This window comes from Lynx rufus, unplaced genomic scaffold, assembly GCF_022079265.1.
Source record: "Lynx rufus isolate CCGP_SWC_20201006 ecotype Redwood Valley unplaced genomic scaffold, mLynRuf1.p SCAF_8, whole genome shotgun sequence".
NCBI classification, from domain to species: domain Eukaryota; kingdom Metazoa; phylum Chordata; class Mammalia; order Carnivora; family Felidae; genus Lynx; species Lynx rufus.
The window spans coordinates 74,491,492-74,617,547 of NW_025814896.1; the positions used below are offsets into that span (position 1 = coordinate 74,491,492).

Here is a 126,056-nt window from a genome sequence, read left to right on the forward strand (position 1 = left end):
AACTGCAATCCTTACTAAGATATATAAATGGAGACTTCAATACTGACAAAAACACATTCTTTCATGAGAAAAATAAGTATCATAAAGATCTTGATTTTTTTTCCAAATTAACTTATAGGTTTGATGCAATTCCAATTATGACATTATTCTTGGAGGCCTTAAGAATGAGAATAACATTTACAGAGGAAAAAAAGAAAACAAAAGATGTTTTATCTGATAATAAAATGCATCACATAATAAACCATGTTACTATCAGATAATTAAGTACATTACTATAGTTTAAAACAATGCCTCTGAGTAATCTTCCCTGACCCCTGACCTCCTCAATACTAATAGGAAACCAAGTTTTCTAAGATCTCTGGGTCATCCTGGAGCTGGGTCTTGGTAGGTGACATTTCTTCCTCTCCTTTTTCCTTTTCCTGTGGTCTGCCATCTGGTGGTCTGAATCAGTAACTTGGTTTCCACTGCTGCAGGACATCTAGGGTTGGCTCTTGCTGCTCCTTTCGTTTACACATTTTCTGCTTAGCCACGGAATTAGAGGTGAGTGCCTGGGTCAAAGGGCACTAAATGACATCTTCCAGTGTTATTTAAAAGCATTCCTATGTGAAATGACATGGTGTCTGAGTTTGCTAAGAATGTTAATTACTATTGAAGCATGGTGCTCCTTTTGTGTGCATTCGCAAATTTGTACAATAAAAAGTTACAACTAGAAACCAAACAAAGAACCACTGCTCTCACAAATATAAATGACTGGTTAATATATAAAAGAATCCTCAATCTCATTAACAATAAAACGGGCAGGGGTGCCTGGGTGGCTCAGTTGCGGTTGAGCCTCTGGCTCGTGATTTTGGCTCAGTCGTGATCTCAAGGTTCATGGGATTAAGCCCCACGTCGAGCTCTGTGCTGACAGCATAGAGCCTGCTTGGAATTTCTCTCTCTCCCTCTCTCTCTTCCCTTCCCCTGCTCATGCTATTTCTCTCTCAAAATAATAAAGAAACATTTTTTAAAATTAGGCAAATCAAAACAAGTAAATACTTTTTACCTTTCAGATTAAAAACACTAAAACACTAATAGTTTTTAGTGTGGAAAAATAAATACATAATCTTTTGGTGACAGTATCAGTTGATACTGTCTTTTGCAGGGCAATTTGGTAGTACTGATGGAAAATTTTAATGTTCCAAAAATGTTTCATACCATTACACCTGGAATTCCACTCCTCTTTTATGAAACTACTCTGGCATTCTTATGCAGAAATAATGTACACTAATGTTCATTGTAGCATTGTTTACAAGAGTAAAATATTGGACAGGAGCATAAACAAGACACTCATTAAATAGAGGCATATCTATATAATGGAATACTATGCATCCACTTAAAAGAACATCTATTGTACTAATATTGAAAGATATCCTTGGAAAATGAAGTAAAAGATGCTGTGTAAATGGGAATGGTCTCATTTTGGTTGAACAAGATAATAATATGTGTTAAAATGTGCATTTTAAAAATCTGGGGGTGCCTGGGTAGCTCAGTCAGTTAAGTGTCTGACTTTGGCTCAGGTCATGATCTTGTGGTTCGTGGGTTCCATCCCAATGTTGGGCTCTGTACTGACAGCTCAGAGCCCGGAGCCTGCTTTGGATTCTGTGTCTCCCTCTCTCTCTGACCCTTCTCCGCTTGCACTCTGTCTCTCTCTCCCTCTCAAAAATGAATGAACATTTAAAAAAACCTTTTTTTAATCTGGAGACCAATGACCACACAATTACAGTGGTTTTCTTTAGGTGGTAGGAAAAATAGGAGACTTTCACTTTCTTCATTGTATAGTTCTATAATGTTTGAGCCTTTTTCAGGGCACATATATTACTTTTCCAACAGAAAAAGCAATAGACAAATTATTAAATAAGTACAAGAGTGTTTACCTGCCAAACTTCAGGAATGTTCCATTATTATGCCCAATTCTCTACTGCCTCCCACATCAGCAAGGTTCCCAGATAGGATGGTTCTACTTATTGTGAAGATGGAAGAGGCTTTTATTACTCTTTTTTGTTTGAGAGTCTTGATCTCAATGTCCTTGGCTGCAAATAGGACTCTCAAAATTGTCTTTACTGTTCCTCCCAGAATATTCTACAAGGTAATAGAGAGTAAACAGGATGCTCAGTGCCCTCCTTAAAGTGAGAAAAGACCAAACTATCGAGTTTATAAAACTCAAACTAGAGGTTTCCACAGTGAGTGCACAAGATGGTCCACTGGCACCCAGGAGAAAGTATTAGAATTCATCCTATATATTTTTATCTCACCCTTTGTTTATTTCAATTTTTTTCAAGTTTTGTTTTTTAAATTATATATTATATAATTGTTCATACTCATATATGTATATGTACATGTATGTAGTTCATTAGTAAATATATATTTATATATTAAGGGGGCATATTTAGACATTTTTTACTGATGTACTATCTGGTCAAAAAAATTTAGAAGTCATTCACCTAGGCTGCAGCTGCTTTTAAGAGAATGAAAAACAGATATAAGTCACATAAAAACATGTTCTATGGAATTAGTCATCCTCCGCAAAGCCAGTAATAGTTAGAAGAAACCAAAACAGAAAAATAGATGAGAAAACACATGGAAGACAAATGCAAGGGTCAGCTTAGTAGGTAATAAAAGGTAGAAGGAAAGAGAAGAAGGAAAAACACATAGGAAAATTATCTACACACATACAAATGAAACAGTGAAAAAAAAAACCCATAATGAATAAAGAAAGGGAGGTGAAATAAAAAGAAAAGCCACAAAAAGACCCTGAACATTTAGAGATAAAATGAAAAGAAGCGAACTATCATGCCCTTGGAATTTAGAATGTACCACATCCATAGTTCTTTATTCTCAGTGTCGAGCACAGGGGTTGGTACATAGTATGCACTCAATAAATAAAGAAAGGATTTGAATCTATACCATTTTATACCAAATGAATGTTTTTAGCCATGATTTGAAAAAAAGTCCTTGTATTTTTGTTATTTATTTGCTGCTTTTTTAAAAGTAGGCTTCATGCCCAGTGTAGAACCCAATGTGGGGCTGGAACTCATGACCATGAGATCAAGACCTGAGCTGAGATAAAGAGTTGGACACTCAACCGAGACATCCAGGACTCCCTCTTTGCTATTTTAAATCAGGATGCTGAATATTTTATAGATTATAAGGAATAGAAAACAAATGACATTGGAAAGAGAATGAAAAATCTGTGATGCTACACCTGCAAATATAATAAAAATCTAAGGATTCATTGGAGAATTTGAAGATATGGTGGGTAATTATTTATTTGCCAAACCATGGAAACTTCCTCCATCCCTTTGCTGTTACATAGACCAAATAATCAAGAAAAGATTTTGCAAAGAACCTATAATTTAGAACTTCTAAAAAGTCTTTCTATAGCCAGGATAAAAGCAATTTGTAGGATTAAAGCAGTGACCTTTTTTCCCCCTCTCTTTACTTGAAAGCTGAAATAGTACCATTTGGAGTAGCAATTAGGTAGTTCATTAGTGATGTTTTAGATGTTCGATAAATTACATGTGAAGATGACACTTCTATTGCATCGATACTTTTATGCCTATTGCTAATAATAACTTAAAACTACTTGATCTGCATTGCAAGCATGTTTTGTTAATATTTTTTTAAAAAACCTGCAAAACCCTGCTCTGCCAGTAGTCATACCTATACTCTTACTCTCAGGGGCAGAAAAAAAAACATGGATTACTCTTAGGCAAATATGAGGCACTATGTATGCAGATTATCATTCACATATTCATCTAATATTCACTGTGGGTCTTTTACTGCCAAGCATTGTGTTGGTGTGGGAGATGCATTTGTGAGATTAAAGAGTCTTCTTCCTCCAGAATTCACAATCATTTCTCTGGTCATAGTCTGATTGGATTAGCAATCACCAATGTATCTGAGATATATTTTTGCATGTGTGTGGATGTGTGGACTCATGGATGTAAAACAATAATAAAAAGGGTAAGAATTACTTAGCATTTAACCATGATTATTGCAGAATTCACAATACTTTCTCTTTAAAAAAAAACCTTCATAGGTATAGATGTCTTTAAAAACTGCATACTGTGTGATTTAGCAATTCTTCTTGTAGAAATTAATCTTCACAAAATGATAAAGATTAGGTGCAAAGCCTTAGTTACAAGGATGCTCACTGGGGAATTATTTTTTAGTGTAAGAAACAGCCTAGATCAATATGGGATTGTTGAAATAAACTGTGTTATGTTTACACAGTGAGAAAGCAATAAATATCAACTGAATCGTTTGTGACTCATATGTTGATATCCTAACCCCTAAGGTGATGTATTAGGAGGTGGGACCTTTGGCAGGTGATTAGGTCATGAGGGTGGAGCCCTCATGAATGGGATTAGTTCTCTTATAAAAGGGATCCAAAGAGAGCTCCCTTTTTTCCACCTGTGAAGGCCCATCACGAAGACAAGTTATCTATATAAAACAAGAAGTGGGCTTTCACCAAACACACCAAATCTGCTGACTCTTTGATTTTGGATTTCCCAGCCTCAGGACCTGTGAAAAATAAATTTCTGTTGTTTATAAGCTACCTAATCTTTGGTGTTCTGTGATAGCCCAAGCTAAGACACTAGATAACATTAAAAAGAATCATGTAGAAATATTTTCATTGGTATGGGAAAATTTCTGTGATATATTATAATGTGAAAGTTGGAAGGTACCTTGTAGCTTAAGTATCAAGTACAGGGAAATGTAAGCCCTGACTTTGTTCCAACTCTGGGCAAGAAATTTGACCTCCAAAAGTATCAGTTTTCCCACCTGTTTGTTGTGGGTCGAATTGTGTCTTTCCCAAATTCCTATCTCCTAACCCCCTACCTAAGAATTTGACTGTATTTGGAGACAGGACCTTTAAATGGGTTAATTTAAAATGAGGTCACTGGCAGGGGGCCCTAATCCAGTATGATTACAGAGGGAAAGAAAAACCTTTTCCTCTACCCTCTTTGGTTTAGTAGCTGAGCAAATTAAATTGACAAAATAACAGGAGAGGAGGCATCCAATTTTATCAATACTTAACTTTTAAGTATGTGCATTGTATGTGCATGGTGGCTTCACAAAAAAGAAGTGAAAAAAGCCAAAGAGGCAACAGACTTGGAGGCTTATATACCTTTTTAACAAAAGGTGATAAATTGTGGAGAAGTGACTAGACAAAGGAAAGAGGGTTGGGGCTTCTAGAGTGCATTACTTGTGCCAAAGTGACTGGAAATATGTGCGGGGGATGAAGATTTCTTAATGTAAGACAAGGGTTATTTTAGTAAAGTCTGTTTGTGCAAAGTCCTCTCAGAGTTGACTCCTCATCTCTAGCGACAAGAATCCTCTCCTCACCTCTCCTCTTACTGGTATGGGGAGAGTACCTTTCTCAGGGCAAATTTATGCCCTGCTTTGCAGATGGTGAGAGAGCAGAGAGTTCTCACTTGCCTTTAGCTCAAAATAATCAGTATCCTGAAAGTGCCATATTTTGGGATACTATATTCAGGCTCCCCTTCAACTGATGCCCTTATAAGAAAAGGAAAGTTTGGTACAGACGGTAAAGAGGGAAGACCATGTGGACACAACAAGAAGGCAGCATCTAGGACACAACGCGAGAGGACTTAGAAGAAAGCAACCCTGCTGACACCTTGATCTCAGACTTCCAGTCTCCAGAACTGCAAGAAAATAAAATTCTGTCATCTAAGCCACCTAGTCTGTGGCACTTTGTTGCAGCAATCCTAGCAGTCCTCCAAGACGGGGAAAATCTTAGTAACATCTTTACTTACCTTTCAAGGTTGCACTGAGTCAAATAGATGTAAATCCCTTTGTAAACTACAAAGCACTACACAAATGTTACTAGTTGTTACATCACCCCTGAAAAACCTGGGGGAACGCAGTCATGTTAAAACTGGGCTTTTTAACCACTTTGTTAGGCAGAGGCTCAGTTCCCATAGAGGATGGAAAGAAGCAGATTTCAGCAGAACTGTAGCGAAGAACACAAATGACTTGGCAGTGAAAGGAGAAAGGCAAAATAAAGAGAATTGTTTCTCACCCGCCCCCCACCCCCGTTGCAAGTGGTTAAAAAAAGAAAAAGACTATACATAACGAGAATAGCTAATATGTACAGAGAATTTACTAACTACCAAGCATCCCAAGGTCCCAAGGGCTTTTTATTGTTATTTTTTAGAGAAAGGGAGAGAGCACGAGCAGGGGAGAGGTGCAGAGGGAGAAGGAGATAGAATCCCAAGCAGGCTCCACACTCAGCACGGAGCACAATGCAGGGCTTGATCCCAACTCTGGGATCGTGACTTGAGCCAAAATCAAGAGTTGCACACTCAACCAACTGAGCCACCCAGGTGTCCCCCAAGTGCTTTTTATATGTGTTCCACAATTAAACCCCTATCACCCCTCGGGTACAAGTACTGTAGATGTATGTATATATGTGTATGTTTATTGTGGGGGAGGTTGTATACATATGTCTGTGTGTGTGTGAGGAGTGTACATATATATTTATGTGTGTATGTGTTATCTATTTTGGTCTCTTTTCCTACAACACATGTCTTCAGTATGAAAATCTGTTCATATGTAGTAGATAAAAAGTAATAAAACTGCCAAAATAAAAAGTTGTGATTTTTCAAGAGATGACTATGCTTTGCACTACTATGAAGCATGAAAAACACTACCTGACTGAACACAGTGACCTATGGTAAAATGCACAACACACAACAAATACCCACATTGTTTTCTTCTTTTTTAAAAGTGTTTATTTATTTGTTTGTTTATTTAGAGAGTGAGTGAGCAGGGGAGGGGCAGAGCAATAGGGAGAGAGAGAATCCCAAGCAGGCTCTGCACTGTCAATGCAGAGCCCAATGCGGGGCTAAAACTCACAAATCGTGAAATCATGGCCTGAGCCGAAATCAAGAGTTGGAGGCTTAACTGAGCCACCCAGGCTCCCCCCACCCCTCGCCCCATCATCTTCTAATTCATGCTCCAGTGCATCCACATGGGTTGCCCTGAGTATGTGCACTGTTCTTTTGAGTTTGTGTTATTTCACGATGAACATATTGAACATATTTTGTTAAACTGTGTAAGCATACTGGCTTTAAGAATCCCAACTAGTGAATGAAATGAAAAGCCTTACGTTATGAAGTGAAAGTTGAAATAATAAAATGTTTTGAAATAAATGAGAGAAATTGAAGGCCTGAAGAAATCCAGCCCACCCACCTTCAGGAATAATGCTAAGAAAATAAACGAAAGGAGAGCTTGTGCATCCCAGTTATTGTCTGCTTCTAGTGAAATGGGAGAGCACTGGGAAGAGACTGAAGATGAAGACTCTAATGCTAAGTAATGCCAAGTGCAGTTGAATAGCACTCTGTGGCCTCTAGGCTCATTAGAAACCATACAAGCAGCTTCTTTATGAAAAGAGAGAATTGGCAGAACAAAAGTGGGATTTCTATTTTAAGCTGGTTTAGAAAACAGAAAAAGAGAATAATAAACACCACAGAAATCCTTGTCTGGTGTCACAATGGTTTAGCCTAAGAATGATGATATCCTCCTTTCCTTTTTCCTCTACTCAGTAGTTAAAAAAACAACACTCTATCACACCCATTTCCAGCAAGTGGTGTTTGGAACATGGCTATCCACTTAGGAAAATAATTAACTTATAACCTCCCATTTAAAGTCTACAAGGAAAATACAAAACTTCTATACAGCAAAACGCACAATGAACTAAATGAAAAGACAAATGACAAACATGTCATTGCAACATGTGTCAAAGGGTATAAAAAGCTCTTATAGATCAATAATAGATAAAAAAGAAATCCCAATAAGAAATGGTCAAAGGATATGGAAAGATAACCCAGGAACAAATGCAAAGGCTAATCAATGTCAAACAATGCTCAATTTCAAATTTAAAAATGGAAATTAAAATTATGTTTTGTTTTTAACCTAGTAGATTGGCAAAGACATTTTTCAAAAAGATTAAAAAACATTTTTTTAAATGTTTATTTATTTTTGAGAGAGAGAGCAAGAGTGCATGAGCAGGGGAGGGACAGAGAGAGAGGGAGACACAGAATCCGAAGCAGGCTCCAGGCTCTGAGCTGTTGGCACAGAGCCCGATGTGAGGCTTGAACTCACAAACAGTGAGATTGTGACCTGGGCCGAAGTCGGACGCTTAACCGACTGAGCCACCCAGTCGCCCCTTTCAAAAAGATTTTAAAAAGAAGTTCAGTAATTTTCCATTTGGGAATTTACTCAAAGGAAATAATGAGACTTGGGTTCAAAAATTGATGTTCATCACAGACTGTTTATGAATTTAAAAATTGAAGTAATTTAATCTAGCAATTGAAGATTAGTCAAATAAATCAAGACATATATACTTTCATTTAGCAATTCTTCTGGAATTTATTCCTTAGAATAGTCAATAAAATCAACCGTTCTTAGTGACACAAATATATTTATTTCAGCAGTTTGTAAGGAAAAAATGGTAGAGTACACCCAATCAGGGAGGGAAAAAAAGAAAAAGACTGCAGAGTAATCATCATATCTCTGCATTCACTAAGATATTGTGTGTGTATATATACACAAGCTAAAAATAATGAAATGGTAGTTTATAGAATACTTTGCAGCTGCAAAGAAAGGAGTTCTGTATTTTTATATGAAAAGTGACCTCATAGTGAAAAAAAGTTCCATGACTGTACATATAATATAATCCCTTTTATGTAAATATGTTGTTAAAAAGAAAGCCACAGGCCCCAAATGGTGTCACTTAGGTTAAGTCCCAAGTCAGTAAACCAAGACTTAAACTGTAGTTTCAGCTCCCTAGAAATGTAACCTCTAACTAGTTAACATGGGAATTTCTTGGTCAGCATTAGGAAATTTACTGATACATCTTTTCCGTTCCACTTAGGAGGGTGACCTTGCCTCAAACAATGGATTCTTTGCTAACAATTTCCATTTTTCCACTCTCTACCTTAAAAATCTTTAATTTCCTGTAGACCTTTGGAGCTCTCTTCTACTTGACATATAGGATGCTGCCTGATTCATGAACTGATATAGCTAATTAGATCTTGAAATTTTACTGCAACAATATATAAGGCTGTCTGAAGATATTTTGGGACGCCAAGCACTTTGGCAATGATCTTTGAAGACCCATTCCATAATGGACCCTAATTTAAAATTTGAGTTGGTGTTATCTGACTTAAAATTTTGTTATGCAGGACACCTGGGTGGCTCAGTCATTAAGCGTGGGATTTCAGCTCAGATCATGATCTCAGGGTTCCTGAATTCCGCCCCATCTCGCTCTCTGCTGGGAGCACAGAGCCACTTGAAATCCTCTGTCCCTCTCCCTCTGCCCCTCCCCTGCTCACACTCTCTCTCAATGATGAGAAAACATTTTTTAAAAAATGGTTATGTAAACATTTATTTAAATGAATATTAACTTCCATTTTGCCCTTGAAAATCTCCTAATTCTAGTGTTTTCTATGTACGCATGAAAGGTTAAAGACCCACTTGGAGCCCTGAGCTCCAGATAGAGCCAGAGCTACATTGCTTATCTTTGTATTTTCAAACCCTTTAATTACAAACGCTTCTGGCCCAGTGGGTTTGAATATCGTTGGCACAGAGGTGCTAAGTATACAACGGCGAACCGAAGCCTTTGAAGGCCTTACCGAGAGAAGACTAGCCACTGCGCGTACGCCACTGCACCATTTCTAAGCGTGAGCCCCCACGCACTTCTAGGAAAAGAGAATGTAGAGATTCCTGCTATGGCCTCCAGCCAATGGCTACACTTTTGCTCTCAGCCCTAGCAACTCCGGGCCAATAGGCGGAAGGCTATCTTTTGATCCAGTACTGTCCTTTCCCAGCCAATCGAAAACGTTGTTCAAATGGCCCTTTCCGAGAGGAGCAGGCTCCAGGGAAGCTGGCTTCACTTCCGGGAGGCAGTCTGGGGCGGCTGCGCGTGTTGCCATAGCGACCATTTTACGTTAACTGGTTTGTGGGTTTCGTCCAGGTAGCGGAGCGATTGCGGGAACAACTCTTCTCCCATTCTCTCTCGGCCCGCTGCGGCCCTAGGGCCTTAGCAGGCTCCGGCGGTCTGGCCTAGGGTTCCACGGCGTCCCACGAAGCGGGATGGCTGCGGAAGAAGAGGATGAGGTGGAATGGGTGGTGGAGAGCATCGCTGGGTTCCTGCGAGGCCCGGACTGGTCCATCCCCATCTTGGACTTTGTGGAGCAGAAATGTGAAGGTAAAACCCAGATCCCGAACCGACAGCCCTTTCTTGTGTCTCTCTCCCCAGCATCGGCCGGAAGGTGGTCACCACGAACCACCTCTCATCTCTTAGGTTTTTACCTTTGTCGGCGAGGTTTAGAGCTGGTTTGTAGGAGGTATTGCTGGCACTGCGCCAGTCTTCCTTCACGGAACTGAAGACGGGGACTCCCTCTTCCCTGAGCCCGAGCACATCCGACAATCATCAGACTTTAATCCTGTGTTGTTGGGTCTTACACCCGATACTGCACGTTTCTTCTTTGGGCAGGTGGACTGTTTGGGTGGGCTTCAACAACTTCCCCAGTGACTTGGGAGGAGAGATGTCAGTTTGCCTATGTTCCTTATTATTTAAGCAGTTGATCGCAAAGGGAGGGCATGCTATTACTCCAGCAGGCCCAGAGCTGGCGACCCAGTGGCCTGTATTGCCTTTACTGAACACTCAGACTCTCTGCTGTACAAAAATTTGGGGTGGGGGCGGGGAGAGTATTTTCTAACAAATGAACTATATACATGTGGCATAATATTCCCTGTAAGGGACAAGGACCTCCAGGTCCTTATCATTCACGCTTTGAGTTCTGCATTCAGTTTTCGGAGACAAATTGGAGCTCATTTACAGAGAAGGAACTAGAAACCATGTCATATGAATGAATGCCTAACTGTTATGGTGGTTGTTTAGCTAGGCAGGACTTTTAAGGTAGTAATATCCATCAATCATTTGAACGTCTGCCTTATGTTGGATGAATTAGACTTGTTTTGTAAGGTTCAGTGGGATAGAGCTAAGGTCAGTGGGTCCTAGCTACAGACGAATTTCTATGAAGTGCTCCCTAACAGAATGTATCCCAGTTAAGTTAGCCTACCTTAGGAGGTAATGAGTTTCCCAGGAGCTAGCAGTGTTTAAGTGGATTTGACAGCAACTTAATGGAGATGTTATAGAGGGGAATTCAACTATGATTAGTTATCCTGAGTGACCTTTTAAAAGTCCTTTCAACCCTGAGATTCCATGATTCTGGTAAAGATAAAATTTAGTTTGACTATTGGATCTTTTCATTACTATAATAGAAATTACACCATAATCAAAATTCAGATAATATTTAAGTCTTGTTTTTATGGGTCATTTCTAAAGAAGTTCAAAATTATTTTTATTTGTGATCTTTTTAAGAATTTAAAATTCTGAGACTGATGAAGCATGTGGAATTCTGACCTCTCCTTTAGGAGAATAAAGAATTATTTCACCTTTTGATTCTATTTATGCCTCTGAGACTAAATGCTGAAATGAAAAAAAAAATTAAAGCATCGTTCTTTTTATCCCCAAACATCAAACGTGGTGCATCTCGGTAATAATACATCTGATTGTGTAATTTTACAGGGAAGCAGTAATCCTCAGCCTTATACACATGTAAGGTAGTAATTTGGTTTACAATTAACTGGAAACAGTTTAAGTAGCTATTATATTGTGTGTATGCCCTGTGTTACATAGAGCAGATGGCAGAAGTGGAAGTAACATCCCAGCGTCAGTTGAAATAACAGTGTTAATACTTGAGTGACTTTCAGTGTGCTGTTCTTCACCTTGATAATTTAATGTTTATTTATTTATTTTTTGAGAGAGAGAAGGACAGAACGTGAGTGGGGGAGGGGCAGAGAAAGAGGGAGACACTGAATCCAAAGCAGGCTCCAGGCTCTGAGCTGTCAGCACAGAGCCCGACATGGGCTCAAACTCACGGAGGGTGAGACCATGACCTGAGCCAATGTCCGACGCTTAACCCACTGAGCCACCCAGGCGCCCCACTACTTCAGATAATTTAAAGATTAGTTTTGTACTGCCTGTGATATCAGCATTTATTTCAATTTATTGAGGTTGTTTATTTAGTGTCTGTGGGCCAGAAGCTGGGGATAGAAAGATGAATGAAACAAAAGCCTTGTGCTTGAGAAGTTTATGATTTAGCGGGGAAGACAGGAAGGTCAATGGAAATTTAAATCTAAAGTGGCAGGTGTCATAATAAAGGAAGGCATGTAGTGCAGTTTTTAAGGGCTCAGAGGGAGGGATCTAACCAGCCTAGGATTTGGGATTGGGTGGCAGGTCTGGGAGAATGTGCCATTTGCAATGTCTTTAAGAACAGTTGGGAGAAGAGGACTGGGTAAAGGCCAAGAGATCTAGGAACACTTGGGCAAATATACAGGAGTTTGAAGCACCACTTGTTGTTGTTATGTTTGGTGGTATTACAAGTAATTGTATATGTTGAGAGTGGAAAGTTTGGGTTTTGGAGTGGTGGGAGGTGAGACTTGGGATCTAATCTTGGACGTTTTGTCTGGCCTTCTAAGGATTTTGCATTTATTATCTAGGCAAAGAATAGTCATTGAAGACCTTCAGATAGAAAATTAAAGGAGTTAGTTTTGCATGTTAGATCACTTAGGGGGAATTAAAAAAGTTTCTTGTTGACAATTCATGAATTTGTCCTTTTCTCTAATTAGATTGTAGCTTCTTGGAATATATAACTTTCTAATACACATTGTTTCACATATATGATCATTCAGCAAACATTTGTTTTGGTTTTATTTATTTTAATTTCATTACTGATTTATATGTAGCAAAAGTGGCCTAGCTAGTCACTTTCAGTAAAATTTGCATTTGCAAAGTTTGAGTATGACAATATAATCTGGAGCCTGTTGTAAAAGGAATTAATATTTTAAAACTATTAACAATAATATTCCATTAAAAGTTTATAAAGAAACTGCTGCCTTTTATTATTGAAAGTAGAAAATTAGCATTTGTCTTATCCATGAAGTAGGTCTTAAGTTGGAAAAAACTTTTTTCCAATTATCACTGTTATATGTTATATATATACAACATATATTACTACTAATATACATATATGTGTGTATAAACACACACACACACACAGTTTCTTTTTAAATTCAAGAATTCAAAGCCTAAAAGCTAAGTTATAAGAACGAGAGTTCAATGTAAGATGTAAGGAGTGGAATTTTATATTTGCATTAATCAAATGATTTGTTCTTTTTTACACTATACAATATTTTTCTTTTAAATTTAGTTTTTGATGATGAAGAAGAAAGCAAATTGACCTATACAGAGATTCATCAGGAATACAAAGAACTAGTGAGTATTTTTTTCCACTGATTTTAAAAGGTAATTAGATGGGGCGCCTGGGTGGCGCAGTCGGTTAAGCGTCCGACTTCAGCCAGGTCACGATCTCGCGGTCCGTGAGTTCGAGCCCCGCGTCGGGCTCTGGGCTGATGGCTCAGAGCCTGGAGCCTGTTTCCGATTCTGTGTCTCCCTCTCTCTCTGCCCCTCCCCCGTTCATGCTCTGTCTCTCTCTGTCCCAAAAATAAATAAACGTTGAAAAAAAAAAATTTAAAAGGTAATTAGAATAATGTTAATTTTAGCTTTTCTAAATTAAACACATGGATTTTTCCATCTTAAAATTCTTTAATTAAAAAAAAATCCCACCTTGAGGCACCTGGCTGGGTCAGCCATACGGCATGAGTTAATCTTGGGGTCATGAGATCGAGCCCAACGTTAGGCATAGAGCCTACCTAAAAATTTTTGTTTTTTAAAACATACAATCTATCCTAATAGTACTACCAGTTCCATCAGGCTGCAAGGCTTCTCTGAGTATTTCATCCTTTTGACTTCTTATCTCTTCTACTGTAGAATCTAAAGAATGGATTTAGGGTAGCTATTTTAAGAGATCTTGCCTCTAATCTTTAAATTTTATTCTTATTCTTCTGATTAATCCAGAGAAGTGTTAATTATTAATTTGACATGATTGTCTTGTGATTTTAAAAACTGGCTCTGAGTAGCAGAAGAGTTGTACCACATTGAACATCATAACCTTGACTTCCATTATTTCAAGCAGAGGAAATAAAATTTCATTTGATTCTCTGCAAAAATTTTAACTTTTTGTTGCTTGTTTTTTTGGTGAAAGACATTGTCATTGCCATATAATAAAATTTGCTATAAATTAATAATTGCAAGCAAGAATTTGATTATCCTTTTCTAAACTCAATACTTAACATGAAAACTGTCTTTTGGAATTTTTCTATGTAAATTATAAAAGTTAAACTTTCCCTTTTTTAGGTTGAAAAGCTGTTAGAAAGTTACCTCAAAGAGATGGGAATTAATGAAGATCAATTTCAAGAAGCATGCACTTCTCCTCTTGCAAAGACACGTACATCACAGGTTTTGCTTTTGTGTTATTCTACTGACATAGAATTTTAACAAAAATGTCCAGGGTTTCGCTTGCATTTGGCTATGTTTGATTGTCAAAGTATACTATTTTAGACACTGTAAGAGTGAAAAGCTAATTCATCATATATGGGTTCTTTTTTGTAATTACCTCAAGAAATGATCAGTTGAGGTATTAATGAGTTAATGCAGTTAAAAAGGAACTTTCTGAATGCAGAACTATAATCACAGGGTTTGTCCAAACTACTGTTTTATTTATATAGATCTTGGATAGGTTTTCAGTTGCTCCTTTTTTTATCTCAGCAGTTTCATAGTAAACACTTCCTTGGAATTCCTTCCCTTGGAACTACTTTTATTGTCTCATTAGTTCTGCAGTAGTGGTTTGAACTCAGTATTATGTGTTTTTATGATTAATATATACTGAGGGCTTATGCTAGCTGCTGTTTTAGGCACTTGACATATATTCTAGCATTTAATCTTCCTGATGCCTCTTAAGAATTTGGCACTATTGAGTGCCTGGGTTAGTTGGTAAAGTGTCCGACTCTTGATTTCAACTCAGGTCATGATCTCCTGGTTTGTGGGTTCAAGCCCCACATCAGGTTCTGCACTGACATTTCAGTTCCTGCTTGGGATTCTTTCTCTCCCTGTCTCTCTGGCCCTCCCCTGCTCTCTCTCAAAAATAAATAAATAAACTTAAAAAATTTTTTTTAATTAAAAAAAAATTGGCACTATTTTATTTCCATGTAGAAATGAAAGAACTAATGCACATATATATTAAGCAGTGCAAAGTCCACTGCTAAGTAAGTAGTGCTAGGATGCCTGTCCAGGCACTCCAACTGTGAGCTGTTGCTCAGAGGTTCAAGATGGGGATATGTTGCTACTGACCAAATAGCCTTCTTCACAAGTTGTTTTAGCTTCCCATTTTCCACCAAATAAACTATAATTCCTTAGCCAGATGATAGTGAGGATTGTCTATGATGTGACCCTAAATTATATGTTCATTCTTCTGCTATAGTTCTCTAATATATTATGTACTATAGTCATTACAGGCCACTTGTTCTTGTAAACATCCATGCATCTGGCTTTGTTCATGCCATTCTGTAACCCTGGAAAGTTTGGCCCTCACCTTCCCACCACATTATCTTTCCCTTACCCAGAGAATCCCTCTTACATAAGGGCCTTGCTGAAATGTTACTTTTTGTAGTAGTGTTCCTGATCCCTCTTATGCTAGGGTAGACTAGCACTCATTCTACCTCACTGGACACTTGTACATTTTTGGTAAAATTACAGTTTCTTAAAAGTCTGTTTGCCTTTCTAGATTGTAAGTCCTTTGAGCTGTCTTGAGTATCTTTGCATTCCCAGTGTCTAGCACAGAGATGAGAACTTAGTTCCTAGCAGGAGGTTCTTAATAAATGTTTGTTAACTTAAATTATCTTCTTATCAGGGCCTAGAAGAGGTTGCTTTGACTACTGTTTAACCCAGCACTTCCTACTATAGTTCTCTTTTGCACAAGTTTTGCTTATTTAATGATCATCTCTAATTCTAGAGAGAGAACATCTTTAATATAACATGACATTTTGAAAAATATATTTAACTATTATTGGTATGCTGCACTAATGTAAATAAACATTTGGTTTTAGTTAATGGTGTAAAGCAAAAGTTGTTCACCAATAGATTTTATTATATATGTACCATAAGTTTAGTTTAAAGTGTAATAATAGGCAATATTTTCTTTTCCTTTTTAGTTGAACAGGAATAATTTGAAAATTATTAACTAGTATTTAGGTTTCTTTTAAGACATTGATATTTGTTTTAATTTTCCTTGTTTTTCAGGAATATTTTCTATTTTAGTTAATATTTGTCAACCTCTTAATTAAGCCATTGTGAATTAGCCTGAATTACTTTGTGAATAAAGATATTCATGCTAATGGTAGACTCATCCATCTTTTGTTTTCACTATTAGGATAACTTTAAATTATTTGTGAATGAAGATGTTCATAATTTTAAGATACTGTTTTTAGTTCAAGAGTAATGCATCTTTCTCTTTTGTTCTGTCATATAAGACCTTTTGATTTATTTGGAGTTGATTAGTAATACAGTCTTGTTATGTAGTAGGAGACAAGCCTTTTGATACAGACAGACCTAGATTTGAGTCCTAGATGTTTCATTTGCTAGCTACAAGACCATGGAGACTGTTGTACTGTTTTCCTTTCTTATCCATTGTGATTCTCAGTTTCCATATCTGTAAAATATGGGTAGTATCTACTTTGGAAGGTTTTTGCAAAATTTAAGAGATAATATTCATAAAGCATTTAGCACAATACCTGACATTTATAAAGTGATCTATAAATGGAAGCACCTCCCAATTAATACTAGCTATTTTGGTGGTTGATTAGCAGTGTGCTAATTAGGCCAGGGTCACTGGTTCAATCCCCATGTGGACTAGTTAGCTGTATTCTCTTATGGAGCAAACACTTAGCATCAGATACTGAATAGCAGTAACCTGATTCAGTCAGCACAAGGCCATCACCATTACCAGAAGAACAGCTCAAAACTATGTTATTTACTGCTTTGCAGCAATAATCTAATCTTTACACAGAAAGATCAGAGTGCTGATTACATATGCCTGTATAGGGTGCCTAAGAATTAACTCAAGAAACCAGTTGCTTGCCCTGGGTTACTTAGGAGGTAATTTTTATTTTGGTTTGGTTTGCTTGGTTTGGTTTCAGTTGTTTTAACCAGCTCCCACTGAATTTGACTGCTAAAGCCCACTTAACAAAATTCTTTTCGTCGGGTTTGGTCATCGTTATGCCTAGACCACTGTTTCTGCCATACTCTATTTATTGATGTCAGCAGGAATAGCAAGGAATGCATCAGATGAAGAACTCTAGTTTAAAACAACAACAACAAAAAATCTGTGAGGACATGTTTTTCTGTTATATATGTGACTCTTAAAAAATTCTCATGAATTAACCTCAGAAAATATGATAATATAATAACTACTGAGATACTTATTATCTCAGTCATCTTCAGTTGAATTTTGTAATTTTGTGGTATTTTACAACTGAAGGAGGCAAAAATGACTTCCTTCATTGTGACTTCCTTGTGATTTTTTGTTGAGGATAAAGTACATCATTGATTTCTATGTACCATATTGCAGAAGACTTCTATATGGCAAGAGACAACAGTATTTTTTACTTTTGTTTTTTACTTGATTTGCTTTGACTTTTATAATATAAACATTAATACTTTCATATTATGATAGTAATTTGGCAAAATTATGCTGTTTTTCCAATAACTTGTATCATTGAAGAGATTACATATGTAGTGTAACTTTCATTTTCTAAAATACACACAGGATAATAAACAATATTTTGTATGAGTGCTAGTAAGATTTTTAAATATTAATACTTTATTTTTTAGAGCAGTTTTAGGTTTACAGAAAATTGAGCAGATAATACCATGTCCCTTGTTTAAAAAAATTTTTTTAATGTTTATTTATTTTTTGAGAGAGGGAGAGAGAGAGAGTGACAGAGTGCCAGTGGGAGAGGGGTAGAGAGAGAGGGAGACAGAATCTGAAGCAGGTTCCAGGCTCTGAGTTGTCAGCACAGAGCCCAACATGGGGCTTGAACTCACGGACTGTGAGATCATGACCTGAGCCAAAGTCAGATGCTTAACTCACTGAGCCACCCAGCTGCCTTATACAGTGTCCCTTATTAACATCTTTCATTAGTGTGGTATATTTGTTAAAATTATTAAGTCAGCATTGATATATTATTATTGACTAATGTCCACAGTTTATATTAAGGTTTACTTTCTGTGTTGTCCAGTTCTATGGGTTTTGCCAAATACTTTATGTCATATATCCACCATTACAGTATGTTACAAAATAGTTTTATTGCCTTAAAAATCCCGCTGTGTCCTACATATTTATCTTTTCCATCCTTGCCCCTGGCAACCACTGCATTTTACTGTCTCTCTAGTTTTGCCTTTTCCAGAATGTCATATAATTGGGATTATATAGTATATACCTTTTCATACTGGCTTCTTTCATTATGCAATATGCATTTAAGGTTCTTTCATGTTTTTTTTTGTTGTTGTTGTTTGATAGTTCATTTCTTTTTATTGTCATGTAATATTCCATTATGTAGATGTACCACAGTTTATCACTTTACCTTTTGAAGGACATTTTGGTAGCTTAAATACTAATATTCAGGGTTTTGTGTGGACATAAAAGTTTTCAACTTATTTGGGCAAATACCTAGAGCAAGACTTTTGGGTCATATGGTAAGATTAAGTTTAGCTTTGTAAGAAATTGCCAAACTCTCTTCTAAAGTAGTTGTACCATTTTTAATTTTCACCAGCAATTAATGGGATTTCCTGTTGCTCCACATCTCTGGCAGCACTTGGTATTGTCAGTTTTTTGCATTTTAGCCATTCTAATATGTGTGTAGTGGTTTATTTTTGCCCATTTTATTTTAAAAAAAAAAAAATTTTTTTTTTCAACGTTTATTTATTTTTGGGACAGAGAGAGACAGAGCATGAACGGGGGAGGGGCAGAGAGAGAGGGAGACACAGAATCGGAAACAGGCTCCAGGCTCGGAGCCATCAGCCCAGAGCCCGACGCGGGGCTCGAACTCACGGACCCGCGAGATCGTGACCTGAGCCGAAGTCGGACGCTCAACCGACTGAGCCACCCAGGCGCCCCATATTTTTGCCCATTTTAAAATTGAGTTGTGTGTTTTCTAGTACTTGAATTATAAGGCTTTTTTATATACAATTTTGATACAAGTCTTTTTTTTTATCAGATATGGGTTTTGCAAATATTTCACAAAATTTTCTTCTGTGGCTTATCTTTTCCTTCTCTAACAAAGTCTTTCACAGAGCAGAAGTTTTTTTGTTTTGTTTTGTTTTGTTTTATTTCAGTGAAGTCCACGATTTAATCGATTTTCTTTCATGGATTATGCTTTTGGTGTTGTATCTTTGGAAGTCATTGCCAAACCCATGGTTATCCAGATTTTCTCTACACTATCTTCTAGAAGTGTTATGGTTTTGTTTTTTACATTTAAATCTGTGTTCCATTTTGGGTTAATTTTTGTAAAAGGTGTAAGTTTAATGTTTAGATTCATTTTTTTGCATGACCCGTCATTGTAGCACCGTTTGCTGGAAAGATGATTTTTTCTCCATTGGATTTCCTTTGTTTCTTTGTCAAAGGTCAGTTGACTATGTTTGTGTCGGTCTGTTTTCAGTTTCTTTCTGTTCTATTAATCTATTTGTATGTTCTTTCACCAATACCATATGTCTTGATTATTGTAGTTTATTTTTTTAAGTTTATATATTTATTTTGAAAGAAAGAGAGTGAACGAACAGGGAAGGGGCAGAGAGAGAGAGAGAGAGAGAGAGAGAGAGCTGTGCTGTTAGCTCAGAGCCTGACATGGGGCTCGATCTCATGAATCATGAGATCATAACCTGAGCCAATATCAAGAGTTGGACACTTAAGTGACTGAGCCACCCAGGTGCCCCTTGATTATTGTTGTTTGTAATAAGTCTTGAAGTTAGTGTCTGTGCTCTGACTTCCTTTTTTAATATTGTGTGGCTATTCGGAGTCTTTTGACTTTTCATGTATATTTAAAAACTGGTTTGTTGATATCTACAAAATAACTTGCTGGATTCTGCTTGGGGTTGCATAAATCTACAGATCAAATTAGGAAGAATTGACATGTTAGCAATATTGAGTCTTTTTATCTATGAACGTGGAATATCTCTCCATTTATTTAGATTATCTTTGATTTCTTTCATCAGAGTTTTTTTAGTTTTCCTACTATAGATCTTCTGTGTATTTTGTTAGATTTATTCCTAAGTACTTATTTTATTGTAGTAATAATGTAAATGTGTCTTTTTGTTTCATATTCCCATTATTCATTGCTGGTATAAAGGAAAGCAATTGATTTTTGTACAGTAGCCTATCCTGCAGCTTTGCTATAATTAATTGTTAGTTCCAGGAGGTTTTTTTTTTTTTAATATTTATTTATTTTGAGAGAGAGAGAGAGCATGAGCAGGGGAGGGGTAGGGAGAGAGGGAGAGACAGAATCCCAAGCAAACTCCGCACCATTTGCACAGAGCCCGATGCAGTGCTTGAACTCAGGAACTGCAAGATCGTGACCTGAGCTGAAACCAAGAGTCGGATGCTTAACCAACTGAGCCACCCAGGTGCCCTCCAGAAGTTTCTCTAAATTGATTCTTTGGAATAATCTACAGTCAATCCTGTCATTTGTGAACAAAAACAGTTTTATTTCTTCCTTCCTAATCTTTGTACCTTTAATTTCCTTTTCTTAATGCATTAGCTAGGACTTCCACTATTATGTGGAATGGGATGGGAGTGGGAAGAGGACACTTGTTTCTGATCTTAACGGGAAAGCATCTAGTTTCTCACCATTAAGTATGGTGTTCGCTGTCAGGTTTTTTTTTTTTAATGTTTTTTGCTTTTTTTAAAAAAAATGTTTATGTTTGATTGAGAGAGAGAGATAGAGAAAGTGAGTGAGGGAGGGGCAGAGAGAGCGGGGGATAGAGGATCTGAATTGGGCTCTGTGCTGACAGCCCTGATGTGGGGCTCAAACTCATGAGATGTGAGATCATAACCTGAGCCAAAGTCAGTTGCCTAACCTAGTGAGTCACCCAGGCACCCCAGCTGTCAATATTTTGTAGATGTTCTTTATCAGGTTAAGGAAAGTCCTCTCTATTCCTCATCTGCTGAGAGTTTTTATCATGAATGGATGTTAGATTTTGTCAAATGCTCTTTCTGCATCTGTTGATATTATCATATGATTTTTTTCTTTTTTAGTCTCTTGATGTGATGGATTACATTAATTAATTCCAGGCTGTTGAATCAGCCTTGCATAACTAGAATAAATCCCACTTGGTCATGGTGTATAATTCTTTTTATGCACTGTTGGATTCAACTTGCTGATATTTTGTTGGATATTTTGGTATCTCTGTTCATGAGAGATACTGTTCTGTGCTTTTCTTTCTTGTAGTGTCGTTGTCTAGTTTTGGTATTAGTATAATGCTAGCTACATAAAATATCTTAGGAAGTACTCCTTCTGCTTCTATTTTCTGGAAGAGATTGTAAAGAATTGGTATAATTCCTTTTTTTCCCTGTTTTTGAAGATTCTTATCTGAGGGCAGCATATGCATGTTCAATTACATGTAAAATCCTAATCTGAATCATGCAAGGAGGGGTGGTAGGAAAATAGCATACACACTGAGTAAGTTATATATGGAAGAGATAGGGAATTTCAAAGTCATACTTTTTTTTCTCAATAATTTGAATCAATAGAACATCTTTTACATCATTCTATAGGCTATGCTATTTAACTTCTGCAAATATTTAATCATTATTTTTTTGAGAAATAATATGAATCTGTAACTTTTCTTCTATGTTATCTTTTTTTTGTAGAGAAATTTTATAATTTCTTCATTAAATTTTTGGTAGAAATTACCAGTGGACCCAGCTAGGCCTGGTGCTTTCTGTTTTGGAAGGTTATTAATTATTGATTCCTTCTCTTTAATAGATATAGACAAATTCCAATTGTCTGTTTATTCTTGTGTGAGTTTGACAGATTGTGTTTTTCAAGGAATTGGTCCACTTCATCTAGGTTATCAAATTTGTGGACATAGAATTGTAAGTAATATTTATTATCCTTTTAATGTCCCTGGGATCTGTAGTGATGTATCTTCTTTCATTCCTGATTTTAGTAATTTATGTCTTTTCTCTTTTTTTTTTCATAGTTAACCTGGCTAGAGGTTTATCACTTTTATTGATAGTTTTGAAGAATCAACTTTTAGTTTTGTTGATTTTCTCTATTGATTTTCTATTTTAAATTTAGTTGATTTCTTCTCTAATTTCTACTATTTTTTTCTTATGCTTATTTTGGATTTAATTTGCTCTTTGTAGTTCCTAAGGTGAAAGCTTAGATTATTGATGTTAGGTAATTTTCTTTTTCAATATATGCATTTAATGCTATAAATTTCCCCTGAGCACTACTTTTACTGTACTCCCCAAATTTTGATAAGTTGTATATTCTTTTAGCTAGAAATATTTTAGGGGCACCTGGCTGGCTCAGTTGGTTGAGTGTCCAACTCTTGATTTTGGCTCAGGTTATAATCCCAGGGTCATGGGATCAAACCCCATGTTGGGCTCTGCACTAAGTGTGGAGTCTGCTTAAGGTTCTCTCTCTTTCTTTCTCTGCCCCTCCCCCCACTTTCTCCACCACTCGTGTGCTCTCTTTCTCTAAAAAAAATTTTTCTTTAAATTTCTTTTAACAAGAAATTTCCCTTAAGACTACAGTTAACCTTCGAACAACACAGGTTTGAACTGTGTGGGTCCTCTTCTACACAGATTTAAAAAAAAAATTTTTTTTATGTTTATTCATTTTTGAGAGCGCGAGAGAGAGACAGATCACAAGTGGAGCAGGGGCAGAGAGAGAGGGAGATACAGAATCTGAAGGCTCTGAGCTGTCAGCACAGAACTTGACTCAGGGCTTGAACCCACGAACTGCAAGATCATGACCTAAGCTGAAGTTGGATGCTTAACCAACTGAGCCACCCAGGCGCCCATTCTTTTTGTTTTTTTTTAATTTTAATTTTAATTTTAATTCTAGTATAGTTAACATACAGTGTTATATTAGTTTCAGGTGTACAATATAGTGATTCAACAAGTTTATACATACTCAATGCTCATCATGATAAGTTTACTCTTAATCCCCTTCATCTATTTCACCTAAACCCCCACCCACCTCCCTTCTGGTAGCAATCACTTTATTGTCTATAGTTAAAGAGTGTGGTTTTGGTTTGTCTCTTTTTCTCTTTGTTCATCTGTTTTGCTTCTTAAATTCCACATATGAATGAGATTAAATGGTATTCGTCTTTCTCTCTAGATCCATCCATGTTGCTGCAGATGGCAAGATTTCATTATTTTTTGTGGCTGAATAATTAATATTCCAGCATGTGTGTGTGTGTGTGTGTGTGTGTGTGTGTGTGTGCGCGCGCGCATGTTTATACACACATACCAGCTCTTTTTTTTTTTTTTTAAGTTTATTTATTTGAGAGTGACAGAGAGCTAGGGAGAGGCAGAGAGAGAAGGAGAGAGAGAATCTCAAGCAGGCTCTGCACTGTCAGCATGGAGCCTGATGTGGGGCTCAAACCCACAAACTGCAAGATCATCTGAGCTGAAATCAAGAATTGGACACTTAACCAATAAACTACCGAGGCAACCCACACCTCTTCTTTATTCATCTATCACTGGATACTTGGGCTGCTTCTATAATTTGGTTATTGTAAATATTGTAAATAATGCTGCAGTAAACATAGGGGTACATATATCTTTTTCAATTAGTGTTTTCATTTCTTTGAATAAATAGTCAGTAGTGGAATTACTGGATCCTATCCTATTTTTAATTTTTTGAGGAAGCTCCATACTATTTTTCCACAGTGGCTACACCAGTTTACATTCCCACCAGTAGTGCATGAGGGTTCCTTTTTTTCTACATCCTTGTTGTTTCTTTTGTTTTTTGTGTTTTACTTTTTTTGTGTTAGCACTTCTTGTTTCTTGTGTTTGATTTTAGCCATTCTGACAAGTGTTAGGTGATATATCATTGTGGTTTCGCTTTGCATTTTCCTGATGATGAGTGAGGTTGAGCATCTATTCATGTCTTCTTTGGAGAAATGTCTGTTCATGTCTTCTGTCCATTTTTGATTGGATTATGTGGTTTTTTGGTGTTGAGTTGTGTAAATTTTTAATATATTTTGGATACTAATCTTTTATTGGATGTGTCCTTTGCAAATGTCTTCCCCCATTCAGTAGGTTGCCTTTTAATTTCCTTATGATTTTCATAATAACATTTTCTCTTCTGTAGCTTATTGTGAGAATGCAGGATATAATACATATAGCATATACAATGTGTGTTAATTGGTGCAATATATAATTGCTAAGGCTTCTGGTCATCAGTAGGCTATTAGTGGTTAAGCTCGGGGGAGTCAGGAGTCATATGCAGATTTCTGACTGCACAGGGGTCAGTGCCCCAAGCCTAATGTTGTTCAACTGTACTTCTTCTTTTTCTTTTTTTTAAATGTTTGTTTATTTTTGAGAGAGAGAGAGAGACAGAGTGTAAGCAGGGGAGGGGCAGAGAGAGAGGGAGACAGAATCCGAAGCAGGCTGCCGACTCTGAACTGTCAGCACAGAGACCGACGTGGTCATTGAACCCATATGGTGAGATCATGACCCGAGCTGAAGTCGGACTCTTAACCGACTGAGCCACCCAGAAGCCCCTGTACTTCTTGTATCCATGTGTTATTTAGAAGTGTATTGCTTAATCTGCAAGAATTTTAGTTTTTTCCATCTATCATTCAGTTACTGATTTCTAGTTTAATTCTGTTGTGGTCTAAGAGGATATTTTGTATGATTCCTATTCTTTTAAATTTATTAAGATGTGTTTTATGCCCCAGAATGTTGTCTATTTGGGTGAATTTTTCATGTGTGCTTGAGAAAAATGTGTATTTTTCTGTTGGAGAAATATCAATTTGATCCAGTTGACTGAGGTACTGTTCAGTTCAACTATGTCCTTACTGATATTCTGCCTGCTGGATCTATTGTTGATAGAGAGTATTGAAGTCTCCAAATGTAATCATGAATTCATCTGTTTCTCCTTGTAGTTCTATTAATGGAGCAGTGTGAGAACATGAAATCACCTGTACCTTTCAAAATATGGCATGGTGAACTCTAAGCAGAGATAACCATAGGGTAATCTTAGGCTAAGTATGATTGAACGTCTTGTAAACTCATTTAAGTTAGATTCTCAAATACTCAGTGTTCATTTTTTTGTTAATGTGCTTTTCTCAAACAAATAACATCACATATACTTGATCTCACAGTCTTCTGTCAAAATACTTTGACATTTCAGATAATTTAGTGGCTACTTGGGGGATTGTTGTTTTTAAACTGGTTTTTTTGGAGTTAACTCTTGTATTTAGTTCCTCCAACTGCCTTTGTTGGAAGTTCACATCCATTTCCTTGAACCAGAAGAACCCCATTGCTGTAAAGTTGTTAGGTTTAGTGCACCATTTTGATATTTAACCAGCATCAACAGGACGAGGACAATTACTTTTATGGGTACTTTTCAGTTTAAAAAGTGCTTTCTCATTTTACTTAATTCCAACACCCAACCAGAAAGTTATTGTTTTTTTAATGTTTATTTATTTTTGAGAGAGAGACAACAGACAGAGCATGAGCAGGGGAGGGGCAGAGAGAGAGGGAGACACCGAATGAGAAGCAGGCTCCAGGCTCTGAGCTGTCAGCACAGAGCCTGATGCGGGGCTTGAACTCATGAACCGTGAGATCATGACCTGAGCCGAAGTTGAATGCTTAACTGACTGAGCCACCCAGTCACCCCAGAAAGTTATTATTAAATTTATTTCATGCTAAAGTGAAAATTTTTCCTGTTGTAATATCTCTGAAATGAGAATGCATTTTATAATGAATGACATAATGTAATTGGAAGGTTCTTTTTTCTTTTCTTGTTGGTACATGAAGTAATGATTTATTTTACTCATCTATGGAATCTTAGATTCAACAAAATACTGTATTACTATTATTATTAGAGTACTAATTTGCAGAGGAAGAAACTGAAGCTCAAAAGACTAAATGATATGTCCAGAGTCACACAGCTAGTACATGGTTAAGCAGGAAGTGGGCTTGTGATATTAAGGGCTCATTTTTTCCAATGTTTCGGTAGTTCTCAAGCTTTAATGTTGTAAGAATTATCTGTGGAGATACATGGACACCCATCCTCTAGAAATTTAGATTCATTATGTCTATGGTAGGGTTTAGGAATATGCATTTCTTAGATGCATCAAGGAACATACTTAAGTATCATCTCAAACTCTGACTTGCTGATAGAAGCCCCAGTTGATACATTGCTGTTCAGTAGCATTGCCCTTTAAGAGTTTATTAGTGATGAGGATAAGGTCCTTGATATCACTAATAAGAAGTCTAGGAAGCCCCAGAACAATGTTTTGTGGGGGCATAATCATAGAAAGATGTCTTGGCAAACATTACTAATCTATTACAAAGACTGTCCACAAGTGTTTTCAATACTGAGCTTTCAGGTGAAACTTTCAGTCAAGCCTATCTGCTATGCCCTGCTGTGGGCCTTTTGAACAGTGTATATGAATTTAATGGGAAAGAATTTCCATCATTTTTTTCTTCAGTTGACTCTTTATAAATGTCACAGAGAGCTGCTTTTGCATTTTGTTTTGTTTTCCTATATACTGTGGTTGTTTAGGGTGGGAGCTGGTTGCTGGGAGAAGGGCTCCTTCTCTGCTTAGAGCTCTTGGATGGAGGTTTTGTTGAGATGTCTGACATTATTGCTGCTGCCCACCTGGTAAACAATAGCACACCCTTGGTTGCCTCTGCATGATTTTGTGTGTTCAATTTTTCCATCAATAGCATGTAAAGCTTGAAATAAGATTTTAGTAAGTGCATAAAATTTGAGTGTTTTGGATTTTCACACATTTCAAATCTTATTTTACTTATTGTTGATTAGCTTGGGAATTGGTTTGCTCTTTAATATAGCAGTAGTTCCCTGTAGTTAAAAAAGTGTTAATTTGGGTACTCCAGGTAGACACCTTAGTTTTTCCCCTAATTTATCATATTTTTTTAATCCAGAAAATTATTTCACACTACAATTTCTAATTACCTCTTATATGAAGCCTTCTACATACAGGAGAACTATAATTGTGTTTTCATATTACTAATACCTCATTACACTTAATATCCAGACTCCATTTTTTTGCATTTACTTTTATTTAACTTGGTACTTTTATTAATTAAGGGATAATTTTGTAACTACTGATTTATTAACTATAAATTTCAAGTGACAGAGTAAAAACCAAATAGGTATCTTTATTTCGGCTGAAAAACAAATCCAGATACTGAAGTTGTAACTTTAAAAAATTAAGTCCAATTTCTGTGCTGTTTTTCAGAGTTACTCAGCACTGGCTCATTTGGAAAATGTATCATCGCCATCAGCCTTAGCTTCTTGGAGGCATGGGGGTTGGGAGAGTTAGCCTCTTGAGAGCCTACATTAAAGGTTTTTAGAATCTTAAAATTTTCCTTTTGAGTCATCTGACCATAAATACTAATACAGCATTCCTGAGTTGATAGAAATGATTTGCCATAGAAATGATCTGTGTGGAAAATAGTTTTAAAACTTGAATCTTCATTTAACTTCCAGACTTCTTTCCATAGGCCATTTTGCAACCTGTGTTGGCAGCAGAAGATTTTACTATCTTTAAGGCAATGATGGTCCAGAAAAACATTGAAATGCAGCTGCAAGCCATTCGAATAATTCAAGAGAGAAATGGTAAAGTGTTGAATTTAGAAATTGAATTGCTAAATGCATTTTGTTTTTTCAGTTTTGATTATTCTGATTCTATTATGGTCTTAAGTGTAGCTGCTTTGTATAAATTTATTTCAAGTTTGAAAATCTGTGGCTGACTTAAGAGACTCAAGATAATCTTCCTGATCAGTGTGTGTTTGCCATCTCAAAGAAAGCAGACTAGAATCTAATTTAATGATGATTTAGGTCTCAGAGAGCTTGATTTTTTTTTCCTAGCCATTTTGTTTATGAAATTCAGTATTTTTGAGTGGTCACAGTTATAGTTACTGTTGAGAGAAGGGCACTTCTCTTTTCCTTCTGGCTTATGGACCTTTGTGAGAGACGGTGGCTCTCCAGAGTTAGTGAGCTTTGGAAGTATTTGGAGGGTTGTTGAAACCATATGGCTGTCTCCCATTTCTGATTCAGTAGGTCTGGGGTGGGATTGAATACTTTGCATTTTTAACAAGTTTCCAGGTGATGCTAAAACTTTTGGTCTTGGGACCAAACTGAGAACTGTTCCAGGGAAATGGGCAGGTATGATTGCACTACCATCAGGTGGAAAGGAATACAGAATTCAAAGCCCCAGTAACCCTCTTTTAGTTTTATCTGTTCTCTGACTCTCTTGCCTAATCTCAGTTTCTCTCTAGCTTTTCCTGCTTTTATTCCCTTTTTTGTGTTTTGAATTACATTTGACATTTTGACCTAAAACATCTGAATTTCTAACCATACTTACTATTGTACTATGTCCTTTTCAATCCAGACTCTTATCTCCTTTCAGATTTCTGGCTCTAATAACCTGACCTTGATACCTATATGTTCCTTTGTTCAATGGACCACACTGATATTCTTGACCATGCCTATATATTCTTCTTTGGCAGCAGGACCTTTTTGTAAAAATTGTTTCTTGAACATGTGAGAGCTATAGTTCTGTTGTACTATTTGCTTTTAAAGATCTGGAACACGCAACAAGAGGTTTCTGTTGTTGCAGGGCAAACATTGGAGTGTTGCAGGGCCCCTTGTGGATTGCCCTCTTGTTAGTCTGATGTGAGTAGAGACTATCTCTTAGAGTCAACCACCACCATAACTATTCTGTAAGATCCTAGGATGCTTTTCACAGCGGTGAAAGAGGTGATGTCTGTGGGTAGGAGATAACACCACCCTAACCCTGAACTACACATAACATTGTGCTGTGACTTTGATGTAAAGAAACTTGGAAAACAGTCTCTTTCTTTGTCTTTGTACCATGGTTTTCTTTATAAAATCCTTTTCTCTGAATGTTCCTGAAATTATGCTTTATTCTGACCTATTGGATAGAGAATGTGAATAATTATTTTATGTTAGTTAAAATTGTTTTGGGGGGGCTCAATTTTGATAAAAGAGATAGTGAACTTGATATTGGCACTCTGTAGTTTCCAGTTTGAATTTAACTGGAAACTCATTTAGATTTAATACAAAGAAAGGGAACAAGTACATTGGCTGGATGCCTCAGGCTGCCATTAGCAGGAAGCCTCAGTGAAAATGTCTTAATCAATAAGAAATTATCATCTCACAGAACAAGAAGTCCAGAAAAAGGAGGAAAGGAAGATGGTCCATGTTGGCTAAGTTAAGGACTCAGTGATATTATCAAGAATGCTGACGCTTTCCATCTTTATACTCTGCTATTCTCAGGATCTTCTCTCATATTTGTACTCTGACTGCATTGAATAAGACTCAGCAACATCTCATGAAGAAAAGGGGTGTTTCTTCCTGTGCATCTCTTTTTGTTAGCAAGACAACACTTGCATAGAAGCCTCCTAGGAATTTTCCCCTCAGGTCCTATTGGTCAGGATTTGGGTCACATGCCTTTCTTAAACCGTCTAGCAGGGGAAATGAGACTGTTATGATTGGTTTAAGTCACTCATGAATCACTCTGCTGTGGTGGGGTAGGGCTCAGCCTCTAAGTACTTGGCTACCTGCTAATTAAGCAAATCTGGCTTATGTTAGCAAGAGAGGATGAGACAATGATGCAGACTAATGCTGGTGTCAAACTACAGAGTGGGACTGTTTGCTTACTTTTAGGTAAAAACTAAGACTTAGTTTCTGCCATAGTATTTTTAATACTTGGATTTAAGAATGTTGCTTAGCTTAGATCTGGTAGATAGTACCTTAGAGCAATGTTGATTGTACTAAAAACTGCAGATCATTTGAAAATTGTGGTAAGAAACATTCAAAGGCTCTTTGGATTCTTAGTTGTGTTTTATCAAAGAATTTTTGGAGAAATGCAAATCAGAGCATTATTTTGATGGCTTTGAAGTGTTGCATACTATTGCATTATTCTTTCCTTAGTTCTTTTAATTTTCCTTAGAAATATTATTAGAGAATACTAATTGTATATCTTTTGACTGAGCAAAAATGCATCGATGTGTTTTATCAACGTCAGCTTTCTGGTTGTGACACTATACCATATCTTGCAAGATGTTACCATTGGGGGAAAACTGAAAAAAGGTGCATGCATAGCATTTCTCTGTATTATTTCTTAAAACTGCATGTGAATCTGCAATTATCTCAAAATAAAAAGTTTAATTAAAAATGTATTTAAACACCAAGGGGATTAGAATCATATAGCTACTTTAATTTAGAGCGGATCCAAAATCCCATAGTCATTTGTGAATAGAGAAAATGGAAGGTAAAAATTAAGAGACATGCTGCTGATGTTGCGGGAATATACTAATTATAGATATGAACACAACACTGATTACCAGTCTACCTGCTTATCAGGAAGATAAAGGTAATAAAGCAAATTCAACCAATTCTTAAAATTACTTGCCATGAGTTATTATTTGCTTGGGCCAAAGTTGGTATTGCCCTAGTTTATAGTTATTGGCCCAATATCTAGATAGAAGCTCTGAGGGCAGAGATTGTTTTATTCATCTTTATATTGTCCCTGAGTGCTTAGCACTGTGCTTTTTCCCATGTAGTAAGCAGGGCTCTTTTCAGTAGCATTTGCTATAGTATGAATGAAGAGTATTAACATACTGTTTCAATTAAAGTATTTTATATTTTGTTTTGTAAACTCTTTTCACACTTAAGGGATACTTTTAAGAGCATAGTTTTATTATTAGGAGCTTAATGATTTCAGTGGTATATACTCAGTATGTGATTAGGGGTGGTGATAGTTTATATTAACTAATTTTAATTGCTATATTATGGTTATTTTTAATAGGTAATACAAATAATTACTAAGAGAATTCTAGGTAAAATTGTGGGTTTTTTGGTGGGGCTGATTTTCTAAAACAAGAAAAAGTTAAAAAGACCATAATTAGATAATAGCTGAGAACATTTTTAAAACGAAAGATATGAATAAACTGATTTGTACTTCTTGGTGAGTTAGAGTAGTGAGAAATAAATGTTTTCAGTTGAGTTTATATTCTTTTGTGTGGTCTTTGGTTTTGAACAGGTGTATTACCTGACTGCTTAACAGATGGTTCTGATGTGGTCAGTGATCTTGAACAGGAAGAGATGAAAATCCTGAGGGAAGTTCTTAGGTATCCTTCTTTAATTATTTTTTGAATGAATCATTAGTAATATTGTGATGTGATCTGTATATATGTTTTCTATCTCCAAAATATTATGAACTAGTAAAAAATATCTATATTCTCTACTGAAAACCATAAAAATGATTTATCATTGTACTTGTTTATAACTATGTATAACTTTTTTTTAATTGACAGAAAAAATGATTTTCACATGCCTCATACTGTATCAGGCCAAATGGGAGGGTCTTTTTCTCCTCTCATCATGGGAACAGGAAACTAGCCACCAGTGGGAAAAGTTGCAGTAGACCCATCCTGATGCCTGGAAAGGGGCGTAGTGGCCTGAGTAAGCAAGACATTCCATGGCTTCTGGACCTTGGTATTTGAGATGGCTCGTTCTAGGTGTCTAACAGTAGGAAGCTGGACATTCAGACTCCACAGGCCGAATAGCTGACTGGGCAGGTACCCTGCAAGGGAAAAGTAGATAGTGGGAAGTGCTCATCCCAGATGACTGTCTTGTGGGTCTCTTCCTTGCCCCAGTTACATGATTCTCTGCCAAATGCCTGGCATGGAGTGTGCAGCACACTAAAAGAGTAGTTCTTTTTCTCTTGGGTCTATTGTCTCTTGACCCCTCTGGGAGATTTGGAAGGGAGTGGCAGTTGAAGTACCTAATTTTTAAATCTCCTTTGAGAATGTATAGGCTTAGGGCAAAAGGATACTTGTGGCCAATGTGCCCCCTACAGAATGGGGCCTTGTCCTTTGGGGGCCCTTCCTTTCTCTTCAGCCCTAACCACACACATGACTGTCTTCTAACATCCTGTAGTTCCAGCCCTACCCACCTCGTTTCAACTTCAAAGCAGAAGGGAGGACAGGCAGGATGGTCAGTAGGAGGATGGGTCTAGTGAGGAACTATGGAAGGACCTCCATGACTTAGTGCTTATTTCCAGGGGATTTGAGTGGTTGTAGGGAGGGAGGCAGGCGTGCAGGTGAACCCAACCTCTTCTGGCCAGGTCGTACTTCCCACAGCAGGGGCAGATGGGAGCCTGAGAAAATACAGGATGCTTTGAGTTTATAGGTTTGAAGAGTTAAGGATATTGGTAATAGGTTTAGAGGACTGGTAGTTTGACTTGTACTGGTTGCTTCTGTTGGTTGATTCGTGGTCTGAAAATTGATCAGCCAGCATTGTACTTTTAGATTTTATTTTCTAAAAAGCCCTTAGGTTTTTGAGGGAGATGTACTACTATACAGTAGTAGAGCTTAGTTATGAACACGTACGAGAGTTGACTTGGTTATTTCTCTAAATCAGAGGGCCTCAGTGAGCATTTTACAAAAGCTGATAGGGCTTTGGCATAATGATATCAGGAGAGCTTTGTGGTAACTCCCATGCCACTGGAAAAACTAGAATGGGGGGAGAGATGGATCTCATAATTTTAAAGTGAGAGATCAGATTTGCCATTCAAATTTGGGTTTGGGATTTCAAATCTGTAGATCTTTGTTCAGTTTGGGGCATTCACATTTCCAGAAGAAATGAGTAAACCCATATTTTATGTTACCATTTTATGCCGTGTATATCTATATGTCTTTCTCAGTTGACTAAGCTGCTTTAAGAAAAGCCTGATTATTTCCACCTTGGTTTCCAAGATTCCTTAAACACATTGTGAGCTTAGTTTAGAATGTTGTTTGTTGAATATTTCTTCTTTGACCAAAAAAGAATATTTACTTTTCTACCTTATTTTTGTATATTTCAGAAAATCAAAAGAGGAATATGACCAGGAAGAAGAAAGGAAGAGAAAAAAGCAGGTGCCCACAGAGCATATTAGTATAGTAGAAGTATTTCATTGCTGTTGTCTCTCTCTCTTTTTTTTTTTTTTTTAAAGTAAACTCACCCAACATGGGGCTTGAACACTTTACCTCATGTTCAAGAGTCTCATGTTCTACCTACTGAGCCAGCCAGGTTTCTCTCATTGCTGTTATCTCTTGGGTTTATATGGCAAGGTTTTGCTGCTTATGTGGAACCACACAGTTCCTCAGAGTATCGTATTCTCTTGGCAATTCTAAGCATTTATATGTAACTTTATAACCATATTCACTTTATAACCCATCCAGCAACCTACCTTTTAAATACCCAATAAACATTGAGATTATTAACTCCCCAAAACTGTAATATCATTCATATTTTGAGAGACTCCTTTAAAAATTTCCCTTAATTTTATGAATGGAGACAATTAAGAAAAATATTTTACTTTCCCACTCTCTTTGATTCCTTTACTGTTTTGAAACAGCAGCTATAGTTACTCCTGAGGGTCTCCTGAAGATTTTAACATTATCAGCCTGCCGCAGAATGGTTTAGTTATTATATTTCCTGGCATACTGTTCTTCCATTAAGAACTATTTCCATAAAGTACCTAGTCTTTCCTAAGGATAAATTAAACATGTATCTGGCTAAGGTGAAGGAAGCTAATATTTATTCTTTTCTCTTCCTTCTTCTAGCTGCTTCTCTTCCTACACTTGCCCAAATCTCTTTGAAGGGAAGGGGAAACCGAATATAAACTCTCTCTCAATCATTCAAAAGTCATTTTCCTTTTTTTCCTTCAATCACTATGACACATGCTTGTGTATCATGCATTGTCTTTGAAAAACCTTATTTCACTCCCAAGGTACCCAGTGAAGAGCAGGAGAAATAGAGATGTTTTAGGATTAAGAGGGATTTATTTATCTTTAAGTAAATCTCCGTTTAGTGAATGAACGTGCAATTCTTAGATATTAATATTTTTAATGTAAGAGTATAGAACAGAAATCAGTTCAAAACTGCTATTAGAAGACATTAGTATGAACACTTTGGTTTATAAGGAAACTATATTTGGCTTCTTGAATAATACTATGTTTTAGGTGTACATGTTTGGGTTTTTTAAAAACTTTTCTTATGTTTTTATATGGAAATTTTGAAACACACAAAAGTGGAGCTGATAGTATGATAATGAATCTTCCTGTGTTCATTACCAGCATGTAGGGGCTTCTGTCATGAGCTTCCTAACAAGCTACATGTGATTAGATTTTACTGTTTTTAAGAAAAACAAATTATCAGTTTACTAAGTTCTTTCTAAGATTTAAATGATTTATTTGGTTTAAATATACTCTCCCATTTTAGAAATGGAAATAAACCAGTCTGTGGTTTCTTCAGGCATAACATGGTAGTGCTATATAGATTATTTTAAGTGGAAAAGCACCTTATAATTTAGTGAATTTATTTCTCTTAGAGTACTATTGGTGTCCTCATCAATGACATCAATGACTACTCAGGTCACATGAGTAGTAAGGGGTGAAGCCTGGATTTGAACCTAACTTCTTGCTAAGTCTGAAGTACAAAGCATACTGGTTGGTTACTCTTAGCACTTCATGATTTGAAATGAGAATGTTTACCTCAAAAAGTAAAAGATGTAAAGTGCTGAAAACTTTGGAAAATCTCTTGTTCATTATCGATTTAGTAGACAATATTTAATGACATCTTTGGATAACTTAAGTAGTGAATTTGTCAAAATTAATCTAAAAATTTTTTAATTGTGTTATGAATTCCTGAAGTTATCAGAGACTAAAACAGAAGAGCCTCCAGTGCATGCAAATGAAACTGCAAAAATGAACTCCCAAGGGGATGGTGAACATTTTGCACACCCACCCGCAGGTAAGGTTGAAGTGTACTGAACTTTCTTTAATAATACGAATACATAAACATTATAAAGAGTGTGTTACTTTCTTGTGCATACTTAACCTTCAAAATGACTGAATGGCCATTGGTATTTACAATTCTCTTTTAATTTAGCTATAGAAGTTGCAGATGGGAAACACTCAGCTGACAGAGTGTAGTCCCCAGATTTCTAAGTGAAGCCTGGCACCCAGGGGAGTGAGTCAAATTCCTTGAGGGAGACACCGGCCTTTGTGCCATGGCTACAGCATCCAACATGTGTTCACATCACATCTGTTGTTTTCCTTGACCACGGTTATATAGTGTCTGTGAATTAGAAGTTGAACTTGGAAAGGTAATACTATTTTACTAATGAATTCAAGCATAACTAGAAAACAAGAAGTAGCCAGTTGATGTAGATGTTTAGTCAGGAAATATCATTGAAGCTAAAATTGATGAGAATCCTTGTGGGAAATGTTAGTGGATGAACTTGTTCACTGTACAGCAAATCTATTTTCACTATATTCTGATTTCTTTTATAAGAAAACAAGTAATTCTGAAACAGAATTGGAGCCAAGAGCATGAATTCAGTTCATTTTATCTTACATTTCTATGGTTTTAAATAAATGTCCTTTTCTTATTTAAAAAAACCCACACAACTGTTGGGTAGATATTGCAATCCTTATTTTTCTGCTGTCTTATTATTACTGTGTTATAAGAAATTCAGGGAAGTTGAGTGACTTGTCCAAAATCACTGAGCACTTAAATGGTAAAACCGTAACTTACTTTGGTCTTCTGCCTCCAAATCTTGTGTTTATAATTGGGGTGCCTGGGTGGCTCAGTTGGTTAAGCATCGACTCTGGATTTCGGTTCAGGTCATGATCTCACTGTTTGTGGGTTCGAGCCCCAGTCAGGCCACATGCTGTCAGCGCAGAGCCTGCTTGGGATTCTCTCTTTCTCTTTCTCTTCCCCTTCCCCTGCTTGCACCTGCATGCACTCTCTCGTGCTCTCTCTCTCTCTCTCAAAATAAATAAACTTAAAAAAAAAGAAGAACTTTTATAATTGAGATAGGATACGTTTGATGTTTACTCATTGATTGATTTTACGGTACTCTTAGTTGATAAAACAATGAGGTATAGGAAACAGAAGCAAGTTTATGAAATTGCCTTGCTTCTTTATTCCTAGCAAACGGAATCATTTTTCTTTTTTCATATTCAGATTCTAGGTAGAAAAACTTCATTTGATTATATTTATGAAAGTACCTGCTTTAGATTTGTCTGAGTTCTTTTTTAATTTGTTGGCCTAAATTTAACTTTCTGGTTTTTTTTTTTTTTTTATATATATATGAAATTTATTGACAAATTGGTTTCCATCCAACACCCAGTGCTCATCCTAAAAGGTGCCCTCCTCAATACCCATCACCCACCCTTCCCTCCCTCCCACCCCCCATCAACCCTCAGTTTGTTCTCAGTTTTTAACAGTCTCTTATGCTTTGGCTCTCTCCCACTCTAACCTCTTTTTTTTTTTTTTTCCTTCCCCTCCCCCATGGGTTCCTGTTGAGTTTCTCAGGATCCACATAAGAGTGAAACCATATGGTATCTGTCTTTCTCTGTATGGCTTATTTCACTTAGCATCACACTCTCCAGTTCCATCCACGTTGCTACAAAAGGCCATATTTCATTTTTTCTCATTGCCACGTAGTATTCCATTGTGTATATTAACTTTGTTTTATACAGACCTAAGTGCACACTGCTTCAGTCTTGTGTTTGACATAATTTGAATAAATTTGCTTTGTCTAGTTTTTTTGTTTTTAAAATTTTTTAATGTTTATTTTAGAGAGAGAGCGCGCGCGCACAAGTGGGGGAGGGGCAGAGAGAGAGAGAGGGAGACAGAATCTGAAGCAGGTTCCAGGCTCTGAGCTGTCAGTACAGAGCCCAATGAGGGGCTCGAACTCACAAACTGTGAAATCACAACCTGAGCCAAGTTCCTATGCTTAACTGACTGAGCCACCCAGATGCCCCTCTAGTTCTTTATCTGTTAAAGTGAAGTTATAGAAAACTTAATCTCAAACTACATATAACTCAAGTATGCACATAAGTGCACAGAAAAAATGGCAGATAATTTCTAAAGTAATGATTTTAGTTTTGAAAAACTATTCTATTTTTAAAAAATGAGTATATCTGATATTCTGGGAAATCATTTTATGCAAAGTGATGGAAATCCATTTTGAAGACCTAATTTGGGAAGAATCAAAAAGCAGTTTGACTTCCTTTTTAATCCTTTTGTTCATGTGTTTCCTTGGTTCTTGCTAGAAATGGATAAGCATCTGTTCTCAGATAGATGCAAAGAGTTGCCAGAGATAAGATGATCTTTTAGCTTCTTGGTTTTCTGATAGTCTATTCCTAGAAATAGAGAAGCTAAGTATTTTGGTTTCAAGTACTTTCCTCTCTAGGTCTGAGTTAGAATATACAAGATGTTCATAACAAAGTCAAGGAAAGAACTATCCAGAGCAAGTACATGAGTTGAATATAAATGCTTATGTGCATGGGCGCTTGGATGGCTCAATCCATTAAGTGTCTGACTTTGGCTCGGGTTATTATCTTGTGGTTCCATGAGTTTGAGCCCCGTATTGGGCTCTGTCAGCATGGAGCCCGCTTTGGATCTTTTGTCTCCCTCTCTCTGCCCTTCCCCTGCTCACGTGTGTGCGCTCTCTCAAAAATAAGTAAACATTAAAAAAAATAAAAAATAGATACTTATGTGCCTGGGATTCCCCCCTCCTCAGAATGAATGGAATTGTCCTTCTTCAGCTCTCTGCTTCCATATCTGGGGGCCAAGCGTACCTCCGTGTAAAGTCACTATTAGTAAGAATGGCATGTTTAACTCCTGTGAGCAAATCACGACTAATTTGTTGAAGTGGGTCTTTATTTCTAAGTTAGTTTTGTAGCTCCCTGTCTAGGTTGGTTGGAATGTTAGCTCCAGCCTCATCTCTTCTTTGGAGGCTTCCCTTATGTCCAAGAGCCTGAAGAGCTTTTCTTCTTCCAGCCTCCCTGGCCCTGCCAGCATTCCACTCGCTCCATGCTAAAGCAGTGGTCCTTTGGCAAGTTTTTTGTTCATACAGAGACTTATTTCTGGTTTTACTGTGCTGCCATGATTTTCAAGCATTTTGAGACACATAGATCATGTTGTCCCATCTTGTTTTCAGTTCTTGGTATCATCTTTATCTGAGTCTTTTCTTCTCTCACTCTGCTGTCTTTCATGGTTCACATACTTACCCTGAAGATGTTTTATCTTAAAAATCACCTTATAGTAACAAATTGCTCAGAAAAGCAATTAGCATTTTAATCGTCTTACTCTTAGCAGTCACCAAATAACTGGAAAATATTGAGTGCTCTCTTACCTCTCTTCTGAGTTCTACCTTAACTCTAAAATCTTTACATTTTATTAAAGAATTGGTAGGTTTGTAGTTCTCTTCAGTATGTATTACAAACAAAAAATGATGTTACTGGCATGCACTCTGCCAATACAAAAAGTTATAGCTTTAAGTTCGTTGTTCTGAAAATAAAGGTTCACTTAACAGTTTTTACCTGCAAGCAAAAGTTTGACAACCAATTACATTACCAGGAAGGGATTTTAGTGTACTATTTATTTAGCTTATGTGTCAGCCTTGTATTACATTATAGTGGTAATTCTAATCTTTAGACAAGAATTATACTTCTTGTAGCTGTAGTACCAAACAGCAGGAGCTTGGTATTTGTTGAAATGTCATCATTCATGAGAAAGAGTAGTTCTAGCTCCCTGAGGACAGAAACCATGTTTATTACTGTCACCAGGTATATGACACAATATAGGCACTGAATCAGTGTGTGTTGATTGGAAAATAAGAAAAAAGTCAGTGAGAAAAAAACACTAGCTCATTTTGGTGAACCTAGTCTCATACTGAATATTTCTTACAGTATTCTAATTGGTCTCTATCTAATTACTGCCAGAAGTTAAAATGCATTTTGCTAATCAGTCAGTACAACCTTTAGCAAGAAAGCCGGAAATGCTGCCTGAAACTTCCTCCTTCCCACAAAAAGGCCTGAAGATTCCTGGCTTAGAACATGCAAGCATTGAAGGACCAATAGCAGTAAGTAAAAAGCACCACTTTTTTAAGAACTATGAGCAAAATGGCAAAGTACTAAGAACAATGTAAACAGCCATACACTTGGCTTCTGTTATGATCTTGAACTCATTTTGAGTTCAATAAGCCGGTGGCTATCTGTGCCACTTATTGTGTGGATTTGAATTTAAATGGCTCCTTCTCTTTTTTGACCCAGAATTTATCAACACTTGGAACGGAAGAGCTCAGGCAACGAGAGCGCTATCTCAAGCAGAAGCGAGATCAGTTGATGTCCATGAGAAAGGATATGAAGACTAAGCAGATACAAAATTCTGAGAAGGGAAAACCTGCTGGGGAAGCAGAGGTATGGATGGCTTTACTGTGTCAAAATATGCAAATCTAGAGGTGGAATTCTCAAAATCAGAGTGTGTGCAAGACAGTCCTGATAATGAATGTTGCTTGTAGTCCATCCATTCCTATTAACCTCCCTGCAAGTGTAGCACCTGCCAAGTTTTTTTCTACAGTGAAATGGCCATGATACAAACATTTTGTGAGGTTGAGGTGACAGCAATTTCATTATAAACATTTTTTTGTGTTTCTTTACTTGCCCTGCTGAGTGCCTAAAGATCAGCAGTCTGTTTCACCTAAGCCTTTGGAAATACTTTAATCACAAAGCAACAATACAGTGGCCACAGACTCCAAGAGATTTTCTTCTCTAAGAAGAGATTTTTGCCAAGAAGAGATTCAGGGAACCCAGTCCACATGTGGCTTTTAAAATTTCTACTTACTGAAAGTGCTCTTTGAGGCAGTATGTTGGGAATTCTAGACTAATGAACCCATCTTATACTATAGCCAATTTTTTCCTTTTATTTTCTTTTTTTTTTTTTTTTTGTTTTTTGCTTTTTGTTTTTTAAGGAAATGACAGAGAAACCAGAAATGACAGCAGAGGAGAAGCAAACATTACTAAAGAGGAGATTGCTTGCAGAGAAACTTAAAGAAGAAGTTATTAATAAGTAATTTTAAAAGCAATTTAGCAAAAGTTCAAATTTTCTTAAAAATAAACTATTTAATCCTTAAACTGAGCCTGTTAGTTTCAAATATTTGTTTGTAAATGCAAATATAAGCTCGTTATTACTACTTTATTAAACTTTTGAGGTAAAGGGTGGTGGGGAGGGCAGCTACTTGAGCTGAGAGGGTATAGAAACTCAATTGCTAGCGCATTTATTTACTCAAACTTGGCTACCTATTTGTGCTAAGCACTGTGCTGAGTGCCAGGGATACAGCAGTCAACTAGATTGTCAAGGCCCCTGCCTTCATGGGGCTAGCGAAGAAGGCCCAAAGAGCAAAGTGTTTAAAGGGAAAGGTGGTGTTCTAAGCAGGGCTGGCCAAGCCTCCTTAAGAAGGCAATGAATATTCAAGCTGATAGTAAGGCTGATTATGGGGAGAAATGCGAAGAAACAACTCAGGTCCTGCCACTGGGAAAAGAATAAAGCACCTTGTGAGGAGCGGGCAGTATGGTGAGTCTACAAAGAATGAAGGGAGAGGGTTAGTGTGTGAAATTGGAGGTAGGTGGGGTACTGACTTGCATGGCCTTGTAGGGAATGTGAGAATTTTCGATTTTGTAATGGCAGTGGGAAATCACTGAAAAGTTTTAAAGCAGGGAAGTCACATCATCAAACTGTTCAGTTTTTAAAAAAAAGTGTGGCTGCTGTATGGAGACTACTCGGTGAGTTAAGAGTAGTTGTGGGTATACCAGGTATAAGGAAATCCAATCAAAAGACTAATTATGGGCAGTGTTAAGATAGATTTTGGCATTTACATGTGAGGCAGGAGCAAATGGGACTTGGAAAATGGATGTGGGGGATGTTAAAAATACTCAATTACTCTTTCTAGGAAGCCTACCATTAAAAAAGATAAAGGGAATAACTGATTGAGTCTCTAGGGGGGAATGTGGCCCTGGGTATAGGTCTTTTGTGTGAAGTGGCCCTGGGTGGTCTTCTGTAGTTGCTCACAGATAACCAGAATAGTAGAAGACCTTTCTTTCAGAAACTTCCTGTATTGTGTCATCCAACAGGCACCCCCTTTTCTAGTTACTCCTGAGATTGAATTTATAATTCCAATTTATCTCTTTAAATCTACAGTTATAAACTTTTAAAAAGGGATACCAAAATTCGCTTAGCTCCAGTCTTCAACCTGCAGAGAAAAACCAGCATTACTTTACATTTGTTACATTTTCATCACTTAGATGGACAAGAGGAAAAACTAGTGATTAAAACACAGAAATGTTTCATGTAACTTTTTATTAAAAATAGTTTTTATACTGGATACATGTTTACAGATATAATTTTAAGAGAACCTCAGGCATACAAATGTGGGCTCTGGCTTGCTTCAAGGAGTGAAGATAAAGATATAAAAATCCTGATCTGCCTGAGTGAGGGTAGTCATTAAGACAGTAGCTAACATGTGGAAACTTAATAAAAGGATACTTTAAGCCCTCTTTTCATATCATTGTGGGTGAGCCTAGGTACCATGAAGACTATTATCCTGTAAGTCAACAAAACATTCACATTTCTGCTATAAGAATGGTTCCTATCTATGATGATGAGGATTTAAATGTTTGACTCGTGGCAATTCTTCAGAAAGGAAAATTAAAGAAACTCTCCATAAGGTATGGAGATAATATTTCCTACTGGAACTTTAAAATTACTTAATCAGTAAGAGTCAAGAGTAAATAGGGAAATGCTTTAGACCTGGGCTTCTTAGATGACAAGAGGAAATTTATTAAGAGCTAAGAGGAGTGAAAGGGGCTTCACAGAACTTTCTTGAAAGAAAATGTATTCAGATGGTGATTTTACTGATATTAGTTTAAATTATCCTGAGTCACTTGCCTCTTAAAGTGGAAGGTCTTTTTCATTATATGAACCTTTAATCAAAGAGATAAGACTAGCCCCATGCTGTGATGTTTTGGTGCTGGGACTTTATTTGCCCAAGGCACACCTTCTGTAAGTAGAATCAGTAATACTTAAAGTGCAGTCAACCTTTGTTAGAATTATTTCATTCAGATTGGTGTATGACTTAGTGGTTTATAATAAATATCTATGGATAATTTATTGACTTTTAAAAGATACTATAAAATGGACATATCTCAAAATGGAGTTAACTTATATTTACAACAAACCAAACAAAAGCAACAATCATAGAATTACAGGGTCACATTTTAATTCCTGAATTTTACAGGTCAGCATTAATATCACCACATGTATACAAATGGTGTAAAACAAGTACAGTGGTATTTTTTAATACAAAATAAACATCTGTTTTATGGAAAAACTATACTTCATATCTACACAGACAGCCCATCTTTTCCAAACAATAGCCAAAATTAAAATTAACTACAAAATCTCCAAAACAGGGGAAACTGCTTCAGTTTAAGCTATTCCAGGAAAAATGGACCCATAACACATTACAAGGGTGATCTGAAGATTGTAGCTGGAATTACTATTTTTCACTTTTCTTCCCAATGCATTAAATTGTAGTTTGGGGGACGTTTTTCTCACTTCAGCATGATCTCAGATCATAGATGAGCAAAACTAACATTAAAATATTTACAGTTAACTTGCTGTTCTAAAAATAAAACTTCTTAACTGTTTGCCTCAACTTACTATTTTAAGTTCATTTACGTACATGGAATGTGCTTTTATTCTTTAAAAAAAAAAGCAGCTTTCATATTACACCCCTGTTTATGGAAAAACTTCATGTGCTGCATACTGACTTTGATACTGAAGTAACTTCTTGGATCAAAATGGCCTCTAGATATGCCACTTAATTCAGCACTATTCTTTGTATGGAAGTCTTTATAAATTACACTTTAAAACTAGCTTGCAGCTCTGGACAGAGCCAACTTAACCAACAAAACAGAAAGTGACTTCAAAGTATCCTCCACCAAAGAGTGACTGGGAGGGAGACAGTTGGAAACATTCTGTTCAACCCACTCCCAAGTTTCTAGAAAAAATCATTTCGAAATACTACTGTACTGATACTTGGCATCAGTTATCTCTAAAAGTGCTGATTTTAAAGTTCTACTGACAAAACTCTCCATTTTGAATCCAGCTTGTTTTCATCAAAATACATACTGAAAATTCATGGTGTAGAAAACTCAACATGTACTGTAACACAGAGTGTACTTCCCTCCAACTACCTATAAGGCTGAATTTGTTAAAACTTCAAAAAATGGTCCCAACAGCATAACTTCACTTTTATGATAGTTGAATTTGTTTTCCATAAAAAATTTTTTAAAAAGAGGCAACTGATTAAAAGAACAACATGGCCAGCACCATTATACAAGTAATGTTATTGGGTTTGTAACTAAAGTTCTGCAATTGTTTCTAGATCGGATACCCCCCCCGGAGCAACCCTGCATTTAATATTTTATCAACCTTGTCCCTCCCCAAGCCATTCCCAAACCTGAGAGTTTCCTAACTGAGAGGCTATCTCCCAGGTTCAGGTCACTAACCTTTTTTTGACAGCCTGAAAGGCAAACCCCTTAATTACTAGCAAGCAATCAAGTTCCTGGGAAGCCTTTTTTTTGTTTGTTTTTCTTTTTACAGAACTAAACTCTCCTAGCTGATATACTGAGTATCTTTTGCTACTCCTTGTATATTTATAAGTTCAAGTGAGAAAGCTTTCTGATTCAGATTTTCAGCTCATTGAACAGATGCAGCATTTTAGTAAGACCACACGTTTGAGGGTCCCCAGTAAGTATTTTATGAGCCAAGACGAGGTCTTTTCCTGGGAGATGTCTCTTCTTCTTCATCTTCCTCTTCATCATCTGGATAATCCACTAAACCAACCAAACTGCCCTATTGAAGAATAAAAAGACTTTTTTTAAAATACATAACTTAAGGGAAAAAAAGCTTATTAGTGCAGTTGCTTTTAAAGACATCACAACTTTTCTAATCATATATATCTCAAACATAAATTTGATACAGTAACTGCTTGAAAATTATGAACACTTGGTACTAGTTGGTGGCACTCTTAAGTTATTACCCTCAACTTTTTTATTCAGCCCTTGGATTTTTAATGACACCTCACAATTCAATTCGGCAAAATTTCACTGTGGAAAAGTATTATCTCCAAAAAGTAGAACTCACAAATCATCAGGATACTGGAAGGAGTGAGCTGGAAGGACCTTGGAGATGAACTAGTTCATCTCTATGTTTAAACTATAAAATAGTGACAAGTAGCCTCCTTTTCGCCTCTGTTCTTCATGTATTTCATCACTATGTGCACACCACTGTTTTCATTCTGCTTTTGATGATAAAGAACACATGAAGTGGGTCATACAACTAATAACTAAAAAATTTAGGGTTACCTTTCTCTAACCAAAAGAAAAGATGAGGTAATTCAGGTGTTTGGTCTTTTATGTGTAATGGATCCCTTTGAAAATCGTATTAAAGCTCTACACATTCTACCCAGAAAATTACATGTTCTCAGGTCTGTGTTCATTTTGAACCGACACCATGAAGTTAGTATGTATATCCCACAGGTTAAAAGGCTGCTGTAAACAATGAATTTAGTTTAAACCCTTCAGACCTCAAATACAATAGAAATAACTCCTACTTCACAGCTACGTAGCTTCATGTCTAAAGAACCCAGACATCTGGCAGTAACACTTTGCCAAAACATAACTGAACCACTGTAATGTTAATCAACAAAGGTCTCTGAGCAGCTAGAAAGAGTTATCAGAAAGTCTGGGAATTAAATCAAACTTCTTTGTAACATATATTTACGTGAGCATCTTTCTGCTGTCTTCTCAGCTTAATAACACACAAGTCTTAAGTTTGATAAGCAAGAGGTAATATGGCTAAATTGTTAAGAATGTATTTGATTGTAGTCTGCCTGACTTCAAATTCCAAGGCCACCATTTTTTAGGTACATGACTGTGGGCAAGTGATTTAGTATCTCTATGCCTCATTTTCATTATCTGTAAAATTGGTATTAATAGTACTTACACCTCACTGAACTATTTTGAAAATTAAATTGAAAATAAAACATAAAAAGCACTGGGCACAGTGGTTAGTATGTAGTTAGTGTTCAGTAACTGCTATTAGCTGCTATTACTAATATCATTCTTATTTATTTGGTTTCAAGCCAAACAAGTTAGATGAGAGGAGATAGAAGACATTATTACCTTATAAAAAGACACCAGTCTGATATTCACAAAGATAACAAGTTATTGAGGAAAGTTTTAATTATGCTTAGGGATTACAGATTATATATCATAATGTACAAACATTTCAGTTCCCAATGGGTAACATTTAAAATGACTTTTTAAGAAATAGTCAACTGATGAATGGATAAAGAAATTGTGGTATATATACACAATGGAATACTATGTGGCAATGAGAAAAAATGAAATATGGCCTTTTGTAGCAACATGGATGGAACTGGAGAGTGTGATGCTAAGTGAAATAAGCCATACAGAGAAAGACAGATACCATATGGTTTCACTCTTATGTGGATCCTGAGAAACTTAACAGGAACCCATGGGGGAGGGGAAGGAAAAAAAAAAAAAAGAGGTTAGAGTGGGAGAGAGCCAAAGCATAAGAGACTCTTAAAAACTGAGAACAAACTGAGGGTTGATGGGGGGTGGGAGGGAGGGGAGGGTGGGTGATGGGTATTGAGGAGGGCACCTTTTGGGATGAGCACTGGGTGTTGTATGGAAACCAATTTGTCAATAAATTTCATATATATATATATAAAAAAAAAAAAAGAAATAGTCTATCTGAAACACTCACCTACATAATTTCAATTTTATCTCTATATCTATACCATAAACAAACTCCTATATAGTAAAAAAAATCATGTTTACTGAAAAGAATAAAAATATAAAATGTGAAATATTGGAAGTAAAAAGACCTGTAATCCAGAGGTGCACCCTGTAAACAATTTGACAGATTCTGGACTTAAACTATTAATTCATCATGTTAAAAAATTCTAAGGAGAGAGAATTCAAGAATTATCCTCTATGCAAAAAACAAAGGACAGATCTTCCATAAACATGATTAATAAAATTTTTAAAAATCATCAGCAGGAGTGATAGCTTTTACATCTTCTAATTTTTATAGCTTTAATTTCTTTATCTCACCTAACTGGATTGGCTAATACCCAGGAACAATGGTTAAATTACAGCAATCATAGTGGTATCCTACCTTGTCCCCAACTCTGGTAGGAACACTGCTAATATTTTCTTAAGTATAAAGCTAGCTTTTGGTATCAGCCATACATACCATGTTAAGAACCTACCTAGTTATTTGCATTTTACTGAGTAAATCTGATAAACTGTAAATGTACATTCTATACAGAGATACGTATAAGGGGGTGCCTGGGTGGCTTAGTCAGTTAAGTGTCTGACTTTGGCTCAAGTCATGATCTCCTGGTTCATGGTTTCGAGCCCTGCTTCAGGCTCTGTGCTGACAGCTCAGAGCCTGGAGCCTGCCTCAGATTCTATGTCTCCCTCTCTCTCTTTGCCCTTCTCCTACTTGCGTTTTCTCTCAAAACTAAATAAACTAAAAAAAAAAAAAAAAAATTACACATGTATATGAAATATTTTGTGTAGAAAGTCACATACAATTGTTTTAACTGCAAAAGGCTGGAAACAAGTTTAAAATGCATCAATGGGGGGCGGGGGGCGCCTGGGTGGCTCAGTCCGTTAAGCCTCCGACTTCGGCTCAGGTCACGATCTTGTGGTTTGTGAGTTCAAGCCTCGTGTGGGGCTCTGTGCTGACAGCTGAGAGCCTGGAGCCTGCTTCGGATTCCCTCTTTCTCCCTCCCTCCCAAATTAATAAACATTAAAATTTTTTTAAATGCGTCAATAGGGTTAGTCATAAATTGAAGTGTATCATACGCTGGAATTCTATGGAGGAAGTTCTTTTATATCCTGATACGGAAAGCTCACCCAGATAAGTCTGTTATGTGTTATGTGAAAAAAGCAAGAGCAGTGTTCTCTTTCGTTAATCTGGGGCAAAAGAAGTGTTTGTTTTGGCTGCCTACTAATAGTTTCCCATTCTGATTTCATTTTTTTTTTTTTTTGTAACTATTTTTCTTCAAGGAAAACGTGCATGTTTTATAGCTCTACAGCTAAAAAAAAACTTTGTAATTTCATTAGTAGCTAATGTCTTACCAGCCTTGAAAACTATCAAGTTTTCAAAGAATGCAATTTTTTAAAAAATGCTTTTTATTTCTGAGAGAGGGAGAGAGAGAGAACATGAGAGGGGAGGGGCAGAGATAGGGAGACAAAGGATCCAAAGCAGGCTCTGTCCTGACTGCAGAAAGTCCAATGTGGGGCCCGAACTCATGGAACTGTGAGATCATGACTTGAGGTGAAGGTGGACGTTTAACCCACTGAGACTGAGCCACCCAGGCACCCCTCAAAGAATGCAATTTTAAAAAATATATTAGAACTTTAGGATGCCTTGCAAAGGAGAATTAGAAAAGTTCACATCTGATCTATTTAAGAACCAATCAATTTGATTACAGCAATAAACAAGACAGTGAAAATGGTTAAACAGGGCACTGCTGATAAAGAACCTGCCACCACTTAGAAATGTGGCTACACTTTGTTGGAAAAGGCTGAGAGCCAATTTAACTAGTTTCACTTCCGTAAACTCCTATCTTGCTTAATTTCAAACTTCTGTCATAGTCTAGAGTGACTGAACAATTTATTTTCCAAGAACAATCACTGTTTTCTCCTTGTCCCCCCAAAAGATGTAGACAGATACGGCAATCTGCTGTTAGTGTCAAAAGGGTAAAAAATGTGTTAGTGCTTGCATTTCATTTTGCTCGGTCATAAGTAAAAAATTATCTGGAAGGATAATAAATTAAGAACTCTAAGAAATAACCCAGAAAGTAGAACAAGAAGATTTAAAAAATGAGTAATAAGCGAGGAAAATTATGAAAATTGTAAGCTAAACCTAGAAGGCCCAACATCCAAACAATAAGTTAATAGTGAAATAGCACAAATGTCCTCAAATTGAAGGACATGACTGTTTGGCTGCTTCCAAGAAGAAAATAAAATAGCACACACAAAGGACCATAAATAAGAATGTCTTCAGATTACTTGATAACAGTAACTTCAAATTTTTAAAAGAAAATTATTTCCAACCTGGTTCTATATTCAGTTAAACTGTCAGTCAAGTATGAAGACAGAATCAACATATCTTCATACATGAAGGTCTCAAATTTTACCTCTCATGGCATTTTTTTTTTTTTTTTTAGAAAACAATTATTAGAGGATATGTTCCACCAAAATGGGAGGGAAAATCAAGAAAGAGTCCAGAGACATGAGATGCAGGAAACAATCCAAGAAAAAGAGAGGCAAAAGAAGTACTAGGATGATGGCTGAGGCAGCCATAAGACAAAAGCTGTGCAGCAAATCTAGACAGCAACCGATCTAAGCTGGAACTGGAAGGGAGGCTTCAAGACAGAGGTCTCCACAGGGGATACTATGTGGAAACTAACCTGAGAGGTAGTGAAAGAATTAGTGACAGGCACCTAACTACTGCAACAAATGAAAAAATGGTGGCCATTATTTACTCTAGAAAGAGAAAAGTTACCAAGAAAAATACAGTATAGGAAAAAAGACCAGGAAAAAATTCACAAAGAACATTTATATTGTCATCACAGCAATAAAATTATCAATTATTTAACCAAAAATTGTGAGAGAAGAAATAAGGGTGAGGGTGTGGTAAGGACTGTTCACATGCTAAATTCTTACCTACCATAACAAGAATAAATTAGGTCTAAACTTGGCAAAACAACACAGAAGTATTAACATATTACTTAGAAATAGAAGGTACAAGAGTTTTAAGCTATCTCTGTGGAAAGGAAAAAGGACTGATTTTTTCCCTCAACATTTTAATACTACTTTGACTTTTGACAGTAAGTGCATGTACTGCTTTGATTAAAAAAAAAAAAAAGTCTATATTGAGAGGGTGCAAATAGTGTTCTAAGCTCTTTACACTTATTAAAAAATTTAATATTTACAACATGCCTTTAGAGTAGGTGCTCTTTTATCCTTGTTTATAATGAAAAAAACTAAGGTTGTGAGAGATTTAATAATTTACTCAAGGTCAAACAGCCTAGAAAGAGGCAAAGCCAAGATTTGAACCCAAACAATTGAACTCCACAGCAAATATTCTTACTATAGTATCACAAATATTACATTAAATTGTCCTATCAAGAAGGGAAAATTAATTTTAAAACTTCTAGTTAAAAAACATAAAATGTTTCAAAAGCAGAATCTCACTGACAATGCTACTTCTGTGATCTTTAGTCAAGAGCCTACCTCAATGCAATACTGACTAGACTCCACATTTTTGTAAAACAATAAATTCAAATTGTATTTTGTGTTCAAAACTAGATGCATCACTTAAGATTAGGTTTTCTACTACTATAACATTTCCCTCCTCTTGTCCTTCTACTCTTCTCCTAACAGTTGTCTTATATTTATGCCTTTTTATTTTATGCCACTCCTTTTTGGGGAAAAGGATGGTTGCGTATAATAACAATATAAATGAAAGAAGAGAGTTTTATATAAAATTTAAACTTGTTTATATAAAACAGTAACCAATGGGAAATACATATGCTATGCAAGTAACAAAAAGGCTAATATCCTTATAACTGAAGATTCATTCATATTAAGAAAAACATAAGCCAATTTTAAAAAGACAAGACTATGAAAAGACAACTTGCAGAAGAGCAAATTCAAAAGGCTAATAATCAACGTTGCTACTAACACAAGACACACAATTGGGAAAGAGATCTATTCTGTCTATGCAACCTAATGGGCAAAGATTAAAAATAAATTTAACAACACTGGCAAAGCTGCAGTGAGCCAAGCACACTCATACAATGCTTATAGTAACATAAGCTGGTATAGACATTCTGGATGTATCTGATAATATGTATGAAAACATTCCTTTATGCATCTATCCAAGAAAATAGCTTAAAATGCAACAATACCAGCAGTCCCATCAATGAAATAGCAGAATCAACTTATGTGCTCCAAAATATTACTGGGTGTGTTGCTTACAAATATTATGATACAGATAAATAAAATGAAATTCTGTGGTCATCAACAGTATTTAAGTAACAAAGAAAAATTCTTTTAACAAATAAATAAAAGCAAGATACAAAACTGTTTAATTACATGTCTGATAAACCCATATACCTAAAGAAGAATCAAATATTAGCAGTCATGTTCTCTGATGACAGCGAGCAAAACTTTCTTCTTTGAAATTATTTTTATTATCCAAATTTCCTTCAGTAAACATGAAATAATTTTAAAGATGGAAAAAGCAAAGTTTGTGTATAGAATAGTTTCACATACCTTGGTGGCTGTTACTGATGTGGCCAAGTTTGTAGTTTTGGAAGAGGATCCATTAGAACTTGCTGGTGGTGTCTGAGCCACTACAGATTTACTGTTTGTACTGTTTGTTCCATTAGCAGCACTGGCAGAGTGGGAGAAAGTAAATTTGAAGCCACTAGATGATGTCCTTTTGGGAAGGTTTTCTTTGTCTTCACTTTCTTTTGCTAAAGCAAAATTTTAAATCTTTTTTAGTAAAGATTCCTAAGCAAAGCATCTGAAAAGCACAGTAACTTTAAAACTTATAAATCATTAATGTGGATGGAACTGGAGAGTGTATGCTAAGTGAAATAAGCCATACAGAGAAAGACAGATACCATATGTTTTCACTCTTATGTGGATCCTGAGAAACTTAACAGGAACCCATGGGGGAGGGGAAGGAAAAAAAAAAAAGAGGTTAGAGTGGGAGAGAGCCAAAGCATAAGAGACTCTTAAAAACTGAGAACCAACTGAGGGTTGATGGGGGGTGGGAGGGGAGGGTGGGTGATGGGTATTGAGGAGGGCACCTTTTGGGATGAGCACTGGGTGTTGTATGGAAACCAATTTGATAATAAATTTCATATATTGGGAAAAAATATAAATTCAAAAAAAAATAAAACTTATAAATCATTGCCTCTGCTTTATAAGAGTACAGCATGATGTGTACAGTGGTAAGTCTTTAATTAGCTGGAATCTTAGAAATCTCAGGATTAGAAAGGATCTTAAGAATTATATACCAGAATCTGCCATCCTACACTAGAATTCTACACTGCTGTATCTAGGACACATCAAGGATTCATTACCTGCCTGACTTCCTTTTACTGTCTCTTTGCAGCTTCTACTCACTGCACTGATCCTATATTCCTATAGTCCTTGTGAAAACCTGATAATCCCTCCCACAAGTCAGTATTTTAAATGCTTAAAGACGATATGATCATATCTATCAGTCTCTTATTTCCTGAATATTCCAGGTTCCTTTATCTGTTTCTCTTATGACATAGGTATCTACTATCCTTTCATATCTGGTTGCTGTTTTTGTGTATGATTCTTGAGTGGATGTGGTGCTTCAAGCACGGCCTCACTGCCCCTTTCCACGGCAGTCAGGGTAGTGCCTGTAATGAGTAAAGGTAGAAGAATTAGGTCACCAAAAATTACCACCTATTCCTTAGGACATTTTAATGGGCTATTTGCTCCCCCAGGCTGAAGTAAACAGAACTAAGAGCATTAACGAGTACATGATGAATGATGCTGGGAACAACGGTTTCAGGAAAAATGTAATAAATCAATAAAACACTATCTAAGGAGAATTGCCTTTAGAATACCTCACATTCAAAATCACGAACTTTATATGAAGTCCAGGAAATGCTTTGCTTTTCAAAATGTAAATTTGTATTAAACATTTATATGATATATGGAGGGCAGTACTCCAATAATGGTAATTTTTTAGGCCATAGAATTAAAGTGATTCGTTCTTTTGAAAGCTAAGTAAGATCTCAGTTTTTTAAAATTTTTTTTTTTTTCAACGTTTATTTATTTTTGGGACAGAGAGAGACAGAGCATGAACGGGGGAGGGGCAGAGAGAGAGGGAGACACAGAATCGGAAACAGGCTCCAGGCTCTGAGCCATCAGCCCAGAGCCCGACGCGGGGCTCGAACTCACGGACCGCGAGATCGTGACCTGGCTGAAGTCGGACGCTTAACCGACTGCGCCACCCAGGCGCCCCAAGATCTCAGTTTTAAAAACAAGTTAAACTATTTGAAGGATGGGAAATTTTACTTTCATTTCTCTTCCCTTGATAACGTATCTTTATTAAATTTTTATAATGATTTTAAAATTTCAAAGAGCAAAGTTACTTCTCTGAGCTTAGTTTCCTCAGCTGGAAAAGGCAGAGTGCTCTGGAAAGTTTCTATGGATCTATATGGTCTCTATTATTATTGAGGATTTCAGTACAGAAATAAATCCAAGATTATTCACAGAAGACAATGTATTAAGTAGAAAATATAATAATTTCAGAAAATATAATTTCTAAATAGTAAATGAAGGGCATCACAAAATGACAAGTTTCAAGAAAAACATTTTAAACATGAAAATAAGTCCCAGCTTTGGAAAAAGATGTGGAAATTTTAAAAGGTCACATGTCACTATAAAATTCATATCTTTCATACTTTATATACTATGGCCAAATCTTCACAGACAACTCAATAATTTCTGTATTTAAAAATGATGCACTATTCAAAAACTTAAAATTTTAATACCTTTTTTGGTCTCCATAAATTTTTCATAAGTATCTGGAAAATCATCTTCTGGCTTAGATTTTTCTACTGGTGCCACAACTGCTTTTCCTTCCTCCTCTTCATCTTCATTAAACCACATTTCTTCATCCTCTTCCAAGGCTTTTGCATCTCTGCGAAATCTGTTACTACGCAATATAGATGGTACACTGTAAGAAACATACCACAAATACTAATGACTTAAAGTTTGTAACCAGATTAAATTTGAGAATAAATATGTATAACCAAGAGGAGCTAAAGTAATTTTAACTGAGTATAATTTATATCATAACCACCTCAACTGTGATACAAGATGTAACCAGAAAATATCCCAAACTATTTAAGGATATTGCAAACTAAACTAAAAATTTACCTTGAGTTATGATACAAAGCAGTCATTTTTCACATAAAAGATTCTGGTAAGGAGAATATCCTACCCTTCTTTAAGACTCTGTACTATCTAATGATGGAAAGAATGCTCCTGGGTAAATTTATTATGTCAGATCCAAACAAAAGATGATTTTGGATATAATTATATAAACTATAGATGCAATATACTTAAAACAATACCTGTTCAGTTTCTGATTTTGTCTGTCTTTTTCTTGCTCATATTTAGTCTTCAATCCTTTGAATGTCTGAACATATTCAATTGATTCAAGTGCTTTATAAAAGTTTTCAACTATATGTGCAGTAAGAGACTTGATATCTTCCTGTATAAGGACAAAATTTACAATTCAAATGTAATTCAATGACTGTTAGGAGAAAAACTTAAAGAAACTTTTTTACAGTTCCAAAGCTGACCAAAAAAGATTTTTCAAAATCGCATTCCAAAAATAAGTGTCCTAGTTTCTTTATACATGAGCCAGGCCTCCTCAGAAAACTTGGAATAAAAAAGAAGCCTTTTTGGGGGGGCTACTAAACATCTGAAAGTAAACAGATTTAGTTTATATCTTGTTTATTTTTTCCATTTATGTAGCACTTCACAATTTAAAAAGCACTTTAACATATACTTTCACTTGATCCCCCTAACAATTCTATGAAATAGGGTTCATTACTCCCATTTTACAGAGAAGGAAAATTGAAGATGTCAGAGGTTAGATGGCCTGATCCAGAGCACACAGCCAGTTAGAAAATTATATTCTTTTTTTTTTAAATTATATTTTCAACAAAATGTTAGGTGTTACTTAATGACTCCTTCTTTAACTGGTAAGAAGCCTTACCTAAATAATAAACACAGACTCCTTTGACTATATTACATGTACAGATATGATCAACTGTTAACTTGAATTCCACCTATTTCCAGTCTTCCAATGGTATAATTTTTGTGAAATAAACTGACAGCAATAACTTCTAAATTCTATATGAACCATTCTAAATAATCATTCCAAATACCTGAGTGTGAAGCAGGCTCATTAAAAAAAAAGTTTATTTATTTGTAATTTTGAGAAAGAGTGTGTGCCCAAGTGGGGAAAGGGCAGAAAGAGAGAGAAACAGAGACAGAATCTCAAGCAGGTGCCTGAATAATATTTTTATTATTAATAAGAGAAGTCGTCATTCAGGAATTTAATATTAGTAAAAAATATACATGCCACTTCTTTAAAAGATACACCATAATAGGGACACCTGGGTGACTCAGTCAGTTAAGTGCCCAACTCTTGATTCTCATGGTTCCTGAGATCAAGCCCCAAGTCAGGATCCATCCTGACAGCACAGAGCCTGTTTGGGAGTCTCTCTCTCCTCCCCTCCCCCACTCAGGCGTGCACACGTGGGCTCTCTCTCTCTCTCTTTCAAATAAGCTTTAAAAAAAAAAAGATATACCACAAACTGTTTCTTTTAAGGATTTTAAGTCTTTAAATTAGTTCTCCTGTAAATCTCAATTAAGAAATATTAGAAACCCAGGTAAAATGGTTCTGTACTATACCCTAAACAAAAAGATGAGTCAAGTTTTGGGATTCAATGTACATTTATCAACTACCCAAAATTATTTTCTGAAAAACAAATTCAATCATAGGAATAGGGATGGGGTTGTTACCCTACAATTCATTTTATCAGTATCTCACCAAAAATTTTAAGGAAAAAAATACAAAAGTCAATCTCTATTCATTAGAACAGTGCACTGTGAACTGGGGTTCAGATACTTGGTGAGCTAGTTAACTATGTTCCCTCTTTTCTAAGGCTAAAGAGTACTTCTATCCTCTTCATCCTTTTGAAAACCATACTCTTAGCAAGTGACTATTATTAGAAAAATAATCCAGTTAGCCAAATCATCTTTATCTGAGAATAGCATATCATGATCAGAAATGTGATTTGTAACACACACAACTAGAGAATGAATTTCTAGCTCTGATTTTCTTTTTTTCAAATTCTTTCTAACCACGTGGCCATTTGCCCTGGTGGAATGATTTCATTGTGTGGGAGAGGGTAAATTTATTGTACTGGTTCTACAGTTACCTGTCTTATCCCTGTTGCTCACATACAGTTCTCTCCAGATCTTTTTATGACAAATCTTATGTTGCCCCAAAGCGAGCTGTGACCTATCTTCAAGCTCTGACTGTGCTCCTAACCAAATGGATGCTCTTGAATCAATCACTCAAATCAGTTTGGATGACTCAAGTACCTCATCTATAAAATAAGGCAGTTGGAGTGGTCTGCCTACTTCCTGGTCTCTTCAACTTAAAATTCCATGATAAAAGCCTACCTTTTATACATCTTCCATCAAAGTTTACCAAAGTAATTATTTTCAACCTTTCTATATTTATCACTACCCCTACAACAGATCAGAGAGATCACATCATTGAATGGCATGCTTGACTGAAAAGTCTACATACATATGCCAAATATAATCCTAAAACATTTGGCCAATAAAAATAATACACAGTAAACATGGGTTAAAATACTATGCTCAATTTCACAGTTTAGAATATTAACATTGCTAAACATATAATTATTTTGTTAAGAAGCCTTTACTATAAACTTACCACTCTTATAAATTCAAATAACTCAATGACAGCTGAATTCAACAGATTGTACCGAGTTCCGTTATCCAGGAGAGCATTTATAACTGGCTCAAAAAGATTTCCCTTCGTGATGTAACGATTATAAAATTCATCTTTAAGGCCAATTATCCGCCTCATAAAACGAAGAGCACCTAATTAAAAATAATACAGGGAACAAATTGATAATTTATTAATAATTATTGGGAAGTATAAAGAATGTATACTTCTAAAATAAAAAGTAAACACTGTGTACTAAAAATAATTGGGTTTTGAAGGAAAAAATAAGTTAGGGAGAGACCACTTAAACTTGTATAAACTTCTCTGGTAGCTAGCAAAAAGTCCAATAATTGGTATTTAGGAGATAAATAAACTATTCAGGCAGGTAGCTCCATGATATAGAGATTAAAAAACATATAGAAAGCACAGGCTGCCGATGCCGGCAGTACTGGGAGCAGTGCTGGTGGACATGAAGACAGTACAGTGACAGCAGCTCAGGACCAGCGCAGGGCTGTCCGTCACGAAGGTGGGCGAAGCAGCGGTGTAGCCTGTCAAGACGGCCTTGCCTCTCTGCAGGTAGGTACTTCTTTGTGATTTCCTGAAAATAAAGCCAAAGGGGTTCCTGCTGCCAGCTTAAGAGGAGGGCTGAAGGTCTTTTACTTTTTTTTTTTTTTCAACGTTTATTTATTTTTGGGACAGAGAGAGACAGAGCATGAACGGGGGAGGGGCAGAGAAAGAGGGAGACACAGAATCGGAAACAGGCTCCAGGCTCTGAGCCATCAGCCCAGAGCCCGACGCGGGGCTCGAACTCACGGACCGCGAGATCGTGACCTGGCTGAAGTCGGACGCTTAACCGACTGCGCCACCCAGGCGCCCCGGTCTTTTACTTTTCTGATGAAAGCTACAGTTCCACTCCCACCATTTCAGTTCTCTTTGCCTTGGAAAAAGCATCTGTGAACTGACGCTACCTACACATTATAATGTCATTTCCTTGTTTACCAACTGCTTATGAGCTGTTTTGCCATAGCAGATCAGGCTGTACTTGTAAAAGAACAACAGAGTAACAAATAAGCAGTATCATCTGGCTTTTCACATTTTAGAATACTGAAATGTTCAGTCTCTCATTTCAACCCACTGTTCACAGATGGAAGTCATTAAAAGAAGTTGTGTCTGTCAAAAGAGGTTCCTAATATTATCTGAGAATAAAACAGAAACAGGCCATGTAAGGTCTAAATGTAGGATGACTGTAACACTAAACAAGTGTGAAGAGAAGTGCTAGACTTCTAACAACACCTATTCTTTGTAGCAGAACAAGAAATACTTACTTAAGATTAAAAAGACTGAAGCACCAGTAAAGATGTGAGCACTGTCATACACTGCTGGTGAATGGTAGGATATAGTTACAACTACACTGCTAATTATAATGGAAATCTTGAAGCAATGTAAACATGTAAATACTGGAGATTTGTTCACTTATGGCATATCCACATAAAGAAATGACTCTGCAGTCATCCCTAAGCACTGGCTACAGAAAGCCACATAAGAACACCTATCATGAGAACATCCATCTTCTGAAAATTAATATAAAAATTTAATGTAAATGTGATCAGGATGAACTAGATAAAATTATTTTTAAGTTACTGTGGAAGAACAAGTGTCCACGAACCAAGAAAATTATGAAAACGAAAAGTGAGGAGGGACTTAGCAGATAATTAACTTTACAACAAAGATGCCATAGTGGACTAAGAATAAACTTTCCCATTTATTTCGTCTAGTAAAGTAACAGATTTAAAAATATTAGTCCAGAAGTAAGACACAAGATATATGTGGTAACTTACTGGATAACAAAAGAGAAACTTTCATTCAGTAAGAAAAATATAGTTTATTTAATAAGAGGATGGGCACAATTGGCTATCCATCTAGAAGAAAACAAAGCAAGACCCTCCAAACCATATACAAAAACAAACCTCAAATGTATTACATATATTAGTAAAAAATGAAATAATAAAAATATCAGAAGTAAAATCAGGAGGATATTTTATTTGTATAATCTTAGGACATAGATGTTCCTAAGCAAGACAAAATCCTCAAAACTCATAAAAAGAAGACATATTTTTCATCAGGGAGAATTTTAAAATTGTTATGTCAAAAAATAAAATAAAGGTAAATGTGAAAGACAAATGAGACTGGGACATTTTCCCCCCCAAACATGATATATTACTGGTATCTCTAATATAAAATGAGCTCTAAGAAAAAGGTAACAGACAATCCACAACAGATAAAATTCAAAAACACTAAAACATGAAAGTATGCTGCCAAAGAAAACATAAATTAAAACACAAGTGGAATACCACATTTCCCATCATCTGCCTCCTAACATTTTAGGAGCCAGTAAAACTGAATGCTGCCAGAGTGTCAAGTGCTTCAATCTTTTGGGAAAGTTATCTGGAGGCTGTATGTTAAACTCAAATTTAAAAGGATACATTAAAACTATATAAACATTCTTTTCTGGCAATAGAATTATTGGGAATCTACACTATGGAAATAAACCAATACTTAAAAGATTCATATACTAGACTATTTACTACAATGTTGTTTGGAGTGGCAAAATACCAAAACAATCCCATAATCTGTACACTGCAGAATGGCAGAATAAATTGTGGAAGAGCCACTCCATCAAATGTTACTCAGCTACATTTAGGAAAACAACTTAGTTGAGACTATATTCAATCACCTAGAGTAAGACTAAGGGACTGACAAGTATGTTAATATGATCCTTTTTTGGATAAAAATAAAAAATACCTATAACTGTAACCTATAACTGTAAATATGTTTATATAAATTTTTACGGATACAGAAAAAAATTGTGCAGGCTGTTAATGGTGGCTACTTTTAAGGCCTTAAAAATAATGGTTGGGGGATTAATATTTTCTCTCTATATTAAATGTTTACATTTTATCTATGATTTTTATGCTCAGAAAAAACACACAAAGCTCTTTTTATTTGGAGAGAGGAAGTTGTTAGTTTATCTCTATTTGCAGATAAAATTGTGAAGAGGAAAGGAAAGTTAAAAGTTTGGCAACCATCAACTGAAGCAAATACTGGCATTTAAGTTTGATTATTACCGGTTCAATTGGTCTACTGAGGGGGACTACTCCTAAATTATTTTTACAAGTTCAATAAATAACCCGAGTTACAGAAAAATATTTCAAGGCTATATCTCAAAAGTATAAAAAAAAGTCACCAATGAATGACAGTGTAATGAAGCGGATGTAAAAGACAGTAGGACTTGTTCTATTAGTGAAACGCTGTTGTTGTACATGCTATTGTATCACGACTTAAGCCAATTCAATCCAAATGTGAGTAATATGTGGGTGGGAAGCACCATGACCTATTCCTCCTGTCCTTTAAATAAAAGATTAGTACTTCTCATAAAATCATCTCTTTAATAGCATATATATTGCTAAAAAAAATAAAGTCCAATGGGTAACTTCAGGGCTTATCTCTATTAAAAATGTTGTTCCTTAAGATATTTTACAAGAACATTCATTTAAAGTGTTACTTACACAAGGCCAGGAAAGTGTGCTTTGAATTCATCAAGACCAAGACTCTTCTTAGCAAGTCCTTGTTCATAATATAGTTTTTTATGTGGTATGTGTGATGTTCCACGCAAAATGTGAGTAGTTCTAAAATTAAGGCAAGCAGCTGTGCTGTTTGATAATTATCTACAAAGAAAGTCATCATATGAAAATAAAATAAATATCGCAATTCATCTAAATAGAATAAAGCTTATGTCCTAGATTTTAGAGCAACAGTAAAATTCTATTTGCTCCTCATTTTTATATCAATTAAAGAAGCTATGGATTTTTACTTTTTCATTAGCAGACTCCCCAAAAGTATTATCAGTTTTACTGACTAAATGGATACTTTCTAAGGCTCTTGTATAAGAGGAAAGAAAGTCTAAATAAAAATCTACAAACATGATAAGAAAACCGTCATTGCACTGAGATCTTCTTAGTAGCGTTTCCTTAATATGTGCTATTACTATTAATTAACCGATAAAAAGAGTCCACAGTAAATAGCTCAAACTTTTTGCCCATCACATGGTGCAATATAAATTTCCCCAGTAAAATAAGTATGTTTTAAAAATTCATTTTTGAGAGAAAGAGAGCGAGTGTGCTTTCACGAGTGGGGGAGGGGCACAGGGGGACAGAGGATCGGAAGCAGACTCTGTGTTGACAGGAGCAAGCCAGACGCGGGGCTCAAACTGACGAATCATGAGATCATGACCTGAGCCGAAGTAGGGCACTCGACCGACTGAGCCCCCCAGGCGCCCCAATATGCTTTCTTTAAAGACACCTTTAAGGAAAGGACATTTTTGGCTATTTGAACATCAAGTGAAAAATATTACATCAATATTTATTTTTAACAATAATCATTTTAACATCAAATCATGATATCCATGAGATGCCTACTGAAATAAACTACACTGTTTTTTTTCCCTCAAGAGACTTTGGTGTATACATTCATGAGATTTCAAATTGTTTCCTGAACATCAAAATTGAATGTATGTCAAAGGCTCATGTCAACAATTACCCACACCTATTACAAATGTTTTAGGCAAGAAATATTAAGCCGTGAGGAAATTTTGTAATTACAGCTTTACAGAGTAAATCTAGTCCAACTATTGTATTTTTGAAGAAGATTACCATTATAAATATTTTATGCAACTATGATCCTATCAGGAATAAATCAGCATTCTTTTGATAACAGAATAGCCATTAAAAACTGGGTCACCTGTTCAGTTTTTAAGTGGCTGGTTCAGTTGGTTAAGTGGCTGATTCTTGATTTTGGCTCAGGTCATGATCTCATGGTTTGTGTGATCAAATCCTGTGTTGGATCTGTGCTGAGAGTGCAGAGCCTGCTTGGCATTCTCTCTTTCCCTTTCTCTGCCCCTCCCCCACCCTCAAAATAAATAAATAAACTAAAACAGAAATACAAAATACAGTTCTGGGGGCGCCTGGGTGGCGCAGTCGGTTAAGCGTCCGACTTCAGCCAGGTCGCGATCTCGCGGTCCGTGAGTTCGAGCCCTGCGTCAGGGTCTGGGCTGATGGCTCAGAGCCTGGAGCCTGTTTCCGATTCTGCGTCTCCCTCTCTCTCTGCCCCTCCCCCGTTCATGCTCTGTTTCTCTCTGTCCCAAAAATAAATAAACATTGAAAAAAAAAAATTAAAAAAAAACCAAAATACAGTTCTGGTATTTCCAAGATCCTTCCTACTTTAAATGCAAGTAAAGAGTTTTACTTGCTTCAGAGCAATCTGTGTAACCAACAGCACAACCAATATATGAACTAGTCCCTCACCATTAAAAAAACAAACTCTCTTAAACTCTCAATTCCCAAATTTTATTTACAAAGATTTTGTAACAATGATCTGCAGTGTTAATAAATGTCTTGTTTTCACATTCTCAAATTAGGACATGAAATTACTCATGATATCTTGAATCCAATCTCTCCTAGACCTTTGATGAGCCTGGCAGAAAAGATAGGATGCTAGGTGCACACAGCATATTTTCCATACTCCCAGCCCCACACCTGCTATGCATGTTCCAAGCAGAAGCAACAGTGTTTACACTCACATTCATAAACAATACCTAAGCATAATGTTGTCATCAATACTAGTTCCTAACTGGCCTTAGGATTTCAAAGATAAGAATGAACTAAAATCCTCAATTTTCAGATATCTTCTCAAAAAAAATATCAGAAAATAAGCTCTAAATTTACAAAAACAAAAAATTCCAACTGGTTTTCTATCTTTTATATTGGAGAAAGTGGACCCTTTTCTTTATTATAAAGAAAAAAGGAAATATATTTTTTAAATTTCATTTGTTTGAAAATACGCCTTTCCTAGCCTTGTATAAATAAATGCATTATACTCTGAGGAAAAAAAGCTTTCACTTTGTATTAGTACATAAAATAAGAATTTATACTTACCAGGGCAAATCGTGCTGTTCTTGTTAGATCCAACTATATTATCTAATAAAAAAAGTTAAAGTCAGTTCAGTAATAATTAGATCACATTTTCCTAGTACTTTACAACATACAAAGCATGTCTTTGATCATAATCTCATTTTACTTGGATAATAACCATTAAGAATTAGTTGTGAGGAGAGGGTAAGGGGGTGGGCAAAATGAGTAAAGGGAGATACAAGGTTCCAGTTATGGAATGTATGTCACAGGGATAAAAGGTACAGCACAGGAAACATAGTTAATGGTACTGTAACAGCACTGTGTGGTGACAGATGGTAACTACAACTTGTGGTGAGCACAGCTTAATGTATAGACTCTTCAACGTAGCACTGTGTATCAATTATATTTCAATTTAAAAAATTTAGTTGCTTCAAATATACCTGTATCTGCAATTGTTTACAGAATTGGGTGCAGATGAGGAATTATTAAAAGACAATATCACAAATATTCTGATAAAAGAAAGTGAGGTTACAACCAGAGAAAAGAATGATACTTCTTTTACTTCTCTTAGCCATCCTCCAACAATTAGGACAGGTCTCTCTACGGAGGAGTTTCTTCAACTCCAGAATAACACATATGTTAACAATTAGTCATTTATGCTTTGAATTTTGAGAAAATAAGTAAGACATTATAAGTTCTGATTTCTAGGCACATGGCTTACAGTACATTTGTGTAGAAAAAAATAAGACTATCACACAGCATTGTGTATGATAAAAAATCTGGAAACAAATGTACATTAGAGGCAGAAAGGTTAAATTACAACATACTCATGAGAATATTATGTAGGGATTAAAAATAAGAACTCTAGCTATCAATATGGACAGATTTCTAAAAAGCACTGAGTAAAATAAAAAAAATTGCAGAATATGAAAAACAGAAATCAATTCTTATCAAGTTTGAAAACATGAAAAATAATACATTATACATGTCATAATAATATAAACAGACATGGGGTGATAAACTTCAAATTTAGCATTTCTTGAGGGATGGGGGAGAAATGAGAATGTGGGGAGAACAGGAAACTCCAACAAATCTGTAATTTATTTTCTTTTCGAAAATATTTGGAAAAATATGTCAAGTTAGTTTTGATAAAGCCAACAGGAAATATATGGGGGTCTGTTATACAATTATCTAAATATTTTTGTATGGCTGGAAGTATTTTAAAATAAAGATTAAAAATTTATTTTAATTTATACATATGAAACCATTCTGCATGAAAATGTTCTGCAACATGTTTTACCCAACTATATATTTTTGGGAACTAGTCAGATGATAGATCAAAATTCAATTATTTTAATTGCTATATAGTATTCCATTATATGAATATACCATACATTCTTCATTTTCCTACCATGAGCAAGGCACCAACATCCTTGTACCTGTCATGCACATGCATAAATGTTCCCTAGGGAAATACAAATCAAAGCCACAATGAGATACTACCTCGCTCATGTCAGAATGGCTTACATTAACACCACAAGAAACTGGTGCTGGCAAGCATGAGAAAGGGGAACCTCCTGCACTGTTGGTGGGAGTGCAAATTGGTACAGCCATTCTGGAGAGCAGTATACAAGTTTCTCAAAAAACTAAATATAGAACTACCCTAGGATCCAGTAATTGCACTTCTAGGTATTTACCCAAAGGATACAGAACTATAGATTCAAAGGGGTACATGCACTCTAATGATTATAGCAGCATTATTAACATTATTAAATGTCCACTGACTGATGAATGGATAAAGAAGATGTGGTGTGTGTGTGTGCATGTGTGTATCTGTGTCTATATATCTGTATCTATTATCTACATGATAGAACATTACTCAGCCATCAAAAAGAATGAAATCTTACCATTTGTAATGCTCTGGATGGAGCTAGAATTAGAATGTATTATGCTAAGTGAAATAAGTCAATCAGAGAAAAATACCATATGATTTCACTGATACGTGGAATTTAAGAGACAAAACAGATGGCTATATGAGAAGGGGGAAAAAAAGAGGAGGGGGGAAACAAACCACAAGAGATTCTTAACGATGAAGAATGGAGGGTTGATGGAGGGAGGTAGGTCGGGGATGGGCTAGATGGGTGATGGGCATTAAGGAGGACACTTGTGATAAGCATTGGGTGTTGTATATGATGAATCACTGAATTCTACTCCTGAAACCACAACTGCACTGTATGTTATCTAACTCAAATTTAAATAAAACAAATAAATAAGTGTTCCCTAGGATAGACACTCAGAAATTGAATTGATGGTATTATGTAAGGTGTGCCCAGTTCACAATTTTATTACTTTAGTAAACACTCTCTTTCACTTACTTCTTAACTGACTCATTGAATGTGTCCCCCCTATTTCTCATTTCACCAGATGAGTTGTATGCTTATCAAAAAGTCCTTTGTTTATGCTAGTTATTTTTGGCAGTATGAATACATAATTTAAATACTGCAGACTGATGTAATATCATAAAAATGTAGTATCTATGGCTAAGCTGAATACAGTAGAAGTAGAAAAACCAGAAGTTGTAGCTGATGAATTACAGGTGTAGTTTATGTGTGATAGAGGACATGGAAATATGTTAAAAAGTACATAAAAAAAAAAGGCTTGCCCCTCTACAAAATATCAGCAAATGAGTCAGAATTTAGAATAAATATTTACAAGGGTGCATGGGTGGCTCAGCTGGTTAAGCCTCCAACTCTTAATTTTGGCTCGGGTCATGATCTTGTGGTTCATGAGATCAAGTCCCACGCTGGGCTCTGCGCTGACAATGCAGAGCCTGCTTGGGATTTTCCCCCTTGGGATTCCCGCTGTCTTTCTCTCTCTTTCTGTGTCTCAAAATAAAAATAAACATTAAAAAAGAATAAATGTTGACGGAGTTTTTTTTTAACTTTATTTTTTTTTTAATGTTAATTAATTATTTTGAGAGACAGAGAGTGAGAGAGACAGAACCCCAAGCAGGCTCTGTTCTGTCTGCACGGAGCCCAATGCAGGGCTCGATCTCACAAAACATGAGATCATGACCTGAGCCAAAATCAAAAGTAGGACGCTTTCCAGACTGGGTCACCCTGGTGCCCATACATACAGAGTTAATTTTTTTAAACCATTCTCTGCTTTAATCAACTTTTTTGATTAACCCATCAACTTTTGATCCTTATGTTGTAAAATTAAAGAGTTTTTACTATACTGCCAAATTATCCTCCAAAATGATGGTTCCCTTGGATTTTCTAATATAGGTAATATACTGTCTACTCTTATTCTCGATACTAACTCTAACAACTCTGGGAACAATCTCCTTTTGCTAGGTGTTTATAAATCTCTTCCTCAAGGTGCAATGCTTTTTGCCACATTTTCTGTATCATTCTCTAACACAGACACTCTGAAACAAGGGAAATCATGATTTTATACTGCAGTTAAAATTTTTCAGTATTAATTTCCCTGACATATAAAGCACTGAGGAGACATCTTGTTGTAGATTTAATACTTATTTTAGTCTTCAAAAACAGAAACCATAAGCAGATAAGTAAGAGACCGTACCCTTTTCACACTTGTCTTCTGAAGTATTGGTCAAAAGTGGTGCTGTGAGAACATGCATACAATGGTTGTAGAAGAAATTTAGAAATTCACTTTTTTCAGTTTTCTGAAATATACAGAATTAAAAAAATACTTTATTATCTTTTAATTAATAAAATGTCTCTGAGAATTAGTGCAGGTCATACACAAATAACAGATACTTTAAGATACCCCAAAAGCAGCAAAAAACTAGTTTTATGTTCAACTTGATATTTTGCAGTACTAAAAAATCAAATCTATTTCGTATTACTTATTAAATTAAAATGAAAGCCAAGAAAATGATGATAAAAAGTTTATCTGAGGAAAATTATTCAGAAGAATTTTTCTTCAAATATGCTTGTGATCTGCAATGCAATGAAGAATATCTATCAAGCAATGTGGGAGGAGCAACTTAACTGCTTAAACTTTGAAATTCCAGATTTCATAGCATATCCAAATATGAAAAAACACCAAATTGATTTATCAAGCCATCTGAAACAGGGCAGAATTTAGACCTATTTTTTTAAATTAAATTTATTATTTGGAAAATAATGCTTTTGATTTTGGCCACTATTTTTTATACAAATGGTCTCATAAATAAGTCATGATTTAAATACAACATACGTATTCTCTAAATATGAGGGAACTTTATAAAGAAAAAACATCCCAACATTTTGAGACAACTATTAGTATTTTGGAATATTTCTGTAAGTCTTTTTTTAATGACTTCTCTCTTACTACGTGGTTGAGACCATTCAGTACATATTAATTTTTAATATGATTAAATAACACATAACATAAAACTTATCATTTTCGCCAATTTTACTGTTTACAGTTCAGCAGTGCTACATATATACACACTGTTGTATGCTAACTTTGAAGAACTTAAGAGAGGCCAAGGGCCATAAATAGAAAGGCTAAAGTTTTACTAAGGTTTTAGCAGATTACAATCTTGTATTTTGCCAAAAATAAACTGCTACAGGACCGTCACTGCTACTTGAATGCCAAGTGTACAAATACTTGTTTTTCAAAATTGTACAAATTTTAAAATATTTTATATTTACATATAATTTATATGTTTATAATTTATTATACATAAAATCATTTAAAACTGACTAGACTAAAACATTTTTATCTCAGAATAATTTCTTACATTAGTTGTAGCCAGCATGTTCTCTGGATCAATTAGAGTACGAAGAAGTCCCATTAACTGAACAGCACCTCCTAGCTCAGGATCAGTATCACAGATCATTTGTTCAATTACTACATTAATGAGAAGGATATCCTGAAAGAAAACATATTTCCATTAGACCTGGTTTGGAGATAAGACAAATATACCAACTGAAAGAATAAAATCAGAATTATACAGAAAAAAACAAAGAATAAGCAAACTTTTTAAAGCTTTTACATTCCTAATATTTTGCAAAACATATTTAAACTTTTAGGCACCTAATATCTTTCAAAATTCTATAAACACATGAGTGAAAAAACCTAGTAAAAAAAGCAGAGCACACTACAGCTTATGATAACCTCAGTATAGGGAAAGTGGGAAACAAAACAATTTACCAGTGATTCTTGTTCACTGGAAATTCTAACAGATGCTCATTCTAGGTTTCAGCCTCAGTTATGAGTTTAGAAGTTGAGTAAGACCACATATCTTGTGACCCTAAAACACAGATTGTCTCAGCTTTTTTTTTTAAATTCTTTAACGTTCATTTTTATTTTTGAGGCAAAGAGAGCATCAGTGGGGGAGGGGCAGAGAAAGGGAGACACAATTAGAAGCAAGCTCCAGGCTCTGAGCTGTCAGCACAGAGCCCAATGCAGAGCTTGAAGCCATTAACTGTGACATCATGACCTGAGCTGAAGTCAGACGCTTAACTGACTGAGCCACCCAGGTGCCCTGTCTCAGCTTCTAACGAGAAAATCCTTTCTGGCAAAAAAAGGGGAAAACTCAGTACAACTCTCCACAGGAAGCAAGTGGGTGTGTGTGCACTGTGTTACATAATAATCTAAAGCTACACAGATTTGTTGTTACATTAGTTGCATGCTTTGGCATCTAGATTATGAAACTACAAAGCAGCCTGCAGATACAAAATCTGCTTTTGGCATATATTTTTAAGAAATCTTGGGAATTAAAATACAATACAAAGCGACTGTTCATGTCAAAGAAAAAAGTTTTCACATCAACTCAGTGGATCTGAGAATATGTTTATAACTGGGGGAAGAAAGGTAGTAACTAAAGGAGATGAACTAGGGAACTGCGTGGAATGAAGATGAACTTAAATTGGGAGAATTCTGTAAAGTAATAAAAAGAAATCTTCAGTATAAGGCACTTTTTGTTATTATTTTGTTTTGCTAGCCCCTCTCAAACCTAATATATTGTGATTTCCAAAAATATTTCCCTGTAAAGTTCCTTAAAATTCCTTAAATTCAGCAAAGAACCAACAAAACCATGTCACAGCAACTGAACTGCTCAAAATTAGAACCCTACCCCTACCATGTTTCAAAATTTGAACACCAATAAATCAATTGTCATGGCATTAGGAACAGAATAAAATCTCTTCAGAGAGTTATTATGAAATAAAATTCACAGACCTACATTAATAAATTCAGATCCAAGCCTCATTTCAATTAGAAGGAAAGATTACACATTAATCTGCTGCTCTTATTCTGATATGATTGGCAAAGCATAACTCATGTAAAATATCAAGATACTACAAAAAGGTGTCAGCTAATAAACTTTCTTCAGAACAATGCTATGGTATTTACTTACTTTAAATCTGTCAATATGTACAAATTGGATTCTACCAGTTAATTAGGGCCTCAGATAATTTGCTCAATTATATACAATCTTCTTTCATAAATTCATTCATTTAAAACTTGACACACACAAAAATCATAAATGATGAATTTAAGTTACATCTAAATGAAACCACAGTGGCAAGAAAGACTTCTTATGGTATAGCTCATACACTGAAATGTCATTTTAAAATAGTCTCAAACTTTCTGCTCTTCTCTCTTACATGCAATGTCTCACAAATCCTGCTTCCATCAATATCAATGCTAAACTCTGAGTCGCATAATTTAGTGACTTGTGGAGGTGAAAAAAGCCAATTTATATATCTCATAGAGAAACAGATGGCTATAGAGAACTATAGCCCTTTTAGGTTAAGAAAAGAACTGCCTTTCTCAAAGGCCTGTAAGACCTCCCTGCTAGAGACAGGTATATGCACCACTGAATGCTATCTTCAGAATGTTTTAAGATACTGAAACTTCACCTAGGAAGGGCACAGAGGTCAGTAGATAAATTGCAATCTCTAGGTTTAAAGATTATGCTTGGTGTAAGATCTTCAGAATCCATAAGAAGCAAATAGTTTGGAAGCCTACTAAATAGTTGAGGAAGCTTAACTGTCAAGAAAGCTTTATAATTTTTTTTTTTTTTCCAACGTTTATTTATTTTTGGGACAGAGAGAGACAGAGCATGAACGGGGGAGGGGCAGAGAGAGAGGGAGACACAGAATCGGAAACAGGCTCCAGGCTCTGAGCCATCAGCCCAGAGCCTGACGCGGGGCTCGAACTCACAGACCGCGAGATCGTGACCTGGCTGAAGTCGGACGCTTAACCGACTGCGCCACCCAGGCGCCCCAAGAAAGCTTTAAAATAAAGAACAGTCCATGACTGTTCAATCTCTTAAGAACACCACTGGGCCAGAGAACTCATACCAACAGAAAGTAAGCTGTGAAGATTATACAGATGCTTGGAAGAAAGGCATCCTCTACTGCCCATCCCAGATGTAGCCACAGCTGATCATGTCCTGAGAGAAGAAAGGCTTTGGAAGAAAACAGGCAAGGGAGATTTTTCAGAGACAGCTGGTTTGGTTAAGAAGTCTGAGCTATTGCTATTCTTATTCAACAAATAACCGATGGACCAATGCATCACAGATGTGAATGAACGACTGCTGTATGTATGTTCTCCCTTTTCCAAATAAAAGCAGTTTAGTTTTGATGTTGGGGGCGATAAATTATCTTTTTGTTTATAGGTCATTGAAACACTAGGAGCCTTATCTGGACCTGAAGGACTATGTAATACCCAAATACTCTGGATGTGGCACTGGATACAAAAGTGAATGGAAACTTGATTTGTCTCCCTTGAGGGAAGGGTGGATGAGGAAAGAAAAATGTATATAAATGTTAGGTAGGTATAGAGGTAGACTGCAGTTGATACTAGGAGATGCCAACTTAGTCTCTACTCTCTTTGTTTTGTTAGCAGAGCCCAAATTTTGTTCAGAGAGGCAATGTACTTAGCTAAAACACTATTTCCCAGCATCCTTCATTGCTAAGGATAATTCACTTTTGGCCAAAGAAATCCAAGTAGAATTGCTAAGTGGAACCTCCAGGAAAGTGCTTTAAAATGAAACACAAAAGCTATCTAGCCTTCTCCATTACTTTGCCCTCTGCTTTCATATTCTTCTTGCCTGGAGGTGGAATAGTAATCTTACAACCTCAAAGTTAACAGACATTAAAACCAGAAAATGAGAATGACCAGCTCAGAAGATGAAAGTGATTGGGCATAACGAGATGGGGATCTAAGGGCATCTTGGAGTTGCTTCTCAACTTATTGTGACATTAACAAGATAAAACCTTTATTAAGTAAAACTATTTTAAGTTGGGTTTTCTTTTTTTGTATGATGAAAACACAACATTTAACATAATATCTACTCTCTTGGCAAAATTTTAAGTACATAATATTCTTAATTATAGGTACTATGCTGTGCAGTAGGTCTCTGGGAGTTACTCATCCTGTATAAATTCTATACCCTTTGATTAATGCCTTCCACATCCACTGGCAAGCACCATTATACTCTCTGATTCAAGTTTATTTTTTATTCCTCATACAAGGTGTATCATGTATTTTTCCTTCTGTGTCTGGCTTATTTCACTTGGCAAAGTGTTCACTGGGGTTCATCCAAGTTGTCAAAAATGGCAGGATTTCTTGTTTTTGTTAAAACTGAATAATGTTCAACTGTACATGTATAACAAGTTTTCTTTATCCATTCATCTGCAGATGGACACTTTGGTTGCTTACATATCTTGATTATTGTGAATAGTGCTGCACTGAACATGGGAGTGCAGGTATCTCTTCAAGATCTTTTGGATTTATATACAGAAGCAAGATTGCTGGATCATATAGTAGTCTACTTTAATTTTTAGAGGAACTTCCATACTGTTTTCTGATGGCAGCACCAATATATCCTCATCATCAGTATACAAGAGGGTCCTTTCTCCATATCCTTGTGAAGACTTTTTATCTTTTTATTTTTTGGTAACAGCCATTCTAAAAGATGTATGTGTACTCTGGAGAAATATCTATTCAGCTCTTTTGCCTGTTTTCAAACTGGGTTGATTTTTTCCCTACTGAATTGCTGGAATTCCTTACATATTCTGAATATTAACATCTCACCAGCAATTGCAAACAAATTCTACACTTTTACTCCCAATCCACATACTATGAAATTGACATCAGAATCTATTTTTCCATATTGCGTAGCTATTAAAAATAGATATAAACTATAAATAGTTATTCTTAATATTTTGTCTTTTACCTTTTATACTAGGGTTAAAACTGATTTATATAACACCAATAGAGTATTACTTATTCTGTATTTATCTACATATTTACCTTCACCAGTGATATTTACACTTTCATATGCTTTCTTGTAGTTGTTTAGTGTTCTTTCTTTCATTTCAACTCCTTTTAGGGGCATCTGGGTGGCTCAATCAGTTAACCATTCAACTCTTGATTTCGGCTCAGGTCACGATCTCACAGTTTGTGAGATCAAGCCCCATGTCAAGCTTTGACCTGATAGCACGGACCCTGCTTGGGATTCTCTTCTCTCTTCATCTCTCCCCACCCCCCACTGGTTGTGTGCATGTGCACTCTCTCTCTCAAATAAACAAAAACTGGGGGAAAAAAAAAGAACTCTCTGTAGCATGTCTTGTAAGGCAGGTCTAGTAATGCCAGGTAAAGTATTCTCAGCAGTTTTTTCTTTCAGCACTTTGAATATATCACCTTACTTTCTCCTGACTTCCATGGTTTTTGCTGAGAAATTTGCTGAGACTTAGGGAGTTTCCTCGTATGTGATTAGAGATGTTTTTTTGTCTTGCTGCTCCATCACTTTTGACAGTTCTATAGTAACGTGCCTTCGTGAAGACTTCTTTGGGTTGAATCTATTTGAGGACATACAAACTTCATGCACCTGGATGACCGTATCTCTCCCCTGACTTGATGGTATTAGCCATTATTTCTTTAAATATGCTTTCTGCCTTTCTTTTCTCCTTTGAGGTTCCCGTAATGTGTATACTGTTTTTCTCTATAGTGTCCCACAATTGATACAAGTTTCCTCCACTATTTTTCATTCTTTTTTCTTTTGGTTCTCTGACTGGATAATTTAAAATGGCTTATCTTTGAGTTGTGTGATTTTTGTTATCTGCTTGAGTTGGCTGCTGAAGCTGTTTATTACTTTTTTTCAGTTTAGTCAATGTATTATTCTTCAGCTGTACAATTTCTTTTGCTTTTTTTATAGTTTCTGTCTTTGCTAAACTCTCATTTTGTTCATGTACTGTCTTCCTGATTTCATTTAGTTTTCTGTGTACTCTTACAGCTCACTGAGCTTCTTTATGACAATTATTTTGAATTATTTGTCAGGCAGTTCACAGTTTTCCATTATTCATAACTTTTTTTTGTTTCTTTGGTGGTATCAAGTTTCCCTAATCGCTGTAATCTTGCACTAATGTCTGCCCATCTAAAGAAGTAGTTATTTCTTTCAGTCTTTGCAGACTGGCTTTGGCAGGGAAAGTTCTTCACTAGTCAGCCTAGCCAGAGATTTTGGCTGGGTCAGCTGATGGAGTTCATTACTCGGGTAATGGACCAGTTACTGACATCTGTGTGGTGATGCTGAGAGCCCCTGCTCCTTTTCTTTGTTCTTAGCTATTGTGGGGTGATTCTTCAGTAATCTGGGTAGGACATGAAAGAAATGACCTTCATGGGTAATGTTCTGAAAGGCTGGGGATGTCAGACTCTCACTTTGCTCTCCCTTTCCCCAGAGAGGCCCAGAGGATCTCTTCTGGTGCTGTGCTATGTTGAGAAGTGACAATGGTAAAGTGAAACAGTTCTTACTCTTTCCAACGCATCTTTTCTAATTTCCGTGCTCCACTAAAATGCTTTAACTTGGACTCTGGAAGTCTCATGGAGGCATTCTTATCTGTTAATGGTTGTTAAACTGGTTTCTGTTGTGGGGATGAGACCTGGAACTTCCTATTCTGTCATCTTGCTGATGCCATTCCTGGTTTTTCTGATATATGAAGCCAAAGCCATTTTTAAGTAATACATTAATTCCTTATCCTCCTCTTCTGTCACAGGTCTCAAAATTTCCATCATCACAGAAACTAGACAGTGCTCTTTAAAATGATTATTACAGTTTCATTGTTAAAGAAAAGGAAAAAAACAATCACACTTAGACAAAAAAAAAAAAGATGCAGGGGAGAAATGGCAAAACATGGGAATTTCTCACAATCAAGAATACTAATTGCCACATACAATGAAAAGTCTTAAAACAAGTTGGCTTCTGAATCCTTGTGTCAGATGTGTTTATTTTTTAATGCTACCATGTGTCACTTTAATGAAACAAAAATAATTTATTAAAGAAAACACAGAAGAGACATGAATCCACAAACTTTCCAATTCTGTGATAAGGGCCAGACTTTTGCACTAAAATTTGCTCTGAAAATAAAAACAAAACCATACTTCTGCTTTTGGTCAAGATGGAGTGATAGGAACTAAATTTTTGTCTTTTACCTGGAACAACAACAAAAAGCTGGACAAAATATATGAAGCTACAAGTGGTAATACATCAGCCAGTGAAAGACACTGAGAGGGAAAAAAAAGCCTTATGATACAGGTTAGGTTCTATTATTATTATTTTATTATATTACCGGATTCTGCCAAACTAAGTAAAAATCAATTTCTATAATATTAGAATTAACCACAGATTTAGAGATTCTGTCTCACAGAGCAGTATAGAACAGCTAGACAGTCTTATTCCAGAGGTATACCCATCTCAGTAAACAATTAAAATTAGTCTACTGCAGTGCATGACTGTATCCACTCAAAAGTAACAGTATCTTTCAGAAACAATGAACAAATAGCTCCTAGGCAAAAGAATGAATGGTTGAACATTCATCAATTAACTAAAAGTATTACCAACATTGTAAGTTGTCTGTAAGGCATGTTTCATTTCTTAATACAATAGAGCAAGCCCTGGTGAACAGAAGGAATAGCTGAATCAAAGGACCCAGTCTAACTGGGGTATAGCCAATAAGTAGCTATCTAAGTGACCTTATTAACTCTCCCTTATTAACTTTCCCACCAAGTCCCATTATTTCTCCAAAGGCAGAACAAAGGGAACAGAAAATCACTGTAAGCTGGATGACTCTTTCAAAATTCAAGCCAGCTAGAGTTGAATTGTCTAGTTTCTGTTTGCTAGAGTTCTTTACTGGCATTAAAATACTGTGAGTACAAATCCATTTTTCCTAAACCTGCTTCTCCAACAATGACATTTATTAGGCTAGGAAAAAACAAAAAACAAAAAACTCATGCTCAAACAAGTGCAGCAAAATAATGAAGATGTAAAACAAAACAAAACAAAAACAAAAATAAAAAAAACTACTGGAAAATTCCTTCTTCAAAATCTAAATGATGACCTGATGCGTAAATAAACCATCATATAGTAACTCCAGTGAATATGTATCAATCTTGGAGCACCAAAATCTATTCAAGAGAACACCGTCTTAAATTTATAGATACACATTTTTTTAAATCTGCTCCCCCTTAAACTTATAGTTTTAATTAAGAGGGCCCAGTGACTCCCTCCCCATTAAAACCTGCTTATTCCTATGGTCTTTTTTTCTTTTCTTTTCTTTTTTATTTTTACTTCTTTTTACACTGCCATAGAAGCTTCTGCATTTGTAACCTTCAATTCAAAGTCAGCCTTTAAATGCCACCATCATTGACCTACAATATTCTAAGAAAGGGGTGTAAGTCAGGGGTTGGCAAACTACAAAACTACTTTGCTCGTTGCCTACTTTGTAAATAAATTTTTACAGTAAAACATTTACTAGAATACAGCTATACTATTCGTTTTCAAACCATCTACAGGCAGTTCATACTACAACGGCAAGGCTGAGTCTGCAACAGAGCCCATAAGGCCCACCAAGTCATATTTATGTTTTGGCCTTTTAAGAAAATTTTGCTATCCTTCACCTAAATAGCAACATTTAAGTAAATTTAACCAAGGTTTCAGGGAGATTTTTTCAAGGTTTTAATAATTTCTAAATCAAAGTTTTAGAGAAATGATATCCTCATTGGTTTCATTACCACACTTCAACCTCACACTATTCTTAGAAGCACATACTGGTTTTTAAAGTATGATATTGAAATACATTTTATAATCCACGGTATTAGACAGTCACTATCAGCCAAGTAGCAACCACGACAAAGTCAAATAAATATTTTCCACTAGCACTCTCTGGTAAGATAAAAAAATATTAGCATCCATGTATCTTAGATTCCATGAATATAGTAAACAAGAAAAAAAGAATGACAGGAGTGGGAACACTATTCTGAAGTAGAATAAAAATAACTGATGGATATTGTGGAAACATTTTTTTTTAAATGTGAATGTAAGAATTATTAGAAAAAAATGCATGTGAAATTTGTTCTGCAACTTGAAAGCCTGCAAGTATTAGAGAAATAATACTTCTTTTAATCCATTCTGACATGTTAGAAGAATGCAAAAATAGCTCTTCAAATTCTACAGAACTAAATGGTCCAACTCCTTAAGTCTGTGCAATGGCCTAACAGTCTGAACAAAAATACCCGTAAGTTCAGTTTTTAAATTTGAGGGTATTTCTTGATGGGATGCACTGAAGGAAACATTATTTTTGCACCATTCCTGTCACAAATAAATAACCTAACTCGAATCATGAGGAAACATTAGATAAACCCAAATTGCTGAATACTGGGGCACAAAGTTTTCATTTTTGTCTTGGCTAAGATGAACATTTTGGGATAATGACAAAATCTGAATTAGGACTGCAGTTAGATATACCACCGTAAAAATATTAACTTCTTGATTTTGATCATTATAAACATAATTATATTATAGATAGACACTGAAGTAGGGGTAAAAAGGCATTGTGTCATCATTTCTGTACCTTATTCTTCAATGGTTTAGAACGAAAAATAATTATGTTTGTATGTAAATGTGTACATATAAACATAAGCAAGGAAAGAATATGATAAAGCAAATTAGAGATAAAATATTAACAACTGGGGAACCTGGATGAAGTGTATATAGGAGTTCTTCATACTATTAATTGTGAATTAATACAGAATTTTAAATTTTCTGTAAATTTAAAATTATTTCAAAATAAGTTAAAAAATGGATGCAATTTTAAGAAACACGATTATGTTCAATATAAAATATTGAACAGGTGGGACGCCTGGGTGGATCAGTTGGTTAAGTGTCCAACTTTGGCTCAGGTCATGATCTCACAGCTTGTGAGTTCAAGCCCCATGTCGGGCTCTGTGCTGATATCTCAGAGCCTGGAGCCTCTTCAGATTCTATGTCTTTCTCTCTCTCTCTGACCCTCCCCTGCTCACACTGTCTCTCAAAAATAGATAAACATTAAAAAAAAATAATAATAAAATATTGAACAGTTAATTCTAAGAGATTAGCTTATGTATTTTTAACTTTATTAAGGCAAATTATATCTCCCAGAATTATTTTAAAGTAAATTCCTTATATATAATTAAGTATTTCAGTATAAATCTTTACAAGATAAGGACTCTTAAGAAAAAAAAAACTCAATGCTATTATCATACCTAAAAAAATTAACAATATGAATATATTCCTAAGTGAGAAATACAATGCAAATACCTGCCAAAATAAGTGGTTGAATAATAGCTGGATTACTTACCCAGTCATATCCTAAAATAAGTTTTACTAAATGTTTCGGAGGGCATTAACATAAAAATATGTGAAATCTGTGGCAGAATAAAAAGACAGCAATTATCACTAAATCTATCCTTCTAGCTTAGAAATAATGACTATGGTAAAAAATGTTAATATTTCCTGTGTCTCAACACATATTTTAATATGTAATCCAAGTTCTAAAACCAAATCTGCTCCATAATACTGGAAAGAAAAGTTTGAATGCTGTGCATTTATTTTAAAAGGCCATCAAAATATCAACTGCCCACCAAATACACAGTTTAAGTCTTCTCTTTTTAAAGGTTACCAGGAACCCAATGTAGAATTGTAGAATCCTCAATTTTGAAGGAAAAAAAAAAGAGAGAAATCTATCCTCTTTTGTGGGCTAACTAAACTATTTGGAGGCAACACATTTTTAAACTGTTTGTTAAACTGCTAGATCTCAGAAAATTTGGAGAAATGAAAGACCTTGAAGATTAGGATTCTATCAACATGAAAAACTGAGAAAGGGACTTTTCATAGTTAAAAATCAGTAAGTGCTTCTCTAAGTCTCATCCATCAATTAAATGTAAACAAGGAAGTGTTTCTAAAGAAAACAAAAACTTTCAGAGTAAAGAATTCTAAAAATTAGTTTATTATTCTCTTCGTCTGAAGAGATTTTATGATGGATGTCCTTAATCAATGCATATCACTGAGGATGCAGCAATTAAGAGTGTTAATTTCAGAGTTACTTTCTGTAAAGCTGGCACTAAGATACACATACCAATAGTGAGATTATAAACTAATAAACTAGGTATCTGACTTTCTTTAAAGTCAGATTTAACACCTTTTGGGTTTAATAAAAAAAAACCTTAAAATATACTTAAAGATTTTTTCCTCTTTCTTCTACTGCCTAAAACTGTAGCATTAGCTCAAACTGACTCTAAAATAAAATGACTTTAAAAAGAAATACCCTGGAAATATCTAACAAAGAATGTAAAAATCTAAGGAGAATTTAAAAGATTAAACACAAAACAGCAACTGTATTTTAATTCAAAAGTAACTCATGCAATGAGAAATCATACAATGGGAATCAAAATCTTCTTTAAGAAGGAACATAATTATACTCATTTTCTTCTTAATACTAAAATGTATTTGATATGAGAAAGACTACTTTAAATTATAGTTCTATGTTCATTTTGTTCTTAAACAGTTTAAAGGGAAAGTTTAAGTATTTACATAGTGGGAAAACACATTGGTCTCATTATTAAACATTCATTCACATGGAAAAAAAAAAAGACACATTTAAACAAGGGAAAACAATTTGCTGGTTTTACCAGGTAAGTGTCTGAGCTAAGGGTTTGAAATTATACCTCATTAGCACTTGAACTTTTTTAAATAATTCGATTCTGTTGTAATATATTTATCTCAATACGACTTTGAATACAGTTTGTAAAATAAATCAAATGCCACATATTCTGGGCTTGCTAATGTCACAAATGATCAGAAATCTACTATTTTGCTTCACTGAAGATTAAGACTGTAGTTAAACCTTTTCTCTCAATAGTATGCCAACACTACTCTACAGGTAATTCACATATAATCACAGCATTATTACTTACATCATCACTCTGCTGGGCTTCTTGCATTACAAATTCTCGGACCATAGATGGACTAAACTCTACTAGATAAGAAAATATATCTGTAGCTGCTGATCTAACTTGCAAATCATCCATGCCCTAATAAAAGGAAAATTAGGTTACTTAGAGACTGTTAACAAAAACTGTGCTGTGTTCCTTTTCTTTCCCAAATCTATACACACGAACTTTTTGGAATTAGACATTGTACTGGATTCAAAATGTATAATCTCTCCATCCTATACTTCCTTTTATTTTACAAATATAAAAAACTTTTAAGCAGCTCAATGATTAGTTTGTGCCAGTTTTTACCACCACGAAGATAAATATTCAGGGAATTTAAATGTAAGAATCAACATGGGATTATGAAGAAATACTTTACAAATACTGTACAGAAACTTTTTTCGATTTAAATATATGCAAAATGTGAATGATGTTACCTAGTTAAGACTCCATAACTTTCCAGAATCCATCTTTGGTCCTGGATTTATTTGCCAGTTACTCCTTAGTAACTGATTCTTTTATGACTCTCCTAATAGAGGATGCTTTTGAAAATACTGGGTATTTTCACTCTTTTTCCACAACTTAGTTTTCTAAGGTACTGATCCATAACATGAAGGATACATGACTCGTAAGTTACAAAATCTCCCAAGTGATTCTGAACACATTCCCTAACTCAGCAGTTCTCCAAGTGTTGTCCAGGGAATCCTGGTGAGGTGTCCAACACCCTTTTCAGGAACCACATGAAATTAAAAACTATTTTCATAATAATAAATAATCCTAGGGTATTATCAGCCCTTTTCACTCTCAGTATATCACAAGTATAGTGGGGTTTTCCAGAGGCTATAAGACATATGATATCACAACAAATTAAATGCAGAAGTTGCTATGAGAATCTAGCTGTCTTCTATTAAACCAAATGTTAAAGAGATTGCCAAAAAAAAAAAAAAAAAAAAATGAAATGCCACTCTTCCACTAAAATTTTTTGTTCTGAAAAATTATTTTTATAAGTTATATTATTTATGTTTATCATTTTAAAATGAAATAATAAAGATTTTTAATTTTTCATACAATACCAATGGATAAAAATCATAAACAGATATATATGAGAACCACTGCCCTAACCCATATTGCAGAATGAGCTGCCTTGGTCCAGTCTGCCCTTACTCTACTCTCACTGGTCTAAAAAGGAAAGACATTTTAAAAATTTCTATAAAACATACTTAATATTGCTACAGAAGAGATAATAGTCTTGAAAACACACGTGGGATTTTAATTCACTTGAAGCCATATTATATCCAAGTGCTTACATATTAATATTACAAATTCAAGTTAATAAAAATCTGAAGATGGAACACATTTGTAGTAATTCACTATCAAGTGAATCATAACCTAAACTATACAATTCAATATGCATTACTATAATAAATACTTTCACATATGTAATATAAAGGTATGAGAAATTCACAACTTCAAAAACATGAAAAGAAGTTGGATAATTACCATTACAATTTCAAGAGCAGGCAGAATCCCCAATTTTGCCAAAGTTTTGAAAAATGCATCCCTGTTTTGAGGTTGTAATGTCTGAGAAAATGCACAAAATTCCTTGAAAAAATTAACCTGCAATGTTAGAAAGTATAGTGAGAAGTTGACACACATAACAGCAAACTTGGGCTCACTTTAATGTGATATACCATAGCATGATATGCCCTTCTGAAGGACCTTGCCTCTTCAGGGTATCTTGGCCCCTCAAACCTGTAAAGAACATCTTAAAAACTAGCATCCCACTAAAACTAAACTTCGCATTATTTCCACAAAATGAACGATGAACTCTCCCAAGGCATACAGTGTACATGTTGTATGTGGAGTCTCAGAGAGTGAATACACATATAGTATTTTCAATTCATGATTCAGTTGTAAAAATGTCATGTAAGGTATGTATTTTGAATTAGAGCATGTATTTTTGTAGAAACATGCTATATAAAATAAATGGTAGCTGGGTTCTCAGACAGCTCTCAAAAGTACAATTTCATTTATAAGAACTGGAAAGGACATTAAAAGATTCCCGAGTTTAAAGGCCTAATTTTATAAATGAGAAAACTGAGTAGGCTATTACCTACACCAAGATGACTTGGCTAATTTAAACCTGTAATCTCTCATTACTTTTTAAAACCCAAGTACCTGATTATAATGTTTAAAGAAAATGACAAACTGCTGGTAAGTAGCAATCATTCTTCTCTTCCTCCAAAGCATGGTTCGTATCTCAGAAAATACATACATTCAAAAGAAAAAAACATTTCCAAGAACCAAATTACTTATCATTCATGTATTCAAGAAGTACTGTCCTTACCTTTTGTTTTGTTTTTTGAAAAGAGCCGTTCTATAATGTATCTACAACCATAAAAATGTATGAGTTTGTAGTTGTGTCCTAACATAAACCCTGTATCTAATTTGGGGATTTTTAAGCACATGAATTCCCTCACTGGAGGAAAAAAACACACATCAAAATACTTTAAGAAACTGGCAAATATACAAAACAATAAGTTTGAGAAACTTTGAGAGTAATCATTTTATAGAATAAATGTGTACTTTTCATCTTAATTATAAAAAATTCTCTCTTAACAAATTCAATATTAAAAGTTGTATTAGCCAAGAGTAAGTGCACTTCAAAGGTTTGAATTTAGGGGCGCCTGGGTGGCTCAGTTGGTTTAAGTGTCCAACTTTGGCTCAGGTCATGATCTAATCGTTCACAAGTTGGAGCCCTGCATCAAGCTCTGTGTTGATAGCACAGTGCCTGCTTAGGATTCTTACTCTCTCCCTCTCTGCCCCTCCCCACTCACACTTTCTCTCTCAAAATAAATAAACTTAAAAAAAAATAAAGGTTTGAATTTCAAGAATAAATAACTTACCAATTCACGCCGTTTATCATCATCTGTAGCCTCATCCGTTAATTGTGCAAAAACTTCCGACAGAAACTTCTCATCTTCCTACACGAGAAGAAATAATTACTATGAAATAGTCTAACAAAAGTATAAAGTTATACTCACATGATTTACACAAATTAGTTTCATCATAAACCTTAAAATTCCAGGGCATATTCATGTTATAGTTTTCAACCCTGATTATACCATTTATTATTAGTTATACATACACTAATACCTCATTTAACCAGAAACCTCAGCTATGAAGAATCCTTTGGAGACCAAAAATAACCAGTTGTTCTAGGTAATGCATGAAAACTCACTTATTTTAGTTTAGTTTAGTTTTTTTAAATATTTATTTATCTTTGAGAGACTGAGCACGAACGGGGGAGGGATAGAGAAAGAGGGGGATAGAACCCCATGTGGAGCTCAAACTCATGAACCATTAGATCATGATGTGAGGCAAAGTTGGATACTTAACCAACTGAGCCACCCAGGTGCCCCCAAACTCATGCATTTTAACTGAGAGACACTGTAGCTCCTTCTCAGGGTCTATTTATTTATTCTTAATTTAAATGTAATTCAAACAAGTTTGAAGAGTTCATTGTCGGTCCACTGCAGATTAGAAAAATGAATTACAAATACGGCACAGGGACAACAGTAAAGGAGACAGAATTCTGGCAGCAGTAAGACTGGACTGCAAAACCTTTTAAAACACAAGAACTCATGAAATATAATTTAGGGTTATTTGGGGTACAGGCTTATATTTTCTTGAGGTCCCCAAGGACACAGTGAAATGATAGAGCACTACAATAATTGCTTTTCACACTGATGACTCTGAGGTATTAAAAGGCAGATATATGTTAATTTCTCTAAGCACTGTTTACAAGGACAAACAAAAATACAGTATAGTACATACTGTATAATCTTATTTTTAATATAAATTTGTGTCTAAAGTCTAAAAGGGAGAAACATTAGAATGTTAATTGTGATTATCTTTTGGTGATGGATTATGAGCAATTTTTTTGCTTATCTTTACTTTCTAGTTTTCCACAATGAGAGTGGACTATTAAATTACTAAGGAAAAAAATGACATGAATATTGAAATCCACTTTCTGGAGATCCATCAAGATCTGCTAAAAAATATTGTGTTTTTAAATTTCACTTATTTTTAAAATTCACTTTTATGAAATACAATTTGTATTAACTTTAATTAAAGTAGCATGTTCTTAGAAGTTTTGACTTAGTGGTTGACAAAAAAATCAAATTATAACATGTTAAGGATGTACCTTAAATACCCGCCTTTTTGCTTGGATTATCTGTGAAGCAGTTTCAATCTCTTAAATAAGTTTAAAAAAAATAAGATAAAGCATAAATAAAAAAATGAATGAAGACTACTAGATACAATCACAGAAGATGTAACATATTCTCCCACTAACCATCCATCAGTGTTACTTAAAGAATACCGAGACAAACCCATTCATTAGTCTGACTCAGAATGGTGTTTGTTTTGTTCTCTATTTTGCTGACTTCTAGACCTTATATACTATGGCCTGACTCATCTATTTCTGAGAGAATTCAACTGCATATGCAATCTTATACTTATCCCTCAAATCACTTTTTCTAAATACTTTTTATCTCAATATTTTAGGTTTTGGTGAATACACATTTACCTCCACTTAAACCTTTTATAATTTTTTTTTCTTCTTGCATCTTTCTCAGATTAAATCCTCCTTTCTTCTCTAAGGATCTTTAACTTTTTAAAGAATATTTTCATAGGAAAATAGTTCCATTTCTTTGATAAATGCAATTTCTTACATGATTCATTATTTGTGTGCTGAAAGCTAGAACTGCATAATGTATTATGGAGGGAATTTCAAGTATTACCGTCTGCTAGGAGAATGTTTTCTAATTCCTGGTATATATATTTTTTCTGATTTCTAATCTTATTCTTGTAATACTCTACAAAAGCACTCTGTTCAGTGCACTAGTAAAAAAGCAATTAATTGACAGCTTAAAGTGCTTCATAAATATAACTGTAATGTCTCCCCCTAAATACCTGGTTCTCCAATTAAACTAGTCTCTTTAGATCACTTCAGTTCTTCTTTTTCATAAAGGCCTTTGTTTAAAAAAAATTTTTTTTTAAGTTTATTTTTAGAGAGAGAGAGCAAGCAGGATAGGGGCAGAAAGAGAGGGAGAGAGAGAATCCCAAGCAGGCTCTGCACTGTGTGGAGCCCAAAGCAGGGCTCAAACCCACGAACCATGAGATCATGATCTGAGCAGAAACCAAGAGTCTGAAATTTAACCGAATGATCTACCCAGGCACCCCGAAAAGCCTTTGTAACTATTTTCAGTCAAATTGTGTGTGGCTGTCTTTTTGAATTACACAACAAAACCTTATGGGGAAAAAGGGGCCTTTTTTAAAAAAGTGAATCAAACTTTTCTTTGAATTAAACAGGCATGCGCTCAAAACTCCCAAATCCCGGGGGCACCTGGCTGGCTCAGCTGGTAGAGTATGCAACTCTTAATCCTGGGGTCGTGAGTTTGAGGCTACATTGGGTGTAGAGTTTACTTTAAAAAACAAAAAACCCAAACCCAGAACCCATCCACCATTACTAGACTCATGTAAAGACAGAAAGTTGGAATTAGATCAGACTTTAAGAGATTACAGAGATTGCCTAGTCCAATTTTAAATTTCAAAAGACTGATGCCCAAAGAGTGGACATTATCTAAAGGGCTAGTGACAGAGATGGATTTAGAATCCAGGTCACGGGGGCACCCAGATGGCTCAGTCAGTTAGGTGGCCAACTTAGGCTCAGGTCATGATCTCACAGCCTGTGAGTTTCAGCCCAGTGTCGGGCTCTGTGCTGACAGCTCACAGCCTGGAGCCTGCTTCGGATTCTGTGTCCCCCGCTCTCTGCCCCTTGCCCACTAGTGCTGTTTCTCAACAATAAGTAAACATTTAAAAAAAATTATTAGAATCCAGGTCACCTGCACAATCTGGTTTTTGTTACTCTCACCATGTAAAATAGACTACAGGACAGATTTCTAACTAGTTCAAAGTAATGAAACAAACCAAAGTAAAACACACACACAAACTAGACTACGCCAAATCTAGTAAGATAAAATGTAATATGTTAAATTCTTACATGAATCCAAAAACTTCTGAAACAAAATGAAGAACCGAATTATTGTAAATTTTTCCTTAAAGGCATGAAGAGATTTTACCATATCTCCTTAGTAAGTGGGATGAAAGTTTAGAAATTTCTTTTTTAGTAAGCTGAAATCCACAAAATATGTTAAACAAGAAATAAAACCACTGATTTTACTGGGTTTGTGTTCAGCTCAACTCTTATTTATGGAATAGTGGAGATAACATGTATTAAAATGTCAACATTTGAGATACCTATCCTCAATCATTTCTAGTGAAGGAAGTTAAAACTTCTTGTTTTGAAAAGGACTTTACTCTGTAGCTGTGTGAAAATAACCTCACTTTATTGGTTTTAGGGATTTAATTCATAAAAAACATTTTTAAGTATAAATTTCAATTCTGGGCACACGGGATTTTGATATGCAATTAGCTAGAAAATTCAGGTTAACTAAACTCTTATGCCCTAATCAAGCTTTAGAGAATCTCAACATGTATTAAAGTACATACCAGGAGCCAGTGACCACAGTAAGTGCTTTCATGTAATTTCTCAGTTAATTACCCTAATTTAGGCTAGGAGTTATGTTATGTACCTTTGCACTAACTCATTTTGGTCCAGATAGATACAATCTTTACATTTGCACTTGCTTATGTAACTCATACAACAGTAGGCCAATACTCATTTAAGAAGCTATAGATACGTATCCTAGTTAGCTAGAAGGGTATCTGGAAACATCTAATACTTAGCCAAAAAATTTCTACATGGAAACCTCAGAGTTGGGCTTTAGGAAATGAGCCTTTAGAGGTCACTCACCATAATCATAATTCTTTTCTTTTCACATACTGTTGAGAACAGAATTCAGCATCACTGCTGAAATGAAGAGATAACTAAGTGCTAAACCTTAGATATGCAACAGGTAGTTCACAGTATCTACTTCATAAATGTATCTCACGGACCAGAAATGAGTAAGACTTTCTTTTCTTAAAGCTATGCTTGATTTATATAATTATAGCCTTTACAAATAGATCTACGAGAAAATATATAAACTGACATAAAGAGTTCAAATACTTACAGATTAGTTTGCATAATTTTTAAGCATATAAAGCATTTATGATTTATTATTATGGATCTGGAACCCCTTCTGATGTCAAAGCAGTCATTTGAAAGCTTCTGCACTTAAGCTTCTGTCACTGAGTTCTTTTCTTTACATCAGCTATATTGACTGTAGGTCTATTTCCAAACTCCTGAGACTAACTGTTTTTCTGTCAGCAAGTCAAATGGCACCCTGAATTGTATAGTACAAACGGTTTTAAAAAGCAGGTCTCGGGGCGCCTGGGTGGCGCAGTCGGTTAAGCGTCCGACTTCAGCCAGGTCACGATCTCGCGGTCTGTGAGTTCGAGCCCCGCGTCAGGCTCTGGGCTGATGGCTCGGAGCCTGGAGCCTGTTTCCGATTCTGTGTCTCCCTCTCTCTCTGCCCCTCCCCCGTTCATGCTCTGTCTCTCTCTGTCCCAAAAATAAATAAAAAAACATTGAAAAAAAAAAAAAAAAAAAAAAAAAAAAAAGCAGGTCTCATGTATAACAAATGGAACCCGATGCATAAGTCTATTTTCCCTTATACTTATTATTGTGGATAAGGAAAACTGATAGGTGAAAGCATGATCTAAAGAAGTAAACCCTATACAAAAAGTAAAGTAACAACAGAAAGATGAATGATGACTGTTAACATCATAAAACGGAATCTCACAACTAAGAGCTAAGTACTAAGTCAGAAACTCTCAACTGTTTGTCTCTGGATCTCTTAAACTCTTAAACCTTATGGAGTACCCCAGAGAGTTTTATTATGTGGATTATGTTTGGCAACACTGACAACAAAAACGGAGACATTTAAAAACATTTACTAATTTGTTTTAAAAATAAGATATAAGTTTATGTAAATATATTTATGAAAAATTTTATAAATTTAGAAAAAAGAGTGGCTCTGTTTTACATTTTTGCAAATCTCTGTAATGTTTGGCTTAATAGAAGAAAACTACATTCTCACATCTTCTTTGACATTCAATCTGTTGCAATACAATATTTTGAAGTACAAGAAGAAAATACAGCCTCACAGTGACAAGAAGTTGGAAAAGGAAAAACCCCACAGAACTCTGAAAGGGCTTTAGGAGCCCCTAGAACACACTTGAGAACCACTACTACACTATGTATATAGAAGCTGCTCAAGAAACTTATTCAGTGATATGGACATAACAAAGACAGTTATGCAGGAAACTGTGGGTATAGTATACTACCACAAGTAAAGGAAAATCTTCAAATTCCTCCTTATTACACTGTTAGTGTATAAAGGATTAACATACTAAACATGGTATAAACTATTTTACAACTCAAGGAGACAGATTAAAACCAACCTCACACAGCAAATAATCTAGTTATCATTTCCTAAAAATTAACAAATGTTAATTTAGATGTGCTGACTACACATTTGAATTATTTGGAAAACTTCAAGCACACACATTCATATGTACTATCCCCCCAATAATAACAAGATCTCACAAAATGGACTAAAAATAATCTTAGAAACAGCTGCTTTGGTTTGGGATGATAAAAAAGTTCTGGAAATGGACAATGGTGATGGTTGCATAACACTGAGAAGGTACTTAATGCTATGAATTGTATACATAAAAAAAGGTTAAAATGATGAATATTTTGTCATATATATTTTACAATTTTCTAAATGCATGCAAAAATGAAGTTAAAAAAATTTACATGATAGGACACTTAAAAATTTAAAAGGTCACATTATGAAAGGATTCTTTCCTTTGGAGCACCTAGGTGGCTCAGTTGGTTAATTAAGCATCCAACTCTTGATTTTGGCTCAGGTTGTGATCACACGGTTTGTGAGACTGAGCCCCACGACAGGCTCTGTGATGACAGTGCAGAGCCTGCTTGGGATATTCTCTCTCTCTGCCCCTCCCTCCACTAGTAAACGCACTCCCTCTCAAAATAAAAAATACTTAAAAAAAAAAATGAGATAAAGCTCTATTTTCTATGCTCAATAGTACATTTAAAGTAAACAAAAGAAAACTTTCAAAAAGGAATGAACACCAGCTTTAACTATTAAGGAGAATACCTAAAATAATATAAGAACACTTTCGTTTACTTACCTGCAACATGCTGACTATCTCAACTTTGTTGAAGAAAATAAAAGATGTAAGAGTAGAAAGAAAATTCTCTTCAAAAACGGATGGTGTAGGCAAAATGATGTCCTGAATGTACTGTACCCTGTAAGTCTGATGTATTTTTTGCCTTAATTCAGAGTCTGTTATTGGTATAACTTCCTTAAACTTTGCAGTTTTGGTCAAGAATTCTCTATGCCTTTTTGGCTGAGCCAAAGCAGGGTCATATTCAAGGCATCCCACGACATCCATGATACACTCATCAGAAAACATTACTTCAAACAATGTTGCCTTATTTAGGAATAAGATTCCTCTAATAATTTCATACAAATGATGTAAGCCTTCAGTGTTTTCTAGGTTCTCACAAGCTTGGAACAGCTGCAGTAGTTTTTTAATATAGCCTTCGTTTTCCAAGGCCAGAGCCAGCTTTTCCCTACGGATAGGTGAGGAGAGAACTGAGGTAACTAAGTCAGCAATCTCTTCAAGTTTATTGAGTTCACATGTGGGCAGGTCAATCAGATGACTGGTTTCAGGCATTTCTTCAAATCGTTCTTCTTCTGATTCATCAATGAGGTCCTGTGTGACTTCCACTGATGGATCCTTACCTTGAACCTAAAAACATCCAAGTACAGCTGGTTACCTTAAAATACAAAAGAATTCAAAATTTTGGAAATCAAATCACTGACCACTGGATTTAAGTAAAAAATACCTTGCAAAGAAACATTATTAGCCACATAATCACTGTTAATTAAAAATTAAGTCCATGGGTACGTGGGTGGCTCAATCGGTTAAGTGTCCAATTTCGGCCCAGGTCATGATCTCATGGTCCATAAGTTTGAGTCCGCATTGAGTTCTAGCAGACAGCTGAGCCTGGAGCCTACTTCGGATTCTGGTCTCCCTCTATGCCCCTTCCCTGCTTGCCCACTCTCTCTCTCTCTCTCTCTCTCTTTCAAAAATAAACATTATTAAAAAAAAAAAAAAAAGAAAAAAAGTGAAGTCTAGAGGGGGAAAACACACCCAGTTTAGAGTCAATTATTGGAAGAGTCTCAATTTCACCTCTAAATTTCCCAACTTATAACTTGAGGTTAATTAACTCTGACCCCTGACAATATATTTATTTCAGCTAATATTACACTGATTTATTTGAGGTTATGTAATAACCATGTGCAGTTTAATAACTTCCCTACATCTACTAATTCTGAATTCTGCTGAAGGTTAACTCTTCTGTGGGGCCCCCAAATTAGGGACGGCTCTTAATGCACCATCCCATTGGCCTGACAAAACACTATTAAGTTTAAACCAAACTAAAACCCAACTTCTTGGATATTCAAGAGTGAGATTTCCTCATATTACTTTTGAAATTCACTTTTGAAAAAATACTTGCTTTTGCTAAGAGCCTGAAATTGTTTTAAAAAAACAAAGAATACTGGGGCACTTGAGTGGCTCAGTCGGTTAAGCGTCCTACTTCAGCTCAGGTCATGATCTCACAGCTTGTGGGTTCGAGCCCCGCAACCGGCTCTGTGCTGACAGCTCAGAGCCTGGAGCCTGCTTTGGATTCTGTGTCTCCCTCTCTCTCTGCTCCTTCCCTGCTTGCACTCTGTCTCTCTCAAAATTAAATAAACATAAAAAAAATAATAAAAAAATTTTAAAAATTAAAGACAAAGATTTTTTTTTTAAATTGGCATTTATTTAATATCTGTGATAAAAGCCTCCAAGTTCTAGTATCTAGAAAACACAATGAATAAACAACTGTTTTATGATTCAGGTTGATAGCTCAAGAAAAGCATGGCAAACTTGGGACAAGTTTCCTATAATGACACCTTTAAAAAAAAATTTTTTTTTAATGTTTTATTTTTGAGAGAGAGAGACAGAATGCAAGCAGGGGAGTGGCAAAGAGTGAGGGAGACACAGAATCCAAAGCAGGCTCCAGGCTCTGAGCTGTCAGCACAGAGCCTGATGCAGGGCTCAAACTCCCGAACTGCAAGATCATGACCTGAGCTGAAGTTAGATGCTCAACCTACTGAGACACCTAGGTGCCCCTATAATGATTTCTATAATGACTCTATTTAACATAAAAACTTTACCCTTCATAAATTTTTTCCTATTTCTTAACACAAGAGTGCAATTATCCTCTTTTCACCTCAAAACATCCAAATATCCTGAGATGAAAAAGCTCCACATATTTCCAAATCTACCAAAGCAACATATGAAAAAAGATCTAAGGACTTATTAGAGAAAGTAGATATACTGATGCATATAAGAGACTTTTTCTCCTAGAGCATGAGCGTACTTCTTTTATTTCTGAATTCTCAACAGAGGAGCTGGGCTTAGGGAGACTGACACGTAAATGTAGGAGAAAGTTTAAGTAACAAGGTCATAAGAGCAGTTCAGATAAAATGCCATGGAAATTCAAAGGGAAGTTCCTTCCCACTCCTGGAAGTAAAGGGGGTGAAGTTCCTTCCCACTCCTGGGAGTAAAGGGGATGGTGAAGAGAGAATATAAGAAGAAATCATAAAAGTAGTGGCATTTGGACCTTCAAAGATGGGTAAGATTCAGATGGGGATAAAGGTATACAAAGTACAAAGGGAATAGAGTTGGAGAGAGAGAAATGTGTGGTATGCATATGGCCAACAGCAAAACTGGAAATGCAGACTAAAGCCAGATTATGGAAAGTCAAAGGAAGTGAATGTGCAGTACTGTCCTTTAGAAAGTAAGGCATCAGTTGTATGGAATAAATTTGAGAATAAAGACAAATTAGGGTGTTATTCTGAAGTCTACATGAAGAACTGAATTTAGATAGTGATGTTGAGACAGATGAGGGACAGGTGTAAGAGAGAGGAAGAACCACAAATAACTCTATAGTTTTAAATCTGCCATTAAGAAGATTATGGCTCCTTTAACAAAAACTGGGAGCATGGAGAGGAATGGTTAATAGAAGGTCAGTTTTGTTAAGTTTGAGGTGTTTGAATACCCAGCTGGCAACTAAATCTGTGGGCCTACTACTCAGGAAAAATAGGACAGAAAACAGAAATTTGGTATTAGGGTAACTAAGGGTAACCATAGAAACAGAAGTAGAGCATGAGGTAGGGAGGGAAGAAGAAGAATCAGATGTTACAAGGAAAGAATAAGAAGAAATCAGAGGAAGGGTGGCTGGCTGGCTCAGTCAGTGGAGTGTGCAACTCTTGATCTCAGGGTTGGGAGTTTGAGCCCCAAGTTGGGTGTAGAGATTACCTAAAAATAAAATCGTAGGAACAACAACAAAACAAAAACAAAAACAAAAACAAAAGGGGAAATAGGAGGATTCAACTTACACTGCAAATGAATAGTTTGCATATGTTTAAGAACAAAAGCAAAGCTACAGAAGCATTCACTAGGTTATAGTATGTTTCTACATTATCTAGTATTATCCTTACAAGCTTCCTGGAATCTCTCCTAAATTTAACTCTCACTGACAGATTATATCAGACAGATCTGTCAATCCCACATACATCAATTTGTCTGGATATCAAGAGTGTTGCTCACTAAGCATTTCTGGTTTTCTCCTTTTTGTGGCACATGAGTTCTTTGCTTCCATGAAGTTGTATGTAGCTGTGTGATTTATTTTGGCCAATGAAATGTGAGCGAAGTGTCATGTGTAACTTCTGGGAAGACCTTCTAAAAGCCATTGTTCTGATTTGCCACCTTTCATTCTCACATTGCAATTAGCTTGAAAGTATCAAAATCAATTCTCTATCAGCCTGGGTCTCTGAGTGGCTCTGATAAGCACAGCCCCCTCTTGTCCAACTCTAACCCTCATTCATCAAATAGCAGAAAGGAAAAACAAACTACTGTTGTGATAAGCCACAATTTTAGGATTTTGTTACTATAACACAATCTGGGGTTGCCTGGGTGGCTCAGCTGGTTGGGTGTCTGACTTTTGATTTTGGCTCAGGTCATGAGCTCACAGTTCGTGGGATTAAGCCCTACATCGGGCTCTGTGCTGAGCATGGAGCCTGCTTGAAATTCTCTCTTTCCCTCTCTCTCTGCTCCTCCTTTGCTCTTGCTCCTCATTCTGAGTAAATATTAAAACAAAAAACGAAAAAAAAAGGAAAGAAAAGCTTTAAAAGAAAAACAAAACCCACAATCTAACCTTAACATTCTTAAAGTCAGTCAACTCTTATGCTGAGTGGGTGCATAAAAAATTTACACTACCAGTAGGGTTCTCAACAAAAATATTTTTTTCCACACTCCTATCCTACATCCTTACATTTGCTGCTTTAATTTTTTCCCCTTTTTAAGTGTCAAACACTATTACTTTCCCCTTTAAGTCTCAGAAGAGAGACTTTTCTCCTTTGAAAAAGAGATCACCAGTACTCAACATACTCCCAATATCCTTCTTCTCCATCTTACAACTTATCTTCACTCATTTCCATCATCTCTTTCAAAGAAAATGTCCCTATCCTACCATTTTCTGAGGTTAAAACTTCCATATGCACTTTTGATTTTATGTTTTCTGAAAGATATATACACACACACACACACACACACATACAGAAATTATCTTTGCTCTTCTTATAATTTATTGCTCTCTGAGCCGTCAAACTTTTCAGAGAGGAGTTCTACTTTCTCATTATAAGGTGTTAAAAAAATAACTGTGTAATGTTTTTGTTGAAATTGTTTTTTCAAAGGTCAGCAATGACCTCTCAGAACTGAAGAGTAAAATATATAGTTCTGTGGAATACCATGCAGTAATGAGGAGCAATAAAGTAGCTGTATATTCAGCAACATGCATAGATTTAAAAAGTACAGTACAACTCAGTTGTTTAGCAAAAAATTAAACTTCTTGGACCAGGAGAGTGGCCAAATCTAATGCCCCTTCCAAAGGCGTTTGGCAGAAGTTTCCAAAGGCAGGAAAGCATGAGTAAAAATCACTGGCAAATGGGTAGAAGAAATAGTAACTAAGGGCAAAGGAATGAATAAATGGGTAAAGCAACAAGAAGCATCCAATATTAATACTACTGCCTCAAGAAAGGATCAGAGCAAGAGATGATATTCTCTTAGCTCAATTTTATCAGATGCCTGGAAGGGTAAAAACCATGTTTGCCAAGATCACCTATTCTTGGGACTTGACAAAGTTGAATGGAGGCCTGTAATTAAACCTGATGAGTTACACCACTCTGGGAGACATTTTGTCATATAATATAATGATACACTGAAACAATTGTTAGTGACCAAATTAATGATTCTGGTAACGTGCCAGACTTGTACTTTTCAGATACATCTACTACCATACCACAATATGGTGTAATACTAGCATTGTTGATCCAACTACCCTATGTACATAAGCCTCATGGTAAAATTAGTATTGATGATCAAATGTATTGGGAGACTAAGTTAAAGGCTGCTCAACATGAATGCTGATAGAAAATGACTGGCAGGAGGAAGAAATGGATTTTGTAAACCACCAGTTAATTTCTATGTGAAACACTCCTGTACAAGTATATCATAAGGTACAAATTACAGATCAAGGAGGAAAATGAGTAATCAAATCGGTATAAAAATATAAAAGGTAAATCATGGCTTTATCAGACAAATTAGTTGTTTCTTAAATCCAGCTCTACTCCAGGACTGCTCCTCCAAATACTAGGCATATTCATACTGATAGTTGCTCTGTCATATAAATGCTATACTAAATACAGACGTTTAGAGAAATATGATCATTTTGTTGTGAGAGTCTTGGCAATGGACCAAGGGGTGTCCTTTGCAATCAAGGATTAGTCTTGCCTAAAGGGATCTGGCCCTTGCCTAGCTCCTAAGAGGTAATCTCTAAGCACTCTGAATATCCTGTTTGATGTGTACCTGGGAGCCTTGGGCTATGCCAGATATGCTCTGTGTGGGTAACTAGGTGGTTTATAGTGGAAGTCTTGGGCCACGTAGTATCAGCTCAACCTCTGGAGGTGCTGGAAACTAAAGTCTGCCACAGGGCAGTCAGCCTGCTTATAGGAATAACACCCAATAAAAATGCTGGACACAAAGGTTTAGGCAAGCTGTTCTGGTCAGCGATACTATGTGCAGGTTGCCACACATCAGTGCAGGGAGAAGAAAGTGCTGTCTGCCTAAGTATCCTAAAAAAGAAAACTGGAAGTTCATGCCTAGACCCCGCTCTATGTGCCTTTTCCTACTGGTAATTTTAATCTGTATCACTTTGTTGTAATAATCTGTAATGATGAATGTAACAGCTTTGTGGAGTTCTGTGAGTCTTTCTAGTGAATTAGTGAACCTGCCTGGTCGAGAGACCTCCTGAACTGCATGAGTGAAAACAGTAAGAAATAAATTTCAGCAAAAATTTCTAGGACAAATGTACAAAGTCTTTAAGAATACACGTATATCCAGAAACATATATTACACGGTACATTCTGAGGTGAGGGGAGGGGAGAAATGGAGTATGCATAACCTAATGTGATGATCACTGGAAAATATTATCTACCACACAAATTTATGTTCTAGAAGAAATGTAATTCAACATTCTAGTTCTAAAGAAGATGTTTACCTTCTATTTTATTCACTTATTCTTTAAATATGTATGGAGTACACATATAACATGTGCCAGGTGCCATGCTGGTATACTGGAGGAGGGAGAATACAAAATACCACTTTTCAGGAATTTATAGTAAAAAGGTTAGTTTTTATATACTATTAATATTCTGAATGGTGTTATAAATGTTATAGAAAAGTAATCTTGTCCTTTTATTTTGAAAGTTTTATATCCTTTGTTATGCTTTCATTATTTTTATGGATCAGTTTTTTCCTCCATTTTGTGGATGAGTGCTTGCAGGATTCAAATTTATTGAATCTAGAACAGAGCAGCAAATATTAGTGGACTGCATATGTCTAAGTCTGCAATAGAGGTCATTTTTAGGTCTTACATTTCACTTCAAAGAAAACTTTGCAAACATAAAATTCAATCTCAATCTATGGAGCGCACACAAGAAAAAAAAAGGTAAATATTAGGACCTTCTCATCATCACCATCTATAGGTTTAAAAATGGGAAAACATGACAGCAAAATATAGCAAACCAATCCGGATTATATTCTTATGTATATTTTACAAATTAAAGCAAAAATCATATTTAGCAGTGTTTTCCTCTATTCATCAATGGAAATTCTATTTAAAACCATATACCAATAATGCTCCCATAATACATGATACACACATAGTAAAATATGAGGTGGAAAGAAACAAACCATCTACTTCCAGTTTAGCTTTGTGACCCAGAGCCATCCATCAAATAAGCTTTATATGGAATGGGAAGATTCACATTATACTTTCTTGGGCTACTTTATTGCACTGTGTGGCACTGTTCCTAGGAGGACTAAGGAAAAAAATGACTGTTGGTCAGATGCATAAACTAACTTAAGAACCTTCAGGGATCAGAATCACTAGAATGAAAAGCTGATAGAAGTGAAAATGACAATAGATAAAAAACACTGTAAGAGAGTATTATGCTAGGCAACCACTAAAACCCAGTGATTCCATTTACAGAATAGTAGTTAAAGTTAATGTTATGATTAACTTAAAATTCCACTACCAGATATCAGAGACTAGTTTGCTTAAGGAGACATAATTACTAAATGTAATGTGGTATCTGGAATGGAATCCTGGAAGAGAAAACAGAAATCTGAATACAGTATGGCCTTTAGCTAATAAATGTATGACTAACCATAATGAATAATAATGTATGAATATTTGCTCATTAATTGTGACTACTGTATCCTAGTATAAGAGACTACTAATAGGAGAAAGTGTGCGAGAAGGTGTTAGGGAGGGGAGTACATAGAAACTCTGTATTTTCTACTCATATTTTCTGCAAATATGAAACTTCTAAAATAAAAACTTAATTAAAATAAGTTCCAGTTACCTGAGAGTTATCACCTCTTATATTCTGCTATACTGTAAGCTCTTTAAGAACTGAAGTCATGAACACTTTTGTTGCCTTAATTTTTAAAAAATACTTTTAATATTTATTTATTTTTGAGAGAGAGAGAGTGCGGGGGTGGGGGGTGGGGGGGAGGGAGGGCAGAAAGAAGGAGAAACAGAATCTGAAGCATGCTCCAGGCTCTGAAGTATCATCAGCACAGAGTCCAATGTGGGGCTCCAACCCACAGACCGGGAGATCATGACCTGAGCCACCTAGGCGCCCCTTTTTTTAAAAATTTTAAAGTAAATTTCATGCCCAGCAGGAAGCCCAACTCAGGGCTTAACTCACAACCCAGAGATCAAGAGTTGAATGCTTAACCAACTGAACTATCCAGGCACCCCAGAAGTCATGAGTACTTCTGATGATTAGTGTCTGGCACACAGTATTCATAAACATTAGGCAAACAGGTGACCAAATATTAAGGAAAAACCTCAAGGATTTAGAACATACTTAATCTTTTTTTGTTTTTTAAAATATCCTGACCTTTTATTATGAATATATACTATAAAAATCTAAAGTGGTAAAACATTCTCTCTCCACATTTTTTTAAAAGTTTATTTATTTATTTTGAGAAACAGAGAGAGAGGGATAGTGCGGAAGGGGGGAAGGCAGATAGAGAGGCAGAGACAGAATCCCAAGTAGGCTTTGCTCTGTCAGCGCAGAGCCCAACATGGGGCTCAATCTCACAAACCATGAGATCATGACCCAAGCCTAAATCAAGAGTTGGAGGCTTACCAACTGAGCCACCCAGGCGCCTCTCTCCACATTCTAATATATATCTTCAGGTAACAAGAAAAAAAAATAAAAAATGCACACTTAAGTTAAACATTATTAAAAAACAACAACAACAGCAACAAAAAAACCTTACCTGACAAATTTTTTCCCAAATCTCGTCGCAGCCAGCTTTTTCCTGAAAACTTAGAGCCAGATCATAGTTCTCAGCCTCTGACCAAACAATTAACGTATCCTGTTTAAAAACAAAGATTTCTACATCACCATACTAGAAAAGCTAGAAAAGAAATAACTACGAAGTATAAACAGAAATCAAGAGGACAGGAAACAGTACAGCGATGACAAATGCCCTCTGATAAGTGCAAATAATGCATACTCAATTGACATCATGTAACTGTATTTTGTTATCCTTTGAAACTTTAGTAATATACTGGCAATGGAATAGCTTTGGTACTAAAATGATATTGAGCAATTTTCTAAAACAAAAAATATTAAAATGGGTTAGCAATCTGGTTCATGTACTAAGATCATGTTTAACAGAAAGTCTAGCCATTTTTGGCCAAACTGTAATGTAGACATTCTAATCATCTACATCTTTGGTTTCTAGAAAGTCAGCTATTTCACCCACTAACCACCTACCACCTACAACTTTATCTTTTCCTTTAACCTGGTTGTCAACTGGTTGCAAGCAGACTGACTAATAGCTGAGAACAATTTAGTTTAACCCTTTCTATTTTTGCCCCCCTCTCCTGAATCTGGAAAAGCCTTCAGGATATGAAGGAATTCAAAACAATGATGAAATGAAGATACTCTAAGTCCTACCAGTAAGTTGTTTCTTATTGTTAATAAGTCTAGCACCTATTTCAGCAGCTTAGGTTGTAGAAAAATTAAGAACCCCAGGGTTAGGTATTTTTCTACAAATGTTCTTAATTGTATACGTACCAAAAAGTTAATTATACTTTTTGGAAAAAGCTGTCAACCCCTTTATTAAAACTAAAGTTTGGGTTTAAATTAAAACATGGACAAATTTAAACACAAAAATCATAATGCAACACTCAAATGAAATGCCAATTTTTAACAGATATATAATAATCGAAATTTAATATGGCTAAAACTTTGATTTTTTAGAAAATACACAATTGAAAAAATACATGAGTTTATATCCCAATTGTCAAGTATATAATGTACAAAAATACCTTATAATTAAGAATTATTCACCTAATACTTCTGATTATGATGTGATATGAAAAAAATGTAAAACTCAAAGTAAGCTGCAGATTTACAAAGTCTTCAGAATGAAAACACTTCAATACTTTGATAGCTCTAATCTGTAAGTGAAAATACCCTTCAACTAACCCAGGCCTTAGGTTTTTGGTTGTGTGATCAGGTAAGAAGAACAGCTGGAAAGGTTCTCGCTTCTGCCTAGCTATGCTTCCTGGAAGTCAAATTTGCCACCAGGTATTCTAAAATTTCATCATGTGACTCCTTTCATTTAAAAACCTTCTGTGGCTCCTACCATATACAAAAGAGGTTTTGAAATATTTTAAAAAATCCAGCAGAACTCTTCTTACAAACAAAATTTTACTAAGAATCTTTATGTAGAAAAAGATAAAGACAGAACTCCTCTGGTTAAAGCACTAGGACACACATTCAGGCTCCATGTACTTTCCTCAACCCAAGTCAACTTCTTAGAGCTCTCCTCAAAATAGCTTCAGGAACAATGATCTCCAAAACTTTTTTGTCTCTCAAATTACTTAAGCATTATATTCAGAAATACAGTATCAGCAAACCAATACTTTACAAAATATACAGTAAAACAGAAATAAAAAGCCTTAAATAAAGATAAAATAAGCAGTATTTTTAAATGTTTGAATGGTTATGGTTCCATACCATTATTAGTTAACATTTTAAGACCCAGTATATACCTAGAGCACAGTAAACCCACAAATGACAGTAGATACCAGCTCCTATTTAATGTCACCCTTTTAATAATTCTGAATTTTGGGGGAGGAGCAACTTCTTGTGAGATCTATTTACCACTGTTTCTGCATTGTCACCCGGCTCACAGATTAAACTAGGAGTATAAATGTTAGCTTTACCATGACCATGTTAATTTGCACTTTTATCACTGTTTTCTTTTTTTTTTTCGTTTTTTTTTTTTAATTTATTTTTGGGACAGAGAGAGAGCATGAACGGGGGAGGGGCAGAGAGAGAGGGAGACACAGAATCAGAAACAGGCTCCAGGCTGCGAGCCATCAGCCCAGAGCCTGACGTGGGGCTCGAACTCACAGACCGCGAGATCGTGACCTGGCTGAAGTCGGACGCCTAACCGACTGCGCCACCCAGGCGCCCCTTTATCACTGTTTTCAACCCTTTTTATGACATGTGTTCATTTTGTTAGGGTTACACGTCAGTTTAAATTCGTAAATAAAAAACATCTGTGCATACCGGCTACTATAATTCACAGTAGTTACGGAACACTTTTCATGGAAGTGTTACCCTTAAAAGGTATCTCTACATATATTTTTTACTTCTGACCACTTATCAAATATTAGCAAAACCTAGTTTCTTTTTTTGATTAAAATATATAAACAGGTTTCGTCTTAAATTTCCACACTTTATAATGTACATTCATTTTGGAGATCACTAGTACAACAGGATAAAATCCAAAATCCTTTATCCAGGTATCTAAGGCCCTTTCCAATTCGGTTTCAATCTATCTTCTGAAAGAAAGTCTAGGTAAGCAATGAAGTCTGATTTAAGGTAATTAATTGAGTCCCCTTCTTCACCATCATTTTCTTGTTTGTTTCTTCCCCAAGCCAGGCAAAACCCAGAAACTAAATGGGATTTATATTCAGAATCCTTTTCCAATGTAAAGAGGACTGACATTGAGAGATGCTTAAAAATTCAGACTCCCATGCTTCTCCCTCGGGAACAGGTCTGGGTGAATCCCAAGAATCCTTATTTTTAAGAAGGGCCTCAGGTTATTCTTTTGATAAGTCAAATTTGAAAACATCACCTAAGCGCCTAAGCGTATCTCTGGTTGGCTGACAGAGGATGGGAAACTGCTATCACAGCAGGAACCTTCTAGCTGTATGAAATCTACTCAAAGTGAGTAGCAAATCCCATCCTTCCTTCTTCCCCTCCCAGAACCCTACTATCTCAGTCAAAAAATAACCGTAAGAAGTACTTCTCAGAACTGCTTGTTTTGAGTATTATAGTAAAAGCTCTTAGGTGAGAGAGCACAAGGCTGGCACGAGACTAGTTAAAATAAAATACAAAGTGTTAAATGGCAGAGTTTTCCACATATCCAAAAAGTCTCCCACATCCAAAAAGTCATGTTCAATTTTTGTAATAACGTGTTTTCAACCGCTGTGCTCTTTGTGTTCTAGGTTTTGCTCATTTGTGTGTAGCACACATATCTTTGGGACATTATTAATGCCTGTTTAAACCAAGAGAAGCTTAGAGTTTTCCTCTACCAACGAAACATTTAGTCACCACTATGTCCCTATGGAAATCAGATTTAAAATGAGCCTGCAGGGAGAACAGAAAAAGTCAGTTATACTTGGTTTGGTCCTTTAAAAAAATAAGAAAGGTGATTATGTCTAAGCCAAGATGGAAATAAGACATGAGCTAGAAAAGCTTGACAATTTAGCATTTACAGAATCAGATTTTCACAATGTTGTTTTATGAGAAATGCTCATTTTCAATCTTAAATATTAAAAACACATTCTTGAGGTGAATATTGTTTAAGTCAAAATTTCTTAATAATCCAAGGCCTAAATGACACTTTAGAATTCTATCTAAAACTTGGTGCTTAACATCTTTTCTAGGGAAAGGGTTATCATCAGTTTTTATATTATATTCACAAAGGCATTTGTGACACATTTAAAACAGTCTAACAAACCAATGGATTATTGGTTTGTTTTCCTCCCCAGTACATTAACATGAATAAACTCTGCTCATGAAATATTTGAGATCCTATTGCTTGTCAGACTAACCCTATCTTTGCCCCAACAGCTATGACAAAATTCAATATACACAGAGCTGAAGTTTTTCAAAAGGAACGTTATTTTTTAAGAAAAAGGAGAATAGAAATACCAGATTTGGAGAATTCAATCTGCAGATTTAAAATCAATTTAGAAGTCTGAAAATGAGTGAGATTAACCAGACATATAGTGCAACATAACATCTAGCTCTCTAGTAGTTCCTAACAGTAGTTGACCCTAACTTGTTTTGAGATGGATTTTTAAACTATACTATCGTATATATAACATATAGTCCAAGGTACACATGATGACGCTGCTAAAAAACAGTACTAAAATCTTCCTAAAATCTGTGATATATTTGGATATAATGGGAATAACCCCAGACTAGAATTAGGACCTGGGCATCACTCACAGTTTCACTGTCCGCTATTTCTGTGACTTTCAGCAAAGTATTTAACCCCTTTGATTCTTCTTTCCTCATTGGAAAAGAGGATTATGATGAGATTATTATGACTATAGGTCTTTCATTAAGCTTATGTGTGAGGTACTATGCTAAAGCATTTTTTATACATTAATTCACAACTATTACATGATGTAGGTAGTACCTCCATTTAAAAGATAAGATTCAGAGAAAATCTGCTCAAAATTATAATAATGAAATAAATACCTTAAAAGTATTCATGTCCTTGATACTATGCCCCATAAAAAACGTGAACAATTCTAAAAGAACACAAAGTTCTTAACAACTTGCTTCCCAACCTTTTGCCCTGCAGCATTATATTTATGTAGGTTACCTGTCCGAACCTCTATATAAAATCCCTCTCCATCTGATTTCCAAGGATTCCTTAGTCTCGTTCCAAACCACCACCTAGAATATACCTGTACTCATGACTGCCCAATCTTTCCAACATAATAATTCATGTCCTCCACTTGTGCTCCTGATCTATTGCCAGAGTGGGCTCTATTCATTACACATTCATGCTATTATCTTAACGCAGCATTCAGTATTATAGAAATATCCCTTACATTATATACTATACTCCTTACGTTAGTCTATTCCCCACAGTGCCTCTCAGGTAAAACCCCAAATCCCTAATTTTATTGGTTTATTTTGCCAACTAAGAGATACATTGTGACAATTTTCACCTCTACATTTAAAAAAACCTTTTTTTAATGTTTTTTCATTTTTGAAAGAGACACAGTTCAAGCAGGGGTGCGGGAGAGAGAGAAGGACACAGAATCTGAAGCAGGCGCCAGGAGCTGAGCTGTCAGCACAGAGTCCAACGTGGGGTTCAAACTCACGGACCGTGAGATCATGACCTGAGCCAAAGTTGGACGCTTAACTGAGTCACCCAGGCGCCCCTCACCTCTAACTTTAAAAAAAATTTTTAATGTTTATTTTTGAGAGAGAGAGAAAGAGAGTGTGAGTGAAAGGGCAGAAAGAGAGGGAGATACAGGGTCTGAAGCAGGCTCCAGGCTCTTAGAACTGTCAGCACAGAGTCTGATGTGGGGTTCAAACCCACTAACTGAGATCATGACCTGAGCCGAAGCTGGATGCTTAACCAACTGAGCCACCCAGGGACCTATCACCTCTACCTTTAGCACAGATGTTCTTCTAACTACAACCTAGAAATAGTCTCAATCTTTCACTTGCAGGATATGAACAGCCATTCATTGACCCTCCTTTTGTTACCAAAATTCTATTCTCCCTTGGTTTCAAGAAAACACATTTTTCTGATTTTCTACTCTTCCAATTGCGTATTCTTCCTCTTAACTAGATCTTCTTCCTAATTACCAAACACCTAACCCAGCAGTATACCCTGTCAATTCTATCTTCAATATGTATCTCAAACCCATCCACCTCTTTCTATCTACACTGACATTACCCTAACCTGATTCAACATTATCTCTTGCTTGAATTATATTGTAATCTCTCATCTACTCTACCAGTTATTGCACCTCTTCAATTCCACACATTTTTGCTTTAGTTTGGATCATGTCACTGCTCTGCTGAAAATTTTCAAAAACTTTCAAATGCACTTTAAAAATCTAAACCAGTTAGTTACAAACCCGTAAGCAGCACTCAACCAAGTATTAATTGGATGAATGAATAAATGTGGACAATTCAACAAGGCTCGGTCTTATGCTTTATTCTTTTCTCGATTTCTATCTACTCCCTTGAAAGAGGTCCCCTCTTACAGCTAAAAGTAGCAATGATTCTCAAATTAGAATCTTTCATACCAACTCTTACTGTCTCTAGTTCAGTTGTTCATTTTAAGACATTTACAATTATCTTATCATCATTTCAAAGCCTAAGTTGGGGGGAGAGAAGGTATAAAACAGTATATAGTATGCTACCAATTATGCCAGTAAAAGGGAAAATATATATGTGATTGCATGCCTACTCATTCACACATGCATAAGACCTCTAGGAAGATATGCAAGAAACTGGTAACACTGGTGGCCTCTAGCAACGGAAAGCATATGGATGGAGTCCAGGGTGGGAGAGACTTCACCAAATACTTTCTGAACTTTTAACGATGTGACTGTATTATCTACCCAAAAATAGTTTTTTGTTTTTCTTTTTTTTTTTTAAATAAACAAGCCAATAACCAAATCATTAATGTAAACCTTTCTTCTCAACTTCTCAGTTCCTGGAGAGAACCATCATTTTCCTGGCCCCAAGACTCTAAACACTTCTAGTGACCCTTGATTCCTTCTCTTTCATATTTAATCATTCACCAAATCTTCCAGCACTTTCTTGGAAATATACTAGAGCTCTTTTTCTTCTTTCTAATTCCATTTACTATACTGCAACAGACTTTAATTTTTTCTGCATCTGAATTATAGTAAATAGTCTTGCTACTCCAAAGCTGTTTCCCTTTCCACCCCCAATTCATTATCCACGACACTGCCACACTTGCTTCCCAAACACGGTATCACTTTCATCATGTTAAACCCCCTCCTCAAGAATCTATAATAGCTCCTGTTTAGCTAAACAAATGTAAAAATAAGAAACCTCTGCTGCAAAGAGGCTTAATAACGTTTGTGTCAGGTGTACCATTTCCTTCAGCGGACAGGACTAGGGAGAGTGAAATTTTTCTTAATGATTCTAGCTCAAATCTTCCTTCTTTAATTTTCTACTGCCTGAGTCTGTGGAATAAATTGTTTTTATAAATTTTGTGTTGGCATATACATGCTGTATAATCTCAGTCAAGAAACTTGACCTTTCTGGGCCTTAACTGCCTTATCTGTGGAATGCTTTCATGGGCTTTCAATAAGGACTAGATTAAAACCATTTATCAGTTGTTTTATTATCATAAGGTAAATGTTTCACCTGTTATTATCTTGTCTCCCAAAAAACCCATGGGGACTTCCTTACACTTCTTTCCTAAACCCAATTAACACCCAATGGTATTACATATAAAAGGGTACACATCCCTATGACTCTGCTTTTGATTTAGTCAACATCAGTAGGGCTGATTCTAAATAACTTAAAGTTTTCATATGTATCATCAGGCACTTTATTTCATGTTCTACTGCCTACAGTAATCAAGAAAGTGTTGTGAATCAATGATGACCTATTGATATGGGGTCATTTCACATTCAACTCAACTCATTCTAACTTATTTTGAGCCCATAAATCAGAACTTGGCTCATTTTAGAACTGTGTAATGTTAAAAAAATAATGTTAAATAATTTTCTTTGAATTTATCCAATGCATTCTGTAGCAATACGTCCTATAAACTATGAGCATGTCATTCACTCTAGTCTTTTTAAAATTAAAAACCCACTACTGATCAATATATTTCATATAAATTTTGGAAATGAATACTTTTCTGGGCCAATTTATTGAATAACTTAAATGATGACATTAAAAAATATAATTCTAATGAACAGAAAAACATCTATGTGTTTGGAAATCTCAATTTGTATAATCTGGCAAAAAGTACAAAATGAACAATGTTTTGGTGAAAAAATGAAAAACCGTTATGTACAACAAAGTTTAAAACAATCCCTAAACTGCTCATTGATTCTATTAGAAAAGTGTACTCAATTTAAACAAAAATAAAGAAAATAAAACAAGTGACCCTATTTACACATTTTTCGATTTTAGATACAGAGCTTTTCCATATTACTGTCAGTGCCAGTGTTCTCTTATACTTTAATGTTCTTTAGTAAAAGTAATTCACTTAGAAAAAGGTTCTTAAAAATCCTAACGTTATATATTTAAACGTGATGAATTATGGAAAACATTTTCCCAACAGCATGAATTTTTAAAAGTAAGTACTTTTTTCTCCAATACTTTAGCTTTCTAGGAGAGTAATATTACAAAGAAAGATATGTTTTAAAGTTTCTAATGAACCATCATGTATTTCTAGACTAATGTTGGAGGACTATTTTATACACAAACCACTATCACATGTGATCTTTTCAACAGCAACAACAATTAAAGAATCTTATACACAATCTGAAAAGAATCCACATTATAATTAATTTGTAGGGAGTCACATTAAAAACATAGTTCCTGAATATTTTATATTCATACAGATAGGAGGGAAAAAGATTACAAATTGGAATTTCTTTGCCAACAAGCAAAGCAGCAAAAAAAAAAAAAAAAAAAAAAAAAGTACAAAACAAAAAAGGTAACTATCTGGTAAGATTCAGTGCAAAGACAATCATCTGCTTGGCTGACTTAGAAATTAAATTTACTTAAGTATCCAAGTTGTAGGAAACATTTTCAAGTGTTCAATACAGGACAAATGTTTGGTTCTCCATCACAAAGACACATAATATTTTCTAAGCAATAAGAAAAAAACATTAATATTGAAAAATTAAGTATTTCAAAGAAGTGGTTAAGAATATATTGCACATGCAAAACAACAGTTTAACAGTAAGATTTTTACTAATAATGAGCTGTGCAACAGACATGTTGTCACTCCTCCAACTGTGAAGTATTTATTTCTGGGCATCCAAATTTTCACTGACCTTGAAGAAAGTAGGTATTGACGGTGTGAATATAATCCTAAAGTAACTTATCTTTTCCTAGAAAACTCTCTGCCACATTCATTTTACACACCACACCACACCCACACCCACCTAGAAATAATCTAAATGTCTAATATAGAATACTACACAGTTAAAAAAAAAAAAAACCCGAAAAACTAGATCTACATTGTTAATATCAACAAATCTTCAAATTAACTGTTGAATGAAAAATGAAAATCCAGAGTACATGTAAGAGTATGAGATCAACTGTATAAAGTTTAAAAACACATAAAAGACTACATATTATTTATGAGTACATACATATGCAGAAAAGGTATATAAGCATGTACAGAAATAATACATCAATTTCAGAACAGTGGTTACCTACAGTTAGGAAGGAGAATGGATAGAATGAGATGGGGGTACAAAGGGGACTTTAACTCTATCCACAATGTTGAACATTACAAAGATTTGAAACAAATATGGTATAATGTTAACACTTTAAATTTGGTGGTTATACGGACACACATTATATTTTCTGTACTTTTCAGTTTTGAAATATATAATAATAAAAATGCAAATATTCACAAAAGAAAAGGTTCAAGCACTGCTGCCAATTCCAGATTAAATACCTGTGCACACTAAAAAAAAACACAGGTTTTTCTCTTCCCAATAAGACAATAAATAATAGAAAACATTACATGACTGGCAATGTACACTTTTATAAAGTATCACACCACTTTTTATATTAAAAATATAGAATTAAAGAACAGGATTTAAATGCTTCTACTTCAAAAACTCTACTTTTGCTGGAGGCAAACGATCAAATTTCACACCACAAACAGGTTTTCCTCGCTTTAAAGAGTGTCCCTTTGAATTTTCTTATATGCCATTTTCTTTAAATGTGATTGAGAATAAAAAGGCTTAGTGTACAGGGTATAAAAGATATCTGGCTATCTGTAGTTAAATAAGACTAATGAATACACTATATTCTAACATAAACTAACACTGGCTCAATTCAAAGGTAATAAATTACTGCCAGTACAAAAACTTTCACTTTTGTTTCAAACTTTTGACCTACCAGGGAAATACAGTGTGTAACTCTGTTTACCAAACATGTTTTATCTTATCAGGAAAATTTTCCCATCTTTGTAACATTAATACTTTCTTGATCACAGATGAAGTCTTTCAAATTAAAGATAAACTACTTGCCTGTTGTTTTTGATATGCAGTGTTTGGATTTATCTTTGATTCCAAGAGTAGTGATCCTGAAAGATAAAAAATAATATTTATAAGTTTCAATTTATAAAACCTGATTAAAGTATCAGAATATAAATTTAAAAAAAAACCAAAAACTTCTGTTCTCTTCCCTTATCTAGAGATGTGAAGTAATCAAATGTATTATGATTCACATTTTTCTCTCCAGATCTGGGCTTCATATTTAATTTAGAACACACCATCTTATCCCCATATGCCCTTAAAGGAAAAAAAATCCTCTTAGGATCAACATTCAGACCCAAAATGTAAGGAGGCTAGATGTCCATTCAAGTTTTATTGAAATGAAAATTTTAAGATCTAAATGACTACTTGAAGCCAAACTCTTTTTAACAAAGTTATTTTATTGCTTTTCCATTTTAACAAATAAAACAAATTACAAAGGACAACAGGAATCTAAGTAGTTAGTACATAAATTACAGAACTGCATTTATCCTTTTCTCCTTAACAAAAGGAAGGACACTTCATGTAGAAATAAACGTCCACAACTATTTAAAATAATAGGGAGAGTGCGAGAGTTCAAAATACAATAAATCTAAGATTGTTATTTTTCTACTATCTGGACACAGCTGGTCAAACCGAGGCGTTCAGATTACAACGAGAATGGTTTTAATTACGACTCTACATTTTATAATTTAAAAATACTTCACATGACTCCTACAAAAAAAATCAACGGATAAACGTTTACAATCTGCTCTGGTGTCCTAACTTGTTTAGGTTGTAAAGTATCCACTTTTTCATGGCAACCTCTACAAAGGCAGCCTGGAGGGATCCCCGACATAGATATGCTTGTGCGTGCATGTATCGTGGCAACAGTCTGCAATAACTGCAGGAAAAGGTGCCTTTTGGTTTTCCCTAGCACCTGTCGACTGGGGCGAACGGGATTCGTTAGTAAAATGAGTTAAAAACAACAACAACAACAACAACAACACTGAGAAAGTAAAGTTTTACTAAGACTTTTGAAATAGACAAATAATTGGGTAAAAATGCAAAAATTAAGTGTGTGGGGGGTGTCGTCAGCTCCCTAGGGCGAGTAAATAACTACTCCGTCTTCTCATTACTTCCTCTCTTCTCACTCGCCCCTTTTCAAAGGAGGCGAGACTGGAGAGGAAGGGGTCAAATCCTTAATAGGGATAGGAGGCGGGGGAACAGCATCAGCGTCTGACTGAGGGTAAATCCGGACAAAGTAGTTTGTTTTTACCGTACAGAAGTGCAGGCACAAAACCAATGCGCTGTCCCAAGATGTGGCAGTAACAGTACCCGGCCCAGGGCCTAAACACCAGGGCTTTGCCCAAACCGGAGGCACTGACTGTTCCCTATTCTATGTTCCAATAACCTTACCGTCGGACTCAGCCCGAACCAGCAGCGACATCCCCTTGAGCTCCTCTACGTAAGTAGAGGAGACGTGCCCGGTGCCTCGGTCGTCCCATTGACGGTCTTCGTTGAGGGTATAGACCTTCACTCGCCGCCGCGTATCCGACATGGTGGCTGCTGTCCCCACCGCTCCAGCCGCTGCCTCCTCGCTCACGTCGTCCGCGCCCCTCACTCTTGAGAGACGGTTGCGGCGGAGGCGGCAGCGGCGGCGGCGGCTCCAGAGAGGCCCGAGTTCACCATGGCTCCCAAGGTTCAGCCGCGGGAAGGGGCAACAAGAGTCACCGAAACCTCTCCGCCCGGAGACCCGGTAACCTCTCACTTCACCCCCGCACACACCCACCCTCCCTCCCTTTGCCCCCCAGAGCTCGCTCGCTCTCCCGCCGCCGCCGCCGCCGCGGTAACTACTACAGATCCGCCATCTTGTAACCCGATTCTCTAAGCCTTTCTCTTCCTCCTCCAGCAGACTCGCACGGGCTGTACTAGCAGGGGCTACGGCGGCCGACGAGTCCAACACGCTGCACTTCTGCTTTCCGCACGCTCTTCCGAGCCCGCAGTGCTCGGTGTTCTCGCGAGGCGGCTTACTGGCCCGAAGTGGGAGGGTCTACGTGCAACTTCCTCTTCTCTCGGCCTTGCCTGATGGGGCGGGATCTCGCCCGGGTGGTCGGCTCTCGCGAGTTCTCTGTCCCCTTTAGTGCCGCGAGACTGCTTTCTGAGCTAGCGGCGAGAGCCGAGTTTTGGGTTTTTCTTGAAGTGGTTGCGGGCTACCCTGAGGGTGTGACGAGCCGTGGGACCCAGCTCTGAGGAAAAAGTAGAGCAAACTTGGGAGGTACGCATCCTCGGGCGGGACTAACCCTAAGCAAGAGGGAAGGAAATGTGCTCGCACTCTTAATTGGAAGCTAACCCTGTCAGCCTATGGGAGAAAAACAGTTTAAATTTCTGTGAACATGTAGGAACAGTGGTCTCTTTAAGGAGACCCGAAACCCACCAAAACTTATTATGGAATCTGTTAAAGTTAAGCATCTCCTCAGGAAGTGTTCTGTGGATCTCCAGGCAATTATAACGTGCGTGGTACGGAGTGTGTTGACAAATTCCTATTTCCCGCCAAAGCGTTTCACTGTTAGGCTTTTGGTAGCTGGCCATTGAAAAGCATCCTTTCCCCCTCACGAAAATACAGTGGCCTTTCCGTGTTTCTAAGCTCGGAAAAGAAATCTTCAGAGAAGTTGAGGGAAGTGGCGCGGACCTACGTTCCTAACACATCTAAAATAATTGTTTTGATATTTTTGAGTTTTTCTTACGGGCATTTCTTGCGTTATCTATCGGGAGGTCTTCTGCGCTGAATAAGCGGAAGGTGAATTCTCTCGGCATTCACATTGTCAAACATTGCCGGTTGGATACCAGCCATTTGCTGGGCAGTCGTTTATTTCGGTCCACGTTCGTTCTCGATGGAATCCTTTTATTCGTTTTTAAAGCCTTTCTCAGCTTGTTCTGTCTTTAGTTCTTTCTAACCCATTAGTCTGAAAAGTGAAAAACAGACGAATTGCACACGTAGCCCCTTTGGCGCATCTTGGGAGTTGTCAGTACTTACCTGTGGTTTTGACAAGATCTTCTACGTAGACACCCTTCAGAGGTGCACTAAAAACGTGAGAAGTCTTAGGAAGAACAGACGCCTGATACAAAATAAATTCTAATTGCAAAATCTGAATACATAGGATTTTTTTTTTAATCTGAAGGAGACCTCAGAAAATGTACTTGAATTAAGTAGTTATATGTAATAATAGGACACGTTAATTGCTGTGGTTGATGTGGACAAAATGCATTTTGAGCCCAGAGGAAATAATATTTCTGTCATGGGTCAAAGAAAGCTTCACAGAAGTTTTGAACCAGATGTTAGAGGATCCCTGAATGGGAATTTGCATTTTGGCTTGGGAAGGTGTTAAAGGCTGAGAGGACAGGAGGAACAAAGTCATTATATGTTACTGGCCTAAAAGAACTTCTCTGTAAGTAATATATAAGTTAAAGGAATGACAACTATGAAGAAGTCTCTTAAATACTATATGTGTCAAGGTTAATGGCCCTACTAACTCTGGATAAAACGGCGAAATAATAGTTATTTCCTGTATTTACTCAATTATTCCTAGTATTTGTTGATCATATACTATGTGCTAGGACACTGTTCCATACAGTGAATAAATAGAAGTCCCTCTTGTCATGGAGCTTACATTCTAGTGTAGGAAGACAATGAACAAATATATGCCAGATACTGATAAATATGAGTACAAAAAAATAAGAGTAGCAGAAGGTCAGTGAGCTTGGGAAGGAAAATGGTGTTTATTGAGGAGGGCCTCTGAGGGAGGTAGTCAGCCATGCATTTCCTCAAGGGAAGAGAGCATGAGGGAGCCGGACAGCAAAGTACAAAGCCTTGTGGCTGTAGCATGCTGAGTGAGAGGGATAATAAGGAAACCAGTGTCTTTAAACCAAATTTTGTAATACTATACATATTGTTGTACAGATGTACCCCAGTTTAAACCGTCTTCTATGTGTCATTTCCAGTAGTTTCCACCCTTCAACAATAAGTGATTTACAGAAATTATTTCATGTGTTCAAAATATATTTGAAGTTAAATTCCTAGAGCAGGGATTTTCAGCATTGGCACTAACATTTTGGGCTAGATAATTCTTTGTTGTGAGAGGTTGTTCTGTGCATTACAAGGTGTTTAGCAGCATCCCTTATTTTCACCCATCTGATGCCAGTATTATTGCACCCTTTCGTCCAGCTGTGATCACCCAAATCATCTACCATCATTGCCATTGTCCTTGGGAGGCACGTTACATTTTTTTAATTCTTGAAGGTTTAAAAAATTACGTTGTTAATATATACAATTAGGTTGTCATTTGATTGACTCATGTCCTTGAAATGTGAGGCTTTCTGTTTTCACCCTTCCCATTCTGTTAAATGTTTTAATAAACAAGAGTTTGCTATATTCACTCATTTTTTTTCTTTAAGATGATTAAGTCTTTGCCATTTAAATAAACCATCAAACTAATAACCTATATCCTCTTCAGCCACATTCCTATTTCTTTTCCCCTTTACAGCCAAACTAAGTGTTGAAGTTGTTTATATTCCCTTCATTTCTTCACCTCTCACTTATTCCTCAATTGAACCTATTCTGATTTCTATCCCTTCCATCCTTCTGCCTTACCTTCATCATAAAGTTCTTTATAAACTAACTGAAGATATCTATGTTAATAATGCCACTGGACATTTTTCAACCCATTTTACTTGAACTAAGCTAATTTGTTTTGAGGGAGAGAGAGAGAAGGAATCCAAAGCAGGCTCTGTGCTGTCAGCATGGCATCCCACTAACCGTGAGATCATATAACCTGACATGAAATCAACAATCAGACTCATAACTGATTGAGCCACCAGACGCCCATCCTTGATCCAAGTTAAAATTGACACTTTTTTGTCTGAACTTTGTTCCCTACAGTCATCTCATGACAACTCTTGCTTTATCCTTCAGATGCTGCTAGTTGCCACTTTCATAGAGGAGCCTCTGACTCCCCTGACTAGATAATATCCTCTTGGAATGTTACAGACACCAAAAAATCCAATTCAGAGTAGTTTAAATGATAAGAGAATTTATTGGCTCATGAATGGGAAGTCTGGAGATAAAGGGAAATCTCAGATAGACTCAATTGGTTCAACATGAACAGCGAGAACTTGTTTTCCTTCTCCCTCTGAATTCTATATTCTGCTTTGTCAAATTCATCTAAGGCTTAAGATCTTTTGTATCTTAAGACAGTGGCCAAGAGCTCCCAAGTTTCCACAGTTCTTCATTCACAGCAAAAGAGAGTTTCCTCACATATTCCCAGTTGCATTGTAATTAGACTAATATAGGTCACATGTCTACTCTTGAACCTAGAGATTTGAAGTCTAGGGAATGTCAAGCACTGATTGGTGGAGGCAAATCAAGGCCCATCCTGGGGGCTGGGGATGGGTTTAATCCCACCCAAATCCCGCGGATATACCATGTGATAATGGGTAAAACAGATGTGGGAAGACAACCAGAGTATCCGTTTTATTTTCTTATTACGTATTCACAGGACCATGCACCCTTCCATTGTAGCATTTGTCATATGTGTAGCTTTATTTGTATGATTTCTGATTAATAATTGTCTCTTCATCTAGATGACAAATTTCTTTGAGTTCAGGGATCTATGTTTTTTTCTTACCATTTTATCTGTAGTGCCTAGCAGACGGTGTGGAATATAGCATGAACTCAATAACTGTTCAAAGATTGAAGTTTCCTTAGAAGTTTACTACTCAATTTGACATGCTGCCTAGAAGGTAATTTAATAACTCCCCTATCAAATCAACTGAGATTAAATTATATCTTTGAAAGCTACAGATTGGTATGTCTAATTTCTAAGTAGTCAGTTTTTGGCGCACTACTGAAAGTTGTGAAACAAACCTGATATATTTTTTACATTTTTTAACAGTTTCTGATTCCTTGTAGGATAAAGTTCTGTAGGGTGGCATACAAAGCTCTTCATGGTTTAGCCCCTACCAAATCCTGGCTCTTTACTCTCAAGAGCAAGGCTATGGACTGTGTGATTTTCCCTGGGGTGATTTTTTCAATCATAGCTCTTCCCATACCATTTTCCAAATATTCTTAGGACCCTTTTCTCTGGGTGATTGTCGTTTCTCCAGGTGTGCCCTCATACCCTGACAGAATAGAGGCAGAGGAAGGTGGCAAGAGGTCCATCTGTTTGGTATTCAGGCTTTCATTTAATTACTCCTTTTAACCCTGCTTTCACAGTGGCCCACTAATGTGACTAGTGTCTCCAAGTCAAAAGACTCTCCTAATTCGGAAAGTAAATCTCAGTCTCCTGAGGTGGTGGTGGCAACAGTGTTCAAAGGGCTTATATGGGTATGAGTGTGTGTAGAGGGAGATGGTAGTCCTTTGGTTATGTGAGGTTGGGAAGGGAACCCTTTCTATATAGTTTGACCCTGTCCTCAAATTCTCAGCCCTGATCCTTTCTGATTTGTTGTGGAGATAATTAATTCTCTTCTTCTCTGAGCATCTCTGTGGTAAATTAGGTTGTAACTTCCTCTGTTCTCCTAAGGTCCACTACTGCTCCTACCATTTGCTTGCCATGCAAATGACATTTGTTAAAATATCTTATCTGCTATTGTCTCTTTTGTTATGTTTGCCCTTTGGACTCTATACTTAAAAACTTTTTTTATTTAACTATATGTGGCTAATTTTCCATTTTTGACAAAGGTATTCTAACATATTTCATGTTTAATTCTGTATTCCACTTGGATTTTTTGTATATGTGAAGTAGGATGCTAATTTAAAATTTTCCTCCAAATGGAGAGCCACTTGTCAATATTATTTATAGATTAAATAATTTGAAGTGCTATTTTAATCATACTCTTTACTAAGTTTACAGTCACATATACATAAATATATCTGGATTTTAAATTTGTAAAAAATTTTATTATTTTGAGAGAGAGAGAAAGCATGAGTGGGGGAGGGACAGAGAGAAAGGAGAGAGAGAGAATCCCAAGCAGGTTCCACACTGTCAGTGCAGAGCCCCACGCAGGGTTCAAACTCATGAACTGTGAGATCCATGACCTGAGCCAAAGTCAGACACTCAGCCGACTGAGCCACCCAGATGCCTCTGTATCTGGGTTTGAGTCTGAACTTACTACATTGTTTTCATTGTTTTAGTTGGCTAACTGTAGTGTGACAGTTTTAATTGCCATAGTTTTTTATTACTTGTTTTGGTATTTAATTGATATGGTGGCCATATCAGTGCACTATTCAGATCTCCTTCAAGAGGACCTACTTTGGGGAACATACTTGACTGACAGCCAGCTGCCACTGCTTTGGATCCATTGCATTTGAGCTGAGGCCGTAAAAACCTTGAGCTGCTCCTAGCCAGTAACTGAGCACAGCAGGAGTACTACTATACTTGTCCTTTACTGTCCAGTGTAGAACTTCTCAGTGGGCAACTATGGCTTGGGGAACTTCTTAGCAGTCTGGAAGAGACTTTCTTGGAACTACACTATAATCTGAAGCTCTTTCCACTCAGTATTTCCTTCCCTTCCTTCTTTTACAGAGGTCAAACTTGTATTATGGTCTGTAGGCTCTCTCTGTCAATTCCTGTCTATTTTATTCTTCACAGATGTTTCCTCCAGTCATTATCTTACATGTTTAATCCCTTCTTGGCATCTGTGTCTCTGAGGGCTGGAACTGACATGTGGTACAGGGAGTGGTGTAAGAAATCAGGCAGTAAGATGGGGTTTGGGGAATAGTTGACTCAGTCCTTGGCACAAGGTGGCCACTTGACTAATGATTTGACCAGTAGTGACCTAGGAAAACTTTCCGTAAGAGGGGAATGCTGTTGTCTAGACAGTGATTTAGGCGTTTGAAAAATATGGGGAAAACAATGCCTACAAGGATAGCAGAGCTGGCCACTTAAGTTGTACTACTGCCTTGCAGGGGGATATTGAGTTGACACTTAACACACAGTTAAAGCTAAGTTTGGGAGCCAGGAGGCCTCTTTGGGCTTCATAAAAAGGCCCTTATTTCCTTCAGTGTAAGAACAGATATGGGATTTGACAGAGTTACAGAGCTCTAAAGATATTTGAATGCTTAGCCCATGGGCGGGGGGAGTGGGGGAGAGGTATGCTGTGCAGTTAGGGCCCTGGTTGGGAAATCCTGAAGCTTGAAATATGGGATGGTTTGGTAGAGCCCCTCCCTAAGGAATGTGATGGAAACCTCAAGACAAGGGAAGGCAACCTGGCTATGTGTGCATGTGCAATATTCTTCACAACTTTGTAATATAGACTGCCCATTCAGACTGTATGCTACTATATATGGGAGACACGGGAGCAAAAATTGAAGAAAAGGCAACCCCCCCCCCCTCCCCCGCTGCACTCAGGGCTCAGCTTTTGGGTTTTAGCCCACTGAGCCAGTGCTGGCACAAATAAAGTTGCTTCCTGGAAAGAAAAGCCTTGGTGTCCAGACTCTGTGTGTGTGTGATTCACCACTGCATCTCGTGGGGTGTACCTCTCATCCAGGAGGTGGAGATGGTGTTTTACCTCTCTTATCGCAGGGGTATGAACCAGGAGAGGCAACCTCACCTGGTGCCAATGGACTGCTTGATCCATGTGTGCTGGGGTGGGGGTCCTGAATGCACAAAGGAACCTGGTGAGGCCCAGGAACCACCTCAGGGAGCACTGCCCATCAGACCGGTAAGAGCCAGCATTATTTTGGTAGACCTGCCCCTGAGAGGCAGAAGGGGAGCCTGATCACCTCCCAGAGTTGCCTGAGTAGCTCCATGAAGAACGAAACCACAACTCCAAGGTGCTGATGGGCAGTGGGTTGGAGTCACTGTGTGACTGTGTGTGAATGAGACGGAGAGTGGAAAGGTTCTGACCTGACCAATGGGCTGAAGCTAGTGTTTGGCCCTGATCTATGGTTCCGTTGTGACCTCATATGGCTTAGGGCAGCATCAGACTTGGGAGTCTGATCTGGGTCAGGGTTTGATACTGAACCCAACAGTGTCAAGAGGCACCTGAAATATTTCCGAGAGGAGAGTGGCTGGAAACGGACAAAGCGAGTGCGTCCTCTCCAAATTAGTCCCTCCCTTCCCCGCTTTTCCTCTCTTGTGCATGAAAGTTGTCCGATAGGGGAAGGAAATGAGTGGAAAGCAGAGTAAACCGACTCCCCTAGAGTGTATGTTGAGGAATTTCAAAAAGGGATATTCAATAGATTATGGTGTGAAATTAACTCCTGGAAAGCTCCAGACATTCTGTGAAATTGATTGGCCATCGTTCGGGGTGGGCTGGCCCTCTGAGGGCTCACTTGATAAGGAACTAGTTGGCTGAGTGTTCAGGGTTGTTGTGGGGGATCCAGGCCACTCTGACCAATTTACTTACATTGACTGTTGGTAAGACCTGGTCCTATCTTGGCCGCCCTGGCTAAAAGTCTGTATTGAAGAGATCTGTAAAGTTATGATAGCTCATCTCATGGCTTCCTCCAAATGCCAGCCAAAAACTGAAAAATCCATACTGTTGGGAGAGCCTGAGAGAACCCCACCACCATATGCCCACTGTACCCCTCACGGCCACCTGTGCCTCCAGCCACCCCAGCTACTGAAACCCCACTGAGCTTGCCCCTAGTCCTGAGGCCTTGCCACCTCTAGCACCACTGACCTCTCTGGATGTGACCGGCTCGCCCGGACCACCATTCCTAACCCCATAACACCCCTCCTGGAAGGCAACTAGAAGATCAGGCGGCGGAGACAGTCCTTCCCTGGAGCAACACCAGGGAGCCCTACAGATGCCACTGAGGGAAACTAAGGACCTATTATGATCAGGAAGGCCAGATCCGAGAAGGCCAGCATGTTTTTGTATACCAACCCTTTACCACCATGGACCTCCTCAGTTGGAAGCACCGTGTTCCTTCCTATACAGAGAAGCCTCAGGCTATGATTGAACTAATACAGTCCAAAATTGAAACCCACAAATCTCCCTGGAAGCACTGCTGCCAACTCCTCCTGACCCTCTTCAACATGGAGGAGTGTCGCCAAAATACTCAGGCAGCCCTAAAATGGTTAGAGGAGAATGCCCCGGCTGGGGCACTAGACACCCAGGCTTATGCTCAGGCTCACTTCCCTGAGAAGAACCCCCAATGGGACCCAAATGACTCAAGTGTAGATGTAGGGCTTGCAAGGACTGAACCGTATCAAGAAGCCCTTCTAAATGGCATGAAGGAATGAGGAAGAAGGGCCATAAATATGAATAAAACATAAGAAGTGCTCCAAGGACCTGAGGAGAGCTGGAGCCAATGCCATGAGAGACTATGTGAGGCATTTCGTTTCTACACCCCTTTTGATCCAGAGGCGCCCGTTAACCAGCAGATGGTCAATGCGACTTTCATAGGTCAGGCCCAAGGGACATCAGCACAACTGTAAAAGCTAGAGGATTTCGCCGGCATGAATGCCAGTCAGTTGCTGGAAGTAGCAACTAAGGTGTTTGTTGACCGTGTCCCCTGTGGCTGGGTAATTTTCAACAAGGCCCCAAACAGAAAGAAAAAGGCCATGTGGTCCAGGACCAGTACCAACCAGCATCACTGCCTCATGGGGCCCCCGAAGATGATTTGTGGGGCTAAATGCCATGGAAGACTATGAGTAGGACTATGACAGACCGGGCTCTATTTTATTAGGCCCCCAAGGGCCTATGGTCCAAATGAATGTGGGGGACTGATCCATTGACTTCATAGTAGATACTGGGGCAGAACACTCAGTGGTGACCCAACCTGTGGGCCCCCTCTCACAGAGACAAGCCACCATTGTGGGGTCCATGGGCAATTGGACACGTTGTCCCTTCCTGCTGCCCCAGTGGTGCAGTTTAGGCAGCCATGAAGTCATCCGTGAATTCCTCTATCTCTCCAACTTCCCTGTGGCTTTAATGGGCCAGGACCTGTTGGGAAAGTAGCAGGCCAAGAGAACTTTCAACTCCCATGGACAAGCTGCTCTGACCCTACGAAACTGGAAGCAAAGATTATGACTGTCATGATTCCCCAAGGGGATGAATGGCATCTCTATAGTCTCGTGGAGGAGCTACCACAGAGACCTGACTGCCCTTCAGAGTACCGGAGGTGTGAGCTGAGGACAACCCACTAGTACTGGCCTCCAGTAATTGTAGAACTAAAGCCAGGGGCAGGGCCCATCTGCCAAAAACAGTATTGCATCCCTTGTAAGGCACAGATGGGGATACAGAAGCACCTGGAGAGACCTGTAAAATACGGGATCCTCCCACCCTTGTCAGTCATGTTGGAACATGCCTCTCCTACCAGTCCAGAAGCCAGGCATTGATGACTATCGGTTGGTCCAAGACCTGTGTGCAATAAACCAGGCTGCTGTCACCCTGCAACCAGTTGTCCCAAACCCATACACTCTCTTGGGTCTTATCCCCACCGAAGCTGCCTTCATATGCCTAGACCTCAGTGATGCCTTCTGCATCTGCCTGACCCCCCAGAGTCAACCGATCTTTGCCTTTAGTGGGAGAATCCTGAAAATGGTGACAAGGGTGAGTTAACCTGGACCAGCTTGCCCCAGGGGTTCAAAAACTCCCCAGCTATTTTCGGCACTGCATTAGCCTCAGACCTAAGAGCCTTCCCAGCAGATCAACGTGGCTCTGTCTTGCTTCAGTACGTAAATGACTCACTGCTAGCTGGAAGGTCTCAGGAGGATTGCATGGAAGTAACTTACCATCCTATGGGAAACTGGCGATAAGGTCTCAAGGAAAAAGGCCCAAATCTGTCAAAAGAAAGTCAAGTACCCTGACTTTCGTCTCTCACAGGGGCAGTGCCAACCCAGCCCAGAGAGAAAATAGACTGTTTGTTTGATCCTGGTCCCGTCGACCTGACGTCAGGTTTACGAGTTTCTTGGGGCTGCAGGCTTCTGTAGAATCTGGATAACTAACTTCTCGGCCTTATGAGGCCACAAAAGGGGGAGAGTGGGAACCTCTGTTATGGGAGCAAGTACAGCAAAGGGCCTTTGAAGGGACCAAATGGGCCCTCACCAACGTGCCTGGTCTGGGGCTCCAAGACATGTCCAAGTCCTTGTATGTTCATGAACATACTGGCATCGTGGTGGGAGTCCTAACCCAGATGTTGGGGTCATGGCATTGCCCAGTGGCATATCTCTCCAAGCAGCTTGACTCTGTTGCCCAAGGCTGACCACCCTGCTTGCAGGCACTTGCAGCCATGGCCCTCTTAGTCTCCATTGCTGACAAATTAACTGTGGGAGAAGAATTGACAGTCCAAGTGCCATATTCAGTATTGACATTAATGGAGTACAAGGGACAATACTGGCTAACCAACACCTGGATGATCAGATCTTGGGGAATGCTATGTCAGAACCTGTGCATTCACCTAGAAGTAGTGTGGACCCTAAACCCTGCAACCCTACTGCCTGTCGGGCCAGGTCAACCAGATCATGACTGCATTGAAATCATGGATGAGGTGTTCTCCAGCTGACCAGACTTGAGGAACCAGTCCCTCAAGGACCCCAACACTGAGGATTTCACTGATGGTAGCAGTTTTGTGAAAGAGGGAGAATGCCTTGCAGGGTACTCCGTGGTAACCCTGAATTCTATCATTGAGACCAAACCCCTGCCAAAGAGGTCTTTGGCACAGAAGGCAGAGCTCATCATGCTAACCCGAGCCCTTCAACTGGCGGCAGGGATAGGTGTTAATATATACACAGACTCTTAAGTATGCCTTCCCCACCCTCCATATACATGGGGCTTTATATAAAGAGAAGGGTCTAATAAACTCAGGAGGAAAAGACAAAGTATGGTAAGGAAATCCTTGAACTCTTAGACGCTGTGTGGGGCCCTGAAAGAGTGGCAGTCATGTATTGTCAGGTACATCAAAGGGGAGATACCATGGCTGCATGGGGAAACCAGGCAGACTGAGAAGCAAAGCTTGTGGCCTCCAAAGGAACAATGGAATCAGTGGCTTTAACTGCTGCACTGTTCCCTAGTCCACTGGTAGAATGGGAACCTAATTACTCACAACACGGGAGTACCTGGTTTAAGACTGAAAATGGAAGCTACCTTCAAGGTGGATGGTGGAAATTTGAAGGTGGCAGAATAGCAATTCCTGAGGCCCTGGCTCCAGCTTTTGTCAAGCAGTTCTATCAGGAAACCCATATTGGCCATATAGCTTTTGAGACTACGTTCAGCCAACATTTCTACATCCTTCAACTCTCCATAGCCTGAGCAGTATGCAAGCAATGTGGAACGTGTGCCCGGATTAACCCACGTCAGGGACCCAAGACCCCTGTGCAGAGTGTCGGGGGAGCCCCATTTGAAAATATGATGGTAGACTTCACTGAGCTTCCCTAGGTCCAAGGTTGTAAATATCTGTTGGTCTTTGTGTACACTTTCTCAGGCTGGGTGGAAGCCTTCCCTACTTGCACAGAAAAGGCACATGAAGTACCTCGACTTCTAAAAGAAATTATTCCTCGATTTGTGATCCCTATCACTATGGGGTCAGATAATGGGCCAGCGTTCATGGTGGAGGTGGTGTGACTGGTGGCAAATGGGTTAAAGATCACCTGGAAGTTACACACGGCATACCGGCATACAGACCCCAGACCTCTGGGACCTTCAGGGAACTGAACCCTGAAGCTGCAATTAAGTAAACTATGTCAGGAACCCACCTACACTGGGATCAGGTGTTGCCAATCGGCTTGTTAAGAATCAGGTGTAGGGGCGCCTGGGTGGCGCAGTCGGTTAAGCGTCCGACTTCAGCCAGGTCACGATCTCGCGGTCCGTGAGTTCGAGCCCCGCGTCGGGCTCTGGGCTGATGGCTCAGAGCCTGGAGCCTGTTTCCGATTCTGTGTCTCCCTCTCTCTCTGCCCCTCCCCCGTTCATGCTCTGTCTCTCTCTGTCCCAGAGGTGGATAAACGTTGAAAAAAAAAATTAAAAAAAAAAAAAAAAGAATCAGGTGTAGCCTCAGTAAGCAAATGGGGTTCTCCCCTTATGAAATCCTTTATGGGCACCCTTACCACATTATCAAGGGCATAAGAGGGGGATCTAAATGAGATAGGCAATCTGACCCTGAGGCAACAGATGCAGGCCCTTGGCTTTACCCTGACCACCTTACACCACTGGGTTAGGGAGCGATTACCTGTTAATCTGACCACAGACCCTCATCCCTTTAAACCAGGAGATGCTGTATGCATGAAGGAGTGAAGTGTCCAACCCCTAAAACCCCTCTGGAGGGGCCTGTTCACTGTCATTTTGTCCACCCCCTACTGCAGTAAAGGTAGCCAAGGTGGGTTCCCTCACCACAGCAGAGGGAAGCTGGCATCTCAAAACTGAGAGTGCATTCCTGATCCTTCAACGCTGTGCAAGCTGACCACACAGAGGAAGCAGTCTGCAACGACAGAGGCTCTGGGAAACTGCAGCCCTGCTTTAGTCATTCTGGAACCTGATTAATCTACACATGGCAGAAGCTTGAGGAATTGATGGTCTGGTGGAACAAACAGACTGTCCTTATTTTCTTTATCTGTTTCCTTACTGTGATGTACTGCCACCCCTTGTTTCTCACTGTTTCTGTGATTCTTGCTCTACTTTTCACCATAGGATTGGCAGAGGCTGTCCCGGCTGGCTGGAAGTGTGAGAGGTTTCTGTTAGCACTCACCTCTTTGTGGATAGGATGCTTCGTTGGTATTGGTTGCTTCTAATCTGGACTTCTTCTGTAGACCTAGATTCTTCGTCATATGACCCATGTATTGACAAAACCAGGTCAGGGCAGGGAATCACTTGGACCTTACTATACCATACCCACTTCACATGCCAAGGAAAAGTCCTGGGGACCTGCAGACCACCTATTTTATCTGCCAGTGGGAGAGTCAATACACTTGCTTTGATCCACAATACTCTCCCAGTGAAGATTGGTTAGAAGTCCGATCCTACCAAGGCCCCCTCGGGGCGGGGTGAAGGGGGGTGGGTTGGTCAGCTGGACACAAATTACTAACTGCAAATGACTGGTGTCAATGCTGTTTGACGTATGTGCAGTTATAGGTATTGGCCCAGAGGCATCTGCCATACGAAAACAGCAGGCACATGTCACAAAGGGCCCAGCGACTCAATATACCATGTGGAGACTTAGATTGGGAGTGGGAATAACAACTCAATGACAAATATATGTGTGAGGAAAATGGTTTATGTGCCTATACACCTGAGTTTTTATGACCCAGCTGGAGGTGTGTTTCATGGGCTACTTGGAAACAAGAAAGCACAACAGTGCTCCTTCAGAAGGGGCTGCTACATCAGGTTGTCAATCAAAGGCCTATAACCCTGTTAATTTTACCATCATTAACCCAGGAGATTCCAAGTGGTGATGGGGCACCCGAAGTGGCATCCGGATCCATGGGCGAGGCAGACACCCAGGGAACTGTGCTATATTTCAGTAGAGTCACTACTGCCCATCCAACCATGTCCCATCAAGTCTTCCACTCCTTCTATGAAGAAATAAGAAGTAGCCCCCTTCCCATTTCAGTCATAGCAAGGAACTAACTTGTTTCTAGCCCTAGCAGAGACTTTAGCCCAGACTCTAAAGATCTCTTCTTGCTATGTATGCAGGGGAATCAACCTGGGGGGTCAATGGCCATGGGAGGCTAGAGAATTAGATCCCCGGAAACCTTATAATGGAACAGAATAAGTCCTATTATCAGGGTTTGGCTCCTCAAAACCTGTTACTGAGAAAAACTGCCTTGCTTGATGGGGAAGAAAGTTTACCATCTCTGTTGGAAGGTTAACGTGCCTAGGCCAAAGATTTTATAACGCAACCACCTGGAAAACCCAATGGTGGGGTCCCCAGATCACCTTGAGCCAGATCCCTGCCCCTTGTCCAACCTCTCTCATCTCCAAGAGGCCTGGGACAATGTTGACACAGCCATCAAATGGCAGGCTCCAGGTGGAAGGACAGCCTATACAGTACTTGCCCTAGTCTTGTCAGGGTCATGTGTGCTGGGAAGTATTCATCCATCTTCCTGCTTCCACTTGCCAAAGGGGAACATTTGGGAGTCCAAATGTATGGGGACAGGGAGACTCAAAGGAAACGATGTGCCCTACAAATTGGCAATTGGAAAGATGATGAATGGCCTCCTGAGTTATAATCCAATATTACAGCCCTGGGCACAGGATGGGTCCTGGGGCTACCACACTCCCATTTATGCTAAACTGTGTAATCAGACTACAAGCAATTATAGAAATTGTAACCAATGAAACTGCCAGAGCTCTTAACTTACTAGCCAAGCAGCAAACTGAAAATGCACAATGCTGTCTATCAAAATCGCTTGGACTTAGATACTTACTTGCTTCTGAGGGAGGAGTTTGTGGAAAGTTTAACCTAAGCCTACAGGTAGGTGATAAAGGAAAAGTCTAGAGGAGATCACAGATCGAATGAGAAAGATTGCTGAAGTTGGGACCCTGGGGGGTTATTTTCAACTCTCAGGGGATTCAAAACCCTCATAGGTATTATCCTCTTGATTTTGAGAGCTTGTGTATCTCCCCTGGTTATACGGTCTATCTCCAGCCTCATTGAGGTAATGGTTGAAAGGAAAATGGCCGCATGTTAAGATGTTACAGAAATACAAACCTCTAAACCAAGATGATGCTCTTTGACCCAAAATAGGGTATCTGAGCATCTAAGGCGGGGTGGGGGGGAATTCAGTAGAGCCTCTCCTCTTAAGGAATGTGGGGAAAACCTCAAGACAAGATAAGTCAATCTATGTGTGCGTGTGTGACATTCCTCACAACTCTGTAACATAGACTGCCCATTCAGACTGTATATTACCATATATGGGAGACAAAGGGGCAAAAATTGTACAAATTCCCCCCCCCACCCCCCCGCCCAGCTCCACTGTGCTGGGGGCTCAGCCTTTTGGGTCTTAGCCTGCTGAGCCCGTGCTGACATAAGTAAAGCTGCTTCCTGGAAAGAAAAGCCTCAGTGTTCTGACTCTGTGTGAGTCACAGCTACAATGGGAGTACCCCTGAAAAGTTTGTTCTGCAGACACCTCTGGGCCCTCAGGAATTGCAGAAGTGGCTCATACATCCTAGTAAGAAGTAACAATTCCCTCTGCTTACAGAAAGACCTCTTTCTATAGTTGGTCTCATTTTTTCTCCTAGCTGAGAGACTGTGGTAGCTAGGGTTAAATCTCAGCATCATCTGCCCAGGGACTGCTGGGACTGATAAGGGAGGAAGAGATTACACACTGAAGGAATTGAAATAATCATCTAGCATGTACTAGCAAAGAGCCAGAGGAGTACACTTGGGATTGGATTTTGAGGGTCCTTGATCAAGGGGCTGGAGGTTAAGATTGGATAATTAAGATTTTGTTGACTTGGGATACCTGTGAAACAGAAGACTTAACCCAGGTCAGGACCTGAGGGGATGGGGCATACTTAACTGCTAACATAGCTCTTCAAAGCTTGGAAAATGGGAGAATAGAAATGAGCTTACACCATGGAAGCTTTTGACTTCTAGAGAAGATAACCTTTTTGTTTTGGCATACTTATCTGATTACTGCTTCCTTATTATTTGTAACTAGTTGTTTTGTAACAATTTAAATGGTTTTTAGATCCCCTGCAAATGTGTTTGTTCTTCTCAACCTCTTTTTAATCTTATGTGGATTATGACTTGAGAATACTAATGATAGTAATAGTGGTGATTCTTGTTTTCTTCCTGAAAACATTACTTAAATGGTAATGTCTCCAGTGTTGTATACAAATTCTTAATTTCTGATAGATACCACTTAAGTTACGGACATTTCCTAATATTTTAAACTCTCTTGTGCAAATTTTATAAATTGCCTCTTCTGCATGTGATCATATAGTTTTTCTTTTGTTATCTTTATAATGAATTACTGTATATTCTTATTCTTACCATCCTTATATTCCCATAGATCTACTTGGTCCCAATAGATCTTGTCAATATTTTATTACGATAATTTATAGGGCGGAAGTTCAAGATAGTAACAAAGATCTTAAACTTACCTCCTCCCATGAACACAACAAATTTATAGCTACATATGAAACAATTCTCTCTGAAAAGGACCTGAAAGCTAGCTGAACAGCATCTCTACAAGAAAGGATAAAAGGGCCACATTGAGATGGGTAGGAGAGGCAATACATGGTCTTGCAAGAACCACCCTCCCCCCCCACCCCCTGCAGGCACAGAGACCACCAACTGGAAGGGATCTCCTAATACAGAGCTTGTCCCTGAGGAGTGAGAGGTTTGTGCTCCTTATCAGGCACCCCAGTATTTGGGAACTATATCAGAGAGATGAGCCCCCAAAGCACTTGAAAATCAACTTCAGGAAAACCAGAGGGCTTTAGGGAATGGAAAATCCATTCTTTTTTTTTTTCTTTTGGTTTAATGTCTATTTATATTTGAGAGACAGAGACAGAGTATGAGCGGGGGAGGGGCAGAGAGAGAGGGAGACACAGAATCTGAAGCAGGCTCCAGGCTCTGAGCTTTCAGCACACAGCCCAGTGCAGGGCTCAAACTCATGAACAACAAGATCGTGACCTGAGCTGAAGTCGGACACTTAGCCAACTAAGCTACCCAGGTGCCCCGAAAATCCACTCTTAAAGGCCTCATGCACAGACCCACTCATCCTAGGACCCAGCACAAAAGTAAGTTTGCTAATCTTATAGCATCTGCTAGAGAGACAGGAACCTGTTGGGACTCTCGGGACAGAGGTGCTGGCAGACACCATTTTTGCATTCTCCTTCTGCCTTGGGACTGGTGCTGGCCGTGGCCATTTTTGCACACATACCCCCTCCTCTCAGCCAAGGCCTACCCTGCTCTAGCTAGTGCCCTGCCTCCATGGCCCACCCTGCCAGGCTGTGGGCATGTATAGCTCACACAAGGGACACTCCTTGAGCACCTGGCTCGGGTGGCCAGGGCGAGACGGTGTTTCTGGACCCCCTGGGACTGAAATAATCAGTCCTTGACAGGTTACCACCTCCAAGGCACTGCACAAACAGCAGACTGAAATATATCCCCAGTGTTCATGTGAAAAAGGCATATTTTCTTGTCCTAGAGCTTTAGCCTGAGGTGCAGGATTCAGGTTTGCCATATATTCAAAAACTATAGAGATGCCCCCAGAAGATGGGCCGGGAGATAACCATATTAGTGCTCTCCCATGGCCACATAACAGCTCATTGATACCTCCCAGAAAGGAGCTTATGTAAGTCTATAGCCATGAGTTTTGCAGTTGTTACCCTGGGGTTACCTCCAGATTTCCTGGTCTGAAAGTCAGTACGGTTTATTGATTGCAGACCCACAAGACTATATATTTACATACCTTGAGAGCTGCTACCTGTAGATCTGGCTTATTCTATTCCTAAAAGAAGTAGTAAAAGAACAAATGAAGCCCAAAGTTAGTAGAAAGAAGGAAATAATAAAGATCAGAGTTGAAATAAATGAAATGAATAATTGGTTCTTTGAAAAGATAAGCAACACTTATGAACCTTTAGGTAGGCTCACAAATTTAAAAAAAAGACAGGCCTCAAATAAAATAAAAAATGAAAGAAGTTACAACTGATACTATGAAAATACAAAAGACCCTAACAGACTACTACAATTATGTGCCAACAAATTGGACAATCCGGAAGAAATGGATAAATTCCTAGAACTATATAATCATCCAAGACTGAATCTTGAGGAAATAGAAAATTTGAATAAACCAATTGCTAGCAAAGGGATTGAGTCAATAATTAAAAACCTCCCAACAAACAAAAGTCCAGGACCACATGGCTTCACTGGT

At 37.1% G+C, this 126,056-nt stretch overlaps 2 protein-coding genes across 7 annotated transcripts; one reads left to right on the top strand and one right to left on the bottom strand.

The window, feature by feature from the left end:
• The first annotated feature begins 9,965 nt into the window (after positions 1–9,965).
• On the top strand, positions 9,966–40,298 carry CFAP36 (cilia and flagella associated protein 36). Of its 2 annotated transcripts, none has more exons than XM_047068831.1 (10): positions 9,966–10,276; positions 13,347–13,411; positions 14,393–14,494; positions 27,804–27,918; positions 31,370–31,457; positions 33,194–33,245; positions 35,025–35,124; positions 39,111–39,250; positions 39,441–39,587; positions 40,139–40,298. In XM_047068831.1, the coding sequence occupies exons 1-10, from the start codon at positions 10,162–10,164 to the stop codon at positions 40,238–40,240; spliced, it is 1,026 nt and encodes a 341-aa protein (XP_046924787.1). In that variant the 5' UTR covers positions 9,966–10,161; the 3' UTR covers positions 40,241–40,298. The 2 variants fall into 2 exon arrangements, with proteins under 2 accessions (XP_046924787.1, XP_046924788.1); XM_047068832.1 differs by having other exon boundaries at positions 39,153–39,250.
• A 2,122-nt stretch (positions 40,299–42,420) lies between these two features.
• PPP4R3B (protein phosphatase 4 regulatory subunit 3B) lies at positions 42,421–107,794 on the bottom strand. 5 transcript variants are annotated; one of them, XM_047068824.1, is made up of 16 exons: positions 107,653–107,794; positions 106,249–106,304; positions 96,195–96,293; positions 87,357–87,980; positions 81,035–81,112; positions 79,629–79,745; positions 78,111–78,227; positions 66,613–66,744; positions 65,445–65,547; positions 61,881–61,922; positions 59,457–59,615; positions 55,876–56,045; positions 53,468–53,607; positions 52,883–53,046; positions 50,613–50,815; positions 42,421–44,082 (listed from the first exon to the last, which is right to left on the bottom strand). In XM_047068824.1, the coding sequence occupies exons 1-16, from the start codon at positions 107,792–107,794 to the stop codon at positions 43,987–43,989; spliced, it is 2,442 nt and encodes an 813-aa protein (XP_046924780.1). In that variant the 3' UTR covers positions 42,421–43,986. The 5 variants fall into 5 exon arrangements, with proteins under 5 accessions (XP_046924780.1, XP_046924779.1, XP_046924781.1 ...); XM_047068823.1 differs by having other exon boundaries at positions 52,883–53,067; XM_047068825.1 differs by lacking the exon at positions 78,111–78,227 and having other exon boundaries at positions 52,883–53,067.
• Positions 107,795–126,056: the final 18,262 nt, after the last annotated feature.

What these genes read in the sequence shown, in the direction of transcription:
- CFAP36 (XM_047068831.1), top strand. Translation starts at nt 10,162, where the DNA reads ATGGCTGCGGAAGAAGAGGATGAGGTGGAATGGGTGGTGGAGAGCATC. An exon ending in ATCCTGAGGGAAGTTCTTAG is followed by an intron (nt 31,458 to 33,193) that starts GTATCCTTCTTT and finishes TGTATATTTCAG; the next exon opens with AAAATCAAAAGAGGAATATG. An exon ending in TTTTGCACACCCACCCGCAG is followed by an intron (nt 35,125 to 39,110) that starts GTAAGGTTGAAG and finishes AATTACTGCCAG; the next exon opens with AAGTTAAAATGCATTTTGCT.
- PPP4R3B (XM_047068823.1), bottom strand. Translation starts at nt 107,794, where the DNA reads ATGTCGGATACGCGGCGGCGAGTGAAGGTCTATACCCTCAACGAAGAC. An exon ending in ACATGCTGGCTACAACTAAT is followed by an intron (nt 65,548 to 66,612) that starts GTAAGAAATTAT and finishes TGTATATTTCAG; the next exon opens with AAAACTGAAAAAAGTGAATT. An exon ending in GCACACTTTCCTGGCCTTGT is followed by an intron (nt 56,046 to 59,456) that starts GTAAGTAACACT and finishes ATTTTTAATTAG; the next exon opens with GTGCTCTTCGTTTTATGAGG.